This window comes from Hevea brasiliensis, chromosome 16, assembly GCF_030052815.1.
Source record: "Hevea brasiliensis isolate MT/VB/25A 57/8 chromosome 16, ASM3005281v1, whole genome shotgun sequence".
NCBI lineage: Eukaryota > Viridiplantae > Streptophyta > Magnoliopsida > Malpighiales > Euphorbiaceae > Hevea > Hevea brasiliensis.
Genome location: NC_079508.1, coordinates 29,684,724 through 29,828,902, shown reverse-complemented (window position 1 = coordinate 29,828,902; position 144,179 = coordinate 29,684,724).

Below are 144,179 nucleotides of genomic sequence, written 5' to 3'. Positions count from 1 at the left end.
AACAAAATCAATTATACATAAATCATAATTGAAATCATAATTCTTTACTATTCAAAAACCATTCTTTATCTCAAAAACTATTCTTTATCTCAAAAGCCATTCTTTATCTCAAAAATCATTCTTTATCTCACTAACTATGCAACACTAATCTGAAAGGGCCATCTTCGGGGTGATTCTAACTCCCTATGGTCGGGGAGGTCGAATTGGATTCTAACTCCCTATGGTCGGGGAGGTTGAATCATCGTGCACAGTACACATCACAATAATGAATCTTCCACAAGGGCCATAACATAAAAAAAACTTATATCTAACCTCTAATAAGAGGAGAATCTAAGCCTGTGCACGTACCATGGTAATCAAAACACAACTAACTCCATTGTCTTCTCAACAAATGAGAGAGACGGGTAATAACCTAGTCAAGCATCTATAGTGAGATATAAAACAATATCACAACCCTTTTAGTGAGCATAAATCACAATACAATTCGATTCAAAGTCAATTCCAATATCCAATAATTTTTATGCTCATCACAATTCAAATCATAAATTTGCATTTTTCCATGTAAATTGCCCATCACAATTCAAAACATGTTCTATCATAATTTTTGAAAACATAATTTATTCAATTCACAACAATGCTTAACACTTGTGGAAATACCATTTCACAAAGCTAAATTCATACATACTATAACAATTTCAATAATCATTGAATTAAATCCAATGCTTGTTAAACATAATGCATAAGAAAAATATGTCATTTAATCATATGAAATATTAAGAGCAAAATCAGATAAAAATTAGTTGTGCACAAACCTCTGATAAATGTCTCTTGGTCCTGACTCAGTGTTTCCTTCCCCTTCCCTGAGTCGTTGATAACTGAAACACACAATTTGAAGTATTTCAGTACTCATTTAAATTGTCTCTAACAATAAGGCTTAATAATTAATTTATTGGATTCTATTATTTTCCGTAGTCAACCTAAAATCTTAACCCTCGATGCACTCTAAGTGGATTAGGTTTAATGTTACCAAAATTTCACATTTTATAGCCTTTTTGTATTGGTACATGTTACCAAATTCATTTTCAAGTATATTGCATTTTATTGCAATTTGCCGGATTTCAGTATACTAATTTGACATAGCCGGATGACCTAGTTCCCTCGGTTTTCGAGTTCCGGTCCAAACTACAAACTTGTAGGTCTATGTCTTATTGCACGCGGGGCAAAATTTTAGGTCATTTTGAGTTGTGCAGACCAAGATATGGTGAATTTACTAATGCTGGACAAAATGCACTAAAATGGTAGGCTTAGGTCATTTTTAGGTCACTTTTGGTTCGGTCAATTTTGGTACCCGAACTTTTGCAAGCTATTTGGCTTGGTTCTGGCCATTTCTGGGCTTTGGTGTATTCATAAGAATTGTAGATCTATATCTAAACTATTCATGGTAAAAATTTCACGTGAATTGGACCTGTTTGGAGTAAGTTATGGTCAACATACTAACTACTGCCCAAATAGTCAATTTTCAGGCTTTCAAAGCACTAATCCGGATTTGGTCATTTTTCAAGTCACCTTCTAGGCAGAATTTTGGTAAGCTTCCTTCATAAAAGTTGGCACATTTTGTGCCAAGTTTCACCTCCAATTGGTCTCATACCAATTGGAGTCACACACTTAAGGTTCTAAGCCAAAACATACACTGCCCTGCTACACCCTTTTTAAACACCAAACCAAACACAAGGATTATTGAAGGAAAATGGAAAGATTAAGCACTAACCTCAACTTGAGCTTCAAAAATCCATGGAATTTCCTCTCTTTTTTGCTACCCACATACTGCCCATAGTGTGAGCACCACTGTTAATGAAGGGAGTTTGGAGAAATATGGCTTGGATCATGGTAGATTTGAGCTTATGCATGAATGGCCATGGAGTTTTCAAGGAGAAAAAAAATGAATTCGGCAAAGTGAGATTAAAGAGATGAAGATGATGAAATATGGCTGTCCACTTTGTCTCATATGCTTATATATGTCCCACTAAGGTCCACTAATTTTAAAATAATAATAATTTAATTAAACTTTTAATTATCCCAACTTTATCCCTTTAATTTCCCTTAATTACATTTCATTCCAATTTCTTTTTTCATGAAATTTTCAAAATTTAATACCACTTTATTTTCATGGAAATTTAGGTCAGAAGCCAACACTAGGTGTCAAATGACCAAAATGCCTCTTTTCGGGTTATATTTCAGATTTTTCGGTACTACCGATTTACTCCTTGTACAGCCGATTTCTTTAATTTTCATTTTTCATTTATATTGACTCACTAAATTTTCTTTGACATTTCTAATGTCAATTACACCTTAGTAGACCTTTAATTATGTCCCAAAAATATTTTTCCTGGGTTCCCTATTGTCCAGGGCTAGTCAACGGTCATCGCCGTAACTTCCCAGTGCGGTCACCCATCGCTACGGGTTCGGCTCGTTTAACTTAGTCACATTTTATCTCTTTTATTTTTCCTTAATTTTTCTCATCACATTTTTCATTATTTTATACTTCCTCACTGTTATTACAGTGTAGTTCCAGATATTCCGACTTTCCGGAGCAAACATTAGCGGTTGGAACCTTAGGACATACGAACTACGAAAATGAGGATGTTACAACTCTTCCCCTCTAAAAAGGAATTTCGTCCTCGAAATTCATCGGATTCAAAGAACTAAGAATATCGTTATCTCATTATTTTATTCACTCTCCCATCATTGTTTTCTTTTGCCTTTATTATTTCTACTCATGAAAGTCTATTATTCATTAGTTCTCTGATTTCTCATACTGGAATCCTTACTGGTCCTTCAGTCTCTTTTACCAATTCCAACTCTGTTAAATTACCCTTTGTCTAGGTATTCTGCATTTATCTCATACAAGACCTTATACCTTGGTATCTTCATGCTTATTTAGTAAATATCATTATACACAAACTCAATCAATGAAAGGTATCTATTCTTGCTTCCAGAGGGAATAGCACTGTAACTTCTAAATATATTTTCAAATACCTAAATCATTCTTTTCTGATAAAAATATCAAAATAATTATAAGACTCTATATCAATGTTTAGATATCTTTTCCCAACTAAGTTCAACGTACTGGTGTTCTGCACTTTTTCCCTTACAGTGTTTCATAGGGTACTGTTTGTATGCTAGCTTGACACTAATTATTGTATACAAATCTATTAGTGGGAGGTATATATCCCATCTCCCCTCAGATTCAATGACACAAGTTCTCAGTATATTCTCGAGGGCTTATCACATATTATAGGTTATTATTATCATTTCATTTCATATTTACCGGAACTCAATGAGTTTTCAGAATTTACCTGAATTACTCATTTCGACTGTCCATCCGTCTGAGGATGATAAGTCGTACTGATATCTCTAAGCTTATAGTAATTACTGTGGTACAGGTAGTTCACATTAATGTAACCGAGTCACTGACTCTAGCTACCTTACAAGTGTAGTCGTTCGATAGGCTAGTTCTGAAGTTTTAAATTTCTGACTAGAATTTTTACATTTATTTCTTGTAATAGTACTCTATTCGAGTGTAACTGTATCAAATTATAGATTACTTATAAATATTCTTAGTTTATTGTACCATGAGGAAGCACGTAGCTCTATACAATAATCCCATATCGGTGCTGTAATCTGCAACTTACAATACAAACATCGAGAACATAATATAGTCACTACGTTATAACCTCATGGACTAGGTTTTCTAACATCTTATCTGTACACTTATTTTCTTCTCTGTCTTTTAAAGTCATATAAGTGGTCTCTTCATGTAATTATTTAAATTTAAAACTCATTACTTATATTTATGCTCAAGTAACCTATCAAAGCACTTGTAGGCGTCACGTATTGTCATCCCCACAAGCCCCTTCTCTGTCTTTAGTAGCAATTAAGGGTACCTATCAAAGCACCTGCAGGTGTTGCGTATCTCCATTCCTGCAAGCCCTTGGGTGGTACCTATTAGAGCACTTTGCAGGCGTTACGTATCGCAATCCCTGCAAGCCCCCTAATACCGATATTCATTGTCTTTTAAAGTCATATCAACCATATGTTGTCAATCCATGACTTTCCACGTAGGAAGTACTGCTATCTATAATCCCTAATTGGTATACCAATCGATCCATACAATATACATAAGCTTAGGTTTACTTTGAGCAATTAAGCATTATCAATTGTCTAACAAAATCTTCATGTCCATGTATTGTGGAAAAGGTGGGTCCCACATCACTATTTCATATGATTTAGCATGTAGTGATAATGAAATTTCCATGTCAATGTACAGTGGGAAAGTGAGTCCCACATACCTGTTTCAAGTAATTTAGTTTATAGTGACTTAGTAGAGATAAGCCAATAATGTTTTTCAAGAACTTTTCTTTAAGTTCAATTTCGAGATTTTAACTTTGCATATCACTTTAGACAGTTTGTGGCCACTGTTTGGCCCCATTTCCTAAAAGGAAATTATTCTTTTATATCTTGCTTTTATTTTCCAAATGACTATTCGAGCTTTGACTCATAGGTTTCTCCCTCTTCTCTATTTCACATTGCCCTTGTGGGGTTGGGTTTTGTACTTGTGCTTGGGCTGACGGATTATCTATCATTTGTTGAAAGAAAGTGGCCATTTGTGTCATAATTTGTATAGGTGAGGCTGATAAAGTCAGACTTCCAACTCTCTGAAGGGCTGGGGCCTCACCTTGTACTTTCGCCTTCACACACTATTCTATTGTCTTATTCTTCTCTTCCATATCTTTTCACAGGATTTTCTATTTCTTATACAACCAACGCAAGGAGATTTCTCTCCATTAGTTCATATTTATGATGTAAATGTACTATATATATCAAACATTTGAGCAGTTGTAGTTACCAACAAAAAGATTTCAAATTCACAGTTTGAAATTTACTTTAAAACCATTGCTTTGATACCAATAAACATGTCACGCCCTACTTCCCCGTAAGATGTAACATGATCCCGTAGTATACCTAATGAATTACCATGCTTTGCCTACCAGTAACCCATTAGATATACTACAAGGGATTTTAAAACAATTTTCATGAAATTTAAATCATCGATTAAAATCTGGTGTTATAAAAAAAATTTTTCAAAATTTCGGCAAAGTGTCGGCTGTATTTTGAGAAAACAGTTCTTCAATCCTGCAAAAGAAAATACTCCCAATATGTTTTCTCAAATACAACTCCAATAACATCATTTAAATTCACAATTCAAATCTTGATAAACAATCAATTCATTTTCAAACCAATCTCATCATAAAGAAACATTTCATTGATTACAAGACTCAAAATTTATATTACAAAACTGTTCAAGTAAATGAAATCTCAATTTTACATTTACAATAATTTACATTTAATTACATACCAAAATATTTTACAAGATTTTTATACAACTGTTCAAATAATTTACATACATATTATTACATGCATGCATCAAAACCTGTGTACATGGGTATACCTGGAGCTGATCTGAATGTCTCTTTAAAGAAGTTTACTCAATTGCTCTATGCTCTTTTCACCTGCGACAGCATACAAAGCTATCGCTGAGTGGTGAACTCAGTGGTACACAACTATAATTTGAAACATAGTTTAATATACCTTAACAAAATTATAGCAAATAATTTGAAAATTTGGATACTCATCAAATTCCAAAACTCAAAATATTCATTGCCAATAATATAAATCATTTGTATAAAATGACTTTGATCACGAAATTCAATTTATCAAATAGTAACTAACCATTTAAGGTAATTCCAACAAAATCAATTATACATAAATCATAATTGAAATCACAATTCTTTACTATTCAAAAACTATTCTTTATCTCAAAAGCCATTCTTTATCTCAAAAACCATTCTTTATCTCAAAAACCATTCTTTATCTCACTAACTATGCAAGACTAATCCGAAAGGGCCATCTTCGGGGTGATTCTAACTCTCTATGGTCGGGGAGGTCAAATCGGATTCTAACTCCCTATGGTCGGGTAGGTCGAATCATCGTGCACAGTACACATCACAATAATGAATCTTCCGCAAGGGCCATAACATAAAAAAAAAAAAAACTTATATCTAACCTCTAATAAGTGAAGAATCTAAGCCTGTGCACGTACCATGGTAATCAAAGCACAACTAACTCCATTGTCTTCTCAACAAATGAGAGAGACGGGTAATAACCTAGTCAAGCATCTATAGTGAGATATAAAACAATATCACAACCCTTTAAGTGAGCATAAATCACAATACAATTCGGTTCAAAGTCAATTCCAATATCCAATAATTTTTATGCTCATACAAATTCAAATCATAAATTTGCATTTTTCCATGCAAATTGCCCATCACAATTTAAAACATGTTCTATTACAATTTTCCAAAATATAATTTATTCAATTCACAACAATGCTTAACACTTGTGGAAATACCATTTCACAAAGCTAAATTCATACATACTATAACAATTTCAATAATCATTGAATTAAATCCAATGCTTGTTAAACATAATATAAAAGAAAAATATGTCATTTAATCATATGAAATATTCAGAGCAAAATCAGTTAAAAATTAGTTATGCACAAACCTCTGATAAATGTCTCTTGGTCCTAACTCAGTGTTTCCTTCCCCTTCCCTGAGTCTTTGCTAACTGAAACACACAATTTGAAGTGTTTCAGTACTCATTTAAACTGTCTCTAACAATAAGGCTTAATAATTAATTTATTGGATTCTATTATTTTCCTTAGTCAACCTAAAATCTTGACCCTCAATGCACTTTAAGTGGATTAGGTTTAATAGTACCAATATGTCACATTTTATAGCCTTTTTGTATTGGTACATATTACCAAATTCATTTTCAAGTATATTGCATTTTATTGCAATTTACCGGATTTCGGTATACTAATTTGACCTAGCCGGATGACCTAGTTCCCTCGATTTTCGGGTTCTGGTCCAAACTACAAACTTGTAGGTCTATATCTTATTGCACGCGGGGCAAAATGTTACGTCATTTTGAGTTGTGCAGACCAAGATATGGTGAATTTACCAATGCTGGACAGATTGCACTAAAATGATAGGCTTAGGTCATTTTTAGGTCACTTTTGGTTCGGCCAATTTTGATACCCGAACTTGTGCAAGCTATTTGGCTTGGTTCTGGCCATTTCTGGGCTTTGGTGTCTTCATAAGAATTGTAGATCTATGTCTAAACTATTCATGGTAAAAATTTCAGGTCAATTGAATCTGTTTGGAGTAAGTTATGGTCAACATACTAACTACTGCCCAAATGGTCGATTTTCAGGCTTTCAAAGCACTAATCCGGATTTGGTCATTTTTCAAGTCACCTTCTAGGCAGAATTTTGGTAAGCTTCCTTCATGAAAGTTGGCACATTTTGTGCCTAGTTTCACCTCCAATTGGTCTCATACCAATTGGAGTCACACACTTAAGGTTCTAAGCCAAAACATACACTGCCCTGCTACACCCTTTTTAAACACCAAAACAAACACAAGGATTGTTGAAGGAAAATGGAAAGATTAAGCACTAACCTCAACTTGAGCTTCACAAATCCATGAAATTTCCTCTCTTTTTTGCTACCCACATACTGCCCATGGTGTGAGGACCACTTTTAATGAAGGGATTTTGGAGAAATATGGCTTGGATCATGGTAGATTTGAGCTTATGCATGAATGGCCATGGAGTTTTCATAAAGAAAAAAAATGAATTCGGCAAAGTTAGATTAAAGAGATGAAGATGATGAAATATGGCTGTCCACTTTGTCTCATATGCTTATATATGTCCCACTAAAGTCCACTAATTTTAAAATAATAATAATTTAATTAAACTTTTAATTATCCCAACTTTATCCCTTTAATTTCCCTTAATTACATTTCATTCCAATTTCTTTTTTCATGAAATTTTCAAAATTTAATACCACTTTATTTTCATGGACATTTAGGTCAGAAGCCAATTCTAGGTGTCAAATGACCAAAATGCCCTCTTCGGGTTATATTTCGGATTTTTCGGTACTATCGATTTACTCCTTGTACAGTAGATTTCTTTAATTTTCGTTTTTCATTTATATTGACTCACTAAATTTTCATTGACATTTTCAATGTCAATTACACCTCAGTAGACCTTTAATTATGTCTCGAAAATATTTTTCCTGGGTTCCTCGCGGTCCAGGGCTAGTCAACGGTCATCGCCGTAACTTCCCAGTGCTGTCACCCATCGCTACGGGTTCGGCTCGTTTAACTTAGTCACATTTTATCTCTTTTATTTTTCCTTCATTTTTCTCATTACATTTTTCATTATTTTATACTTCCTCACTGTTATTACAGTGTAGTTCCATATATTCCAACTTTTCGGGCCAGACATTAGCCGTCGGAACCTTAGGACATACGGACTACGAAAATGAGGATGTTACATCTTAATTTATTTATTATAGTTATTAAGTGAAATTTATGAAATTGATCTCATTTAGATCATTTATTTAAATTATAAATTAATTTGCGGCTCCAAAAATTTTATAGAAAATCCGACAGAGTGCCGGCTAAAAATGGAGAAAACAATTCTTCGGAACCTGTAAAAAACACTTCCAATAATTTTCAATCATTCTCAAACTCCATTTGTATTACATCAATTTACAATAATTTCTTAACAATTCCTCCATTTGTCATTCATTCATTTCACATCATCATCAAGCTCAAATCATAAATAAATTCTCATATGTTATTTATAAACACAAAGTTACAAATACTTACATTAATATAAAATTATATTACATAGGTTTCAAATATACATGATAAAATAAAAGCTTAATTACAAAACTTACAAAAATCACAAAATAGAAAATGGGACCTAGTGTCCTACCAATGCACTATAGTCTGTGAGGTGACGCGGACACTATGCAGAACTGTGAACGACCTTACCCAATCTGTGGTCTATTGGGCCCTCTGTCCAAATCTTCAGTACCTACGCGTTGCAAAAGCGACACGCTAAGCATAAAGCTTAATGGTGCCATTAATACAAGAAAATATAATATGCAAATAAAAATAATAATTTCCTAGTTATTATGTTCATAAAAAAAAAAGAATAATTACTAACTTATTGTTTAGTCGAAGGCTAATTATATTTTATGATATTAACTTCTTCATGCATTTTGTTAATTTTTTTCTTGATGATTTTGAGCTTCTTTATTTTATTGAAATCATTCTTGATCTTCATCTTAATATTTAATTTCCGTATTTTCTTTAATAATCAGTTCAATTAAAATTATACTTTTCCATTCCCAAGTAACCTATACGAATTGACCGGCCTAGATAAACGGGTAAACTAGCACTGGGTACTATGTACCTCAGGCCGTCACACCATCGGTCACAATGTGTCTCGCGGTGTGCAAACAGAATGGCTAATAAGCCATAAAAGCAATAAGGCATAAAGTCAAGTAAAACATCATAATCAGTAGAGCCATAGGCTATCATATCACAGAATGACAATGAAGCCATACATCATATGCAGTACTGCTATCAGAACCCTATTGGCATGCCAACGTATCCAAACCAATCACATTAGGCCTACTAGGGCATATTACAAAGTCATTTCTTGAATATTTATACTTTACATGTAAGGTTACTTTTCATTTCATTAGTCAACTAAAATGTTGACTTTTTCATAGACAATAGGTATATTGGTTCTAATATCCCTAACATACCACATTTTTCATTCTAAAGTTGTTGGTATTTGTTGTCAATTCCATTTCAAAGCTTAGTGTTAGTTATTCACAATTTTCAGATTTCAAGCATTGTGTTTACTATTCCATTGGTCATTTGTACAGTAGGATTTTGGCAAAGTTATCTTCATGACAGTTGTTCCTTATTGTGTCTAGTCACATTTCTTTTTTTGAATCACTCCATTTGGAGTTTTGTAGCTCACGTTATGGCCTAAAAACCATAACTAGCCGGATTGTAATTTTCCAGATTTTTTTGGGCAGAACCAATTCTACAGGTTTTGTGCATTGAATGTAGGTCAGTTTTTGAACATGTTATGGTCAAAATTTGGGTTTATTTCTTCATGAAAGTTGTAGGCCTATGTCTCAGCTTTCGGCTGGTAAAATTTCAGGTCATTTGGACCTTTCTACACTGAGTTATGACCAAATGAATAAACACTGTTTATTTGGTCATTTTGCCCAAGCAGAATGCAAGTCACCCGGATTAGGGTAATTTTTAGGTCAACTTGGTTTGGTTTTCTAGGTAGGGTTTCTTTACCAAAGTGGTGCCATTATGTGTCTAATTTCATGTCCAATTGGCCTTGCACCAATTAAACCTCTACAACTCTATTTATAGTTGCCCAAACATGCTGGACTCACATCCAGACCTGCAGGGCACTTAAGAATAGCATACCTAACTTCAATTCCCATGGCACAAGTCACTTCATTTCCAAATCAAACATAGCCAAATGGTCACTAATTGACCATTACAACTTTAGTTTATGTCCATTTTCATCCACCACTAAAATTAAATTTCAAAACCCTAACCCTAATTTACCAAGCCTCCAATTCATGCATCTTACCCCTAATTTGCTATACTAATCATATCATTTATACTAGGGGCAGCTAATATTGAAGGAACGGAAGCGTGAAAAACACAAGATTATACCATTGAATTCAAAAATTTTCACCTAGGGTCACATGCACCATGCAAGATTTATTTTTATCTATTTGATTTCAATGATAAACAACATATTAAAACTCTTTTAATATGTTTTTGGATCTGTATTTGCCATTTAAGATTTTAAAATTAATCAGATTAATTTTAGAACCCCAGATTAAATCAAGAACGATTACACTATCCTCGTGATGTGCCGCAGTGTTCGCGCTTTGAGATTCGTCTTCGTGACACCGGATGTTGTCCCTCTAGCTTGTCCACACCAAGAACACCTATGGCAGCCCTTGAACAGCTTCTAAAGCCTTTTCTATTAATTAGAAATTCAAGTTCTGCCTTTTAAGATATTAGAGATGTAAACAGGACACTAGAAACAATTTCTAGTGTTCTTAATTCAAGAGATTGATGGCTAATCTCTTTGAATTGATGAGAGATGAAGAGAAATAGCTGGAGAGGCTCAAAGTGGCGTGACAATTGAGAGGAGAGGCTGCTGGTTATGTTTTCTTTTCATAACCACACTTAAATAGCTAGGTTAACACATTAAACCCTAGCCACATGTCACCTTTTGATTAGCTCTAGGTTTAAGTGACCCAATCACATTGTGCCAAGTGTCAAACCTATATTTAATCTTGATTTTAATCATCTTACATGATTAAAAATATTTGGCAAGCTTATGTGTTATGCCATGTGTCACCATCTCATGGTGCCACGTGTCACACTGCAAAATGACCAAAATGCCCCTGTGTCTTAATTTTGAGTTCTTAACCCAAAATAATTATTTTCTTCTTCTAATTAATTTATATCAAATATAAATTAATTAATTAATCTCTATTAATTAATTTCTCATCAATTAAATTCATATTTAAACACTTTAAATATAAATTTAATTTATACTACACATCCAATAATCTAGATTTGGTTTCAAGCCATGCTAGGTACTTTGCAATTTAATTGCAAACCAAATCTATTTAATTAATCAATTAAACTCTTTAATTAATTAATTAAATCATATTTAAATAGGTGATAACTTGTGTATGTGTGTGACTTACTAGGCTCATCACTAATTGGCAATGAGACATGATATCAACTCTTAATATCATCGTAACTCTTTCTTACCATAAATGATTTCTCTAAATCATTTTGTGAACCTCCTAGACCATGGTTAACATCTAGCATAGCATGCCATGGCCACCCAATTAGTAATAAGATTTACCTTAAATGAACCTATAATCATATGTTACCATGCACTAGAATCCCTCTGTTACAAAATCCCAACTCAAGCCGAGTCATGGTTTATGTCAAACTCCATTTGCTATGAATATTATGTTCTCTTTTAATTCCAGTTCTTGATTAAAAGATTTTTCTCATCGTAAACTCTTTCGAATAAATCTATCTGTCCTGCCAGAACTTGAAACATCAAGAACAATTAAATGAACATAGGATTTTATCTCTATTTACTTAGAGGAACAGATTCCTTCTTGATCAACACCTACCTCCATATATAACTAGCAGAGCCAACACATGCCCATATACCCATACATAGTACAAGTATGAAAGCGAGATCAAACTCAAACTACCTATATACAAGATAATCGTGCTATCTCAGTCTAAAGATTATATGCATCGATATGATTTATGACAAAACATTGACAAGAGTAAACTCCATGTGCTTGTCATAAGTGTCACCGTTCGGCCTACTTATCATTTATAAGTGCCTATCATGTTTGTTATATGGCATGAGACTCACCATTCCATCTTATTTATATCTCATATAAATAACTTGGGAACAAACATGAATACAATCTTTCCGATAAGTCATGTCCTTATTATGAAGTATCCTTGATTGTGAACCTATTTATGATACTTTGTGCTAGAAATATTGTCACTCATATTCTTAACAACTTAAGAATAATATTTCTAACAAAATATCAATGGACCTTTTCTATTACACATAAATATATTATGTAAACGGAAAAGTGGAAATGCCTTTTATTATTAAAATATGTACAAGATACATACTAAATGATATGCTCTAGGGCATACTACTAACAATCTCCCACTAGCACTAGAGCCATTCATTACAATATCTTAGACCCATCTTCTCAAGATGTCAGTCTAACTGAACTTGTGACAAAGGCTTAGTGAATGAATCAGCTGGATTTTCAGCTGATGTTATTTTTCTGCATGGCTATATCGCCTTGCCCAACTATATCTCTGATAATGTGGTAGTGCCTTTCTATGTGTTTGGATTTTGGGTGAGACCTTATTTCCTTAGCCTGTATGACTGCTCCATTATTGTCACAGGTAGTGGAACCGCCGACTCAATGGAAGGAACTACTGTAAGTTCTATCACGAACTTCTTTATCCAAAGCGACTTCTTTTGCGATTCGATGCAGAATATACTCGATCTCGATGAGTGGAATCTGCAATGTGCTCTGCTTGGAACTCTTCCAACCGACTACACCTCCATTACAAATGAACACGTATCCGCAGGTAGACTTTCTATCATCAATATCCGATTGGAAATCGTAATCGTGATAACCATCCAATTGCAAGTCTCCACCTCCATAAATCAAGAATAAATCCTTAGTTCTTCTCAAGTACTTAAGGATATTCATGGCAACTATCCAGTGTTCCAAACCTGGATTGGATTGATACCTGCTAGTCAAACTAACAGCATATGCGATATCCGGCCTAGTACACAACATTGCATACATTAAACTTCCAATAGTCGAAGCATATGGAATCCTGGCCATCTTATCTCTTTCTTCAGGTGTCTTTGGAGACATCCCTTTAGAAAGGTGGATACCATGTCTCACTGGTAACAATCCTCTCTTGGAATCAAGCATGTTAAACCTCTTTAACACCTTTTCCAAGTATAGACTTTGGGATAAACCAATTATTCTTTTCGCTCTATCTCTATAGATGCGAATCACAAGAATATAGGTTGCCTCAAATAAGTCTTTCATGGAGAATGTATTTGACAACCATACCTTTATAGTCGTCAACATACCTGTATAATTACCCATCAACAGTATGTCATCCACATATAAGACAAGGAAAGTGATAGCACTGTCACTAACCTTCTTATATACACATGGCTCATCCTCATTTTTGATAAAACCAAAAGATTTAATGGCTTCATCAAAACGGATGTTCCAACTCCTCGAAGCTTGTTTCAACCCATAAATGGATCGCTTTAGCTTGCATACCTTGGAACCATCTTGGGATTCAAATCCCCTAGGTTGTTCCATGAAAATGTTTTCTTCAATGTATCCATTGAGAAAAGTCGTTTTGACATCCATCCGCCAAATCTCATAATCATAGTATGCAGCTATTGCTAATAAAATCCTAATTGATTTAAGCATGGCAACAAAGTAGAAAGTCTCCTCATAGTCTATTCCTTGCCTTTGGCGAAACCCTTCGCTACTAGCCTTGCCTTATAGGTCTCTACCTTTCCATCGTAACCAATTTTCTTCTTGAAAACCCATTTGTTCCCTATAGGTACAATACCTTCAGTGGGTCAACAAGATCCCAAACTTGATTCTTATACATGGAATCAATCTGATTTCATAGCATCAATCCATTTTGAAGAGTCTATATCCGATATAGCTTCTTCATAGGTAAGTGGATCATCTCCATGATCTACTTCTTCATGAGTAGACAATTCTTGTTCTTCTTCATGAAGAAAACCATATCTCACCGGTGGGTGAGATACCCGGTTGTTCTACGAGGAACAAATGTAGATGTTTCATCAATGGGTATAGGTTGACTAGATGGATCTATATCCATATGATCATTGGTTAGTCGAATTCTCCAATTCTAACTCTAATTGCCTTCCTTTGCCTCCTTCTTGAACAAACTGTTGTTTAAGAAATGTGGCATCTCTACTTATCACAACCTTTTGTGAAGTAGGCAAATAAAAATAATATCCAAAACTATCTTTTGGATATCCAACAAATCGACCTTTTTTCTGATCTGGTCTCCAATTTATCAGTGTTCAGCTTTTTGATATAAGCTGGACAACCCCAAATCTTAACATGCTCAAGACTTAGTTTTCTTCCATGCCATATCTCATAAGGTGTGGAAGAAACTGATTTTGATGGAATCCTATTCAGAATATATAAAGCTGATTCTAATGCAAATCCCCAAAAGGAGATTGGCATATCAATATAGCTCATCATACTACGTACCATATCCAATAGGGTACGATTTCTCCTTCAGATACACCATTCAACCGTATGCGTTCTGGAGGAGTCACCGAGAAACAATGCCATGCTCTCTCAAGTATTCATCAAATTCAGTACTCAAATATTCACCTCCACGATCTGATCGAAGAGCTTTAATATTTTTTCCTGTTTGATTTTCTACTTCAGATTTAAATTCTTTGAACTTTTCAAAGGATTCATGTTTGTATTTCATCAAATACAAATACCCAAACCTTGATTTATCATCAGTAAAGGTAATAAAATAATGAAAGCCCCCTCTAGCCATTTCTTTAAACGGACCACATACATCACTATGTATTAGTTCCAAAATATTTTCAGCTCTTAGCCCTTGTCCAACAAAGGGTGATCTAGTCATTTTGCCTTGAAGGCAAGATTCACAAGTTGGAGTAGGCTCAGAGCCCAATGAGGATAGAATCCCCATTTTCTCCAATTTTGTAATCCTATCTTCTGCAACATGACATAACCTTAAGTGCCAAATATATTTTGAACTTGAGTTGGTTTTCACCATGGCATTGCATTCATTTAGATTACTATACTCTGGCCAGTGGAAACACTTTCTTACTGGCAATGGAAACACTTTTCTGTTGGCAGTGGAAACACTTTCCTTTGCCTTTGTCAGCTTTGGTCTTCCTTTTCTGTTTAGCTATTTTCTTGGAAGGACCAGGAATCTGAGGTTTCTTCTTCTTATTGCCCTTCTTCTTGTTGGACTTTCCAGCAGAAGAAGATGCAACCAAAGCTACCTCTTTCCTTTATTGCCTGGCATATTCTTTTGGGCAATAACCAGCATGTTGAGTAATTCAACTAAGGTGCATTCCTGTTTAGTCATATGGAAATTTGTCACAAAATTCCCAAAAGACTCAGGAAGGGACTGAAGGATCAAATCCGTTTGTAGTTGGAAATCCATGTTGAAGTCAAGATGTTCCAACTGCTCAATCAGCCGAATCATCTTGTGGACATGATCCCCAACATTCTGTCCCTCAGACATCCTCATACGGAATAACTGTTTAGATATCTCATACCTAGCATTCCTGCTGTGCTCACCATACAACTCTTGTAGGTGAAGGAGGATCTCACTAGCACTCTACATGTTCTCATGTTGCTTCTGTAACTCATTACTCATGGAAGCAAGCATGTAACACTTAGCTCTTATATCATGCTCCTTCCACTTGTCCAAAGTATCATGTTCCTCTTGTGTGGCCTCTAGAGGTAAGGGACCAGGAACATTTGAATCTAGAACATATCCTATATGTTCAAGGTTCAGGACAAGTTTCAAATTTCTTAGCCAATCGCATGATTAGGTCTGCTAACCTGTTGTGATCAAGTATACTTGCAAGGATATTGGATGGTGGTGGTTGTTTTGTGCTCATTTTTATCAGAAAATTAACTGCAGAAAATAACCAGATTAATTAGTAAATGTATCATGTAATTAACCAAAATGATTATGGTCTTTTAATAAAATTGGTCCTCCCACTAACTTAGCGAATCCTACACTTCCAAAGTAGAAAACGGAAATCCTAGTTGGATGGATTTCTAGTGGGTGATTGAATTCTTATAATTCTATTGATCATCCTCGGTACATCCATTATTGGAATTACAATAAACTATAAGTGAGCAACTCCTTGCCCATCACATCTCATGTGAGGTTCAATCCTTTTACTAGCCCCTAATGCTCAAAATCTCAGGTACATCCAATATTGACTTATCTTGCATTAGTTAAGTTGATCCCATTGAGCCAGTAATTATGCAAATAATTTTAATGTCCTCAGGTACATCGAATATTGGCCACCAAACCATTTACATATTTACAACATCTCATGCTTAACAATTATTCTTAAGAAAATCTCTTAAATTAATTGCATCTCATGCAACTATTTAAAATTTCTTAAAATAATTGCCCCAATGGAGGGCTTATGTTATAATTACTTTAATTATAGCATTTCCAACTTAATCATTTGTTTGGAAGATTTTATAGCCAACCTAATTACTATTAAGGTCTCACTTTGCACATTATCCATTTAGCATGCATATATCATATAATTGCATACATTCCCATACATCTCATGCATTCATGGATAAGCAGTAAATATGGTATGATCATGGACTTTCTAAGGGATTCAATTCTGAGCCACCAAGAATTGAATCAGGGCATTCCTAGGTGCATTTCATTCATTCATTTTACAAGAGTTACTGAAGGAGTACATAATCAACACTTGATATTGAATTCCTCCCACTGGTCCCACCAATGCTCTTGACCTCCTTGAACTTCTTGCAATCCAATATTACATAGTAATCCTTGGCATACCAAGGCGAATTTACAAGAACTTAAATAAATGAAATTACAACCCAAAAATATTACAAACTTAATAATACATGCCCAAAATAAATTAAAATAAATTAATTAATTTACAATCCCAAAGAAACATAAAAGAAATAAATCCAATCACATTGGTCTTTTATAGTCCATGATCATCCATCATGCATATCACTATTTAACAATTAAATAAAACATACATACTTAAATTAAATTGAATATCTCATATTCAACTTAAAAATCCAGATTTGAATATGATTTAAATAAATTTAAAAATTCAGATTTGAATCTCATTCAAACAAATTTAAAAATTCAGATTTGAATCACATTCAAACAACTTCAAAAATTCAGATTTGAATCACATTCAAACATTTTTAAAAAAATCAGATTTGAATCACATTCAAATATTTTTTAAAAAATCAGATCTGAATTTTATTGAATCAATTTTAAAAAATTAGATTTAAATATGATTCAAACAACTTTAAAAATTCAGATTTCAATCACATTCAAACAACTTTCAAAATTCAGATTTGAATCACATTCAAACAATTTTTAAAATTCTGATTTGAATCATAATTTAATTGTGTGATTAAAACAACTAATTAAACACTTTAATTAGTCAAAGAATAGGCCTTAGATCATACAACAATTGCAGAATTAAAAGCCAAACCTTGAACCACCCATGGAACCATTGTTGCCGCCACCATTGGTGGCTTCACCATGTGTGACGCCACATCTCATGATCCAACCAGCAATGAATCTCTTGATCTCATGATCAAACACACAATTAAATTATATAATCAACAATCTAAATGGCAAATATAGTGGCTCTGATACCAATTGAAGGAACGGAAGCGTGAAAAACACAAGATTATACCATTGAATTCAAAAATTTTCACCTAGGGTCACATGCACCATGCAAGATTTATTTTTATCTATTTGATTTCAATGATAAACAACATATTAAAACTCTTTTAATATGTTTTTGGATCTGTATTTGCCATTTAAGATTTTAAAATTAATCAGATTAATTTTAGAACCCTAGATTAAATCAAGAACGATTACACTAACCTCTTGATGTCTGCGTGCCTTTGAGATTCGTCTTGAGGACACCGGATGTTGTCCTCTAGCTTGTCCACACCAAGAACACCTATGGCAGCCCTTGAACAGCTTCTAAAGCCTTTTCTATTAATTAGAAATTCAAGTTCTGCCTTTTAAGATATTAGAGATGTAAACAGGACACTAGAAACAATTTCTAGTGTTCTTAATTCAAGAGATTGATGGCTAATCTCTTTGAATTGATGAGAGATGAAGAGAAATAGCTGGAGAGGCTCAAAGTGGCGTGACAATTGAGAGGAGAGGCTGCTGGTTATGTTTTCTTTCATAACCACACTTAAATAGCTAGGTTAACACATTAAACCCTAGCCACATGTCACCTTTTGATTAGCTCTAGGTTTAAGTGACCCAATCACATTGTGCCAAGTGTCAAACCTATATTTAATCTTGATTTTAATCATCTTACATGATTAAAAATATTTGGCAAGCTTATGTGTTATGCCATGTGTCACCATCTCATGGTGCCACGTGTCACACTGCAAAATGACCAAAATGCCCCTGTGTCTTAATTTTGAGTTCTTAACCCAAAATAATTATTTTCTTCTTCTAATTAATTTATATCAAATATAAATTAATTAATTAATCTCTATTAATTAATTTCTCATCAATTAAATTCATATTTAAACACTTTAAATATAAATTTAATTTATACTACACATCCAATAATCTAGATTTGGTTTCAAGTCATGCTAGGGACTTTGCAATTTAATTGCAAACCAAATCTATTTAATTAATCAATTAAACTCTTTAATTAATTAATTAAATCATATTTAAATAGGTGATAACTTGTGTATGTGTGTGACTTACTAGGCTCATCACTAATTGGCAATGAGACATGATATCAACTCTTAATATCATCGAACTCTTTCTTACCATAAATGATTTCTCTAAATCATTTTATGAACCTCATAGACCATGGTTAACACCTAGCATAGCATGCCATGGCCACCCAATTAGTAATAAGATTTACCTTAAATGAACCTATAATCATATGTTACCATGCACTAGAATCTCTCTACATACAAAATCCCAACTCAAGCCGAGTCATGGTTTATGTCAAACTCCATTTGCTATGAATATTATGTTCTCTTTTAATTCCAGTTCTTGATTAAAAGATTTTTCTCATCGTAAACTCTTTTCGAATAAATCTATCTGTCTGGCCAGAACTTGAAACATCAAGAACAATTAAATGAACATAGGATTTTATCTCTATTTACTTAGAGGAACAGATTCCTTCTTGATCAACACCTACCTCCATATATAACTAGTGAGCCAACACATGCCCATATACCCATACATAGTACAAGTATGAAAGCAGTATCAAACTCAAACTACCTATATACAAGATAACTGTGCTATCTCAGGTCTAAAGATTATATGCACTGATATGATTTATGACAAAACATTGACAAGAGTAAACTCCATGTGCTTGTCATAAGTGTCACTGGTTCGGCCTACTTATCATTTATAAGTGCCTATCATGTTTGTTATATGGCATGAGACTCACCATTCCATCTTATTTATATCTCATATAAATAACTTGGGAACAAACATGAATACAATCTTTCTGGATAAGTCATGTCCTTATTATGAAGTATCCTTGATTGTGAACCTATTTATGATACTTTGTGCTAGAAATATTGTCACTCATATTCTTAACAACTTAAGAATAATATTTCTAACAAAATATCAATGTACCTTTTCTATTACACATAAATATATTATGTAAACGGAAAAGTGGAAATGTCTTTTATTATTAAAATATGTACAAGATACATACTAAATGATATGCTCTAGGGCATACTACTAACAATCTCCCACTAGCACTAGAGCCATTCATTACAATATCTTAGACCCATCTTCTCAAGATGTCAGTCTAACTGAACTTGTGACAAAGGCTTAGTGAATGAATCAGCTGGATTTTCAGCTGATGTTATTTTTCTGCATGGCTATATCGCCTTGCCCAACTATATCTCTGATAATGTGGTAGTGCCTTTCTATGTGTTTGGATTTTGGGTGAGACCTTATTTCCTTAGCCTGTATGACTGCTCCATTATTGTCACAGTGTAGTGGAACTGCTGACTCAATGGAAGGAACTACTGTAAGTTCTATCACGAACTTCTTTATCCAAACAGCTTCTTTTGCAGATTCGATGCAAAGAATATACTCGACCTCGAGTGGAATCTGCAGTCGTGCTCTGTTTGGAACTCTTCCAACTGACTACACCTCCATTACAAATGAACACGTATCCAGAGGTAGACTTTCTATCATCAATATCTGATTGGAAATCAGAATCAGTATAACCATCCAATTGCAAGTCTCCACCTCCATAAATCAAGAATAAATCCTTAGTTCTTCTCAAGTACTTAAGGATATTCATGACAACTATCCAGTGCTCCAAACCTGGATTGGATTGATACCTGCTAGTCAAACTAACAGCATATGCGATATCCGGCCTAGTACACAACATTGCATACATTAAACTTCCAATAGTCGAAGCATATGGAATCATGGCCATCTTATCTCTTTCTTCAGGTGTCTTTGGAGACATCCCTTTAGAAAGGTGGATACCATGTCTCACTGGTAACAATCCTCTCTTGGAATCAAGCATGTTAAACCTCTTTAACACCTTTTCCAAGTATAGACTTTGGGATAAACCAATTATTCTTTTTGCTCTATCTCTATAGATGCGAATCCCAAGAATATAGGTTGCCTCCCCTAAGTCTTTCATGGAGAATGTATTTGACAACCATACCTTTATAGTCGTCAACATACCTGTATAATTACCCATCAACAGTATGTCATCCACATATAAGACAAGGAAAGTGATAGCACTGTCACTAACCTTCTTATATACACATGGCTCATCCTCATTTTTGATAAAACCAAAAAGATTTAATGGCTTCATCAAAACGGATGTTCCAACTCCTCGAAGCTTGTTTCAACCCATAAATGGATCGCTTTAGCTTGCATACCTTGGAACCATCTTGGGATTCAAATCCCCTAGGTTGTTCCATGAAAATGTTTTCTTCAATGTATCCATTGAGAAAAGCTGTTTTGACATCCATCCGCCAAATCTCATAATCATAGTATGCACTATTGCTAATAAAATCCTAATTGATTTAAGCATGGCAACAAAGTAGAAAGTCTCCTCATAGTCTATTCCTTGCCTTTGGCGAAACCCTTTCGCTACTAGCCTTGCCTTATAGGTCTCTACCTTTCCATCAGAACCAATTTTCTTCTTGAAAACCCATTTGCTCCCTATAGGTACAATACCTTCAGGTGGGTCAACAAGATCCCAAACTTGATTCTTATACATGGAATCAATCTCGGATTTCATAGCATCAATCCATTTTGAAGAGTCTATATCTGATATAGCTTCTTCATAGGTAAGTGGATCATCTCCATGATCTACTTCTTCATGAGTAGACAATTCTTGTTCTTCTTCATGAAGAAAACCATATCTCACTGGTGGGTGAGATACCCTGGTTGTTCTACGAGGAACAGCTGTAGATGTTTCATCAATGGGTATAGGTTGACTAGATGGATCTATATCCATATGATTTGTTGGTTAGTCAGAATTCTCCAATTCTAACTCTATTTGCCTTCCTTTGCCTCCTTCTTGAACAAACTGTTGTTTAAGAAATGTGGCATCTCTACTTATCACAACCTTTTGTGAAGTAGGCAAATAAAAATAATATCCAAAACTATCTTTTGGATATCCAACAAATCGACCTTTTTTCTGATCTGGTCTCCAATTTATCAGTGTTCAGCTTTTTGATATAAGCTGGACAACCTCAAATCTTAACATGCTCAAGACTTAGTTTTCTTCCATGCCATATCTCATAAGGTGTGGAAGAAACTGATTTTGATGGAATCCTATTCAGAATATATAAAGCTGATTCTAATGCAAATCCCCAAAAGGAGATTGGCATATCAGTATAGCTCATCATACTACGTACCATATCCAATAGGGTACGATTTCTCCTTCGGATACACCATTCAACCGTATGGCGTTCTGGAGGAGTCACCGAGAAACAATGCCATGCTCTCTCAAGTATTCATCAAATTCGACTCAAATATTCACCTCCACGATCCGATCGAAGAGCTTTAATATTTTTCTGTTTGATTTTCTACTTGATTTAAATTCTTTGAACTTTTCAAAGGATTCATGTTTGTATTTCATCAAATACAAATACCCAAACCTTGATTTATCATCGAAAGGTAATAAAATAATGAAAGCCCTCTAGCCATTTCTATAAACGGACCACATACATCACTATGTATTAGTTCCAAAATACATACATCTCTAAGCCCAAGTCCAACAAAGGGTGATCTAGTCATTTTGCCTTGAAGGCAAGATTCACAAGTTGGAGTAGGCTCAGAGCCCAATGAGGATAGAATCCCCATTTTCTCCAATTTTGCAATCCTATCTTCTGCAACATGACATAACCTTAAGTGCCAAATATATTTTGAACTTGAGTTGGTTTTCACCATGGCATTGCATTCATTTAGATTACTATACTCTGGCCAGTGGAAACACTTTCTTACTGGCAATGGAAACACTTTCCTGTTGGCAGTGGAAACACTTTTCTTTGCCTTTGTCAGCTTTGGTCTTCCTGTTCTTAATAGCTATTTTCTAGTAAGGACCAGGAATCTGAGGTTTCTTCTTCTTATTGCCCTTCTTCTTGTTGGACTTTCCAGCAGAAGAAGATGCAACCAAAGCTACCTCTTTCCTTTATTGCCTGGCATATTCTTTTGGGCAATAACCAGCATGTTGAGTAATTCAACTAAGGTGCATTCCTGTTTAGTCATATGGAAATTTGTCACAAAATTCCCAAAAGACTCAGGAAGGGATCAAGGATCAAATCCGTTTGTAGTTGGAAATCCATGTTGAAGTCAAGATGTTCCAAGCGCTCAATCAGCCGAATCATCTTGTGGACATGATCCCCAACATTACATCCCTCGGACATCCTCATACGGAATAAGCGTTTAGATATCTCATACCTAGCATTCTCTTTGTGCTCACCATACAACTCTTGTAGGTGAAGGAGGATCTCACTAGCACTCTGCATGTTCTCATGTTGCTTCTGTAACTCATTACTCATGGAAGCAAGCATGTAACACTTAGCTCTCATATCATGCTCCTTCCACTTGTCCAAAGTATCATGTTCCTCTTGTGTGGCCTCTGGAGGTAAGGGACCAGGAACATTTGAATCTAGAACATATCCTATATGTTCAAGGTTGAGACAAGTTTCAAATTTCTTAGCCAATCGCATGATTAGGTCCTGTCAACTGTTGTGATCAAGTATACTTGCAAGGATATTGGATGGTGGTGGTTGTTTTGTGCTCATTTTTATCGGAAAATTAAGCTGCAGAAAATAACCAGATTAATTAGTAAATGTATCATGTAATTAACCAAAATGATTATGGTCTTTTAATCAAATTGGTCCTCCCACTAACTTAGCGAATCCTACACTTCCAAAGTAGAAAACGGAAATCCTAGTTGGATGGATTTCTAGTGGGTGATTGAATTCTTATAATTCTATTGATCATCCTCAGGTACATCCATTATTGGAATTACAATAAACTATAATTGAGCAACTCCTTGCCCATCACATCTCATGTGAGGTTCAATCCTTTTACTAGCCCCTAATGCTCAAAATCTCTGGTACATCCAATATTGACTTATCTTGCATTAGTTAAGTTGATCCCATTGAGCCGAATTATGCAAATAATTTTAATGTCCTCAGTACATCCAATATTGGCCACCAAACCATTTACATATTTACAACATCTCATGCTTAACAATTATTCTTAAGAAAATCTCTTAAATTAATTGCATCTCATGCAACTATTTAAAATTTCTTAAAATAATTGCCCCAATGGAGGGCTTATGTTATAATTACTTTAATTATAGCATTTCCAACTTAATCATTTGTTTGGAAGATTTTATAGCCAACCTAATTACTATTAAGGTCTCACTTTGCACATTATCCATTTAGCATGCATATATCATATAATTGCATACATTCCCATACATCTCATGCATTCATGGATAAGCAGTAAATATGGTATGATCATGGACTTTCTAAGGGATTCAATTCTGAGCCACCAAGAATTGAATCAGGGCATTCCTAGGTGCATTTCATTCATTCATTTTACAAGAGTTGCTGAAGGAGTACATAATCAACACTTGATATTGAATTCCTCCCACTGGTCCCACCAATGCTCTTGACCTCCTTGAACTTCTTGCAATCCAATATTACATAGTAATCCTTGGCATACCAAGGCGAATTTACAAGAACTTAAATAAATAAAATTACAACCCAAAAATATTACAAACTTAATAATACATGCCCAAAATAAATTAAAATAAATTAATTAATTTACAATCCCAAAGAAACATAAAAGAAATAAATCCAATCACATTGGTCTTTTATAGTCCATGATCATCCATCATGCATATCACTATTTAACAATTAAATAAAACATACATACTTAAATTAAATTGAATATCTCATATTTAACTTAAAAATCCAGATTTGAATATGATTTAAATAAATTTAAAAATTCAGATTTGAATCTCATTCAAACAAATTTAAAAATTCAGATTTGAATCACATTCAAACAACTTCAAAAATTCAGATTTGAATCACATTCAAACATTTTTTAAAAAATCAGATTTGAATCACATTCAAATATTTTTTAAAAAATCAGATCTGAATTTTATTGAATCAATTTTAAAAAATCAGATTTAAATATGATTCAAACAACTTTAAAAATTCAGATTTCAATCACATTCAAACAACTTTCAAAATTCAGATTTGAATCACATTCAAACAATTTTTAAAATTCTGATTTGAATCATAATTTAATTGTGTGATTAAAACAACTAATTAAACACTTTAATTAGTCAAAGAATAGGCCTTAGATCATACAATAATTGCAGAATTAAAAGCCAAACCTTGAACCACCCATGGAACCATTGTTGCCGCCACCATTGGTGGCTTCACCATGTGTGACGCCACATCTCATGATCCAACCAGCAATGAATCTCTTGATCTCATGATCAAACACACAATTAAATTATATAAACAACAATCTAAATGGCAAATATAGAGGATCTGATACCAATAGAAGGAACGGAAGCGTGAAAAACACAAGATTATACCATTGAATTCAAAAATTTTCACCTAGGGTCACATGCACCATGCAAGATTTATTTTTATCTATTTGATTTCAATGATAAACAACATATTAAAACTCTTTTAATATGTTTTTGGATCTGTATTTGCCATTTAAGATTTTAAAATTAATCAGATTAATTTTAGAACCCTAGATTAAATCAAGAACGATTACACTAACCTCTTGATGTGCCGCGTGTCTGCCTTTGAGATTCGTCTTCAGGACACCAGATGTTGTCCCTCTAGCTTGTCCACACCAAGAACACCTATGGCAGCCCTTGAACAGCTTCTAAAGCCTTTTCTATTAATTAGAAATTCAAGTTCTGCCTTTTAAGATATTAGAGATGTAAACAGGACACTAGAAACAATTTCTAGTGTTCTTAATTCAAGAGATTGATGGCTAATCTCTTTGAATTGATGAGAGATGAAGAGAAATAGCTGGAGAGGCTCAAAGTGGCATGACAATTGAGAGGAGAGGCTGCTGGTTATGTTTTCTTTTCATAACCACACTTAAATAGCTAGGTTAACACATTAAACCCTAGCCACATGTCACCTTTTGATTAGCTCTAGGTTTAAGTGACCCAATCACATTGTGCCAAGTGTCAAACCTATATTTAATCTTGATTTTAATCATCTTACATGATTAAAAATATTTGGCAAGCTTATGTGTTATGCCATGTGTCACCATCTCATGGTGCCACGTGTCACACTGCAAAATGACCAAAATGCCCCTGTGTCTTAATTTTGAGTTCTTAACCCAAAATAATTATTTTCTTCTTCTAATTAATTTATATCAAATATAAATTAATTAATTAATCTCTATTAATTAATTTCTCATCAATTAAATTCATATTTAAACACTTTAAATATAAATTTAATTTATACTACACATCCAATAATCTAGATTTGGTTTCAAGTCATGCTAGGGACTTTGCAATTTAATTGCAAACCAAATCTATTTAATTAATCAATTAAACTCTTTAATTAATTAATTAAATCATATTTAAATAGGTGATAACTTGTGTATGTGTGTGACTTACTAGGCTCATCACTAATTGGCAATGAGACATGATATCAACTCTTAATATCATCGAACTCTTTCTTACCATAAATGATTTCTCTAAATCATTTTATGAACCTCATAGACCATGGTTAACACCTAGCATAGCATGCCATGGCCACCCAATTAGTAATAAGATTTACCTTAAATGAACCTATAATCATATGTTACCATGCACTAGAATCTCTGTTACAAAATCCCAACTCAAGCCGGAGTCATGGTTTATGTCAAACTCCATTTGCTATGAATATTATGTTCTCTTTTAATTCCAGTTCTTGATTAAAAGATTTTTCTCATCGTAAACTCTTTCGAATAAATCTATCTGTCTGGCCAGAACTTGAAACATCAAGAACAATTAAATGAACATAGGATTTTATCTCTATTTACTTAGAGGAACAGATTCCTTCTTGATCAACACCTACCTCCATATATAACTAGCAGGAGCCAACACATGCCCATATACCCATACATAGTACAAGTATGAAAGCAAGATCAAACTCAAACTACCTATATACAAGATAACTGTGCTATCTCAGTCTAAAGATTATATGCATCGATATGATTTATGACAAAACATTGACAAGAGTAAACTCCATGTGCTTGTCATAAGTGTCACTGGTTCGGCCTACTTATCATTTATAAGTGCCTATCATGTTTGTTATATGGCATGAGACTCACCATTCCATCTTATTTATATCTCATATAAATAACTTGGGAACAAACATGAATACAATCTTTCTGGATAAGTCATGTCCTTATTATGAAGTATCCTTGATTGTGAACCTATTTATGATACTTTGTGCTAGAAATATTGTCACTCATATTCTTAACAACTTAAGAATAATATTTCTAACAAAATATCAATGGACCTTTTCTATTACACATAAATATATTATGTAAACGGAAAAGTGGAAATGCCTTTTATTATTAAAATATGTACAAGATACATACTAAATGATATGCTCTAGGGCATACTACTAACAAATATATCACTTTAAATCAAAGAATTCTCCTAACCCTAAATCATGTCAAGGCTGCCAAAATTTCATGGAACAAAATCATGCCTCATTAATTCAATTTTTATCAAATTCTCAACTTAACTTAGCTTAAATTCATGTTTAGAAAGATGTAAAAGCAAATAATATGGCACTAACCTCTTTGGTGAAATTCTAAGCTTATTCACACCTCACTTTCTTCCACTTTCTCCTCTTCTAATGGCTGCCCAAGTCTAGCTCTAGTGGTAGAGACAAATTTTTGTGAAGGGAAGATAAGGTTTTGAGGTGGTTTTGGTTGAGGTTTGGAAGCTTGGGTGAAGCTTCAATGGTAGAAGAGAGGGAGCTAGTTCGTTTGTGAAGAAGAAGCATATTGTTTCTTCAATTTTTCTTCCCATTTTGCTCATTTTAAGTGGTTTATGGATATGTGTCACAATGTGATTGGATCGGAGTGCTTTAGTGACATCATGTTATGTCATAATTGGCATTTTCTTTCATTTTCTTTTCCTTTCTTCTCTACTCATTTTCAATTTAATTTTTAGCAATATTTATTCACATTTTATATCATAATAATTATTTACTTAATTGGACAAGTCTGTCAAAAATCACCTCTAAAGGCGAAATGACCAAAATGCCCTCGATTTGGCTTAACAGACTAAAATTGTCTGTACCGATTGAAAAATATTTCTAAGCAATTTCTTGGCATTCTAATGCCATAGAACCCTCAATGACTATTCTCTGGAGTCCCAAAAATTATTTTATGAATTTTCTCCTGGGTCAAAGGCTCCTAGTTGCGAGGACCGCAACTTCCCACTGGGTTACCCATCGTTAGGGCACCGGCTCACTTAACTTGGTTGTATTTTATTTCTAAAATTTTTCCTACATTTTTCTTGTTAATATTTGAGTTAACTATAGTTCCTCACTTTAGTTTAAATATTTTTTTTCCAGACGTTCTAGCTATTCGGACCGACACTGGTCACCGGAACAGTAGAATGTACGAAATGGTTACAGTGAGGGTGTTACAAACAAAATGTTGGGGATCATGTCCACAAGATGACTCGGCTAATTGAGCAACTGGAACATCTTGACTTTAACATGGATTTTCAACTGCAGACGGATTTGATTCTTCAGTCCCTTCATGAGTCTTTTGGGAATTTTGTGACAAATTTCCACATGACTAAACAGGAATGCACCTTGGCTGGTTTACTCAACATGCTGGTTATTGCCCAAAAGAATATGCCAGACAATAAAGGAGAAGAGGTAGCTTTTATTGGATTTTCTTCTGCTAGAAAGTCCAATAAAAAGAAGGGCAACAAGAAAAAGAAACCTCAGATTCCTGGTCCTTCGAAGAAAATAGCTAAACAAAAAGAGAAGACTAAAGCTGATGGAGGCAAAGGAAAGTGTTTCCACTGCCAGAAGGATGGGCACTGAAAGAGAAACTGCTCAGAGTATCTTGTTTCTCTGAAGGACAATAAGGATAAACCTTCGGAAGGTATGTCCATATCTTATTATTTAGATTCTGATGATACTCATAGTTCATCTACAGCTTGTGTTTTAGATACTGGTGCCAGTTCTCACATTTCTTATGATATGCAGGAACTAGCAAATAGTAGCAGCTTGCGTTCTCGAGATGTTAGACTCCGGATTAGTGATGGCTCAACTGTTGAAGCTTTAGCCATAGGATTTAAATCTTTTTACATGTCTGGACATGTTTTGTGTTTGGATAATATTTTATATGTACCTGATGTTTTTAAGAACATCATTTCTATATCTAGTTTGACTAGAAATGGCTATAAATTTTAGTTCATAGATGATGTTTGTAATATTTATTTTGGAAATAAATATGTTGGTTCGGGTTATATGAATGATGTCTTTATTATTTGGATAATAAAGACAAATACAAAATGAATGCAAGTGATCTAAATGATGCAATGCCATGGTGAAAACCAACTCAAGTTCAAAATATATTTGGCACTTAAGGTGATGTCATGTTGCAGAAGATAGGATTGCAAAACTGGAGAAAATGGGGATTCTATCCTCATTGGGCTCTGAGCCTAGTCCAACTTGTGAATCTTGCCTTCAGAGCAAAATGACTAGATCACCCTTTGTTGGACAAGGACTAAGAGCTAAAAATATTTTGGAGCTAATACATAGTGTTGTATGTGGTCCATTTAAGGAAATGGCTAGAGGCGGTTTTCATTACTTTCTTACCTTTACTGATGATAAATCAATGTTTAGGTATTTCTATTTGATGAAATACAAACATGAATCCTTTGAAAAGTTCAAAGAATTTAAATCTAAAGTAGAAAATCAAACAGGAAAGAGTATTAAAGCTCTTCGATCAGATCGTGGAGGTGAATATTTGAGTACTGAATTTGATGAATACTTGAGAGAGCACAGCACTGTTTCCCAGCTGACTCCTCCAGGAACACCACAGCTAAATGGTATATCTGAAAGGAGAAATCGTACCCTATTGGATATGGTACATAGTATGATGAGCTATACTGATATGCCCATCTCCTTTTGGGGATTTGCATTAGAATTAGCTTTGTATATTCTGAATAGGATTCCATCAAAATCAGTTTCTTCCTGTCATGGAAGAAAACCAAGTCTTAAGCATGTTAAAATTTGGGGTTGTCCAGCTTATATCAAAAAGCTGAATACTGATAAATTGGAAACCAGATCAGAAAAGGGTCGATTTGTTGGATATCCAAAAGATAGTTTTGGATATTATTTTTATTTGCCTACTTCACAAAAGGTTATGGTAAGTAGAGATGCCACATTTATTGAACAATAGTTTGTTCAAGAAGGAGGCAAAGGAAGGCAAATAGAGTTAGAATTGGAGAATTTTGACCAACCAACAGATCAGATGGATATAGATCCATCTAGGCAGCCTACACCTATTAATGAAACATCTACAGCTATTCCTCGTAGAATAACCAGGGTATCTCACCCACCAGTGAGATATGGTTTCCTTCATGAAGAAGAACAAAGTTGTCTACTCATGAAAAAGTAGATCATGGAGATGATCCACTTACTTATGAAGAAGCTATATCAGATATAGACTCTTCAAAATGGATTGATGCTATGAAATCCGAGATTGATTCCATGTATAAGAATCAAGTTTGGGATCTTGTTGACCCACCTGAAGGTATTGTACCTATAGGGAACAAATGGGTTTTCAAGAAGAAAATTGGTTCTGATGGAAAGGTAGAGACTTCTAAGGCAAGGCTAGTAGCGAAAGGGTTTCACCAAAGGTAAGGAATCGACTATGAGGAGACTTTCTCGCCTGTTGCCATGCTTAAATCAATTAGGATTCTATTAGCAATAGCTGCATACTATGATTATGAGATTTGGCAGATGGATGTCAAAATAGCTTTTCTCAATGGATACATTGAAGAAAACATTTTCATGGAACAACCTAGGGGTTTTGAATCCCAAGATGGTTCCAAGGTATGCAAGCTAAAGCGATCCATTTATGGGTTGAAACAAGCTTCGAGGAGTTGGAATATCCATTTTGATGAAGCCATTAAATCATTTGGTTTTATCAAAAATAAGGATGAGCCATGTGTATATAAGAAGGTTAGTGACAGTGCTATCACTTTCCTTGTCTTATATGTGGATGACATATTGTTGATGGGTAATGACACAGGTATGTTGACAACTGTAAAGGTATGATTGTCAAATACATTCTCAATAAAAGACTTAGGGGAGGCAACCTATATTCTTGGGATTCGCATCTATAGAGATAGAGCGAAAAGAATAATTGGTTTATCCCAAAGTTTATACTTGGAAAAGGTGTTAAAGAGGTTTAACATGCTTGATTCGAAGACAGGATTGTTGCCAGTGAGATATGGTATCCACCTTTTTAAAGAGATGTCTCTAAAGACACCTGAAGAAAGAGATAAAATGGCAAGGATTCCACATGCTTCGGCTATTGGAAGTTTAATGTATGCAATGTTGTGTAATAGGCCGGATATCGCATATGCTGTTAGTTTGACTAGCAGGTATCAATCCAATCTAGGTTTGGAACACTGGATAGCTGTCAAGAATATCTTTAAGTACTTGAGAAGAACTAAGGATTTATTCTTGATATATAGAGGTGGAGACTTGCAATTGGATAGTTATACTGATTCTGATTTTCAACCAGATATCGATGATAGAAAGTCTACCTCTGGATATGTGTTCATTTGTAATGGAGGTGCAGTCAGTTGGAAGAGTTCCAAACAGAGTACGACTGCAGATTCCACTACCGAGGTTGAATATATTGCTGCATCAGATGCTGCAAAGGAAGCATGTTTGGATAAAGAAATTCATGACAGAATTTGCTGTAGTTCCTTCCATTGAGTCAGTAGTTCCACTTCACTGTGACAATAATGGAGCAGTCATACAGGCTAAGGAACCAAGGTCTCACTAGAAATCCAAACACATAGAAAGGAGCTACCACATTATCAGAAAAATAGTTGGGCGATGCGATGTAGCCATGCAGAAAATAGCATCAGCTGAAAATACAGCTGATCCATTCACTAATCCCATGTCACAGACTCTATTAGACCGACATCTTGAGAAGATGGGTCTAAGATATTGTAATGAATGGCTCTAGTGCCAGTGGGAGATTGTTAGTAGTATGCACTAGAGCATATCATTTAGTATGTATCTTGTACATCTTTTGTTAATAAAAAGCATTTCCACTTTTCAGTTTACATAATATATTTATGTGTAATTGAAAAGGTCCATTGGTATTTTATTAAAAATTCTATTCTTAAGTTGTTAAGAATACGAGTGATAATATTTCTAGTACAAAGTATCATAAATAGGTTCACAATCGAGGATACTTCACAAGAAGGACATGACTTATCCAAAAAGATTGTATTCATGTTTGTTCCCAAGTTATTTATATGAGATATAAATAAGATGGAATGGTGAGTCTCATGCCATATGACGAACATGATAGGTACTCATACATGATAAGTAGGTCGAACCAGTGACACTTATGACAAGCACATGGAGTTTACTTTTGTCAATGTATTGTCATAAATCATATAAGTGCATATAATCTTTAGACCTGAGATAGCACAGTTATCTTGTATATAGGTGGTTTGAGTTTGATACTGCTTTCATACTTGTACTGTGTATGGGTATATGGGCATGTGTTGGCTTCTACTAGTTATATATGGAGGTAGGTGTTGATCAAAATGGAATCTGTTCCTCTAAGTAAATAGGGATAAAATCCTATGTTCATTTAATTGTTCTTGATGTTTCAAGTTCCTAGCCAGGATAGATAGATTTAATCAGAAAAGAGTTTCTGAGGAGAAAATCTTTTAATCAAGAACTGAAATTAAAAGAGAGCATAATATTCATAGCAAATGGGGTTTGACATAAACCATAACTCCAGTTTGAGTTGGGATTTTGTAATAGAGAGATTCTAGTGCATGGTAACATATGATTATAGGTTCATTTAAGGTAAACCTTATTACTGATTGGGTGGCCATGGCATGCTATGCTAGGTGTTAACCATGGTCTATGAGGTGCATAAAATGATTTAGAGAAATCATTTATGGTAAGAAAGAGTTCTGATGATATTAAGAGTTGATATCATGTCTCATTGCCATTTAATGATGAGCCTAGTAAGTCACACACATACACAAGTAATCAACAAATTAAATATGATTTAATTAATTAATTAATGAGTTTAATTAATTAATTAATTAGGTTTGGTTTGCAATTAGATTGGAAAGTCCGTAGCATGGCTTGAAATCAAATCTAGGTTATTGGATGTATAGTATAAGTTAAATTTATATTTAAAGTTTTTAAATATGAATTTAATTAATGAGAAATTAATTAATAAAGATTAATTAATTAATTTATATTTGATATAAATTGATTAGAAGCAAAGAAATAATTATTTTGGATTGAGAACTCAAAATTAAGACACAGGGGCATTTTGGTCATTTCACAGGGTGATATGTGGCACCATGAGATGGTGACACATGCCACTACACATAAGCTTGCCAAATGTCTTTTAATCATATAAGATGATTAAAATTAAGATTAAATATAGGTTTGACACTTGGCACAATATGATTGGGTTAATTAAACCTAGAGCCAATCAGAAGGTGACATGTGGCAAGGGTTTTAAATGGTGACCTAGCTATATAAGTGTTATTATGAAAAGAAAAATTACAACAAGCTGCTGCTCCTCTTTGTGCCGCCACCCAAAGGCTCCTCTCCCTTCTCTTCTTCTTCATCTCTCATCTATTCCAAGAGATTAGCAAACAATCTCTTGAATTAAAAATACTAGAAATTGTTTCTAGTGTTCTGTTTACAACTTTAATCTCTTAAAAGGCAAAACTTGATTTTCTAATTAATAAAAAAAGCTTTAGAAGCTGTTCAAGGGCTGCCATAGGTGATCTTGGTGTGGACAAGCTAGAGGGACAACATCTGGTGTCCTAAAGACGCATCCCGAAGGTGCCAAACACACTGCAATGTATCAAGAGGTTAGTGCACTTGTTCTTGATCTAATCTAGTGTTCTAAAATTAATTTGATTAATTCTAAAATCTTAAATGGCAAATACAGATCCAAAAACTTATTAAAAGAGTTTTAATATGTTATTTATCATTGAAATCAAATAGATAAAAATAAATCTTGCATGATGCATGTGACCCTAGGTGAAAAATTTTTGAATTCAATGATATAAACTTGTGTTTTTCATGCTTCCACTCCTTTAGACATGTGGCACCACGAGATGGTGACACATGGTACTACACATAAGCTTGCCATATGTCTTTTAATCATGTAAGATGATCAAAGTCAAGATTAAATATAGGTTTGACACTTGCCACAATGTGATTGGGTCAATTAAACCTAGAGCCAATCAAAAGGTGACATGTAGCAAGGGATTTAAGTGGTGACCTAGCTATATAAGTGTAAGGATGAAAGAACAAAAAACACAAGCTACTGTATTCTCTTGGTGCTGCCACCCTTGGAGTGTTCTTCTTCTCATCTTTTTCATCTCTCATCAATTCAAAGAGATTAGCCAACAATCTCTTGAATTAAAAATACTAAAAATTATTTTTAGTGTCCTGTTTACATCTGTAATCTCTCAAAAGGCAAAACTTGATTTTCTAATTGATTGGAAAAGCTTTAGAAGCTGTTCAAGGGGCTACCATTGGTAATCTTGGTGTGGACAAACTAGAGTTTAGAAGCTATTCAAGGGGCTACCATTGGTAATCTTGGTGTGGACAAACTAGAGGGACAACATCTGGTGTCCTAGGCGCATCCCAAAGGTGCTAAACACACTGCAGTGCATCAAAAAGGTTAGTGCACTTGTTCTTGATCTAATCTAGGGTTCTGATGAATTAATCTGTTAATTCTAAAATCTTAAATGACAAATATAGATCCAAAAAAATATATATTAAAAGAGTTTTAATATGCTGTTTATTATTGAAATCAAATAGATAAAAATGAATCTTGCATGATGCATGTGACCCTTAATGAAAAATTTTTGAATTCAATGATCTAAACTTGGGTTTTTCATGCTTCTGTTCCTACAGGGAGTGGATCTAGCTTAGGTTCAGATACTTTGGGTTGTGTAAGGTGTGGGAAACCTCACCAAGGACATGAAGGAGCGGAAGCATGAAAATTATTAGATTAGAACATTGAATTCAAAAATTTTCTTCTAGGGTCTCATGCGTCATGTAAGATTCACTATGAACCTAATTGATTTCAATGTTCAATTGCATATTAAAACACTTTTAATATGTATTAGGATTTACATTTGCCATTTAAGATTTTAGAATTAACAAATTAATTCATTAGAACCGTAGATTGATACAAGAATATGTGCACTAACATTTTGATGCATTGCAGATGTGATTGGTACCTTTGTGAAGCACCTAGGACCCCAAATGTTGTCCCTCTAGCTTGTTCACACCAAGATCACCAATGGCAGCCCCTTGAACAACTTCTCAAGCCTTGCCAACCAATTAGAAATTAGGGATTTGCCTTTAGAGAGGTTGTAGATGTATATAGGACACTAGAAACAATTTCTAATAATTTTAATTCAAGAGAATATGGACAATTCTCTTTGAATTGATAAGAGAAGAAGAAGAAGAGAGGAGAGGAGCTTTATGGGTGGCGGCTCATAATGAGAAAAATCAGAATATGTTATTTTAGTTTTCATTCTTTCCCTTTTATAATTAGGTCATCACTCAAAACCCTTGCCACATGTCATCTTCTGATTGCATCTTAGTTTAATTGACCTAATCACATTAAGCCAAGTGTCAAAGCTAGATTTAATCTTGACTTTGATCATCATGCATGATTTGGAAGACAAATGGCAAGCTTATATGGTGCCAAGTGTAACCATCTCATGGTGCCACATGTCACCCTGTGAAATGACCAAATTACCCTTGTGTTGTAATTTTGAGTTCTCAACCCAAAATAATTATTTCTCCTCTTGTAATCAATTTATATCAAATATAAATTAATTAATTAATCTCTATTAATTAATTTCTCATAATTAAATTCATATTTAAACACTTTAAACATAAATTTAACTTATACTATACATCCAATAACCTAGATTTTGTTTCAAGCCATGCTAAAGACTTTGCAATCTTATTGCAAACCAAAAATATTTAATTAATCAATTAAACTCTTTAATTAATTAATTAAATTACATTTAACTTGGTGATTACTTGTGTGTGTGTGTGACTCACTAGGCTCATCACTAATTGGCAATGAGATATGATATCAACTCTTAATATCATCAGAACCTTTTCTTACCATAAATGATTTCTCTAAATCATTTTAGGCACCTCATAGACCATGGTTAACATTTAGCATAGCATGCCATGGCCACCCAATCAGTAATAAGGAATACCTTAAATGAACCTATAATCATATGTTACCATGCACTAGAATCTGTCTGTTACAAAATCCTAATTCGAACTGGAGTTATGGTTTATGTCAAACCCCATTTGCTATGAATATTATGTTATCTTTTAATTCCAGTCCTTGATTAAAAAGATTTTTTTCATCATAAACTCTTTTCTGATTAAATCTATCTGTCCTGGCCAGGAACTTGAAACATCAAGAACAATTAAATGAATATAAGATTTTATCCCTATTTACTTTGGATAACAGATTCCATCTTGATTAACACCTATCTCCATATATAACTGGTAGGAGCCAACACATGCCCATATACCCATACACAATACAAGTATGAAAGCAGTATCAAACTCAAACCACCTATATACAAGATAACTGTGTTATCTCATGTCTAAAGATTATATGCACTGATATAATTTATGACAATGTATTGACAAGAGTAAACTCTACGTGCTTATCATAAGTGCCACTGGTTCGGCCTACTTATCATTTATAAGTGCCTATCATGTTTGTTATATGGCATGAGACTCACCATTCCATCTTATTTATATCTCATATAAATACCTTGGGAACAAACATGAATACAATATTTCTGGATAAGTTATGTCTTGTGTGAAGTATCCTCGGTTGTGAACCAATTTATGATACTTTGTGCTAGAAATATTGTCACTCATATTCTTAACAACTTAAGAATAGAATTTCTAACAAAATATCAATGGACCTTTTTTATTGCACATAAATATATTATGTAAACGAAAAAGTGAAATTTCTTTTTTTATTAATAAAACATGTACAAGATACATACTAAATGATATGCTCTAGGGCATACTACTAATAGGACAGTGCTGGTATGGAACCTCAGAGTGTTATAGGAGTGGTTAAGAGAGGCATATGGCAAGGGAGAATCCCAACATGGAAAGGGTGGCCTCACAGCAACAAGCAGGGTCAGGTAGTGTAGCTCAACTAGCAAAAAGATAGGCTCCTATGGTTCCTTATCTAGGAAGAGTATAAGGGAGAGGAAGAGTAGTGTAACACCCCTCACCCGACTACAGTGTAGCCGAGTAAGGCATGCTACATTCTGTGCCGGAGCACCCTATCTTATCTTACTTTATTCCTTTAATCATTTTCAAGTTATTATCTTTTAATATCAATTATTTTTTTACGGAGAAACTAATGGAGTTTCCCCTATTTTATTACCAGTTGACGTATTTTACTATTCACCTATTTGAAAATTTTAATAATATTTTCAAATAAAAATCTCATCATTTCATGCATCATATATATTTCAATTCCATATTCAAATCTATACAATTTCATTCATATCCATTTCCATGCATTCCCATTCATGCCCAACTCATATATGAAAATTTTCAATCTTCATTAATTTACATGATATACAATTTAATCACATATGTATTAATTACATTTTCATAATCTACATTACAATACTATAAAGCATTTTATACAAGAATCAAATTATGACCTATATGGGCCCTATCTACATGCATTTGCTGAGGAGGTGACAACCTTGAATACTTTAGACATTTCTACAGATCAGAACTCCAAAATCTCTGTTTAATATTCTCTGGGTTTTACCTTCAGTATCTGCGTGAGGAAACAAATCCATCGCGCTAAGCATTTCTGCTTAGTGGTGCAATAATATAACAAGAAAATAATATACAACCAAAAAAAGAAATGGATCAAAATTTGGATACTCTAGAATTTAATCTAATTTCATATAATACTTCTAGTATTAACTATTCTTTGTCCTAATTTATTCCTCTTCAGAAGTGCTCAATTCTTTCATAATAATTAAATTTTAATATCGTTCTAATTCATTTTAATTCTTTCTACTAAATAACTAATCTAATTTATTATTACTCATTTATTTAATTGCTAATATTTTCAGTTGCTAATATTCTTAACTTATTTCAATAAATTTCACTGCCCAAGTAACCTATGACAGGCTGACTAAACTGGATAACAGGTCGTTGGCACTGGACATAAAGACACCACGGTGCCTCGGGCCGTCATACAATGGGACGTGGAACGTCAACCACGTATGCAGTCAGAATGGCTAAAAAGCCATGATAACACATAATCAGGCATAAAAGCCATGAGTGCGGTCATAAAGCCATGAATATGGGCATAAAGCCATGAATACATGTATAAAGCCTTTCGTAGTACTGCTAAAACAATACCCTATTGGCATGCCAATCTATCCAATCTGACACACGTGTCTAGGCAATACATGGGCACATAGTACCATTAAGTGTTCATAAATTTCATTATTTCATTATAGGTTCTAATTATAATTTCTAACATTTTAATCTTTTTCATAATAGAAACATAAATCTCTAAGTCTAATATTTACATAATTTATGCATTCATCATAATTTATATATTCATTATGTTATCCATAATGATCACAATTCAAAACAATGGTTCTCATGCACCATTATACTCTAAATACTTTTTCTTGTCCTTTCTCAATAATGGGAACTAAAATCTTATTTATACATTCATTTATTCATTCATTATATTATTCATATTGATCACAATTTATAATAATTATTTCATTAATCACATTATCTATTTTAACCATCTTAATAGTTTTTCTAATTTATTATGCCATTTCCTATATCATTGGGGTTACTATTCTTTTGGTCATTTAAGTCAAAATATTGACTTTCTCATATATAATAGTTACATGAGTTCTAATCACATAAATTTACCACATTTTGGTTCCCAAAAGTGTTGGCATTAGTTGCCAATCCATACTTCTAACCCATGAAGAATGAATCAAAATTTCAGTTTTTGGGTGCTAGAGTTCACTGTTTCATTAGGGCATTCTACAAAAAGAATTTGGCTAAGTGTTCTTAATTAAAGTTGTTATTAATTGTGTCTAGTTACATTTCACTCTTTGAATCACCCCATTTTGAGTTTTCTAGCTCAAGTTATGGTTGTTTCACCATAACTGGTTGGATTGCCTTTACCCAGAATTTCTGGGCAATTTTTGGTTCAACCAGATTTGGTAGTCCAAATTTGGCTAGCAATTTTATTTAGTTAAGTCCAGAATTTGAGTTTGTATTCTACATGAAAGTTGTTCTAAATTGCCTCAGCTTTCCATTGATATAACTTCAGGTCAATTGGACCTTTCTACACTGAGTTATGACCAAATGACCAAATAAACACTGTTCATTTGGTCATTTTGCCGAGGTAAAATTGGTGCTACCCAGATTTGGTCATTTTTTAGGGCATCCTAAGTTTGTTTTCTAGACAGGTTTCCTTCATGAAAGTTGTGCCATTATGTGTCTAATTTCATATCTAATTGGCCTTGCACCAATTGAACCTACACAACTCAAGTTATTACTGCCCAAACATACTGGTCTCACATCAAGACCTCCAGGGCACATTGGACAGCATACCTAACCTCCATTCCCTTAGCACCATTCACTCAATTTCCTACTCAAACATGACCAAATGGTCACTAATTGACCATTACAACTTCTTTTCATCAATACATAAACAAAATCCCAATTTTGGTGCCCAAACTTAACTCCAACAACTACAATTCTTCAAATACATACAATCCATGAATTAAAATACCAAAATCATGTTCAATGGCAGCCATACACAACTATTATACAATCAAATTGATGAAACCCTAAAGTAACCTAAGGCTGCTAAAATTTCATGGGGCAACATCATAAATCTTTAATTCATTTTTTTATCAAATTTTCAACTTAACTCAACTTAGATTCATGCTTAGAAAAAAGTGGAAGCAAGAAAGTTGGCACTAACCTTGACTTAGTCACATTCTAAGACTTCAAAACTTTACTTTCTTCCTTTCTTTTTGCTGTCCAAAGCTTGCTCTAGGTGTGAGGATGAGTTTTGGTAAAGGGAAGCTAGGGTTTTGAGGTGGTTTGATGGGTTATCTAAAGCTTGGTGGAGCTTTAATGATGGAAGGGAGCGGGAGCTCATTTGGTTGGAAGAGGAAGGAAAGAAAACTGATTTTTTTTTCTTTAATTTCTGCCCATTTACTCATTTTGAGTGGTTTAAAGACATGTGTCACAATGTGATTAGGTGAGAGTATTTTAATGACATAAGCATGAGGTCAAAATTGCAATTTTAATTCATTTTCTTTTCTTTTCTTTTCCACTTAATTTCAATTTAATTTGTAGCAATATTTATTCATATTTTATGTCACAATAATTATTTACTTAGCTAGACAAGTCGGTCAAAAATCATCTCCGAAGATGAAATGACCAAAATGCCCTCCGTTTGGCTTAAGGAGCCAAAACTGTCTGTATCGATCTAAAAATTTTTCTAAGCATTTTCTTGGCATTTTATGCCATCGAAACCTCAATGACTTTTCTCTGGAGTCCCAAAAATTATTTCATGAATTTTTCCCTAGGTTTAGGGCTTCTAGCTGTGAGGATCGAACTTCCTACTGGGTTACCCATCGCTAGGGCACCGGCTCATTTAACTTGATTGTATTTTATTTCTAAAATTTTTTCTAAATTTTTCTTATTAATATTTGAGTTATTTATGACTCCTCATTCTAGTCGAAATATTTTTCCAGACGTTCTAGTTGTCTGAACCGACACCGGTCACTAGAACAGTAGAATGTACGGATTTGCTATTGTGAGGGTGTTACAACTCTTCCCCTCTCATTTAAATTTCGTCCTCGAAATTTACCTGACGTACGTAGTTAAAGATCTGCATTAGCGTCACCTCGACTCATGTGAATGCAATGCATGTTATCCACACGATCTCATTCTATCTATCAATGCTTAGGAACGTCTAAACCGTGCTTTGATACCAATAAATGTAACACTCCTCACCCGACTATAGTGTAGCCGAGCAAGGCGGGCTACATTCGATGTCGAAGCACCCTATCTTATCTTACTTTATTCCTTTAATCATTTTCAAGTTATTATCTTTTAATATCAATTATTTTTCGATGGAGAGACTAATGGAGTTTCCCCTATTTTATTACCAGTTGACGTATTTCACTATTCACCTATTTGAAAATTTCAATAATATTTTCAAATAAAAATCTCATCATTTCATGCATCATATATATTTCAATTTCGTATTCAAATCTGTACAATTGATTCATATCCATTTCCATACATTCCCATTCATGCCCAACTCATATATGAAAATTTTCAATCTTCATTAATTTACATGATATACAATTTAATCACATATGTATTAATTACATTTTCATAATCTACATTACAATACTATAACTAAGCATTTTATACAACATACAAATTATTACCTATATGGGCCCTATCTACATGCATTGCTGAGGAGGTGACAACCTTGAATACTTTAGACACTTTTGCGAATCAGAACTCCAAAATCTCTGTTTAATATTTGCTCGGTTTTACCTTCAGTACCTACGCGAGGAAATAAATCTATTGCGCTAAGCATTTCTGCTTAGTGGTGCAATAATATAACAAGAAAATAATATACAATAAAAAAAAAGAAATTGATCTAAATTTGGATACTTTAGAATTTAATCTAATTTTATATAATACTTCTAGTATTAACTATCCTTTGTTCTAATTTATTCCTCTTCAGAAGCGCTCAATTCTTTCATAATAATTAAATTTTAATATCGTTCCAATTCATTTCAATTCTTTCTACTAAATAACTAATCTAATTTATTATTACTTATTTATTTAATTGCTAATATTTTCAGTTGCTAATATTCTTAACTTATTTCAATAAATTTCACTGCCCAAGTAACCTATGACAGGCTGACTAAACTGGATAACGGGTCGTTGGCACTGGACAAAAAGACACCACGGTGTCTCGGGCTGTCAGACCATGGGACGCTGAATGTCAATCACGTATGTAGTCAGAATGGCTAAAAAGCCATGATAACACATAATCTGTAACATCCCTCACCCGACTACAGTGTAACCGAACAAAGTATGCTACATTCGGTGCCGGAGCACCCTATCTTATCTTATTTTATTTCTTTAAAAATTTTGTTCTCGTTATATTTAATATCGATTATTTTTTGACAGAGTAACTAACGGAGTTTTCCCTATTTTATTATAGTTTGACGTGTTTTACTATTTTCCTGCTTGAAATTTTTAATAATATTTTACAATAAAAATATCATTCATGCTCATCATATTCATCTTACATTCAATTCTTGTAATTCACATACTCATTTGTACAAATCTATTCATAATCAATTCATATGTAAACATTCTCAAATTACATAAGCAAAATTTTAAAATTTCCTTAATTTACATAATTTACAAAATAATTATATTATTTCATAATTTACATGATCTACAAATTAATTACAGTTCCATAATCTATATTTCAACATACAATTCATAGTTTACATTATGAATAATAACTAATTATAATGTACAAAATACATAATATGATCTATATGGGCCCTATCTACATGCATTGCTGAGGAGGTGACAACCTTGAACACTCAGTAGATCAGAACTCCAAAATCTCTGTTTGGTATTCGCTGGGCTTTAACTTAAGTACCTGCACGAGGAAACTAATCCATCGAGCTAGGCATTGCTGCTTAGTGGTGCAATAATATAACAATGAAATAGTATAACAAGTAAAAATAATTGGAGCATATTTTCTATACTCAAGAATTTTACTGGCTTCATATGAAATTTTTCATACAATACATTTTTTTTTTGTCATTTATGTAGTACATTTTTTTTTTTGTCATTTATGTTGCTCTCTAGAATCACTTCTTTCATAAGTTTACAATAATCATTTATATAATGTATAAATAAATCTAAAATTTATACTTATACTTATATTCATATGAAAATCACATTTGTAATGTTATTTAAGTTATAATTCTTCTACTAGTCTTTTTATCACTTCCTTGATACTTTCTAAGTTGTTTACAATCATTTCGTAGTATTCAAAAGTTTTTTGGAACTAATTTCATTTACTTCAAACCATTCTAAGCAATAAATTTTTGGAGCTAATATAATTTATTTCAGAACTTCTTACACATTTATTTACTTTCTAGCATTTTTAATTGCTAATATTCGTAACTTATTTTAATAAATTAGACTGCCCAAGTAACCTATGACAGGCTGACTAAACTGGATAACGGGTCATTGGCACTGGACACCGCGGTGCCTTGGGCCATCATACCATGGGATGCAGAACGTCAACCACGTATGCAGTCAGTATGGCTACAAAGCCATAATAACACATAATCGGGCATTAAGCCATGAGTGCGGGCATAAAGCCACGAATACGGGCATAAAGCTATGAGTACGGGCATAAAGCCATGAATATAGGCATAAAGCCTTTCGCAGTACTGCTAAAACAATACCCTATTGGCATGCTAGTCTATCCAATCTGACACACATGTCTAGGCAATACAATGGCACATAATATCATTAAATAATAATATATTGTGTTTTATGACTTCATTATTTCATGACAAATTCCATAATTTATACATTCCTCATAATATTCATACTAATTTCAATTCACATTCATTTGGTTTCACGTACCATTTACATTCATCATCTTTCCTTTCTCTCTTGATGGGAACCTAAATCCCAAATGACACTTTTATCTTATTTATACATTCAACAATTTATTCATGTCAAGTACATTTCATACTTCAAGTTGTATTGCTAATACATTATGAATTCCACTAGTTTTGGGAATATAAATCTCAATTACCTATTCCAAGTAATCCATGAATATTTCATGGATTCCAAATTTCATGCCTTAATTTCCCCTACCAATTTAGTTCTTACACTTTGTGACTTTGTATTACTATTCAATCAAATTATTGACTTTTTAATACATAATAAATTTATTGAACCTAAGCTCACCAAGATACCATATTTTGCATTCTAAAGTTGTTGGTATTAATTTCCAATACCATTTCAAAGCTTATCTTATGTTACTCAAAATTTTCAGATTTCATTCCCTAGGTTTACTGTTCCATTGGTCATTTGTACAGTAGGAATTTGATAAAATTATCTTCATGAAAGTTGTTCTTTATTGTATCTAGTTACATTTCCTTTTTTGAATCACTTCATTTGGAGTTTTGTAGCTCAAGTTATGGTCATTTTACCATAACTGGCCGGATTAACCTGTACCCAGAATTTCTAGGCAATTTGGTTCTGCTAGATTTGGTGACCTAAGTTTGGTTGGTAATTTGACTAGGTTATGGTCAGAATTTGGATTTGTATTCTTCATGAAAGTTGTAGGTCTATGTCTCAGATTTCTGCTGGTAAAATTTTAGATCAATTGAACTTTTATACACTGAGTTATGACTATTTGAATAAACACTATTCATTTAGTCATTTTCCAGGGACAACATGTTGGTCACCCGGATTAGGGTAATTTTTAGGTCAACTTGGTTTGGTTTTCTGGGCAGGGTTTCTTCACCATAGTTGTGCCATTATGTGTCTAGTTTCATGTCTAATTGGCCTTGTACAAATTGAACCTATACAACTCCAGTTATAGCTGCCCAAACCTACTAGACTCACAACCAGTTCTGCAGTGCACACTGGACAGCATACCTAACCTCAATTCTCATGGCACAAATCACTTCATTTCCTAATTAAACACAGCCAAATGGTCACTAATTGACCATTAGGACTTCCATTCACCAACACATGAGCAAAACCCTAACTTCATGCCTCAAACCCTAGTTTTCAAATGTCCATTCATGCACATACATCAATTAAACATACTAATTCATCATCACTCTACATTTCAAACACCACCTCTAATCCACTTTAATCCATCAAAATAATCATAACTACTTCCCCCCATATAGCTGCCAAAATTTGTAGATGCCCAAACATGCACATATTTATTCAATTTTCTCAATTTCCTAGCATAAATAATGTTACTAGCACAAAATCTAAAGAAAAAGAGAAGAAATAGGCACTAACCCTTGTGTGAGCAGAATTTTCCCTCATCCAATCTTAAATTTTCTTTCACTTTCTTGGCTTTTCTTGGTAGCCAAACACTTCCTCAAGTTGTAAGAATAATTTTTTTATGAAGGGGCCTAAGGGTTCTGGGGTGAAAAACTTGGGGAAATCAAGCTTGCAAGACCAAACAATGGTGGTAACCCTCTCCTCTCTCTCTCTCTCAACGTTTTGGCTGCCCAAAGGATGAAGATGGGAGTGCAAATTGGTTTTTCATTTTGTCTCTTTTTAATTAGTTTTTATCCCTTTTGTGATTGGGTGGAGAGTGTTTAATGACATCATGTGATGTCATAATTCCTAATTTCTTTCATTTTTCTTTTCTTTTCTTTTCTACTCATTTTCAATTAAATTTTTAGCAATATTTATTCACATTTTATGTCATAATAATTATTTACTTAACTGGACAAGTCGTCCAAAAATCATCTCTGAAGAAGAAATGACCAAAATGCCCTCCGTTTTGCTTAACAGACTAAAATTGTCTGTACCGATTGAAAATTTTTTCTAAACCTTTTCTTAGCATTCTAATGCCATAGAACCCTCAATGACTCATCTCTGGAGTCTCAAAAATTATTTTATGAATTTTCTCTTGTGTTTAGGGCCTTTAGCTGCGAAGACCGCAACTTCCCACTGGGTTACCCATCGCTAGAGCACCGACTCATTTAGCTCGGTTGTATTTTATTTCTAAAATTTTTCCTAAATTTTTCTTATTAATATTTGAGTTAATTATGGTTCCTCACTTTAGTTTAAATATTTTTCCAGACATTCTAGCTGTCTGGACCGACACCGGTCACCGAAACAGTAGAATGTACAGAGTTGCTACAGTGAGGGTGTTACATAATCGGGCATAAAAGCCATGAATGCGGGTATAAAGCCATGAATATGGGCATAAAGCCATGAATACAGGCATAAATCCTTTCACAGTACTACTAAAACAATACCCTATTGGCATGCCAATCTATCCAATCTGACACACGTGTCTAGGCAATACATGGGCACATAGTACCATTAAGTGTTTCATAAGTTTCATTATTTCATTATAGGTTCTAATTATAATTTTCAGCATTTTAATCTTTTTCATAATAGAAACATAAATCTCTAAGTCTAATATTTACATAATTTATGCATTCATTGTAATTTATATATTCATTATGTTATCCATAATGATCACAATTCGAAACAATGGTTCTCATGCACAATTGTACTCAAAATACTTTTTCTTGTCCTTTCTCCAATAATGGGAACTAAAATCTTATTTATACATTCATTTATTCATTCATTATGTCATTCATATTGATCACAATTTATAACAATTATTTCATTACTCACATTATCTATATTAACCATCCTAATAGTTTTTCTAATTTATTATGCCATTTCCTATATCATTGGGGTTACTATTCATTTGGTCATTTAAGTCAAAATATTGACTTTCTCATATATAATAGTTATATGAGTTCTAATCACATAAATTTAACACATTTTGCTTCCCAAAAGTGTTGGCTTTAGTTGCCAATCCATACTTCTAACCCATGGAGAATGAATCAAAATTTCAATTTTTGGGTGCTAGAGTTTACTATTCCATTAGGCCATTCTACAAAGAGAATTTGGCCAACTGTTCTCAATCAAAGTTGTTTCTTATTGTGTCTAGTTACATTCCACTTTTTTAATCACCCTATTTGGAGTTTTCTTGCTCAAGTTATGGTTATTTCACCATAATTGGTTGGATTGCCTTTATCCATAATTTCTAGGCAATTTTTGGTTCTGCTAGATTTGGTAGTCCAACTTTGGCTAGAAATTTCATTTAGTTAAGTCCTGAATTTGAGTTTGTGTTCTATTTGAAAGTTGTTCTAAATTGCCTCAGCTTTCCATTGATATAAATTTCAGGTCAATTGGACCTTTCTACACTGAGTTATGACCAAATGAATGAACACCGTTCATTTGGTCATTTTGCCCAGGTAGAATTGGTGCTACCCGAATTTGGTCAAATTTTAGGGCATCCTAAGTTTGTTTTCTGGATAGGTTTCCTTCATCAAAGTTGTGCCATTATGTGTCTAATTTAATGTCCAATTGGCTTTGCACCAATTGAACCTACACAACTCAAGTTATAGCTTCCCAAACATGCTGGACTCACATTCAGACCTGTAGGGCACATTGGACAGCATACCTAACCTCCATTCCCTTGGCACCATTCACTCAATTTCCTACTCAAACATGATCAAATGGTCACTAATTAACCATTACAACTTCTTTTCATCAATACGTAAACAAAATCCCAATTTTGGTGCCCAAACCCTAACTCCAACAACTACAATTCTTCATATATATACAATCCATGAATTAAAACACCAAAATCATGTTTAATGGCAGGCATACACAACTATTATACAATCAAATTGATGAAACGCTAAGGTACCCTAAGGCTATTAAAATTTCATGGGGCAAGTTCATACATCTTTAATTCATTTTTCATCAAATTTTTAACTTAACTCAACTTAGATTCATGCTTAAAAAGGAGTGGAAGCAAGAAAATTAGCACTAACCTTGACTTAGTCATATTCCAAGACTTCAAAACTTCACTTTCTTCCTCTCTTTTTGCTGTCCAAAGCTTGCTCTAGGTGTGAGGATGAGATTTTGTGAAGGGAAGCTAGGGTTTTGAGGTGGTTTGGTGGGTTATCAAAAGCTTGGTGGAGCTTTAATGGTGGAAGGGAGAGGGAGCTCATTTGGCTAGAAGAAGGAAAGAAAACTGATTTTGTTTTTCTTTAATTTCTACCCATTTACTCATTTTAAGTGGTTTAAAGACATGTGTCACAATGTGATTGGGTGGGAGTATTTTAATGACATAAGCATGAGCTCAAAATTGTAATTTTAATTCATTTTCTTTTCTTTTCTTTTCTACTTAATTTCAATTTAATTTGTAGCAATATTTATTCATATTTTATGTCATAATAATTATTTACTTAGCTGGACAAATCGGTCAAAAATCATCTCCGAAGACGAAATGACCAAAATGCCCTCCGTTTGGCTTAAGGAGCCAAAATTGTCTGTATTGATCTAAAAATTTTTCTAAGCATTTTCTTGTCATTCTAATACTATCGAAACCTCAACGACTCTTCTCTGGAGTCCCAAAATTATTTCATGAATTTTTCCCTGGGTTTAGAGCTTTTAGCTGTGAGGACCGCAACTTCCCACTGGGTTACCCATCGCTAGGGCACCGGCTCATTTAACTTGGTTGTATTTTATTTCTAAAATTTTTCCTAAATTTTTCTTATTAATATTTGAGTTATTTATGACTCCTCACTCTAGTCTAAATATTTTTCCAGACGTTCTAGCTGTGTAACATCCTCCCCATATGTGTTCTGTACGTTTTATTGCTCCAGTAGTCAAATAACAGTCCAGGCAAGTCAGGATGTCTGGAACTACACTTCGGCGATAGTGAACAGACATATAATGATGAAATAAATAAAAAGAAAATACAAGAAAAATCAAACAAAAATGAAAGAGAGAAAATGAAGCTAAGTTAAACGAGCCGGCACCACAGCGATGGGTGACCGCACTGGGAAGGCCATTGCCGACCTCAGGACCGCGGGGAACCCTCTGAATCTAATTTTGAGACATAAATAAAGGTTTATTGAAATGTAATTGACACTAGAAATATCAAAGAAAAATTAATAAATTAGTATAAAGAAAAATAAAAAATCGAGAAACAGACAAAAATCGGTGTTACCGAAAAATCAGGAATATAACCCGAAGTGGGGCATTTTGGTCAATTGACACCTAGAGTTGACTTTTGATCTAAATGTCCATGAAAAATAAGTAGTATTAAATTTTGAAAATGTCATGAAAATAAGAAGTTTTATACATAATGTAATTAAAAGAAATTATGGGGACATAATTGAAATAACTATAAGTTTAATTATACTAATATTAACCTAAAGTGAGTGGCATATATTATATTCATAAATCTTAATTAGTGGAGCCTTATGGACGTGTAAAAGCACTAAGTGGACAGATTTTATGAGGAAAACCATTCATTTTCTTCAATTCCACTTCCATGGCCGAATATGGGTCTCCATTTTTCCTCCATGAGAACTCATCATGCAAGCTTCAATCCTCCCCCATTTTCAACTTAAAACTCAAGGTTCCCTTCATCAAACTTTGTCTCCACACCATGGGAAAGCTTTGGGCAGCAAGAAAAAGAAGAAATTTCAAGGTTTAGCAAGCTCTAAACAAAGGCTAGTGCTAGTTTTCCTTACCTCACTTAATTAAAATTTGTACTAAGGTTGAGATGAGTTGAATTATTGAAAAATTAGATGGATTGGATGAATATTTAATAGTGATTGAATTTTGCAGCCATGGAACCTAAAGAGGTTTGAATTATCTTTACATGTATTTGATGGGAAATGATATTGATTAAGGTAATTAGAGGTCCTAGCAAATTAACTTTATGTATATGTTGAGATTGAGTGATTGAATTAGGAGTTTGAAAGAATTGTTGAAGACCTTGGATAATTGTTGAATTGGGGCAGCCTTGAGAAGCATTAAAATGGTTAATTTATGCATATTATTATTGATTAATGATGCTCAATTTATGTGATTATAAGTGGTAGAATTTAATTGTAAGAGTACATGTGAGGTTGACAATGTGAAAGTGGGTTTTGAACAAAATTTTGAAGACTTGGACAATTGAGCTTGAAATTGGCAGCCTATAATGTTATGAATTGTATTTGAATTTATGTAATATATTGATGAGATGTGATGGTATTAAATTGTGGGCAGCATGTGTAGTTAAAATGGAAGTGTTTGTGTAACATAAGTGTTGATGTACATTGAATTTGGGTGGATGTAAATGTTGAAGTTTAATGGTGTATTGTGTGCCTTGTGCACTTGAGTATTCTGCCCAGAATTATTGCTGGAATTATGTACAAAATATGTATGGACGTGTTGTTGATTGAATATTGTAGTAATGAGGAGGAGAAGGAACATTAAATTGGGAGTGTATGAGCTTTGTGCAGGTGGTGTATTGAAGGCAGCACCTAAATTAGGCCATAAGTACCAAACTGTGAACCCAATTGGTATGAGGCCAATTGGGGGTGAAACTAGACACCAAATAGGCCAATTTTCATGCAGAAATGTTGCCAAAATTCTGCCTAGAAACTGACCTTAAAAAGTGACCAAATCCGGATTAGTGCATTTAAGGCCTGAAAACTGACCATTTGGGCAGCAGTTAGTTTTTAGGCCATAACTCACTCAAAACAGGTCCAATTGACCTGAAATTTTGACCATGAATAGTTAAGACCTATATCTACAAGTCTTATGAAGACACCCAAGCCCAGAAATGACCATAAGCAAGTCAAAAAGCTTGCACAAGTTCGGGTCCAAAAACTGGCCGAACCTAAAATGACCTAAAATGACCTAAAGTGACCAATTTTGATACATTTTGACCAGAAATAGTAAAATGACCATAACTTGGTCTACATAACTCAGAATGACCTGAAATTTTGCCCCGCGTTCCATAAGACATAGACCTACAAGTTTGTAGTTTGGACCGAAACCCAAAAACCAAGGAAACTAGGTCGTCCGGCTAGGTCAAAATAGTACACCGAAATCCGGTAAATTGCAATAAAATGCAATACACTTGGAAATGAAATTGGTAACATATACCAACACTAAAAGGCTATAAAATGTGACATATTGGTGACATTAGAATTGAATCACGTAGAGTGTATTAAGGGTCAACATTATAGGTTGACTAACGAAATGAACTGAAGGGAATAGTACCAAGAGAAATAGGACTTTAAGGTAGACAAATCTAGCACACAAAAATTGAGAAATTGACCAAATTTTGTACTAAAGGTGCAATCTGTCCAGCTTTAGTAAATTGACCGTATCTTGGTTTATACAACTCGGAATGACCTGAAATTTTGCCCCGCATGCAATAAGACAGAGCTACAATTTTGCTTCTTTGACCAGAAGCTAAAAACCAAGGGAAATAGGACTTTATGCCAGATCAATCTAGCTCACTAAAATTGAAAATTGATAATTACATAAAATGATGCTTGAAGTAATTTGGCAATGAGTGCCAACTTGTGAAAAGGGTAAATTGCATTATATTGACAACATATTGAATTGTAAATTGTGACATGTTGATGCTAGAATCAACCTATCCATGATGCATGAAAAGGTCAATAATTTTATTGACCAGTGAAAAGCATAAAGATGTATAAACCCTATGAATAAAGAATTAAATATGTAATATTGTAATATGCCCTAATTTGCCTAGTTGGCTAGTTTGGATAGGTTGGCATGCCAATAGGATTCTCGGTATTACTGTAAATGACTTTACGTCATACTGTGTTTTATGGCTTATTATGCCATACTATGATTTTAATAGCCTATGGCTATACAGATTGTGTTATTATACTCGGCTTAATGCCTGATTGATTATATGGCTTTTTAGCCACACTATTTGCACACCGGGAGACACTTTGTGACCGATGGTGTGACGGCCCGAGGTACTAGGTACCCAGTGCTAGTATATCCGTTTATCCAGTCTGGTCAGTGTATAGGCTATATGGCAGTCAATTAAAATATTATTCAATTCAAGCAATTAAGTTAAGTTAAGTATAATGAAATTTCAGTATAATAAAGTTAAGTATTGAATAAATGAGTAAAAGAGATTAGCAAAAGAAACATAACAAAAATATAAATTGCAGAACAGTAGAGACTTGAAATACAATACAGTTAGAATAATTTGAAATACTGAGTAGTATTACTGAAAAGTTATAAACTAAGAACTTTCAAAGAGAAACAAACTAGTACATAAGATCATTGATACTAGAAATACCATACCAAGTTAAATTGATTCTTGGATATCCGAATTATGAGTTATTTCTTTCTTTATTTGTATATATTATTTCTTGTTATACTATTGCACCACTAAGCAGAAATGCTTAGTGCGATGGAATTGCTTCCTCGCACAGTGCGAAGGTAAAACCGATGGACTCGATCGAGATTTTGGAGTCCAGATCTGCAGAAGTGTCAGAAGAGTTCAAGATTGTCACCTCCTCAGCAATGCATGTAGATAGGCCTCATTTTATACATGTTATGTATATTGTTCATTCCTAGCACATTGTAAATTATTTGTATATCTTGTACAAAATAAACTCATGTAATTAACCTATGAATTATGGAAGCTATTCAAAGTAAGTATTTTAATATGTGAATTGAATTTGAGTTATAATGAGATTGTACTTGTGAATATTGAGATGTTGAAAATCTGATGAGATTTCTGAGAAATCTAGATACTGTATTGAGATACATTATGTTTGAAAATTTTTGAGACTATTAAGTTTGAGAAATTGAGTATATATTGAAATTATTTTTTGGCAGGTTCAGAAGAACTGCTAGTCCAAATTACAGCCGACACGTTGTCGAATTATCGTTAAAATTTTTGAAATTTCCAAATTAATTAGATTTTGATAAAAGTAAAAATAGCCTAAACCTTAAATAAAGTTTTTGAATAAATAAATCAAGAACTGTAATGAAATCAGATAAGATCAGGTACTCCGGCACGCCGTGTAGCACACCTTGCTCGGCTACACTGTAGACGGGTGAGGGGTGTTACAAGCTGTCTGGACTGACACTAGTTACCAGAATAGTAGAATGTACGGATTTGCTACATTGAGGGTTTTACAACTCTTCCCGTCTAATTTAAATTTCGTCCTTGAAATTTACCTGACGTACGTTGTTGAAGATCTGCATTAGTGTCACCTCGACTCATATGAATGCAATGCATGTTATGCACACAATCTCATTCTATCTATCGATGCCTAGGAACGTCTAAACCGTGTTCTGATACCATTAAATGTAATACCCCTCACCCGACTACAGTGTAGCCAAGCAAGGCGTGCTACATTCAGTGCCGAAGCACCCTATCTTATCTTACTTTATTCCTTTAATCATTTTCAAGTTATTATCTTTTAATATCAATTATTTTTTGACGGAGAAACTAACGGAGTTTCCCCTATTTTATTACCAGTTGATGTATTTTACTATTCACCTATTTGAAAATTTCAATAATATTTTCAAATAAAAATCTCATCATTTCAAACATCATATATATTTCAATTCCGTATTCAAATCTATACAATTTCATTCATATCCATTTCCATACATTCCCATTCATGCCCAACTCATATATGAAAATTTTCAATCTTCATTAATTTACATGGTATACAATTTAATCACATATGAATTAATTATATTTTCATAATCTATATTACAATACTATAACTAAGCATTTTATACAACATACAAATTATGACCTATATGGGCCCTATCTATATGCATTGCTGAGTAGATGTCAACCTTGAATACTTTAGACACTTCTTCAGATCAGAACTCCAAAATCTCTGTTTAATATTCGCTGGGCTTTACCTTTAGTACCTGCGCGAGAAAACAAATCCATCGCGCTAAGCGTTTTGTTAGTAGTATGCCCTAGAGCATATCATTTAGTATGTATCTTGTACATATTTTATTAATAAAAGGCATTTTCACTTTTCCGTTTACATAATATATTTATGTGTAATAGAAAAGGTCCATTGATATTTTTTTAGAAATATTATTCTTAAGTTGTTAAGAATATGAGTGACAATATTTCTAGCATAAAGTATCATAAATAGGTTCACAATCGAGGATACTTCATAATAAGGACATGACTTATCCAGAAAGATTGTATTCATCTTTGTTACCAAGTTATTTATATGAGATATAAATAAGATGGAATGGTGAGTCTCATGCCATATGACAAACATGATAGGCACTTATAAATGATAAGTAGGCCGAACCAGTGACACTTATGACAAGCACATGGAGTTTACTCTTGTCAATGTATTGTCATAAATCATATCAGTGCATATAATCTTTAGACCTGAGATAGCACAGTTATCTTGCATATAGGTAGTTTGAGTTTGATACTGCTTTCATACTTGTACTATGTACGGGTATATGGGCATTTGTTGGCTTCTACTAGTTATATATAGAGGTAGGTGTTGATCAAGATGAAATCTGTTCCTCTAAGTAAATAGAGATAAAATCCTATGTTCATTTAATTGTTCTTGATGTTTCAAGTTCCTGGCTAGGACAGATAGATTTATTCAGAAAAGAGTTTCGGATGAGAAAAATCTTTTTAATCAAGAACTGGAATTAAAAGAGAATATAATATTCATAGCAAATGGAGTTTGACATAAACCATGACTCCAGCTTGAGTTGGGATTTTGTAACAGAGAGATTCTAGTGCATGGTAACATATGATTATAGGTTCATTTAAGGTAAACCTTATTACTAATTGGGTGGCCATGGCATGCTATGCTAGGTGTTAACCATGATCTATGAGGTTCATAAAATGATTTAGAGAAATCATTTATGGTAAGAAAGAGTTCTGATGATATTAAGAGTTGATGTCATGTCTCATTGCCAATTAGTGATGAGCCTAGTAAGTCACACACATACACAAGTTGTCACCTATTTAAATATGATTTAATTAATTAATTAAAGAGTTTAATTGATTAATTAAATAGGTTTGGTTTGCAATTAAATTGCAAAGTCCCTAGCATGACTTGAAACCAAATCTAGATTATTGGATGTATAGTATAAGTTAAATTTATATTTAAAGTGTTTAAATATGAATTTAATTAATGAGAAATTAATTAATAGAGATTAATTAATTAATTTATATTTGACATAAATTAATTAGAAGAAGAAAAATGATTATTTTGGGTTAAGAACTCAAAATTAAGACACAGGGGCATTTTGGTCATTTCACAGTGTGACACGTGGCACCATGAGATGGTGACACATGGGATTACACATAAGCTTGCCAAATATTTTTTAATCATGTAAGATGATTAAAATCAAGATTAAATATAGGTTTGACACTTGGCACAATGTGATTGGGTCACTTAAACCTAAAGCTAATTAAAGGACGACATGTGGCAAGGGTTTAATGTCTTAACCTAGCTATATAAGTGTTGTTATGAAAAAGAAAAACAACCAGCAGCCACTCCTCTCCTTTGTCACGCCATTTTGAGGCTCTTCATCTATTCTTCTTCATCTCTCATCAATTCAAAGAGATTAGCCATCAATCTCTTGAATTAAAAACACTAGAAATTATTTCTAGTGTCTTGTTTACATCTCTAATCTATTAAAAGGCAGAACTTGAATTTCTAATTAATAGAAAAAGCTTTAGAAGCTGTTCAAGGGCTACCATAGGTGTTCTTGGTGTGGACAAGCTAGAGAGACAACATCTGGTCTCCTGAAAACAAATCTCAAAGGCGCAAACACGCTGCAGTGCATCAAGAGGTTAGTGTAATCATTCTTGATTTAATCTAGGATTTTAAAATTAATCTGATTAATTTTTAAAATCTTAAATGGCAAATACAGATCCAAAAAAACATATTAAAAGAGTTTTAATATGTTGTTTATCATTGAAATCAAATAGATAAAAATAAATCTTGCATGATGCATGTGACCCTAGGTGAAAATTTTTTAATTCAATGGTATAAACATGTGTTTTTCACGCTTCCGTTCCTTCAATTGGTATCAGAGTCACTATATTTTCCATTTAGATTGATGTTTATATGATTTAATTGTGTGTTTGATCATGAGATCAAAAGTTTATTACTAGTTGTAAAGCCAAGGTGGCGGCACAAATGATGAACATCATGGTGCGCATGGTTGATGCATCACAATGGTGTGCAAAGGTAAATGGATGGTGAATGTGCAATTGTTGTATGATCTAAGATCCATTTTATGTCTAATTAAATTGTTTAATTAGAATTTTTATCACAAAATTAAATTATGATTCAAATCAGAATTTTAAAAATTGTTTGAATGTGATTCAAATCTGAATTTTAAAAGTTATTTGAATGTGATTCAAATCTGAATTTTTAAAGTTGTTTGAATCATATTTAAATCTGATTTTTTAAAATTGATTGAATAAAATTCAGATATGATTTTTTAAAAAATGTTTGAATGTGATTCAAATCTGATTTTTTTAAAAGGTGTTTGAATGTGATTCAAATCTGAATTTTTAAAGTTGATTGAATGTGATTCAAATCTAAATTTTTAAATTTGTTTAAATGAGATTCAAATCTGAATTTTTAAATTTATTTGAATCATATTCAAATCTGGATTTTTAAGTTAAATATGAGATATTCAATTTAATTTAAGAATGTATGTTTTATTTAATTGTTAAATAGTGATATGCATGATGGATGATCATGGACTATAAAAGACCAATGTGATTGGATTTATTTCTTTCATGTTTCTTTGGGATTGTAAATTAATTAATTTATTTTAATTTATTTTGGGCATGTATTATTAAGTTTGTAATAATTTTTGGATTGCAATTTCATTTATTTAAGTTGTTGTAAATTTGCCTTGGTATGCCAAGGATTACTATGTAATATTGGATTGCAAGAAGTTCAAGGAGGTCAAGAGCATTGGTGGGACCAGTGGGAGGAATTCAAGATCAAGTGTTGATTATGTACTCCTTCAGCAACTCTTGTAAAATGAATGAATGAAATACACCTAGGAATGCCCTGATTCAATTCTTGGTGGCTCAGAATTGAATCCCTTAGAAAGTCCATGATCATACCATATTTACTACTTATCCATGAATGCATGAGATGTATGGGAATGTATGCTATTATATGATATACGCATGCTAATTGGATAATGTGCAAAGTGAGACCCTAATAGTAATTAGAATGACCATAAAATCTTCCAAACAAATGATTAAGTTGGAAATGCTATAATTAAAGTAATTATAACATAGGCCCTCAATTGGGACAATTATTTTAAGAAATTTTAAATAGTTGCATAAGATGCAATTAATTTAAGAGATTTTCTTAAGAATAATTGTTAAGCATGAGATGTTATAAATATGTAAATAGTTTAGTGGCCAATATTGGATGTACCTGAGGACATTAAAATTATTTGCATAATTACTGGCTCAATGTGATCAACTTAACTAATGCAAGATAAGTCAATAATGGATGTACCTGAGATTTTGAGCATTAGGGGCTAGGTAAAGGATTAAACCTCACATGAGATGTGATGGGCAAGGAGTTGCTCACTTATAGTTTATTGTAATTCCAATAATGGATGTACCTGAGGATGATCAATAGAATTATAAGAATTCAATCACCCACTAGAAATCCATCCAACTAGGATTTCTGTTTTCTACTTTGGAAGTGTAGGAATCGCTAAGTTAGTGGGAGGACCAATTTGATTAAAAGACCATAATTATTTTGGTTAATTACATGATACATTTACTAATTAATCTGGTTATTTTCTGCAGTTAATTTTCTGATAAAAATGAGCACAGAACAGCCACCACCATCCAATATCCTTGTAAGCATACTTGATCGCAATAGGTTGACAGGACCTAATTTGGCTAATTGGCTAAGAAATTTGAAACTTGACCTGAACCTTGAACATATAGGATATGTTCTAGATTCAAATGTTCCTGGTCCCTTACCTCCAGATGCCACACAAGAGGAACATGAAACTTTGGATAAGTGGAAGGAGCATGATATGAGAGCTAAGTGTTACATGCTTGCTTCAATGAGTAATGAGTTACAAAAGTAGCATGAGAACATATTGAGTGCGAGTGAGATCCTCCTTCACCTGAACCTTGAACATATAGGATATGTTCTAGATTCAAATGTTCCTGGTCCCTTACCTCCAGATGCCACACAAGAGGAACATGAAACTTTGGATAAGTGGAAGGAGCATGATATGAGAGCTAAGTGTTACATGCTTGCTTCAATGAGTAATGAGTTACAAAAGTAGCATGAGAACATATTGAGTGCGAGTGAGATCCTCCTTCACCTACAAGAGTTGTATGGTGAGCACAGCAGGAATGCTAGGTATGAGATATCTAGACAGCTATTCCGTATGAGGATGTCTGAGGGGCAGAATGTTGGGGATCATGTCCACAAGATGATTCGGCTGATTGAGCAGTTGGAACATCTTGACTTCAACATGGATTTCCAACTACAGACGGATTTGATCCTTCAGTCCCTTCCTGAGTCTTTCTGGAATTTTGTGACAAATTTCCATATGACTTAACAGGAATGCACCTTAGCTGGTTTACTCAACATGCTGGTTATTGCCCAAAAGAATATGCCGGGCAATAAAGGAAAAGAGGTAGCTTTGATTACATCTTCTTCTGCTGGAAAGTCCAACAAGAAGAAGGGCAATAAGAAAAAGAAACCTCAGATTCCTAGTCCTTCCAAGAAAATAGCTAAACAGAAAAGGAAGACTAAAGCTGATGGAGGCAAAGGAAAGTGTTTCCACTGCCAAAAGGATGGGCATTGGAAAAGGAACTGCCCAGAGTATCTTGCTTCTCTGAAGGACAAGAAGGATACACCATCGGAAGGTATGTCCATATCTTGTTATTTAGATTCTGATGATACTCATAGTTCATCTACAGCTTGGGTTTTAGATACTGGTGCCAGTTCTCACATTTCTAATGATATGCGGGAACTAGCAAATAGTAGCAGCTTGCGTTCTCAAGATATTAGAGTCCGGATTGGCAATGGCTCAAACTGTGAAAGCTTAGCCCATAGGATCTAAATCTTTTTACATGTTTGGACATGTTTTGTGTTTGGATAATATTTTATATGTACCTGATGCTTTTAAGAACATCATTTCTATATCTAGTTTGACTAGAAATGGCTATGAATTTCAGTTCACAGATGATGTTTGCAATATTTATTTTGGAAATAAATATGTTGGTTCGGGTTATATGAATGATGGTCTTTATTATTTGGATAATAATGAAAAACACAAATTGAATGCAAGTGATCTAAAAGAATGCAATGCCATGGTGAAAACCAACTCAAGTTCAAAATATATTTGGCACTTAAGGTTATGTCATGTTGCAGAAGATAGGATTGCAAAACTAGAGAAAATGGGGATTCTATCCTCATTGGGCTGTGAGCCTACTACAACTTGTAAATCTTACCTTCTGGGCAAAATGACTAGATCACCCTTTGTTGGATAAGGACTAAGAGCTGAAAATATTTTGGAGTTAATACATAGTGATGTATGTGGTCTATTTAAAGAAATGGCTAGAGGTGGTTTTCATTACTTTATTACTTTTACTGATGATAGATCAAGGTTTGGGTATATGTATTTGATGAAATACGAACTTGAATCCTTTGAAAAGTTCAAAGAATTTAAATCTGAAGTAGAAAATCAAACAGGAAAGAATATTAAAGCTCTTCGATCAGATTGTGGAGGTGAATATTTAAGTACTGAATTTGATGAATACTTGAGAGAGCATAGCATTGTTTCTCAACTAACTCCTCCAGGAACGCCACAGCTGAATAGTGTATCTGAAAGGAGAAATCATACCCTATTGGATATGGTACGTAGTATGATGAGCTATACTGATATGTCAATCTACTTTTGGGGATTTGCATTAAAACCAGCTTTGTATATTCTGAATAGGATTCCATCAATATCAGTTTCTTCCACACCTTATGAGATATGGCATGGAAGAAAACCAAGTCTTAAGCATGTTAACATTTGGAGTTGTCCAGCTTATATCAAAAAGCTGAATAATGATAAATTGGAGACCAGATCAGAAAAAGGTCGATTTATTGGATATCCAAAAGATAGTTTTGGATATTATTTTTATTTGCCTACTTCACAAAAGGTTGTGATAAGTGGAGATGCCATATTTCTTAAACAACAGTTTGTTCAAGAAGGAGGCAAAGGAAGGCAAATAGAGTTAGAATTGGAGAATTCTGACCAATCAACAGATCAGATGGATGTAGATCCATCTAGTCAACCTACACCCGTTGATGGAACATCTACAGCTATTCCTCGTAGAACAACCAGGGTATCTCACCCACCAGTGAGATATGGTTTCTTTCATGAAGAAGAATAAGAGTTGTCTACTCATGAAGAAGTAGATCATGGAGATGATCCACTTACCTATGAAGAAGCTATATCAGATATAGACTCTTCAAAATGGGTTGAAGCAAGCTTCGAGGAGTTGGAACATCCGTTTTGATGAAGCCATTAAATCCTTTGCTTTTATAAAAAATGAGGATGAGCCATGTGTATATAAGAAGGTTAGTGACAGTTCTATCACTTTCCTTATCTTATATGAGGATGACATACTGTTGATGGGTAATGACATAGGTATGTTGACAACTATAAAGGTATGGTTGTCAAATACATTCTCCATGAAAGACTTAGGGGAGGCAACCTATATTCTTGGGATTCGCATCTATAGAGATAGAGTGAAAAGAATAATTGGTTTATCCCAAAGTCTATACTTGGAAAAGTTTTTAAAGAGGTTTAACATACTTGATTCCAAGAGAGGATTGTTACCAGTGAGACATGGTATCCACCTTTCTAAAGAGATGTCTCCAAAGACACCTGAAGAAAGGGATAAGATGGCCAAGATTCCATATGCTTTGGTTATTGGAAGTTTAATGTATGCAATGTTGTGTACTAGGCCGGATATCGCATATGCTGTTAGTTTGACTAGCAGGTATCAATCCAATCCAGGTTTGGAACACTGGATAGCTGTCGAGAATATCCTTAAGTACTTGAGAAGAACTAAGGATTTATTCTTGATTTATAGAGGTGGAGACTTGCAATTGGATGGTTATACTGATTCTGATTTCCAATCAGATATCGATGATAGAAAGTCTACCTCTGGATATGTGTTCATTTGTAATGGAGGTGCAGTCAGTTGGAAGAGTTCCAAACAGAGCACGACTGCAGAATCCACTACAGAGGCTGAATATATTACTGCATCAGATGCTGCAAAGGAAGCTGTTTGGATAAAGAAGTTTGTGACAGAACTTACAGTAGTTTCTTCCATTACACTATGACAACAATGGAGCAGTTATACAGGCTAAGGAACCAAGGTCTCACCAGAAATCCAAACACATAGAAAGGCGCTACCATATTATCAGAGAAATAGTTGGGCGAGGTGATGTAGCCATGCAGAAAAATAACATCAGCTGAAAAATCCAGCTGATCCATTCACTAAGCTTTTGTCACAAGTTCAGTTAGACCGACATCTTGAGAATATGGGTCTAAGGTATTGTAATGAATGGCTCTAGTGCTAGTGGGAGATTGTTAGTAGTATGCCCTAGAGCATATCATTTAGTATGTATCTTGTACATATTTTATTAATAAAAGGCATTTCCACTTTTTCGTTTACATAATATATTTATGTGTAATAGAAAAGGTCCATTAATATTTTGTTAGAAATATTATTCTTAAGTTGTTAAGAATATGAGTGACAATATTTCTAGCACAAAGTATCATAAATAGGTTCACAATCGAGGATACTTCATAATAAGGACATGACTTATCCAGAAAGATTGTATTCATCTTTGTTACCAAGTTATTTCTATGAGATATAAATAAGATGGAATGGTGAGTCTCATGCCATATGACAAACATGATAGGCACTTATAAATGATAAGTAGGCCGAACCAGTGACACTTATGACAAGCACATGGAGTTTACTCTTGTCAATGTATTGTCATAAATCATATTAGTGCATATAATCTTTAGACCTGAGATAGCACAGTTATCTTGTATATAGGTAGTTTGAGTTTGATACTACTTTCATACTTGTACTATGTATGGGTATATGGGCATTTGTTGGCTTCTACTAGTTATATATGGAGGTAGGTGTTGATCAAGATGGAATCTGTTCCTCTAAGTAAATAGAGATAAAATCCTATGTTCATTTAATTGTTCTTGATGTTTCAAGTCCTGGCTAGGACAGATAGATTTATTCAAAAAAGAGTTTCTGATGAGAAAAATCTTTTTAATAAAGAACTGGAATTAAAAGAGAATATAATATTCATAGCAAATGGAGTTTGACATAAACCATTACTCCAGCTTGAGTTGAGATATTGTAACAGAGAGATTCTAGTGCATGGTAATATATGATTATAGGTTCATTTAAGGTAAACCTTATTACTAATTGGGTGGCCATGACATGCTATGCTAGGTGTTAACCATGGTCTATGAGGTTCATAAAATGATTTAGAGAGATCATTTATGGTAAGAAAGAGTTCTGATGATATTAAGAGTTGATGTCATGTCTCATTGCCAATTAGTGATGAGCCTAGTAAATCACACGCACACACAAGTTATCACCTATTTAAATATGATTTAATTAATTAATTAAAGAGTTTAATTAATTAATTAAATAGGTTTGGTTTGCAATTAAATTACAAAGTCCCTAGCATGACTTGAAACCAAATCTAGATTATTGGATGTATAATATAAGTTAAATTTATATTTAAAGTGTTTAAATTTTAATTAATGAGAAATTAATTAATAGAGATTAATTAATTAATTTATATTTTATATAAATTAATTAGAAGAAGAAAAATAATTATTTTGGGTTAAGAACTCAAAATTAAGATACAGGGGCATTTTGGTCATTTCACAGTGTGACACATGACACCATGAGATGGTGACACATGGGATTACACATAAGCTTGCCAAATGTTTTTTAATCATGTAAGATGATTAAAATCAAGATTAAATATAGGTTTGACACTTGGCACAATGTGATTGGGTCACTTAAACCTAGAGCTAATCAAAGGGTGACATGTGGCAAGGGTTTAATGTGTTAACCTAGCTATATAAGTGTTGTTATGAAAAGGAAAAACAACCAGCAGCCACTCCTCTCCTTTGTCACGCCATTTTGAGGCTCTTCATCTATTCTTCTTCATCTCTCATCAATTCAAAGAGATTAGCCATCAATCTCTTGAATTAAGAAGACTAGAAATTGTTTCTATTGTCCTGTTTACATCTCTAATCTATTAAAAGGCAGAACTTGAATTTCTAATTAATAGAAAAAGCTTTAGAAGCTGTTCAAGGGCTGCCTGTAAAACCCCCGTTTGCATAGCCTGGTATATTTCACTGTTCCGGTGACCGGTGTCGGTCCGGAAAATTAAGGAGATTAGAACCACACTTAAGACAACTAGAAAAGCCATAAACACAAATAATTAGTAATGTTCAATTAGTTAAATATAAATAAGAAAAACAGAACAGAAGAAGTTAAATGAGCCGAGAGTCACAACGATGGGTGACCTTCTCGGGAAGGACTGCGAAGTCATTTTAAACTCAAATTTCGAACCGTAAAAAGTGACGCTGCGGTCCTTAGGACCCTTATGAACACAGTGGAAAAGAGAAAATCACGAAAAAGAACTGTTAAGCCAGTCAAATAATTAGGTCAGTTAGGCAGAAGAAATATGGAATTATTTGCAAACCGGGATGAACTGGCGAGGGGCAATTTGGTCAATTGACCCCGAGAGCTGACTTTTGACCTAACTGTCAAATAAAAACTAAGAAAAAAAAATTTCGGAATCGAGAATTAAATTAAAGAATTAATAGAAAAAAAAGAGAGAAAATCAAAAAGTAAAAAGGTGATGACATCATGCATGACCTCATGCATGATGCCATAACTAAACTAATTAATTTAATTAATTAATTAATTATAAATTTTGTGGTCTTCCATAACTAAAATAAATAAAGAAAATATATATATAGGAATTATGATGTCATAGATGATGCAATAAAGTCAAATTATTAAAATTAGAAAAAAAGGAGATAATTATTAAAAAAAAAAAGGAAATTTAAAAAGTGGTCTTCCTTCTTGCCGTCACACACACACACACACACACTTCTCTTATTTCTTTCATCTCTTTCCTCTTTCCCTCTCATACTCCATTAAAGCTCAATCTTGAGCTTGAGCAACCCCCCTAAACTAGCTCTAAAACCCTTAGTTCTCTTAATTAAAACTTGAAATTTGACCTTGGTAAGAAGAATGGTGAAGGAAGAAATTAAAAAGGGAAGTAGAAAAGTGAAGATTTGAAAAGCTACAAGAGGTTAGCGACAAATTCTTCAAATTATCTATTGAATTCTTGTTTAAGTAATTGATGTAAGTTAGAAATTAACTTTAAATGGAAAGAAAACAATTATTGAGGGACTACATATGAGTTCAACCAGCTAGGGTTTATGTTTGAAATGGGTGATTTGATGCAAATTAGAAAGTAGTTAAGTGAGAATAAGTGAATAAGAACTAAATATGCATTTATAATTCAACAAATGAACTAAACATGGAACTTAGAGTTTTGCACTTAGGGTTTGTGAAAAAAAAATGTATGAAATGAGTAAATGGCATGTTTGACCTATTGTGAAGTGAAAAATGGTCAATTATGACCAAATGAGTTGTGTTTGAATTGTTGGAATGGAAGTCAAATTCGTAGGGTAAATGGTCATGCTGCTGGCAGCATGACCAAGCCAACTTTGAAGGACCAAAACAGAAATTTTACAAGTCCAATTGATATGCCACCAATTGGGGATGAAAATAGACATAAAATAGCACAATTTTCATTAAGGAACCATGGCCAAAAACTGACCAAAACTTAGTGAACCAATTGACCAAAGTGAAATGAGAGTAGGCTGCCACTGCACAAACTGACCAAATAAACAGTAATTGTTCATTTGGTCATAACTCGAGCTAGAAAGGTCAAAATGACCTGAAATTTTACCAGTAATTAGATAAGACATAGATCTAAAACTTTCATGAAGAACACCACCCCAAATTATGCCATTAACCTAATCAAATGATTGAGTAAAGTTGAGTTACTGAACCTGCAAAACTGCAGATTTCCATTTGAACAGTAAAGTTCCAATGGCTATAAGTCTCTCTAGAAAACTCCGATTTAGGCGATTCTTGAACCGATGGAAACCTAAGATGTAGTATAACATTTTGTATGAAGAAAATTAGACCAAATTATGGACTTAACTTGATCAAATTATTGAATGAAGTTGGATAAAAAAATCTGCCAGAACCTAAATTGCAGCATGAACAGTGCACGTGAACAGTAATTGTATTTTTGCTATAACTTGAGCTACAAAACTCCAATTGGGGTGATCCAAAAATGAGAATACACTTAAGACAATAAGGAACATTTTTTATGAAGGAAGTTTTATCAAATTCCAACAATAAAGTGACCAATGGAACAGTGCAACTTAGGACTCCAAAACTGAAATTTACCAAATTTGCCTAAAAGACTTAGGATTTGAGTAAACAACCAAAACCAACAAGTTTAGTAACTAAAATGTGGTATGTGGGTGAAGTTGGAGTTCCCATACCTATTAAGCCTTAGAAAGTCAACTATTTGACTTGAATAGTGTAGTGAATAGTAACCCGAAACACAAAAATTTCGAGAACATCGAATTTAACACGTTAGAACTAGGTAAATGTGAAGTTAAATTATTTTGGATTTATGTTAAGTTCTAGTACTGAAACATTGTAAAATTGTGTGTTTCAGTGGAAAGAATACCGGGAAAAAACCCGAGGAACCGAGTTAAGGCCAAGAGGCGACTCGCTTGAGGTTTGTGTACAACATCACTATGCTTTAAAATTCATTAATAAAGTGAATGAAATATGCATTTTACTTTTGCTTTGAATTGTTAAAAGTTTATTGTGACCTTATTTATGATGTTTGATTTAAATTGTGAAAGTTATTGTGTATATTTGAAATGACAAAGTTTAGCAAATTGTTAAGATAAGTTTTGAAACCACAGTGTCATGACCATATATTTGAACACCTCACTAGCACGACTAGTGGGGGTAATTAGTTTCAAATTTTGATTCCTTCTCTGGAGAAGTGTTGAGGTGTGCCAGTAGAAGAGGATGTGAATGGATATCCATATATTTGAGCTAGCTAGCCTTGTGATGTGATTTCTCTTAGCCTCTGGCTATTGAGATTCTATTTGTTTCGAATGGCATGATCTAACTGTGAGTTTTATGAAATGTGTTTTGATATTTTGAAATGAACTTGGTTTGCATTTAAAATCTTATAATGCGTGATTTGTACTTAATTCTCATGTTCAGCCAAATTTTTGAATAAATGTGATTTAAGTTTTGCCTAAAGATTATTTTAGTATGTTGTGCACCACTGAGTCCTAGTACTCAGTGATGGCTATTCTTTATCATGCAGATCTGAGAGACTAGAGGAAGCGTGATGAGTCTTGAGGTGTGAAGAGCTATCAGCTTAAAGTCATCGGGTATAATTTATACCCTAATTGTAACTATTTCTTTTCATGTATGTATTGCATATAAATGTATAAACGTGCAAATGGGTCTTGAGCAGCTTGTATAAAATTTGTATGAAGTTTGTAATAAAGTTCAGTTTGTATTTCTTTTGATGTGAATTTTGTAAGGATGTGTATAAATTGTTTTATCTCAAATGAAATGATTGTGGAATTGTTGAAATCGATAAAGTTTGATTGTGAAATTGAAGTAGTAGTGGAGAAAAATTTTTAGAAGTGCTTTTTATAAGTATTTGAAGAACTGTTTTCTCAAAATACAGACAGAACTCTATCAAAATTTTTATAAAATTTGCGGAAAAATAAAATGGGCCAAAATTTCCAACTTGCTTTCAACTTAATTACACATTTTAAATACTTATTAGAAATGCTCACCACTTATCAAAAATAAGAAAATTGTTTTAAAATCCCTTGTAGGGTACTTAATGAGTTATCGGTAGGTGAAGTTCGGTAGTTTATTAGGTATTCTACGGGATCATGTTATGCTTTACAGAGGGGTAAGGTGTGACACTGCCATAGGTGTTCTTGGTGTGGACAAGCTAGAGGGACAACATCTGATGTCCTGAAGACAAATCTTAAAGGCGCAAACACGCTGCAGTGCATCAAGAGGTTAGAGTAATCGTTCTTGATTTAATCTAGGGTTCTAAAATTAATCTGATTAATTTTTAAAATTTTAAATGGCAAATACAGATCCAAAAAAACATATTAAAAGAGTTTTAATATGTTGTTTATCATTAAAATCAAATAGATAAAAATAAATCTTGCATGATGCATGTGACCCTAGGTGAAAAATTTTGAATTCAATGGTATAAATATGTGTTTTTCACGCTTCCGTTCCTTCACGTTTCTGCTTAGTGGTGCAATAATATAACAAGAAAATAATATACAATAAAAAAAAAAGAAATGGATCAAAATTTGGATACTCTAGAATTTAATCTAATTTCATATAATACTTCTAGTATTAACTATCCTTTGTTCTAATTTATTCCTCTTCAGAAGCGCTCAATTCTTTTATAATAATTAAATTTTAATATCATTCCAATTTATTTCAATTCTTTCTACTAAATAACTAATCTAATTTATTATTACTCATTTATTTAATTGCTAATATTTTCAGTTGCTAATATTCTTAACTCATTTCAATAAATTTCACTGCCCAAATAACCTATGACAGGCTGACTAAACTGGATAAGGGGTCATCAGGACTGGACACAAAGACACCGCAGTGCCTCGGGCTATCATACCATGGGACAAAGACATCAACAACGTATGCAGCCAGAATAGCTAAAAAGCCATGATAACACATAATCGGGCATAAAAGCCATGAGTGCAGGCATAAAGCCATGAATACGGGCATAAAGTCATAAATACAGGCATAAAGCCTTTCGCAGTACTACTAAAACAATACCCTATTCGCATGCCAATCTATCCAATCTGACACACGTGTCTAGGCAATACATGGGCACATAGTACCATTAAGTGTTCATAAATTTCATTATTTCATTATAGGTTCTAATTATAATTTCTAGCATTTTAATCTTTTTCATAATAGAAACATAAAATTCTAAGTCTAATACTTACATAATTTATGCATTGTTATATATTCATTATGTTATCCATAATGATCACAATTCAAAACAATGGTTCTCATACACCATTGTACTCAAAATACTTTTTCTTATCTTTTTTCCAATAATGGGAAGTAAAATCTTATTTATACATTCATTTATTCATTCATTATGTCATTCATATCGATCACAATTTATAACAATTATTTCATTAATCACATTATCTATATTAACCATCCTAATACTTTTTCTAATTTATTATGCCATTTCCTATATCATTGGGGTTACTATTCATTTGGTCATTTAAGTCAAAATATTGACTTTCTCATATATAATAGTTATATCAGTTCGAATCCCATAAATTTACCACATCTTTGTTTTCAAAAGTGTTGGCATTAGTTGCCAATCCATACTTTTAACCCATGGAGAATGAATCAAAATTTCAAGTTTTTGGGTGCTAGAGTTCATTGTTCCATTAGGCCATTCTACAAAAAGAATTTGGCCAAGTATTCTCAATCAAAGTTGTTCTTTATTGTGTCTAGTTACATTTCTCTTTTTGAATCACCTCATTTGGAGTTTTCTAGCTCAAGTTATGGTTATTTCACCATAACTGGTCGGATTGCCTTTACCCATAATTTCTGGGCAATTTTTGGTTCTGCCAGATTTGGTAGTCCAAATTTGGCTAGCAATTTCATTTAATTAAGTCCAGAATTTGAGTTTGTGTTCTACATGAAAGTTGTTCTAAATTGCCTCAGATTTCCATTGATATAAATTTCAGGTAAATTGGACCTTTCTACACTGAGTTATGATCAAATGAATAAACACTGTTCATTTGGTCATTTTGCCCAGGCAGAATTGGTGCTACCCGGATTTGGTCAATTTTTAGGGCATCCTAAGTTTATTTTTAGGACAGGTTTCCTTCATCAAAGTTGTGCCATTATTTATCTAATTTCATGTCCAATTGGCCTTGCACTAATTAAACCTACACAACTCAAGTTATAGCTGCCCAAACATGCTGGACTCACATTCAGACCTGCAGGGCACATTGGACAGCATACCTAACCTCCATTCCTTTGGCATCATTCATTCAATTTCCTACTCAAATATGACCAAATGGTCACTAATTGACCATTACAACTTCTTTTCATCAATACATAAACAAAATCCCAATTTTGGTGCTCAAATCCTAACTCCAACAACTACAATTCTTCATATACATACAATCCATGAATTAAAACACCAAAATCATGTTCAATGGCAGCCATACACAACTATTATACAATCAAATTGATGAAACCCTAAGGTACCCTAAGGGTGCTAAAATTTCATGGGGCAAGTTCATGCATCTTTAATTCATTTTTTTATCAAATTTTCAACTTAACTCAACTTAGATTCATGCTTAGAAAAGAGTGGAAGCAAGAAAATTGGCACTAACGTTGACTTAGTCACATTCCAAGACTTCAAAACTTCACTTTCTTCCTTTCTTTTTGATGTCCAAAGCTTGCTCTATTTGTGAGGATGAGTTTTTGTGAAGGGAAGCTAGGGTTTTGAGGTGGTTCGTTGTGTTATCTAAAGCTTGGTGGAGCTTTAATAGTGGAAGGGTGAGGGAGCTCGTTTGGCTGGAAGAAGAAGGAAAGAAAACTGATTTTTTTTTCTTTAATTTCTTTCCATTTACTCATTTTAAGTGGTTTAAAGACATGTATCACAATGTGATTTGGTGGGAGTATTTTAATGACATAAGCATGAGGTCAAAATTGCAATTTTAATTCATTTTCTTTTCTTTTCTTTTCTTTTCTACTCAATTTCAATTTAATTTGTAGCAATATTTATTCATATTTTATGTCATAATCATTATTTACTTAACTGGACAAGTCGGTCAAAAATCATCTCCGAAGACGAAATGACCAAAATGCCTTTCGTTTGGCTTAAGGAGACAAAACTGTCTATATCGATCTAAAAATTTTTCCAAGCATTTTCTTGGCATTCTAATGCCATCGAAACCTCAATGACTCTTCTCTGGAGTCCTAAAAATTATTTCATGAATTTTTCCTTGGGTTTAGGGCTTCTAGCTGTGAGGACCGCAACTTCCCACTTGGTTACCCATCGCTAGGGCACCGGCTCATTTAACTTGGTTGTATTTTATTTCTAAAATTTTTTCTAAATCTTTTTTACTAATATTTGAGTTATTTATGAGTCCTCACTCTAGTGTAAATATTTTTCCAGAAGTTCTAGCTGTCCGGACCAGCACGGGTCACCAAAACAGTAAAATGTACGGATTTGCTATAGTGAGGGTGTTACAACTCTTCCCCTCTAATTTAAATTTCGTCCCCAAAATTTACCTGACGTACGTAGTTGAAGATCTGCATTAGTATCATTTCGACTTATATGAATGCAATGTGTCACACCCTACCCCTCTATAAGGCATAATATGATCCCGTAGTATACCTAATGAATTACTAAACTTTGCTTACTGATAACTCATTAAATACATTACAAGGGATTTTAAACATTTTCTTATTTCTTTTTACAGTGGTGAGCACTTTTGACAGGTGTAAAATTTTTTTTTACCTGAAGTGAACCAATTAACAAATCTGAAGTAACAATAATTTCTGTAAAAATTTTGGCAGAGTGCCATCTGTATTTTGAATAAAACAGTTCTTCAAAAACCTGTAAAAAGCACTTCCAATATTTTGTTCAATCCCTAAACTCCAATATCCAATCAATACAATAACTTTCTCAACATTTGTCAACTCAAATTCACGATAATTTTCCAATGTTTTTAAAAGATGAGATAAAAGAAATATATCACAATATTTACAAGCCAAAATAATTTACAAATTTAGTTTACAACTTCAATATACAATTTTAATTTACAACTGCTCAAAACCAAGAACAATATATATATATATATATATATATATATATATATATATATATATATATATATATATATATATACAGTGAACATATATTACAATACAAAGTGCAAAGTATGGTATACTCAATATACCCGATGAACTCTCAATGTAGCACTAGCAGCCTAGTCTGCTGCTCTGCCAGTCTATCTACCTGCAACAGCAATAAAAAGCTATTGCTGAGCCATTGTCTCAGTGGTGCACAACATTAACAAAATGTAACTTTAAATCATAAATCATAAGTAGTATAAATAGTGGATACTTAGAACCATAGTTAAATTCAAAGACAGTGAATGTCATAAAGAATTTAAACTCCATTTCACAATATCACAATAAATATCAATAAATCACACACATAGCTTAATCATGTTCCAAAGTTCAATTCGTCCCAAAAGCCAATGGCTAGTGAGGAATAACATAGCTAGCTAGCAATAATAAGAGTACTCATCCTATTCGTCCTCAACAGGCACACACCTCAACACTTCAGCCAGAGAGGGAATTCAAAGTCAATTCATCCCACTAGACAAGCTAGCGAGAAATTCAATCAATATATATGATAGTTGTGGTTTAAAGTCAATTCGTCCCATTTGCAATGTTTTTCAAACAATAAGTATCCATCAAATATCCATTCAAACAATTTTCCATAATTTAAAACAATAACATACAAATAGTCATAATTTTTTTCAATTGAAAAATTTAAAAGAAATAACTGTTATGCACAAACCTCTGAAGTGTAGCCTCTTGGCCCTGACTCAGTGTTTCCTTCCCTTTTCCTAAGTCTTTGCTAACTGAAACACACAATTTAAAGTGTTTCAGTACTCATTTATACTGTCTCTAACAATAAGGTTCAATAATTAATTTATTTAATTCTATTGTCTTTAGTAGTCAACCTTTAATGTTGACCTTTGATGCACTCTAAGTGAGTCAATTCTAATGTTGCCAATATGTCACATTTTATAGCCCTTTAGTGTTGGTATATGTTACCAAATTCATTTTCAAGTGTATTGCATTTTATTGCAATTTACCAGATTTCGGTGTACTATTTTGACCTAGCCGGATGACCTGGTTCCCTCAGTTTTCTGGTTTCGGTCCAAACTACAAACTTGTAGGTTCATGTCTTATTGCATACGAGGAAAAATTTCAGGTCATTCTGAGTTGTGTAGACTAAGATATGGTTAATTTACCAATGCTAGACAGAATGCACTAAAATGGTAGGTTTAGGTCATTTTTAGGTCACTTTTGGTTCGGCTAGTTTTGGTACCTGAACTTATGCAAGCTATTTGGCTTGGTTATGGCTATTTTTGGGCTTTGGTGTCCTCATAAGAATTGTAGATCTATGTCTAAACTATTCATGGTAAAAATGTCAAGTCAATTGGACTTGTTTTGAGTAAGTTATGATCAAAACACTAACTGCTGCCCAAATGGTCAATTTTCAGACTTTCAAGTCACTAATCCGGATTTGGTCATTTTTCAAGTCACCTTCTAGGCAGAATTTAGGTAAGCTTCCTTCATGAAAGTTGGCACATTTTGTGCCTAGTTTCACCTCCAATTGGTCTCATACTAATTGGATTCACACACTTAAGGTTCTAAGCTAAAATATACACTGTCCTATTACACATTGTTCATCCCTTACCAATTACACATCTTATACTTACTAAGTTAACTCTTTCATGCCAATTCTGGTTTGTACCATACCATTAACACACTTTACAACACATTTTGGTCATTTTGGATAACTTGTAACCATTCTCAATATACACACTATAACTCAGAATTTTCAAAGTCCAATTACAATAATTTAACCACATGAACATACCTCATTTACATGTCCAAATGCAAACAATTATTCACATACCCATCAATTTCCATTTTCACTTTTCAAGCTTACAAATCAAACTTTACACATGGAATTCAACTTCAATATAATTAAACATTTAAATCAACATTCAAACAACCATTTACATGCAAGGACAAGCTGTTCATGGTGAGGTTTCATGGCTGCCGAAATGGCTCAACTCCAATAATTCATCAACATAAAAAATTCTTCCATAAATCAACTACCCACAACCTTGGTTACACTTTTAATGAAACAATAATTGAAAACACCCACTTACCTCTTTTGGACTTCTTCAAAACCTCACCAAAACTTATCTTTCTTGCTCTAAGTATGCTTCCCAAGGTGTGTAGACAAGGTTTAGTGAAGGAACCTAGTGGAAAAGGTGATTTGATTAAGGTTGCACGGAGGTCCTTCCATGGCCGCAATGGTGGTTTGTATGGGTTTTTGAATTCGGCAAGGTGAGGACTTGAGGAAGAAAGAGTGTTGCAGAATGTGAGTGGGACAAATTCTGGTTTTTTTATGCTTTAGATATCCCATAGTGGTCCACTAAGTGATTAAAGAATTTAAGTTAATGTTAAACTTCCATTTATTCTACATTATACCCATAATTTTTCTTATTTACACAACACATAATATTTCATTTTTTTCATGGCATTTTCAAACTTTATTACCATTTATTTTTATTGGCCATTTAGGTCAAAAGGCAACTCGAGGTGTCAATTGACCACAATGCCCCTATTCGGGTTGCATTCCCAATTTTTCGGTAACACCGAGTTTTATCGTTTTCTCGATTTCTCGTTTTTCTTTGTACTAATTACTTAATTTTTCTTTGATATTTCTAATGATATTTATGCTTTAATAAGTCTTTAATTTTGTCTCGAAACTAAATTAGAGGTTCCTCTGTGATCTGGGTGGCTATTACTGTAGTAACTTCCCGTCACGGTCACCCATCGCTGTGGTGCTGGCTCATTTAACTTAGTTTCATGTCATTGCTATTATTTTTTCTTATTTTTCTTGTATTTTCTTTTCTTGTATTTCATTATTTTATGTCTCCTCACTAACTTTTAAATGTAGTTCTAGGCATTCTAGCTGTCCGGACAGACACTGGTCACCGAAACAGTAGAACGCACTACCGAACATAGGGGTGTTACAATTCTTCCCCCTTTAAAATAAATTTCGTCTCGAAATTTTACCTGGCATCAGTTTCTGAACAGCTGTGGGTGCTATCTCCTCATGTCCTCTTTACGTTCCCAAGTAGCTTCCTGGCCTGAATGATGGTTCCACAGCACTTTAACCAGGTGTATCTATTTATTCCTCAGCTGCTTCACCTCATATTCCAGAATTTCTATGGGTTCTTCCTCATATGAAAAGTTTGGATTTACCTCAATCTCTTCAACTGATAGTACATGAGATGGGTCAGATCTGTACCTCCTTAACATGGACACATGGAAGACATTGTGTATCCTTTCTAGCTCTGGAGGTAATGTTAATCGATATGCCAAATGACCTACTCTTTCCAGAACTTCATATGGTCCGATGAAACGAGGACTCAGTTTCCCTTTTCTGCCAAATCTCATAATCCTCTTCTAAGGAGAAACTTTGAGGAATACCTTATCACCCACTACATATTCAATATCTCTTCTCTTCAAATCAACATAGGTCTTTTGACAGTCTGATGCAGCCTTGAGTCGATCTCTGATCAATCTGATCTTTTCCTCTGTCTGCTGAACAATTTCTGGCCCAATCATCTTCCTTTCACCTACTTCATCCCAACATAGGGGAGTTCAGCACTTCCTGCCATACAAAGCTTCATATGGAGGCATCCCAATGCTTGATTGGTAGCTGTTGTTATAAGCAAACTCAATCAAAGGCAAGTGTATATCCCAACTACCTTCAAACTCAATCACATAAGCCCGTAGCATATTCTCCAAGATCTGAATTACTCTCTCAGACTGGCCATCTGTCTGTGGGTGGAATGTTGTGCTGAAGTTCAATCTAGTTCCTAGGTCTCTCTGAAGACTACCACAGAATCTAGAAGTGAACCTAGGATCTCTGTCAGATACAATCGATACTAGCACTCCATGCAGTCTTACAATCTTATTTATGTACAATCTGGCCAATCTTTCCAGGCTATAGTCCATCCAGACTGGCAAAAAGTGAGCAGACTTGGTTAGTCTATCAACTATAACCCATACTGCATCATGACTATTCTGTGTCCTCGGAAGTCCCATCACAAAATCCATAGTTATCCGTTCCCATTTCCACTCTGGTACTGGCAATGGATGTAACAAACCAGCTGGAACTTGATGTTCTGCCTTTACTTGCTGACAAGTTAGGCATTTGGAAACAAATTCAGCTATATCCCTCTTCATGCCCATCCACCAATAATGCTCTTTTAGCCCTCTATACATTTTAGTTTCACTAGGATGCATAGCAAAAGGAGACTCACGTGCTTCCTTCATAATGATCCGTCTTAATTCCCAATCATTAGGAACGCACATTCTGCCCTGATGTAGCAATAAACCATCATTTCTCACAGAAAATTCAGGTTTCTTGCCCTGCTGGACTTCTTTCAGTAGCTTCTGATATTTTTCATCATTCTGAGTAGCCATTATGATATGATCAATCAATACTGGTTGTACATGCCATATTAGTAGTATGCCCTAGAGCATATCATTTAGTATGTATCTTGTACATATTTTTATTAATAAAAGGCATTTCCACTTTTCTGTTTACATAATATATTTATGTGTAATAGAAAAGGTCCATTGATATTTTGTTAGAAATATTATTCTTAAGTTGTTAAGAATATGAGTGACAATATTTCTAGCACAAAGTATCATAAATAGGTTCACAATCGAGGATACTTCATAATAAGGACATGACTTATCCAGAAAGATTGTATTCATGTTTGTTCCCAAATTATTTATGTGAGATATAAATAAGATGGAATGGTGAGTCTCATGCCATATAACAAATATGATAGGCACTTATAAATGATAAGTAGGCCGAAACAGTGACACTTATGACAAGCACATGGAGTTTACTCTTGTCAATGTTTTGTCATAAATCATATCAGTGCATATAATCTTTAGACCTGAGATACCACAGTTATCTTGTATATAGGTAGTTTGAGTTTGATATTGCTTTCATACTTGTACTATGTATGGGTATATGGGCATGTGTTGGCTCCTACTAGTTATATATGGAGGTAGGTGTTGATCAAGATGGAATCTGTTCCTCTAAGTAAATAGAGATAAAATCCTATGTTCATTTAATTGTTCTTGATGTTTCAAGTTCCTGGCCAAGACAGATAGATTTATGCAGAAAAGAGTTTCTGATGAGAAAATCTTTTTAATCAAGAACTGGAATTAAAAGAGAACATAATATTCATAGCAAATGGAGTTTGACATAAACGATGACTCCAGATTGAGTTGGGATTTTGTATGTAGAGAGATTCTAGTGCATGGTAACATATGATTATAGGTTCATTTAAGGTAAACCTTATTACTAATTGGGTGGCCATGGCATGCTATGCTAGGTGTTAACCATGGTCTATGAGGTTCATAAAATGATTTAGAGAAATCATTTATGGTAAGAAAGAGTTCTGATGATATTAAGAGTTGATATCATGTCTCATTGTCAATTAGTGATGAGCCTAGTAAGTCACACACATACACAAATTATCACCTATTTAAATATGATTTAATTAATTAATTAAAGAGTTTAATTGATTAATTAAATAGGTTTGGTTTGCAATTAAATTGCAAAGTCCTTAGCATGACTTGAAACCAAATCTAGATTATTTGATGTATAATATAAGTTAAATTTATATTTAAAGTGTTTAAATATGAATTTAATTAATGAGAAATTAATTAATAGAGATTAATTAATTAATTTATATTTGATATAAATTAATTAGAAGAAGGGAAATAATTATTTTGGGTTGAGAACTCAAAATTAAGATACAGGGGCATTTTGGTCATTTCACAGTGTGACACGTGGCACCATGAGATGGTGACACATGGGATTACACATAAGCTTGCCAAATTTTTTTTTTAATCATATAAGATTATTAAAATTAAGATTAAATATAGGTTTGACACTTGGCACAATGTGATTGGGTCACTTAAACCTAGAGCTAATCAAAGGGTGACATGTGGCAAGGGTTTAATGTGTTAACCTAGCTATTTAAGTGTTGTTATGAAAAAGAAAAGCAACCAGCAGCCACTCCTTTCCTTTGCCACTCCACTTTGAGGCTTTTCATCTATTCTTCTTCATCTCTCATCAATTCAAAGAGATTAGCCATCAATCTCTTGAATTAAGAACACTAAAAATTATTTATAGTGTCCTGTTTACATCTTAAAAAGAAGAACTTGAATTTCTAATTAATAGAAAAAGCTTTAGAAGCTGTTCAAGGGCTGCCATAGGTGTTCTTGGTGTGGACAAGCTAGAGGGACAACATCTGGTATCCTGAAGACGAATCTCAAAGGCGCAGACACGCTGCAGTGCATCAAGAGGTTAGTGTAATCGTTCTTGATTTAATCTAGGGTTCTAAAATTAATCTGATTAATTTTAAAATCTTAAATGGCAAATACAGATCCAAAAACATATTAAAAGAGTTTTAATATGTTGTTTATCATTGAAATCAAATAGATAAAAATAAATCTTGCGTGATGCATGTGACCCTAGGTGAAAATTTTTTAATTCAATGGTATAAACTTGTGTTTTTCACGCTTCCGTCCCTTCAATTGGTATCAGAGCCACTATATTTGCCATTTAGATTGTTGATTATATGATTTAATTGTGTGATTTGATAATGAGATGATTGATCCATTGCTGGTTGTAATGGATGTGTAGCGGCACACATGGTGAAGGTGTTGGTGGCGGCAACAATGGTTCTTCAAGGTGGCGCAAGGTTTGCTTTTTAATTTACAATTGTTGTATGATCTAAAAGCTCATCCTATGTCTAATTAAATTGTTTAATTAGAATTTTAATCACACAATTAAATTATGATTCAAATCAGAATTTTAAAAATTGTTTGAATGTGATTCAAATCTGAATTTTAAAAGTTGTTTGAATCATTTTTAATTTGATTTTTTAAAATTGATTGAATAAAATTCAGATCTAATTTTTTTAAAAATATTTGAATGTGATTCAAATCTAATTTTTTAAAAAATGTTTGAAAGTGATTCAAATCTGAATTTTTAAAGTTGTTTGAATGTAATTCAAATCTGAATTTTTAAATTTGTTTGAACGAGATTCAAATCTGAATTTTTAAATTTATTGGAATCATATTCAAATCTGGATTTTTAATTTGAATATGAGATATTCAATTTAATTTAAGTATGTATGTTTTATTTAATTGTTAAATAGTGATATGCGTGATGGATGATCATGGACTATAAAAGACCAATGTGATTGGATTTATTTCTTTTATGTTTCTTTGGGATTGTAAATTAATTAATTTATTTTAATTTATTTTGGGCATGTATTATTAAGTTTGAAATAATTTTTGGGTTGTAATTTCATTTATTTAAGTTCTTGTAAATTCACCTTGGTATGCCAAGGATTACCATGTAATATTGGATTGCAAGAAGTTCAATGAGGTCAAGAGCATTGGTGGGACCAGTGGGAGGAATTCAAAATCAAGTGTTGATTATGTACTCCTTCAGCAACTCTTGTAAAATGAATGAATGAATGAAATGCACCTAGGAATGCCCTGATTCAATTCTTGGTGGCTCAGAATTGAATCCCTTAGAAAGTCCATGATCATACCATATTTACTGCTTATCAATGAATGCATGAGATGTATGGGAATGTATGCAATTATATGATATATGCATGCTAAATGGATAATGTGCAAAGTGAGACCTTAATAGTAATTAGAATGACCATAAAATCTTCCAAACAAATGATTAAGTTGGAAATGCTATAATTAAAGTAATTATAACATAGGCCCTCCATTGGGGCAATTATTTTAAGAAATTTTAAATAGTTGCATGAGATGCAATTAATTTAAGAGATTTTCTTAAGAATAATTGTTAAGCATGAGATGTTGTAAATATGTAAATGGCTTAGTGGCCAATATTGGATGTACCTGAGGACATTAAAATTATTTGCATAATTACTGGCTCAATGGAATCAACTTAACTAATGCAAGATAAGTCAATAATGGATGTACCTGAGATTTTGAGCATTAGGGGCTAGGTAAAGGATTGAACCTCACATGAGATGTGATGGGCAAGGAGTTGCTCACTTATAGTTTATTGTAATTCCAATAATGGATGTACCTGAGGATGATCAATAGAATTATAAGAATTCAATCACCCACTAGAAATCCATCCAACTAGGATTTCCGTTTTCTACTTTGGAAGTGTAGGATTCGCTAAGTTAGTGGGAGGACCAATTTGATTAAAAGACCATAATCATTTTGGTTAATTACATGATACATTTACTAATTAATCTGGTTATTTTCTGCAGTTAATTTTCTGATAAAAATGAGCACAAAACAACCACCACCATCCAATATCCTTGCAAGCATACTTGATCACAATAGGTTGACAGGACCTAATCGGTCTGATTGGCTAAGAAATTTGAAACTTGTCCTGAACCTTGAACATATAGGATATGTTCTAGATTCAAATGTTCCTGGTCCCTTACCTCCAGAGGCCACACAAGAGGAACATGAAACTTTGGACAAGTGGAAGGAGCATGATATGAGAGCTAAGTGTTACATGCTTGCTTCCATGAGTAATGAGTTACAGAAGCAACATGAGAACATGCAGAGTGCGAGTGAGATCCTCCTTCACCTACAAGAGTTATATGGTGAGCACAGCAGGAATGCTAGGTACGAGATATCGAGACAGCTATTCCGTATGAGGATGTCTGAGGGACAAAATATTGGGGATCATGTCCACAAGATGATTCGGCTGATTGAGCAGTTGGAACATCTTGACTTCAACATGGATTTCCAACTACAGACGGATTTGATCCTTCAGTCCCTTCCTGAGTCTTTTGAGAATTTTGTGACAAATTTCCATATGACTAAACAGGAATGCACCTTAGCTGGTTTACTCAACATGCTGGTTATTGCCCAAAAGAATATGCCAGGCAATAAAGGAAAAGAGGTAGCATTGGTTGCATCTTCTTCTGCTGGAAAGTCCAACAAGAAAAAGGGCAATAAGAAAAAGAAACCTCAGATTCCTGGTCTTTCCAAGAAAATAGCTAAACAGAAAAGGAAGACTAAAGCTGATGGAGGCAAAGGAAAGTGTTTCCACTGCCAAAAGGATGGGCACTGGAAAAGGAACTGCCCAGAGTATCTTGCTTCTCTGAAGGACAAGAAGGATACACCTTCGGAAGGTATGTCCATATCTTGTTATTTAGATTCTGATGATACTCATAGTTCATCTACAGCTTGGGTTTTAGATACTGGTGCCAGTTCTCACATTTCTAATGATATGCAGGAACTAGCAAACAGTAGCAGCTTGCGTTCTCAAGATATTAGAGTCCGGATTGGCAATGGCTCAACTGTTGAAGCTTTAGCCATAGGATCTAAATCTTTTTACATGTTTGGACATGTTTTGTGTTTGGATAATATTTTATATGTACCTGATGCTTTTAAGAACATCATTTCTATATCTAGTTTGACTAGAAATGGCTATGAATTTCAGTTCACTGATGATGTTTGCAATGTTTATTTTGGAAATAAATATGTTGGTTCGGATTATATGAATAATGGTCTTTATTATTTGGATAATAATGACAAACACAAATTGAATGCAAGTGATCTAAAAGAATGCAATGCCATGGTGAAAACCAACTCAAGTTCAAAATATATTTGGCACTTAAGGTTATGTCATGTTGCAGAAGATAGGATTGCAAAATTGGAGAAAATGGGGATTCTATCCTCATTGGGCTCTGAGCCTACTCCAACTTGTGAATCTTGCCTTCAGGGCAAAATGACTAGATCACCCTTTGTTGGACAAGGGCTACAAGCTGAAAATATTATGGAGTTAATACATAGTGATGTATGTGGTCCATTTAAAGAAATGGCTAGAGGAGGTTTTCATTATTTTATTACCTTTACTGATGATAAATCAAGTTTTGGGTATTTGTATTTGATGAAATACAAACATGAATCCTTTGAAAAGTTCAAAGAATTTAAATCTAAAGTAGAAAATCAAACAGGAAAGAATATTAAAGCTCTTCGATCAGATCATGGAGGTGAATATTTGAGTACTGAATTTGATGAATACTTGAGAGAGCATGGCATTGTTTCCCAGCTGACTCCTCTAGGAACGCCACAGCTGAATGGTGTATCTGAAAGGAGAAATCGTACCCTATTGGATATGGTACGTAGTATGATGAGCTATACTGATATGCCAATCTTCTTTTGGGGATTTGCATTAGAATCAGCTTTGTATATTCTAAATAGGATTCCATCAAAATCAGTTTCTTCCACACCTTATGAGATATGGCATGGAAGAAAACCTTAAGCATGTTAAGATTTGGCGTTGTCCAGCTTATATCAAAAAGCTGAACACTGATAAATTGGAGGCCAGATCAGAAAAAGGTCGATTTATTGGATATCTAAAAGATAGTTTTGGATATTATTTTTATTTGCCTACTTCACAAAAGGTTGTGATAAGTAGAGATGCCACATTTCTTGAACAATAGTTTGTTCAAGGAGGAGGCAAAGGAAGGAAAATAGAGATAGAATTGGAGAATTCTAACCAACCAATAGATCAGATGGATATAGATCCATCTAGTCAGCCTATACCCGTTGATGAAACATCTACAGCTGTTCCTCGTAGAACAACCAGGGTATCTCACCCACCAGTGAGATATGGTTTTCATGAAGAAGAATAGAGTTGTCTACTCATGAAGAAGGAGATCATGGAGATGATCCACTTACCTATGAAGAAGCTATATCAGATATAGACTCTTCAAAATGGATTGATGCTATGAAATCCGAGATTGATTCCATGTATAAGAATCAAGTTTGGGATCTTGTTAACCAACTGAAGGTATTGTACCTATAGGGAACAAATGGGTTTTCAAGAAGAAAATTGGTGCTGATGGAAAGGTAGAGACCTATAAGGCAAGGCTACCAGCGAAAGGGTTTCGCTAAAGGCAAGGAGTCAACTATGAGGAGACTTTCTCGCCTGTTGCCATGCTTAAATCAATTAGGATTTTATTAGCAATAGCTGCATACTATGATTATGAGATTTGGCAGATGGATGTAAAAACAGCTTTTCTCAATGGATACATTGAAGAAAACATTTTCATGGAACAACCTAGGGGTTTTGAATCCCAAGATGGTTACAAGGTATGCAAGCTAAAACGATCCATTTATGGGTTGAAACAAGCTTCGAGGAGTTGGAACATTCGTTTTGATGAAGCCATTAAATCCTTTGGTTTTATCAAAAAAGAGGATGAGCCATGTGTATATAAGAAGGTTAGTGACAGTGCTATCACTTTCCTTGTTTTATATGTGGATGACATACTGTTGATGGGTAATGACACAGTTATGTTGACAACTATAAAGGTATGGTTGTCAAATACATTCTCCATGAAAGACTTAGGGGAGGCAACCTATATTCTTGGGATTCGCATATATAGAGATAGAGTGAAAAGAATAATTGGTTTATCCCAAAGTCTATACTTGGAAAAGGTGTTAAAAAGGTTTAACATGCTTGATTCCAAGAGAGGATTGTTACCAGTGAGACATGGTATCCATCTTTCTAAAGAGATGTCTCCAAAGACACCTAAAGAAAGAGATAAGATGGCTAGGATTCCATATGCTTCGGCTATTGGAAGTTTAATGTATGCAATGTTGTGTACTAGGCCAGATATCGCATATGCTGTTAGTTTGACTAGCAGGTATCAATCCAATCCAGGTTTGGAACACTAGATAGCTGTCAAGAATATCCTTAAGCACTTGAGAAGAACTAAGGATTTATTCTTAATTTATGGAGGTGGAGACTTGCAATTGGATGGTTATACTGATTCTGATTTCCAATCAGATATCGATGTTAGAAAGTCTACCACTGGATGTGTTCATTTGTAATGGAGGTGCAGTCAGTTGGAAGAGTTCCAAACAGAGCACAACTGCAGATTTCACTACAGAGGCTGAGTATATTGCTGCATCAGATGTTGCAAAGGAAGCTGTTTGGATAAAGAAGTTCATGACAGAACTTACAGTAGTTCCTTCCATTGAGTCAGCAGTTCCACTACACTGTGACAATAATGGAGCAGTCACACAGGCTAAGGAACTAAGGTCTCACCCAAAATCCAAACACATAGAAAGGCACTACCACATTATCAGAGATATAGTTGGGCAAGGCGATATAGCCACGCAGAAAAATAACATCAGCTGAAAAATCCAGCTGATCCATTCACTAAGCTTTTGTCACAAGTTTAGTTAGACCGACATCTTGAGAAGATGGGTCTAAGGTATTGTAATGAATGGCTCTAGTGCTAGTGGGAGATTATTAGTAGTATGCCCTAGAGCATATCATTTAGTATGTATCTTGTACATATTTTTATTAATAAAAGGCATTTTCACTTTTCCGTTTACATAATATATTTATGTTTAATAGAAAAGGTCCATTGATATTTTGTTAGAAATATTATTCTTAAGTTGTTAAGAATATGAGTGACAATATTTCTAGCACAAAGTATCATAAATAGGTTCACAATCGAGGATACTTCATAATAAGGACATGACTTATCCAGAAAGATTGTATTCATGTTTGTTCCCTAATTATTTATATAAGATATAAATAAGATGGAATGGTGAGTCTCATGCCATATAACAAACATGATAGGCACTTATAAATGATAAGTAGGCCGAACCAGTGAGACTTATGACAAGCACATGGAGTTTACTCTTGTCAATGTTTTGTCATAAATCATATCAGTGCATATAATCTTTAGACCTGAGATACCACAGTTATCTTGTATATAGTTAGTTTGAGTTTGATATTGCTTTCATACTTGTACTATGTATGGGTATATGGGCATGTGTTGGCTCCTACTAGTTATATATGGAGGTAGGTGTTGATCAAGATGGAATCTGTTCCTCTAAGTAAATAGAGATAAAATCCTATGTTCATTTAATTGCTCTTGATGTTTTAAGTTCCTGGCCAGGACAGATAGATTTATACAGAAAAGAGTTTCTGATGAGAAAATCTTTTTAATCAAGAACTGGAATTAAAAGAGAACATAATATTCATAGCAAATGGAGTTTGACATAAACCATGACTCCAGCTTGAGTTGGGATTTTGTAACAGAGAGATTCTAGTGCATGGTAACATATGATTATAGGTTCATTTAAGGTAAACCTTATTACTAATTGGGTGGCCATGGCATGCTATGCTAGGTGTTAACCATGGTCTATGAGGTTCATAAAATGATTTAGAGAAATCATTTATGGTAAGAAAGAGTTCTGATAATATTAAGAGTTGATATCATGTCTCATTGCCAATTAGTGATGAGCCTAGTAAGTCACACACATACACAAGTTATCACCTATTTAAATATGATTTAATTAATTAATTAAAGAGTTTAATTGATTAATTAAATAGGTTTGGTTTGCAATTAAATTGCAAAGTCCCTAGCATGACTTGAAACCAAATCTAGATTATTGGATGTATAATATAAGTTAAATTTATATTTAAAGTGTTTAAATAAGAATTTAATTAATGAGAAATTAATTAATAGAGATTAATTAATTAATTTATATTTGATATAAATTAATTAGAAGAAGAGAAATAATTATTTTGGGTTGAGAACTCAAAATTAAGACACAAGGGCATTTTGGTCATTTCACAGTGTGACACGTGGCACCATGAGATGGTGACACATGGGATTACACATAAGCTTGCCAAATGTTTTTTTTTAATTATGTAAGATGATTAAAATTAAGATTAAATATAGGTTTGACACTTGGCACAATGTGATTGGGTCACTTAAACCTAGAGGTAATCAAAGGGTGACATGTGGCAAGGGTTTAATGTGTTAACCTAGCTATTTAAGTGTTGTTATGAAAAAGAAAAGCAAGCAGCAGCCACTCCTTTCCTTTGCCATGCCACTTTGAGCCTTTTCATCTATTCTTCTTCATCCCTCATCAATTCAAAGAGATTAGCCATCAATCTCTTGAATTAAGAGCACTAGAAATTGTTTCTAGTGTCCTGTTTACATCTCTAATCTCTTAAAAGGCAGAACTTGAATTTCTAATTAATAGAAAAAGCTTTAGAAGCTGTTCAAGGGCTGCCATAGGTGTTTTTGGTGTGGACAAGCTAGAGGGACAACATCTGGTGTCCTGAAGACGAATCTCAAAGGCCAAGACACGCTGCAGTGCATCAAGAGGTTAGTGTAATCGTTCTTGATTTAATCTAGGCTTCTAAAATTAAACTAGCATGCTGTGCTTTCAACTCATGCACCATGGATAAAGGAGAAACTCTGAGACTTGCCATAGCCTTGCGACTTAAGGCGTCAGCCACCACATTTGCTTTTTCTGGCTGATAGTCTATTAAACAATCATAGTCTTTAATCAGTTCTAACAATCTCCTCTGCCTCAAATTCAATTCCTTCTGGGTGCCTAAGTACTTCAAGCTCTTGTGATCTGTGTAAATGTAGCATTTCTCCCCATAAAAATAGTGTCTCCAGATCTTCAGAGCAAAAACAGTAGCTGCAAGCTCCAAGTCATGTATTGGGTAGTTCCTCTCATGCGATTTCAGCTGGCGTGATGCATAAGCAATGACATTCCAATCTTGCATCAGTACACAACCTAACCCATTATGAGAAGCATCACTATAAACTGTGTATTCTTTACCCGGTGTAGGTAAAGTAAGGACTAGAGCTTCAGTCAAACACCTCTTCAACTCATCAAAACTCTGCTGACATTTATCTGTCCACTGAAATTTTATATCTTTCCGAAGCAGCTTGGTCAGTGGAGAAGCTAACATAGAAAACCCTTTCACAAACTGGCGGTAATATCTAGCTAAACCTAGAAAACTGCGAATTTCTATGATATTCCTTAGCGGCTTCCAATTAAGGATAGCTTCTTCCTTGCTGGAATCTACCTTGATCCCTTCAGCTGACACAACATGTCCCAAGAAAGAGATTTCTTTCAGCCAAAATTCACATTTTGATAATTTGGCATATAGATTTTTCTCCCTCAAAGTCTGCAGTACAATCCGCAGATGTCTATCATGCTCCTCTGCATTCCTCGAATATATCAAAATATCATCAATAAACACCACCACAAACTGCTCGAGATATGGTCTGAAGCTAGTGTTCATCAGATCCATAAAAGCAGCTGGAGCATTAGTTAACCCGAATGGCATTACCAAAAACTCATAGTGGCCATATCGAGTTCTGAAAGCAGTTTTTGGAATACTCTGCTCTTGCACTTTCAACTGATAATAACCAGATCGCAAATCAATTTTGGAGAATACAGCTGCACCCTTCAACTAATCAAACAGATCATCAATGCGAGGCAATGGATATCTGTTCTTTATTATCACCTTATTCAACTGTCGGTTGTCAATACATAAGCGGAGAGTGTCATCTTTCTTCTTAACAAACAATACTGGCGCTCTCCAAGGTGACACACTAGGGCAAATGAAGCCCTTTTCAAGTAGTTCTTGCAACTGTACCTTCAACTCCTTCAACTCTGCTGGTGCCATTCTGTATGGTGTTATGGAGATTGGATCCACACCAGGCATAACATTAATCTCAAACTGCACCTCTCTTTCTGGAGGTAATCCTGGCAATTCATCAGGAAACATATTTGGAAAGTCATATACTGTAGGGATGTCCCTCAATGCTGGACTCTCCACTTGGGTGTCTACCACATGTGCCAAGTATGCTTCACACCCCTTTCATATCATTTTATTGGCTAGTACAGCCGAAACGATGTTTGACGGCAATAGCTACCTCTCCTCGTGTATTACAACTTCACTGTACTAAGGGAGAACAAAAGTGACTATCTTCAATCTATAGTCAATCATCCCGTGATGCCTTGCTAACCAATCCATGCCCAAGATGATATCATAATCTTTAAAGGGAATTTCAATGAAATCAGACAGAAAAGTATGTCCTTGGATCACCAAAGGACAATCCTTATACATTCTATTAACCCTGACCTCTTGTCCTTGCGGACTTGTTACTAGCACCTCAAATTCCATTTTTGTACACGGAACAGTAATGCAATCAATGATGCTAGCACTCACATAAGAATGGGTAGAACCCTGATCAAATAACACAAATACAACTTGATTAAAATTTAAAAAGGTACCAGCCACAATATCAGATGTCTCAGCCTCTTCTCTCTGTCTCATTGTGTAGATTCTGACTGGAGCACTGCCTTGCTCTGATTGATTCACTGTGCCTTGGCTGCCTGGTGGACTACCTCTACCCCTCCCTCTACCTTTGCTAAGTGGTTGTGAACCTCTGGTGGCAGGATTCTAAACTGACCCTTCTGCAGTAGTAGGAGGTGGTCTAACTCTATGAGTATTGGTGCAGTCTTTGGCAAAGTGCCTTGTGCCTCCACAGTTATAATGGGCTCCTATGGCCTTGTAGCACACCCCACCATGATTTCTTCCACAAGTTTCACATTGGCGGGGAGGGTAGGAACTTCTGGTACTCTGCTGACCAGATGGAGGAGGTTTCTATCCCGAACATCTTCCCTACCGAACTTTTTACCACCTCTGTTGTGTCCCCCAAAGTTCTTCCTCTTCCCAGTAGGACCACTGGAACTCTGATCTATTAACTTCCCCTCTTTCTCTTTCTCTGTCTTCTCTGATTTCTTTTTTTCTGGGGCCACTTCTAACTCAATTCTTTCTAATTCCAGTGCTTGAGAAATAAGCTTAGAGAAGTTAGTATGTTTGAATCCAACCACTTGTAATTTGATACTGGGCTTCAAGCCGGTTTCAAACCTCTTACACCTTTCCCTGCTGGTAGCAAGGAGACTCCCTACATAGTGGCTCAAGCGGGAAAATTCCCTTTCATATTTTGTCACTGATCTACTTCCCTATTTTAGACATAAGAACTCCTGTAGCTTCTGGTCTACATAGGCGTCTGGGAGATATTTTTGTCTGAACTCCCTGAGAAAGTCATCCCAGGTTAGTACTGGAGGTTCCACCAAACTATGAGGAATGGTTTTCCACTAGTCATATGCATCTCCCTATAGTAGTGACACCGAATACTCAAATCTGAGCTCCTCTGTAAAATGTAGTTTCTTGAATACCCTATCCATTCTCTCTAACCATTGTTCTGCCTCTAGAGGATCTACTGTCCCCTTGAACTCAGTAGCCCCATATTTAATCAGTTTGTCATACTGCCTAGCTGAAGACTGTGGTTGTACCACTGGTGTCTGCAGTGGGGCTTGAGTAGGCATGTTACCAGCCATTTGTTGGAACATTGCAGCCATCTGCTGAGTGAACTAAGCAGGGAACTGCGGTACTGAGGGGGCTGGTGCGGCTAATCCATGCACATTGTGTAGGGCTGGGGCATCCCTTTGTACCTCAACCTCTATAGATTGATCGACTGAACGACCCCCTTCTTCCATAGTCAATTTGAGGATCTTAGACCTCCTGAACAATAACACAAGGAGATTTCCTCCCGTTAGTGCATATTTATAATGTAATGTACTATATATATCAAACAATGACATTGATCAGTTGTACTATGAAGAAGGAATATTCAGATTACAAGTAAAAACAGAATTTAGAAACTATCTCTGATACCACTAAAACATGTCACACCCTACCCCTCTGTAAGGCATAACATGATCTCGTAGTATACCTAAAGAATTACCAAACTTCGCCTACTGATAACTCATTAAATACACTACAAGGGATTTTAAACATTTTCTTATTTCTTTTTAAAATGGTGAGCACTTTTGACAGGTGTAAAAAAATTTTTTATCTGAAGTGAACCAATTAACAAATCTGAAGTAATAATAATTTCTGTAAAAATTTTGGCAGAGTGCCATCTGTATTTTGAATAAAATAGTTCTTCAAAAACCTGTAAAAAGCACTTCCAATATTTTATTCAATCCCCAAACTCCAATATCCAATCAACACAATAAGTTTCTCAATATTTGACAACTCAAATCCACAATAAATTTCCAGTGTTTTCAAAAGCTGAGATAAAAGAAATATATCACAATATTTATAAGCCAAAATAATTTACAAATTTAGTTTACAACTTCAATGTACAATTTTAATTTACTACTGCTCAAAACCAAAAACAATATATACATACAGTGAACATATATTACAATACAAAATGCAAAGTATGGTATACTCAATATACCCGATGAACTCTCAATATAGCACTAGCAGCCTAGTCTGCCGCCCTCTCAGTCTATCTACCTGCGACAGCAATGAAAAGCTACCACTGAACCAATGTCTCAGTGGTGCACAACATTAACAAAATGCAACTTTAAATCATAAATCATAAGTCGTATAAATAGTATGTAACACTCCTAAGTTCGATAGTGCGTTCTACTATTTCGGTGACCAGTGTTGTCCGGACAGCTAGGATGCCTAGAACTACACTTCGATATGAGTGAGGAGACATAAAATAATGAAATACAAGAAAAGAAAATACAAGAAAAAAAAAGGAAAAATAATAGCAAAGAAATGTAACCAAGTTAAGCAAGCCGAGAACCCTAGCGATGGTGATCAGACCGGAAGTCACTGGTGGACCGTTGACTAGCCCTGGACTGTGGGGAACCCTGGAAAATATTTATAGGACTTAAAGAGACATCAATTGAAGTATAAATACCATTAGAAATATCAAAGAAAAATTAATTAATTAGTACAAAGAAAAGTGAGAAATCGAAAAACAGACAAAATCCGGTGTTACCGAAAAATCGGGAATGCAACCCGAACAGGGGCATTATGGTCATTTGACATCCCGAATTGTCTTTTGACCTAAATTTCCATTAAAAATAAATAATATTACACTTGGAAAATATAATGAAAAATTAAATTGGTGGTACCTAAAGTAAATAGCAAAAATTAAGGGTTTAATGTGGAATAAATAGGAGTTAAACGTATAATATGATTACATTGAGTGAGTGGGCCACTATAGAATAAAGTAAGAACAAAATGGGCAGGTTTAAGTTCATCAAACAATCTGAAAATTCATTTTCTCCAAACCCTTCACCCATGGCCGAATGAATTTCTCCAAAAAGCTCCCATGGCCGCCCACCTTCAAACCTTCACAATCCTTCTTTTCTCACACCTATCTTCATTAAAAATTATCCCCACTTCACAAGGAAGAAGTAGATACCAATATTAAGAAGTTTAGTGAAGGTTTAACAAGTCCCAACCATAGGTAAGTTTGTATTTTTGAATATTGCTTTGTTAAACTTTGTATACATGTTATGGGTGTTTGATTTATGAAGAAAATTTTCAAGTTTCAGGAGTTCTTGATATGTCCAATTTTGGACAGCCATGGAGTTCTATATTTGATGAAGTATTCTTACATATATTTGATGTGGATTCATGTTGAGTAGGGTGATTAATGTCCTAGTAAGTTATTTCCATATGTAATGGTAATGGTGCATTTGAAATTGAAGTTGAGGAAATTATGTGAAACTTTGGCAAGGTGTAGCATTTTGGCAGCCTTGAGACTCCATGATGAATGTATGAATTCATGAAGATATTGACAGAATTATGACATTGAGGATTGATGGATATGTATATAAATTAGTTGTGGAAATTGTATGAAATAATGAGTAGTGTTTATGTGTATTTGTGGTTGTATTTAGACTTTATGAATTAGAGTTTTATTTGGTGTATTGAGGATGTTTGTATTCTGCCCAAAATCATATTAATGTGAAGTGGTAAATGGTTTTGGTAATCTACCAAAATAGAATGGGGTTGAGAGGTGGAATTGTAGCAAGGTAAATGTGTAATTGATACATGTATAAGCAATGTAATTAAGGACAGCCTACATTTTAGCCCATAACTTTAAATGTGTAACTCCAATTGGTATGAGACCAATTGGAGGTGAAACTAGGCACAAAATGTGCCAACTTTCATTCAGAAAGCATACCAAAATTCTGCTTGCAAGGTATCTTGAAAAATGACCAATTCGGATTAAGTGCAAATGAGGCCTGAAAATTGACCGATTGGGCAGCAGTTAGTGTTTAGGCCATAACTCACTCAAAACAAGTCCAATTGACCTGAAATTTTAACCATGAATAGTTAAGACCCATACCTACAAGTCTCATGAAGACACAAAATCCCAGAAATGACCATAAGCAAGTCAAACAGCTTGCACAAGTTCGGGTCCAAAAACTGGCCGAACCAAAGTTGACCAATTTTGACCTAAAATGACCTAAATTGATGCCATTTGACCAGCAATAGTAAAATGACCATAACTTGGTCTACATAACTCAGAATGACCTAAAATTTTTCCCCGCTTTCCGTAAGACATAGATCTACAAGTTTGTAGTTTTGATCGAAACCCGAAAACCGAGGGAACTAGGTCGTCCGGCTAGGTCAAACTAGTATACCGGAATACAGCAATTTGCAATAAAATGCACTAAACAAGGAAATGAAATTGGTAACGTGTACCAACCCTAAAACACTATCGAATGTGACATATTAGTGACACTAAAACCTAATTTACCTAGAACGCATCGAGGGTCGGTATATTAGGTGATTAAGCAAATAATAGCTTTCAGTGAATTAATTATCGAACATTATCGTTAGGGACAATTTAATTTAGTACTGAAACACTTCAAATTGTGTTTCTCAGTTACCAAAGACTCAGGAAAAGGGAAGGAAACACTGAGTCCAGACCAAGAGACAGTTATCAGAGATTTGTGCACAACAACTATTTCTTTTGAATTTTTCAATTGAAATGAATTATGACTATTTGTACATTATTGTTTTAAATTGTGGAAATGTGTTTGAATGGATATTTATTGCTTGAAAAGCATTGTAAATGGTTTGAAACTGTGTAAAATTGTTTGAATGATACTGATGGATACTTATTGATTGAAAAGCATTGGAAATGGTTTGAAACCACAGCTATCATGTATATTGATTGTATTCCTCGCTAGCTTGTCTAGTGGGACGAATTGAATTCCCTCTCTGGCTGAAATGTTGAGGTGTGTGCCTGTTGAGGACGAATTGGATGAGTACTCATATTTTTGCTAGCTAGCTATGTTATTCCTCATTAGTCATTGACTTTTGGGACGAATTAAATACCTCATTAGCCATCGGCTTTTGGGACGAATTGAACTTTGGAACATGATTAAGCTGTGCGTGATTTATTGATTTGTATTATAAGATTGTGAAATGGAGTTAAATCCTTATTAACATTTACTGTCTTTTGAAGTTAACTATGTTTTGATCTCTAAGATTTATTGTGATATTGTGTTAAATTCCTTCTGACAATCATTGTCTTGTATTTAACTATGATTTTACATATCCATCATTTAAATGATTTATGAATTGTGATTTAAAGTTGTATTTGGTTAATGTTGTGCACCACTGAGACATTGTCTCAGCGATAGCTTTTTATTGCTGTCACAGGTAGACAGATAGATAGGGTAGCAGACTAGGCTGCTAGTACCTCCAGTGAGAGATTTTCGGGTATAATGAGTATACTACATTTTGCATTTTGTACTGTAATGTATGAACACTGCATGTACATATTGTTTTTGGTTTTGAGCAGTTGTAAATTAAAATTGTACATTGAAGTTGTAAAGTAAATTATGAGATATTTTGACTTGTAAAAATTGTATTATATTTCTTGTATCTCAGACTTAGAAAAATTACTGTGAATTTGAATTGAGAAATATGTTGTGTTAAAAAAAATGTTAGAGTTGAGTTTTGGAAATATATTGAAGTGCTTTTTACAGGTTTTCTGAAGAACTGTTTTATCCAAAATACAGATGGCACTCTGCTAAAATTTTTACAAAAATTCCAAATAATTCAAATGTGTTAGTTCTATCACTTCAGTTCAAAAAGGTTTTTAACACCTGTAATGTCACACCCTACCCCTCTGTAAGGCATGACATGATCCCGTAGTATACCTAATGAATTATCAACTCCGTCTACTGATAACCCATTAAATACACTACAAGGGATTTTAAAAACTTTTCTTACTTCTTTCACAGTGGTGAGCACTATTTACAGGTGTTAAAAACTTTTGTGAACTGAAGTGATAGAACTAGCACATTTGACTTTTTTGGAATTTCTGTAAAAATTTTGGCAGAGTGCCATCTGTATTTTGGATAAAACAGTTCTTCGTAAAACTAAAGCACTTCAATATTTTTTCAAATCTCAACTCCAAAAAAATTCAACACAATATTTTTCTCAACTCAATCCACAACAATTTTTCAGTATTTTCAAAGGATGAGATAAAAGAAATACAATACAAATTTTACAAGTCAAAATAACTCATAATTCACTTTACAACTTCAATGTTCAATTTTAATTTACAACTGCTCAAATAATTTACATACATATTATTACATGCATAAATCAGACCTATGTACATGGGTATACCTATAATATACCTGGAGCTGGTCTGAAAGTGTCTTCAAAGAAACTTACTCACTGCTCTATGCTGTTCTTACCTGCGACAGCATGCAAAGCTGTCGCTGAGTGGTGAACTCAGTGGTGCACAACTATAATTTAAAACATAGTACAATATACATTGACAAAATTTATGAGAAATAATTTGGAAATCAATACTCATCAAATTCCAAAACTCAAAATATTCATTGCCAATAATGTAAATCATTTGTATAAATGACTTTGATCACAAAATTCAATTTATCAAATCATGACTAACCATTTAAGTAATTCCAACAAAATCAATTATACATAAACCATAATTGAAATCACAATTCTTTACCATTCAAAAGCCATTCTGTATCTCAAAAATCATTATGTATCTCAAAAATCAATCTTTATCTCAAAACCATGTTGTATCTCAAAAACCACGCTGTAGCTCAAAAACCATGCTGTATCTCACAAATCATTTTTTATCTCACTAACTATGCAAGACTAATCCGATAGGGCCATCTTCGATGTGTTTTTAACTCCCTATGGTCGGGGAGGTCGAATCAGATTCTAAGTCCCTATGGTCGGGGAGGTCGAATCATCGTGCACAGTACCATCACAATAATGAATCTTCCGCAAGGGCCATAACGAAAAAAAAAAACTTAGATCTAACCTCAAATCAGAGGAAAATCTAAGCCTGTACACGTACCATGGTAATCAAAACACAACTAACTCCATTGTCTTCTCAACAAATGAGAGAGACGGGTAATAACCTAATCAAGCATCTATAGTGAGATATAAAACAATATCACAATCCTTTTAGTGAGCATAAATCACAATATAATTCGATTCAAAGTCAATTCCAATATCCAATAATTTTTATGCTCAATACAAATCAAATCATAAATTTGCATTTTTCCATGAAAATTACCATCACAATTCAAAACATGTTCTATCACAATTTTCCAAAACATAATTTATTCAATCCATAACATTGCTTAATACTTGTGAAAATACCATTTCACAAAGCTAAATTCATACATACTATAACAATTTTCAATAATCATTGAATTAAATCTAATGCTTGTTAAACATAATACATAAGAAAATATGTCATTTAATCATATGAAATATTCAAAACAAAATCAGTTAAAAACTAGTTGTGCACAAACCTCTGATAACTGTCTCTTGGTCTTGACTCAGTGTTTCCTTCCCTTTCCCTGAGTCTTTACTAACTGAGAAACACAATTTGAAGTGTTTCAGTACTAAATTAAACTGTCTCTAACAATAATGTTCGATAAGTAATTCACTGAATACCCTTATTTGCTTAATCAACCAATATATCGACTCTCAATGCGTTCTAGGTAAACTAGGTTTTAATGTCACTAATATGTCACATTCGATAGTATTTTAGGGTTGGTACATTTTACCAAACTCATTTCCTTGTTTAGTGCATTTTAATGCAACTTGCTGGATTCCGGGATACTAGTTTGACCTAGCCGGACGACCTAGTTCCCTCGGTTTTCGGGTTTCAGTTAAAACTAAAAACTTGTAGATCTATGTCTTATGGAATGCGGGGCAAAATTTTAGGTCATTCTGAGTTAAGTAGACCAACTTATGGTCATTATACTATTGCTGGTCAAATGGCATCAAATTAGGTCAATTTTAGGTCAATTTGGTCAACTTTGGTTCGGCCAGTTTTTGGACCCGAACTTGTGCAAGCTGTTTGACCTGCTTATGGCCATTTCTGGGCTTTGGTGTCTTCATAAGACTTGTAGCTATTGGTCTTAACTATTCATGGTTAAAATTTCAGGTCAATTGGACCTGTTTTGAGTGAGTTATGGCCTAAACACTAACTGCTGCCCAATTAGTCAGTTTTCAGGTTTCAATTGCACCTAATCCGAATTAGTCATTAGTAGAATTTTGGTATGCTTTCTTAATGAAAGTTGGCACATTTTGTGCCTAGTTTCACCTCCAATTCGTCTCATACCAATTGAGGTTACACATTTAAAGTTATAGGCTAAAATGCATACTGCCCTTAATTACCTTACTTATACATGTATCCATTACACATTTAATTGCTATATGTCCACTTCCCTTACCAATTCTGTTTTGGTACATTACCAAAACCACATACCTCTTCACTTTAAAGTCACTTTGGGCAGATTACAATTATCCTCAATACACCAATTAAAACTCAAATTTACAAAGTCTAAGTACAATCACATATACACCTAAACATTACTCATTCTTACATACACTTTACACAACCAATCTATATACATATCCATCAATCCTCAATGTCAATATTCTGCCAATACCTTCATGAACTCATACATTTATCAAAGTGTCCCAAGGCTGCCGAAATGTTCTACAATGCCAAAGTGTCCCACAATTCGTCAATCTCCAATTTAAGTGCACAATCACCACATTTTCATGGAAATAACTTACTAGGATATTAAATCCCTCTACTCAACATGAATTTACATCAAATATATGTAATAATAAATCATTAAATACATAACTCCATGGCTGTCCAAAATGGACATATCAATAACTCCTCAAACTTGAAAATTTTCTTCACAAATCCAACACCCATAACATGTACACAAAGTTTAACAAAGCAATATTCAAAAATGTAAACTTACCTATGGTTGGAACTTGCTAAACCTTGATTAAACTTCTTGATTTTGGTATCAAGCTCTTCCTTATGATGTGTAGACAATCTTTAATGGAGCAATCTAAGTGATTGGAGATGAAATGGAGGGATGGATCAAGCTCCAAGTGAAACGGCAATGGAGTTCTTCTTTCTTCTCAAATCGGCATGGTTGAGGAACTTTGAAGAAATGAATTTTCAGATTGCATATTTGGTGCACACATGCCCCATTTAACTTAGTTTATTCCTTTAGTGGCCCACTCACACTTATTAAATCATATAATAAGTTAAATGTGTTATTTACACCTTTTTCACTCCACTTTTGGCTATTTGTTTTAGGTACCCCCAAATTAATTTTTCATTTTATTTTCTAAGTGTAATATTATTTATTTTTAATGGACATTTAGGTCAAAAGACAATTCGGGATGTCAAATGACCATAATGCCCCTGTTCGGGTTGCATTCCTGATTTTTCGGTAACACCGGGTTTTGTCTGTTTTTCAATTTCTCACTTTTCCTTGTACTAGTAATTTAATTTTTCTTTGATATTTTTAATGATATTCCTACTTCAATTGATGTCTCTTTAAGTCCTAAAAATATTTTTCAGGGTTCCCCGCGTCCGTATTAGTCAACGGTCCACGCCGTGACTTCCTAAGTGTCACCCATCGCTAGGGTTCTCGGCTCGCTTAACTTGGTTACATTTCTTTGTTATTATTTTTCCTTTGTTTTTTTTCTTGTATTTTCTTTTCTTGTATTTCATTATTTTATGTCTCCTCACTCATAACGAAGTGTAGTTCTAGGCATCCTAGCTGTCCGGACAACACTTGTCACCGAAACAGTAGAACGCACTACCGAACATAGGGGTGTTACAATTCTCCCCCCCTTAAATAAATTTCATCTCGAAATTTTACCTGGCATTAGTCTCTGAACAGCTGTGGGTGCTGTCTCCTCATATCCTCTTCACGTTCCCAAGTAGCTTCCTGGCCTGAATGATGGTTCCACAGCACTTTAACCAGGTGTATCTGTTTGTTCCTCAGCTGCTTCACCTCATATGCCAGAATTTTTATGGGTTCTTCCTCATATGAGAGGTCTGGATTTACCTCAATCTCTTCAACTGATAGTACATGAGATGGGTCAGATCTGTACCTCCTTAACATGGACACATGGAAGACACTGTGTATCCTTGCTAGCTCTGGAGGTAATGCCAACCGATATGCCAAAGGACCCACTCTTTCCAGAACCTCATATGGTCCGATAAAACGAGGACTCGGTTTCCCCTTTCTGCGAAATCTCATAATCCTCTTCTAAGGAGAAACTTTGAGGAATACCTTATCACCCACTGCATATTCAATATCTCTTCTTTTCAAATCAACATAGGACTTCTGACGATCTGATGCAGCCTTGAGTCTATCTCTAATCAATCTGATCTTTTCCTCTGTCTGCTGAACAATTTCTGGCCCAATCATCTTCCTTTCACCTACTTCATCCTAACATAAGGGAGTTCTGCACTTTCTGCCATACAAAGCTTCATATGGAGGCATCCCAATGCTTGATTGGTAGCTGTTGTTATAAGCAAACTCAATCAAAGGCAAGTGTGTATCCCAACTACCTTCAAATTCAATCACACAAGCCCGTAGCATATCCTCCAATGTCTGAATAACCCTTTCAGGTTGGTCATCTGTCTGTGGGTGGAATCTTTGTCTTTGAAGTTCAATCTAGTTCCTAGGGCTCTCTCAAGACTACCCTGAATCTAGAAGTGAACCTATGATCTCTCGCCGATACAATTGATACCGCACTCCATGCAATTTTACAATCTCATATATGTACAATCCGCCAATCTTTCTGTGCTATAGTCCATCCGATGGCAAAAGTGAGCAGACTTGGTTAGTTTATCAACTATAACCTATACTGCATCATGACTATTCTGTGTCCTCAGAAATCTCATCACAAAATCCATAGTTATCTGTTCCCTTACAATGTTTCATAGGGTGCCGTTTGTATGCTAGCATGACACTTATTATTGTACACAAATTCTGTTAATGGGATGTATCTGTCCCATCTCCCCTCGGATTCAATGACACAAGTTCTCAATATATTCTTGAGGGCTTTTCACATATTACAGGTTATTATTATCATTTCATTTCATTATTTAAAGGAACTCAATGAGTTTCCGAATTTACCTGAATTACTTGTTTCAATTGTCCATCTGTCTAAGGATGATAAGTCGTACTGATATCTTTAAGCTTATAGCAATTACTGTGGTACAGGTAATTCACATTAATATAACTGAGTCACTGACTCTAACTACCTTACAAGTGTAGTCGTTTGATAGGCTAGTTCTGAAGTTTTACATTTCTGACTAAAATTTTCACATTTATTTCCAGTAATAGTACTCTATTCGGGTGCAACTGTATCAATTTATAGATTACTTACAAATATTCTTAATTTACTGTATCACGAGGAAGTACGTAGCTCTACACAATAATCCCGTGTTGGTACTGAAATCTGCAGCTTACGATACAAACATCGAGAACATTACATAGTCACTACGTTATAACCTCATGGACTAGATTTTCTAACATCTTATCTTTCTCGAATCCACTAATATCCCAAACCGATTCTGATTACAATTTCCTTTGACAATTACTAACAGTAACATCTTTGCTCTCATCTAGAGCAATTCTATTACTGTAACTTACTTTTAGGTCCTCTTGCCTTACATTAAGTAGGCTCGCCAATTAGCTTTATAATTTACGGTATGTTAGAAAATACTTTTAGCTACAATTCTTCCAAAATTAATGTCAATCATACTTGTTATTGTAGTTTTGATCCTAAAAGACTAGTCACTAATGCATCAAAATTCATTTCCATGTAAAGGAATAACAGCAGAACATATAGTTCTGACACTAACACACAACTAAGTAGTGCTGGGATCAAATAATAACTAATTGTTTCTTTCAAAAATTAAGAACATACCAGCAGCTACATGTGAAGTTTCTGCTCCTTTTACTTGGCGCATAGTGGACTCTCCGACTGGTGCGCTACTATATTCGGGTTGATTCACTGTGTTATAGTGGTGAGGAGTGCCAACCCTATTTCTATCTTGACTCTGACTGACGGTCTGTGAACTCCGGAGAGCAGATCGAGGTGGTTTAGCACAATCTTTAGCAAAGTGTCCAAGTTTTCCACAATTGTAACAGGCTCCAGAGGCCTTACGACAAATACCTCCATGTAGCTTACCACAAACATGGCAGAAACGAGCAGGATAGGAACTTCTGGTTGTTCGACGACTAGATCTTAGTGGTCTCTGCCCTGATGATCCGCCTCTATCATATTTCTGAGATCGGGGTTCCTCAAATTCTTTTCTCTTCCCCAAATTACTGTTTGAACTCTGACCCATAGGTTTCTCCCTCTTTTCCATTTCACACTGCCCTTGTGGGGGTTGGGTCTATACTTGGGCTTGGGCTGACAGATTATCAGCCATTTGTTGAAAGAAAGTGGCCATTTGTTGGGCCATTTATGCAGTAATTTGTACCGGTAAAACTGGTACAGTAAGGCCTTCAACATTTTGTGGAGCTGGGGCCTCAACTGTTCTTCTGCCACAGTCAGGCCTTCGACATTTTGTGGAGCTGGGGCCTCAAGTTATTCTTCTGCCATCACAGACTGTTCTATTATCTCATTCTTCTCTTCCATTATTTTCACAGAATTTTCTATTCCTGTACAACCAACACAAGGAGATTCCTCTCCATTAGTTCATATTTATGATGTAAATGTACCATATGTATCAAACATTTGAGCAGTTGTAGTTCTGACAAAAAGATTTCAAATTCACAGTTCGAAATTCACTTTAAAACCATTGCTCTGATACCACTTAAACATGTCACACCCTACCCCTCTGTAAGGCATGACATGATCCCGTAGTATACCTAATGAATTATCAACTCCGTCTATTGATAACCCATTAAATACACCATAAGGGATTTTAAAAACTTTTCTTACTTCTTTCACAGTGGTGAGCACTATTTACAGGTGTTAAAAACTTTTGTGAACTGAAGTGATAGAACTAGCACATTTGACTTATTTGGAATTTCTGTAAAAATTTTGGTAGAGTGCCATTTGTATTTTGGATAAAACAGTTCTTCAGAAAACCTGTAAAAAGCACTTCAATATTTTTCCAAATCTCAACTCCAACAAAATTCAACACAATATTTTTCTCAACTCAATCCACAACAATTTTTCAGTATTTTCAAAGGATGAGATAAAAGAAATATAATACAAATTTTACAAGTCAAAATAACTCATAATTCACTTTACAACTTCAATGTACAATTTTAATTTACAACTGCTCAAATAATTTACATACATATTATTACATGCATATATCAGACCTATGTACATGGGTATACCTATAATATACCTGGAGCTGGTCTGAAAGTGTCTTCAAAGAAACTTACTCATTGCTCTATGCTCTTCTTACTGCGACAAAGATACAAAGCTATCGCTGAGTGGTGAACTCAGTGGTGCACAACTATATTTTAAAACATAGTACAATATACATTGACAAAATTTACAGTAAATAATTTGGAAATTTGAATACTCATCAAATTCCAAAACTCAAAATATTCATTGCCAATAATGTAAATCATTTGTATAAATGACTTTGATCACAAAATTCAATTTATCAAATCATGACTAACCATTTAAGTAATTCCAACAAAATCAATTATACATAAACCATAATTGAAATCACAATTCTTTACCATTCAAAAGCCATTATGTATCTCAAAAATCATTATGTATCTCAAAAATCAATCTTTATCTCAAAACCATGTTGTATCTCAAAAACCACGCTGTAGCTCAAAAACCATGCTGTATCTCACAAATCATTCTTTATCTCACTAACTATACAAGACTAATCCGATAGGGCCATCTTCGATGTGATTCTAACTCCCTATGGTCGGGGAGGTCGAATCAGATTCTAACTCCTTATGGTCGGGGAGGTCGAATCATCGTGCACAATACCATCATAATAATGAATCTTCCGCAAGGGCCATAACGAAAAAAAAAAACTTAGATCTAACCTTAAATCAGAGGAAAATCTAAGCCTGTGCACGTACCATGTAATCAAAACACAACTAACTCCATTGTCTTCTCAACAAATGAGAGAGACGGGTAATAACCTAGTCAAGCATCTATAGTGAGATATAAAACAATATCACAATCCTTTTAGTGAGCATAAATCACAATATAATTCGATTCAAAGTCAATTCCAATATCCAATAATTTTTATGCTCAACAGAAATCAAATCATAAATTTGCATTTTTCCATGAAAATTACCATCACAATTCAAAACATGTTCTATCACAATTTTCCAAAACATAATTTATTCAATCCATAACAATGCTTAATACTTGTGGAAATACCATTTCACAAAGCTAAATTCATACATACTATAACAATTTTCAATAATCATTGAATTAAATCTAATGCTTGTTAAACATAATACATAAGAAAATATGTCATTTAATCATATGAAATATTCAAAACAAAATCAGTTAAAAACTAGTTGTGCATAAACCTCTGATAACTGTCTCTTGGTCTTGACTCAGTGTTTCCTTCCCTTTCCCTGAGTCTTTACTAACTAAGAAACACAATTTGAAGTGTTTCAGTACTAAATTAAACTGTCTCTAACAATAATGTTCGATAAGTAATTCACTGAATACCCTTATTTGCTTAATCAACCAATATATCGACTCTCGATGCGTTCTAGGTAAACTAGGTTTTAATGTCACTAATATGTCACATTCGATAGTATTTTAGTGTTGGTACGTTTTACCAAACTCATTTCCTTGTTTAGTGCATTTTAATGCAACTTGCTGGATTCCGGGATACTAGTTTGACCTAGCCGGACGACCTAGTTCCCTCAGTTTTCGGGTTTCAGTTAAAACTACAAACTTGTAGATCTATGTCTTATGGAACGCGGGGCAAAATTTTAGGTCATTCTGAGTTAAGTAGACCAACTTATGGTCATTATACTATTGCTGGTCAAATGGTATCAAATTAGGTCAATTTTAGGTCAATTTGGTCAACTTTGGTTCGGCCAGTTTTTGGACCCGAACTTGTGCAAGCTGTTTGACTTGCTTATGGTTATTTCTGGGCTTTGGTGTCTTCATAAGACTTGTAGGTATGGGTCTTAACTATTCATGGTTAAAATTTCAGGTCAATTGGACCTGTTTTGAGTGAGTTATGGCCTAAACACTAACTGCTGCCTAATTGGTCAGTTTTCAGGTTTCAATTGCACCTAATCCGAATTGGTCATTTTTTTTTTTATGTCACCTTGCAAGTAGAATTTTGGTATGCTTTCTTAATGAAAGTTGGCACATTTTGTGCCTAGTTTCACCTCCAATTCGTCTCATACCAATTGAGGTTACACATTTAAAGTTATAGGCTAAAATGCATACTGCCCTTAATTACCTTACTTATACATGTATCCATTACACATTTAATTGCTATATGTCCACTTCCCTTGCCAATTCTGTTTTGGTACATTACCAAAACCACATACCTCTTCACTTTAAAGTCACTTTGGGCAGATTACAATTATCCTCAATACACCAATTAAAACTCAAATTTACAAAGTCTAAGTACAATCACATAGACACCTAAACATTACTCATTCTTACATACACTTTACACAACCAATCTATATACATATCCATCAATCCTCAATGTCAATATTCTGCCAATGCCTTCATGAACTCATACATTTATCATAGTGTCCCAAGGCTGCCGAAATATTCTACAATGCCAAAGTGTCCCACAATTCGTCAATCTCCAATTTAAGTGCACAATCACCACATTTTCATGGAAATAACTTACTAGGATATTAAATCCCTCTACTCAACATGAATTTACATCAAATATATGTAATAATAAATCATTAAATACATAACTCCATGGCTGTCCAAAATGGACATATCAATAACTCCTCAAACTTGAAAATTTTCTTCACAAATCCAACACCCATAACATGTACACAAAGTTTAACAAAGCAATATTCAAAAATGTAAACTTACCTATGGTTGGAACTTGCTAAACCTTGATTAAACTTCTTGATTTTGGTATCAAGCTCTTCCTTATGATGTGTAGACAATCTTTAATGAAGGGATGGATCAAGGTCCAAGTGAAACGGCAATGGAGTTCTTCTTTCTTCTCAAATCGGCATGGTTGAGGAACTTTGAAGAAATGAATTTGCAGATTGCATATTTGGTGCACACATGCCCCATTTAACTTAGTTTATTCCTTTAGTGGCCCACTCACACTTATTAAATCATATAATAAGTTAAATGTGTTATTTACACCTTTTTCACTTCACTTTTGGCTATTTGTATTAGGTACCCCCAAATTAATTTTTCATTTTATTTTCTAAGTGTAATATTATTTATTTTTAATCGAAATTTAGGTTAAAAGACAATTCGGGATGTCAAATGACCATAATGCCCCCGTTCGGGTTGCATTCCCTATTTTTCGGTAACACCGGGTTTTGTCTGTTTTTCTATTTCTCACTTTTCCTTGTACTAATAATTTAATTTTTCTTTGATATTTATAATGATATTCCTACTTCAATTGATGTCTCTTTAAGTCCTAAAAATATTTTCCAGGGTTCCCCGCGGTCCACGCCGTGACTTCCCGGTGTGGTCACCCATCGCTAGGGTTCTCGGCTCGTTTAACTTGGTTACATTTCTTTGTTATTATTTTTCCTTTGTTTTTTTCTTGTATTTTCTTTTCTTGTATTTCATTATTTTATGTCTCCTCACTCATAACGAAGTGTAGTTCTAGGCATCCTAGCTGTCCGGACAACACTGGTCACCGGAACAGTAGAACGCACTACCGAACATAGGGGTGTTATATGTAAATAGTGCTCACCACTGTAAAAGAAGTAAGAAAAGTTTTTAAAATCCCTTGTAGTGTATTTAATGGGTTATCAGTAAACAGAGTTGGTGATTCATTAGGTATACTATGGGATCATGTTATGCCTTACAGAGGGGTAGGGTGTGACATGTTTTAGTGGTATCAGAGCTAGTTTTTAAATTCTGTTTTCACCTGTTATTTGAATATTCTTTCTTCATAGTACAACTGCTCAACATCATTGTTTGATACAGACAGTACATTACATTATAAATATGCACTAACGAGAGGAAATCTCCTTGTGTTATTTGTTCAGGAGATCTAAAATCCTCGCATTGACCATGGAAGAGGGTGATCGTTCAGTCGATCAATCTATTGAGGCTGAGGTGCAAGGGGATGCCCCAGGCCTACAAAATGTCACCGTTCAAGAAGACCAACCCCTGTAGTACCACGCTTTCTGCTCGATTAAGCTTAGCGGATGGCTATAATGTTCCAACAAATGGTCGTAATGTGCCTACTCAAGTCCCAATACGACACTGTGGTACAACCACAATCTCCTACTAGGCGATGACAAATTGATGAAGTATGGGGCTACAGAGTTCAAGGGGACAGTAGATCCTCTAGAGGCTGAACAGTGGTTAGAAAGGATGGATAGGGTATTCAAGAAACTGCATTGCACAGAGGAGCTCAGATTTGAATACTCTGTATCTTTGTTACAAGGAGATGCTTATGACTGGTGGAAAACCATTCCCCATAGTCTGGTAGAACCTGTAGTGCTAACATGGAATGACTTTCTCAGGGAATTCAGACAGAAATATGTCCCTGATGCTTATGTAGACCAGAAGCTATAAGAATTCCTAAGTCTGAAATAGGGGAACAGATCAGTGGCTGAGTATGAAAGAGAATTTTCCCGCCTGAGCCATTATGCAGTGAGTCTACTTTCTACCAGCAGGGAGAGATGCAAGAGGTTTGAAACTAGCTTGAAGCCTAGTATTAGATTACACTAATTTCTCTGAACTTATTTCTCAAGCTCTAGAGTTAGAAAGAATTGAGTCTGAAGCTGCTCCTGAGAAAAAGAAATCAGAGAAGACAGAGAAAGAGGGAAAATCTATAGAAACGAGTTCAGTGGTCCCTCTTGGAAAGAGGAAGAACTATGGGGGACACAGTAGAGGTGGCAAAAAATCTGGTAGGGGAAGATATTCAGGACAGAAGCCTCCCCTATCTGGTCAGCAGAGTACCAGAGGTTCCTACCCTCCCCGCCAATGTGAAACATGTGGAAGAAATCATGGTGGGATCTGCTACAAGGCTATTGGAGCCTGTTATAACTGTGGAGGCACAGGACACTTTGCCAAGGACTGCACCAGTAGTCGCAGAGTTGGACCACCTCCTACTACTACAGAAGGGTCAGTTCAGAGCCCTGTCACTAGAAGTTCACAACCACCCAGCAGAGGTAGAGGCAGGGGTAGAGGTAGCCCAGCAGGCAGCCAAGGCACAGTGAAACAATCAGAGCAAGACAGTGCTCCAATCAGAATGTATGCAATGAGATAGAGGGAAGAGGCCGAGACATCTGACATTGTAGCTGGTACCTTCTCAACTTTTAACCAAGATGTGTTTGTGTTATTTGATCCGGGTTCTACCCATTCTTATGTGAGTGCTAGCATCATTGATTGCATTGCTGTTCCATGTACAAAAATGGACTTTGAGGTACTAGTAACAAGTCCACTAGGACAGGAAGTCAGGGTTAATAGAATGTATAGAGATTGTCCTTTGGTGATCCAAGGACACACTTTCCTGTCTGATTTCATTGAAATGCGCTTCAGATATTATGATATCATCTTGGGCATGGATTGGTTAGCTAGGCATCATGCCATGATTGACTGTAGGCTGAAGACAATCACTTTTGGCCTTCCTCAATACAATGATGTGGTAATACATGGGGAAAGGCAGTTATTGCCATCAAACATCATTTCGGCTGCACTAGCCAAAAAAATGATCAGAAAGGGGTGTGAAGCCTACTTGGCACATGTGGTAGACACCCAAGTGGGGAGTCCAGCATTGAAGGACATCCCTACAGTACATGACTTTCCAGATGTGTTTCCTGATGAATTGCCAGGATTACCTCCGGAAAAAGAAGTGCAGTTCGAAATTAATGTTATGCCTGGTGTGGATCCAATCTCCATAACACCATACAGAATGGCACTAGCAGAGTTGAAGGAGCTGAAGATACAACTGCAAGAATTACTTGAAAAGGGCTTCATCCGCCCTAGTGTGTCACCTTGGGGAGCACCAGTGTTGTTTGTTAAGAAGAAGGATGGTACTCTCCGCTTATGCATTGACTACCGACAGTTGAATAAGGTGACAATAAAGAACAGATATCCATTGCCTCGCATAGATGATCTGTTTGATCAGTTGAAGGGTGCATCTGTATTCTCCAAAATTGATTTGCGATCTGGTTATTATCAGTTGAAGGTGCAAGAGCAGAGTATTCCAAAAGCGCTTTAACTCGGTATGGCCACTATGAGTTTCTAGTAATGCCATTCGGGTTAACAAATGCTCCAGCTGCTTTTATGGATCTGATGAACACTATCTTCAGACCATATCTTGATCAATTTGTGGGGGTGTTTATTGATGACATTTTGATATATTCAAGGAATGCAGAGGAGCATGACAGACATCTGCGAATTATACTGCAGACTTTAAGGGAGAAACAGCTATACACCAAATTATCAAAATGTGAATTTTAGCTGAAAGAAATCTCCTTTTTGGAACATGTTGTGTCAGCTGAAGGGATCAAGGTAGATTCCAGCAAGGTAGAACCTATCCTTAATTGGAAGCCGCCCAGGAACATCCCAGAAATTCGCAGTTTTCTGGGTTTAGCTGGATATTGCCGTCAGTTTGTGAAGGGGTTTTCTATGTTATCTTCTCCACTGACCAAACTGCTTCGGAAAGATGTAAAATTTCAGTGGACAGATAAATGTCAGCAAAGTTTTGATGAGTTGAAGAGGTGTTTGACTGAAGCTCCAGTCCTCACTTTACCTACTCCGGGTAAAGAATACACAGTTTATAGTGATGCTTCTCACAATGGGTTAGGGCTGTATCGATGCAAGATCGGAATGTCATTGCTTATGCATCACGTCAGCTGAAACCGCATGAGAGGAACTATCCAACACATGATTTGGAGCTAGCAGCTATTGTTTTTACTCTGAAGATCTGGAGACACTATTTGTATGGGGAGAAATGCTACATTTACACGGATCACAAGAGCTTGAAGTACTTAGTCACCCAGAAGGAATTGAATTTGAGGCAGAGGAGATGGTTAGAACTCATTAAAGACTATGATTGCTTAATAAACTATCAGCCAGGGAAAGCAAATGTGGTGGCTGATGCCTTAAGTCGCAAGATTATGGCAAGTCTCAGAGTTTCTCCTTTGTCCATGGTATGTGAATTGAAAGCACAGCATGCCAGTTTAGAGATTGATGATGAGGGACAGACAGTAGTTGCTTGGCATGTACAGCCAGTGTTGATTGATCAGATCAGAATGGCTGCTCAGAGTGATGTTAAGTATCAGAAGCTACTGAAAGAAGTCCAGCAGGGCAAGAAACCTGAATTCTCTGTGAGAGATGATGGTTTATTGCTACATCAGGGCAGAATGTGCGTTCCTGATGATGCTGAATTGAGACAGATCATTATGAAGGAAGCACATGAGTCTCCATTTGCTATGCACCCTGGTGGAACTAAAATGTACAGAGGGCTGAAAGAGCATTACTGGTGGATGGGCATGAAGAGGGATATAGCTGAGTTTGTTTCCAAATGCCTAACTTGTTAGCAAGTAAAGGCAGAACATCAAGTTCCAGCTGGTTTGTTACATCCTTTGTCAGTACTAGAGTGGAAATGGGAACGAATAACTATGGATTTTGTTACAGGACTTCCAAGGACACAGAGTAGTCATGATGCAGTATGGGTTATAGTTGACAGATTGACCAAGTCTGCTCACTTTTTGCCAGTTCGGATGGACTATAGCCTGGAAAGATTGGCCAGATTGTACATATATGAGATTGTAAAATTGCATGGAGTGCCAGTATCAATTGTGTCTGACAGAGATCCTAGGTTCACTTCTAGATTCTGGGGTAGTCTTCAAAGAGCCCTAGGAACTAGATTGAACTTCAGCACAGCATTCCTCCCATAGACAGATGGCCAGTCTGAGAGGGTTATTTAGATATTTGAGGATATGCTACGGGCTTGTGTGATTGAATTTGAAGGTAGTTGGGATACACACTTGCCTTTGATTGAGTTTGCTTATAACAACAGCTACCAATTAAGCATTGGGATGCCTCCATATGAAGCTTTGTATGGCAGAAAGTGCAGAACTCCCTTATGTTGGGATGAAGTAGGTGAAAGGAAGATGATTGGGCCAGAAATTGTTCAGCAAACAGAGGAAAAGATCAGATTAATTAGAGATAGACTCAAGGCTGCATCAGACCGTCAGAAGTCCTATGTTGATTTGAAAAGAAGAGATATTGAATATGCAATGGGTGATAAGGTATTCCTCAAAGTTTCTCCTTGGAAGACGATTACGAGATTTGGCAGAAAGGGGAAACTGAATCCTCGTTTCATCGGACCATATGAGGTTCTGGAAAGAGTGGGTCCTTTGGCATACCGGTTGGCATTACCTCTAGAGCTAGCAAGGATACACAGTGTCTTCCATGTGTCCATGTTAAGGAGGTACAGATCTGACCCATCTCATGTACTATCAGTTGAAGAGATTGAGGTAAATCTAGACCTCTCATATGAGGAAGAACCCATAAAAATTCTAGCTTATAAGGTGAAGCAGCTGAGGAACAAATAGATACACCTGGTTAAAGTGTTGTGGAACCATCATTCAGGCCAGGAAACTACTTGGGAATGTGAAGAGGATATGAGGAGACAGCACCCACAGCTGTTCAGAGACTAATGCCAGGTAAAATTTTGAGACGAAATTTATTTTAAGGGGGGGAGAATTGTAACACCCCTAAGTTCAGTAATGCGTTCTACTGTTCCGGTGACCAGTGTTGTCCGGACAGCTAGGATGCCTAGAACTACACTTCGATATGAGTGAGGAGACATAAAATAATGAAATACAAGAAAAGAAAATACAAGAAAAACAAAGGAAAAATAATAGCAAAGAAATGTAACCAAGTTAAGCGAGCCGAGAACCCTAGCGATGGGTGACCACACCGGGAAGTCACGGCGTAGACCGTTGACTAGCCCTGGACTGCGGGGAATCCTGGAAAATATTTATAAGACTTAAAGAGACATCAATTGAAGTATAAATACCATTAGAAATATCAAATAAAATTAATTAATTAGTACAAAGAAAAGTGAGAAATCGAAAAACAGACAAAACCGGTGTTACCGAAAAATCGGGAATGCAACCGGAACAGGGGCATTATGGTCATTTGACATCCCGAATTGTCTTTTGACCTAAATGTCCATTAAAAATAAATAATATTACACTTGGAAAATATAATGAAAAATTAAATTGGTGGTACCTAAAGTAAATAGCAAAAATTAAGGGTTTAATGTGGAATAAATGGAAATTAAACATATAATATGATTAAATTGAGTGAGTGGGCCACTATAGAATAAAGTAAGAACAAAATGGGCAGGTGTAAGTTCATCAAACAGTCTGCAAATTCATTTTCTCCAAACCCTTTACCCATGGCCGAATGAATTTCTCCAAAAAGCTCCCATGGCCGCCCACCTTCAAACCTTCACAATCCTATGATCAAGCCTTCTTTTCTCACACCTATCTTCATTAAAAATTATCCCCACTTCACAAGGAAGAAGTAAATACCAATATTAAGAAGTTTAGTGAAGGTTTAACAAGTCCCAACCATAGGTAAGTTTGTATTTTTGAATATTGCTTTGTTAAACTTTGTATACATGTTATGGGTGTTTGATTTATGAAGAAAATTTTCAAGTTTGAGGAGTTCTTGATATGTCAAATTTTGGACAGCCATGGAGTTCTATATTTGATGAAGTATTCTTACATATATTTGATGTGGATTCATGTTGAGTAGGGTGATTAATGTCCTAGTAAGTTATTTCCATATGTAGTGGTAATGGTGCATTTGAAATTGAAGTTGAGGAAATTATGTGAAACTTTGGCAAGGTGGAGCATTTCGGCAGCCTTGAGACTCCATGATGAATGTATGAATTCATGAAGATATTGGCAGAATTCTGACATTGAGGATTGATGGATATGTATATAAATTAGTTGTGGAAATTATATGAAATAATGAGTAGTGTTTATGTGTATTTGTGGTTGTATTTAGACTTTATGAATTAGAGTTTTATTTGGTGTATTGAGGATGTTTGTATTCTTCCCAAAATGATATTAATGTGAAGTGGTAAATGGTTTTGGTAATGTACCAAAACAGAATGGGGTTGAGAGGTGGAATTGTAGCAAGGTAAATGTGTAATTGATACATGTATAAGTAATGTAATTAAGGACAGCCTGCATTTTAGCCCATAACTTTAAATGTGTAACTCCAATTGGTATGAGACCAATTGGAGGAGAAACTAGGCACAAAATGTGCCAACTTTCATTGAGAAAGCATACCAAAATTCTGCTTGCAAGGTAGCTTGAAAAATGACCAATTCGGATTAAGTGCAAATGAGGCTTGAAAATTGACCAATTGGGCAGCAGTTAGTTTTTAGGCCATAACTCACTCAAAACAGGTCCAATTGACCTGAAATTTTAACCATGAATAGTTAAGACACATACCTACAAGTCTCATGAAGACACTAAAGCCCAGAAATGACCATAAGCAAGTCAAACAGCTTGCACAAATTTTGGTCAAAAAACTGGCCGAACCAAAGTTGACCAAATTTTACCTAAAATGACCTAAATTGATGCCATTTGACCAGCAATAGTAAAATGACCATAACTTGGTCTACATAACTCAGAATGACCTAAAATTTTGCCCCGCGTTCCGTAAGATATAGATCTACAAGTTTGTAGTTTGACCGAAACCAAAAACCAAGGGAACTAGGTCGTCCGGCTAGGTCAAACTAGTATACCGGAATACAGCAATTTGCAATAAAATGCACTAAACAAGGAAATGAAATTGGTAACGTGTACCAACCCTAAAACACTATCGAATGTGACATATTAGTGACACTAAAACCTAATTTACCTAGAACGCAACGAGGGTCGGTATATTAGGTGATTAAGCAAATAATAGCTTTCAGTGAATTACTTATCGAACATTATCGTTAGGGACAATTTAATTTAGTACTGAAACACTTCAAATTGTGTTTCTCGATTGCAAAGACTCAGGAAAAGGGAAGGAAACACTGAGTCCAGACCAAGAGACAGTTATCAGAGGTTTGTGCACAACAACTATTTCTTTTGAATTTTTCAATTGAAATGAATTATGACTATTTGTACATTATTGTTTTAAATTGTGGAAATGTGTTTGAATGGATATTTATTGCTTGAAAAGCATTGTAAATGGTTTGAAAGCTGTAAAATTGTTTGAATGATACTGATGGATACTTATTGATTGAAAAGCATTGGAAATGGTTTGAAACCACAGCTATCATGTATATTGATTGTATTCCTCGCTAGCTTGTCTAGTGGGACAAATTGAATTCCCTCTCTGGCTGAAGTGTTGAGGTGTGTGCCTGTTGAGGACGAATTGGATGAGTACTCATATTTTTGCTAGCTAGCTATGTTATTCCTCATTAGTCATTGACTTTTGGGACGAATTGAATACCTCATTAGCCATCGGCTTTTGGGACGAATTGAACTTTGGAACATGATTAAGCTGTGCGTGATTTATTGATTTGTATTATGAGATTGTGAAATGGAGTTAAATCCTTATTGACATTTACTGTCTTTTGAAGTTAACTATGTTTTGATCTCTAAGATTTATTGTGATATTGTGTTAAATTCCTTCTGACACTCATTGTCTTGAATTTAACTATGATTTTACATATCCATAATTTAAATGATTTATGAATTGTGATTTAAAGTTGTATTTGGTTAATGTTGTGCACCACTGAGACATTGTCTCAGCGATAGCTTTTTATTACTGTCGCAGGTCGACAGACAGACAGGGCAGCAGACTAGGCTGCTAGTACCTCTAGTGAGAAATTTTCGGGTATAATGAGTATACCACATTTTGCATTTTGTACTGTAATGTATGACCACTGTATGTACATATTGTTTTTGGTTTTGAGCAGTTGTAAATTAAAATTGTACATTGAAGTTGTAAAGTAAATTATGAGATATTTTGACTTGTAAAAATTGTATTATATTTCTTGTATCTCAGACTTAGAAAAATTACTGTGAATTTGAATTGAGAAATATGTTGTGTTTAAAAAAAATGTTGGAGTTGAGATTTGGAAATATATTGAAGTGCTTTTTACAGGTTTTCTGAAGAACTGTTTTATCCAAAATAAAGATGGCACTCTCCCAAAATTTTTACAGAAATTCCAAATAATTCAAATGTGTTAGTTCTATCACTTCAGTTCAAAAAGGTTTTTAACACCTGTAAATAGTGCTCACCACTATAAAAGAAGTAAGGAAAGTTTTTAAAATCCCTTGTAGTGTATTTAATGGGTTATCAGTAGACGGAGTTAGTGATTCATTAGGTATACTACGGGATCATGTTATGCCTTACAGAGGGGTAGGGTGTGACATAGTAGATACTTAAAACCATAGTTAAATTCAAAGACAGTGAATGTCATAAAGAATTTAAACTACATTTCACAATATCACAATAAATATCAACCAATCACACACACAGCTTAATCATATTATTGTAACACCCTTATTTGCATAGCCTGGTATATTTCACTGTTCCGGTGATCGGAGTTGGTCCGGACAATTAAGGGGATTAGAACCACACTTAAGACAACTAGATAAGCCATAAACACAAATAATTAGTAATTGTCAATTAGTTAAGTATAAATAAGAAAAATAGAGCATAAGAAGTTAAACGAGCCGAGAGTCACAGCAATGGGTGACCTTCTCGGGAACGACTGCGAAGTCGATTTAAACTCAAATTTCGAACTGTAAAATGTGACGCCACAGTCCTTAAGACTATTACAAACAAAGTGGAAAAGAGAAAATCATGGAAAAAGGTTGTTAAGCCAGTCAAATAATTAGGTCATGGAGCCAGAAGAAATATTGAATTATTTACAAACCGGGTTGAACCGGCGAGGGGCAATTTGGTCAATTGACCCCGAGAGCTGACTCCTGACCTAACTGTCAAATAAAATTGGAGAAAAGAAAATTTCAGAATCGAAAATTAAATTAAATAACTAATGAAAAAATAAAAAAAAAGTTGAAAAAGTGATAACATCATGTGGTGACATAAGCATGATGCAATAAATATATAATTAATAAATTTAATTAATTTAATTTTATGGTCTTCCAAGAGGATACAAATTCATAAAAGAAAAGAAAAAAAAAACAAAAAGTTCTTCTTCCTCATCCATATTGCCGCCCCATCACTCCCATCTCTCTCTTCCATCTCTTTCCACCATTAACAACCATTTCAAGCTTTTAAAAGCTTGATTTTATTCTACACATGCCCTAACTCCCTTAAGTGAATTTTATTCTTGGAACTTGGCAAGCATCTTATGAATAGAAAGAAAGAAGAAAGTGGAAGAATTGAAGCTTTGGGAATACTTCCTTAAAGGTTAGTCAAGAATCCCCTCAATTCTCCTTATATTCATGAACTTGCACTTGAAGTGAACTAGTATTGATGAAAATAAAATAAAAACAACATATTGAGGAATATAGTGAAATTCGGCCAGCTTAGAGATAACTTGAAATTGATGGATTTTGACACAATTAAAAAGGTAGGCAAGCTTGATTGAAGGTGTAGTTGAGGTTTATATAGTTTAATTGCATAAATGGAATAAATATGTAAATTAGGGTTTTGGACACTTAGGGTTAAGAGGCAAAAATGTGAGAAATTGTGAAATGATGTGTTTGACCTAGTTTGAGGTGAGAAATGGTCATTTTCGACCAAATGAAGTGTGTTGGAAGTGTTGGAATGGAGTTTAAATTCAGATTGAATGTGGTTATGCTGCAGGCAGCAGGACCAAGGTCCCTTTGAGGGACCAAAACTGAAAATTTACAAGTCCAATTGGTATGAGACCAATTGGGAATAAAAATAGACACAAAATGACACAATTTTCATTTAGGAATCATGCCCAAAAAGTGACCCAAACCTAGTGAACAAATTGACCAAATCTGGATTTCTCAGTCTGACCTGTACAAAAATGTCCAAATGATCATTTGGCCATAACATGGGCTAGGCAGGTCTAAATGACCTGAAATTTTACCAGTGGACAGTTGAGGTATAGACCTAAAAATTTCATGAAGAACACAAACCCAAATTATGCCATAACCAAGTCATTTGGCCACCCAAATTTAGTAACCTAAAACTGCCAGAACTAGAATTTGCCCAGGAAATCTGGGTTAAGTCCAATCCGGCAGTCATGATTCAAATGGCTATAACTTGAGCTACAAAACTCCAATTGGAGTGATTCAAAAAAGAGAATAAAGTTAAGACAATAGGGAACATTTTCTATGAAGGAAGTTCTGCCAAATTCTAATAGAAAAATAGCCAATGGAACAGTGCAACTTAAGATACCAAAACTGAAAATTTGCAAATTTGCCTAAAAGACTTAGAATTTGAGTAAACAACCAAAACCAACAAATTTAGTGGCCAAAATGTGGTATGTGGGTGAAGTTGAAATTCTCATACCTATTAAGCCTTAGAAAGTCAACAAATTGACTTGAATAGTGTAGTGAATAGTAACCTCGAAACATAAAATTTAAAGAACGTCAAGTTTAGCACATTAGAGCTTGATAAAAGTGAATTTAAATTTATTTTTGGATTTATTCTAAGTTATGGTACTGAAACACTATGAAACTGTGTGTTTCAGTGGAAAAGAACACGGGGAAAGAACCCGAGGAATCGAGTCAAGGCCAAGAGACGACTCGCTTAAGGTTTGTGCATAACGTATAATTTTTGTAAATTATCTTCTGCATATTATTTTGAATAATTTAAAATACTGAATTGTGACATTACTATGATGAAGTGTTTATGATACTTTTGATTTAAATTGTTGAAAGTTATTTAAGTATATTTGAAATGGCAATGTTTAGTAAATTGTTAAGATAAGTTTTGAAACCACAGTGTCATGACCATATATTTGAACACCTCACTAGCATGACTAGTGGGGGCAATCAGTTTCGAATTTTGATTCCTTCTCTAGCTGAAGTGTTCAGGTGTGTGTGCCAGTAGAAGAAGAAACTGAATGGATATCCATATATTTGAGCAAACTAGCCTTGTGATGTGACTTCTCCTTAGCCTTTGGCTATTGAGATTATATTTGTTTCGAACGGCATGATATAACTGTGGGTTTTATGAAATGTGTTTTGATACTTCGAAATGAAATTGTTTGGATTAAAATCTCATAATTTATGTTTTGTAATTAATTCTCATGTTCAGTCTAATTTTTGAATAAATGTGATTTAAATTCTGCATAAAGATTATTTTAGTATGTTGTGCACCACTGAGTCCTAGTACTCAGTGATAGCTGTTATTGCTGTCGCAGATTTAGATACTAGAGGAGCAGTAGAGTGAGCTGCTAAGGATTGGGGAGCGACTTACCTTGAAGTTATATCGGGTACATTTTATACCCTGACTGAAGAAATTTAGTTTGATGTATGTAATGTACGTAATTGTATGGACATGTAAAATCGGTCTTGAGCAGCCTGTATAAAGTTTGTAATAAATTTTAGTTTGGACTTTCCTAATGTAAATTTTTAGTATGGTGAATACATAAATTGTGTATCTTTAATGAAATATGAATGAATGAAATTGATTGATAGTATTTTTATGATTATTGGAATTTTTGGAAATTGAGAAATGAGGATTGTTGAATTTTGAAACTTGAGAAATTGGTTGAGATTGATTGTGAATTTGAAGAAGTGGTTGAAATAAATAATTGGAAGTGCTTTTTACAGGTATTTGAAGAACTGTTTTTTCAAAACACGGACAACACTCTGCTGAAATTTTTATAAAATTTGCGAAAAAATAAAATGGGCCAAAAATTTTAACTAGCTTTCAACTTTAATTAAATGTTTTGATACCAATTAGAAAATGCTCACCACTTATCAAAAGTAAGAAAATTGTTTTAAAATCCCTTGTAGGGTACTTAATGAGTTATCGGTAGGTGAAGTTTGGTAGTTCATTAGGTATTCTACGGAATCATATTATGCCTTACAGAGGGGTAAAGTGTGACATGTTTTAGTGGTATCAGAGCAAATTTTTGAAGTATGTTTTAACTTGAGAATTTGTGTCTTTCCTTGTTAAGTACAACTGCTCAATGTCCATATTTGTTACATACAATGCATTACATCATAAATATGAACTAACGGAGAGAAATCTCCATGTGTTACTTGTTCAGGAGATACCCTAACTTCAGACTGAAATGGAAGAAGGGGATCGCTCAGTCGAGCAATCCGTTGAAGCTGAGGCACAAGGGGAAGCCCCAACTCTACAAAACGTCAGTGGATCAGTAGTACCAGCCCCGCAAATGCTGTAGTTTCCTGCATAGTTTGCACAGTAGATGGCTGCGATGTTTCAACAAATGGCTGGGGGTATGTCTGCTCAAGCTCCACCCTAAACACCTGTGACACAACCATTGCCTCCAGCCAGACTGTTTGATAAGTTATTGAAGTATGGAGCTACTTAATTTAAGGGTACAGTAGACTCGCTTGAGGCAGAGCAATGGCTTGAAAGAATGGATAGAGTTTTTAAGAAGCTGCACTGCCAAGATGAACTGAAGTTTGAATATTCTGTGTCATTACTGCAAGGGGATGCGTATGATTGGTGGAAGACCATCCCCCACAACGTAGCTGAACCACCAGTACTGACCTGGGATGATTTCATCAGAGAATTCAGACAAAAATATGTCCCAGACACATATGTGGATCAAAAGTTGCAAGAATTTCTGAGTCTGAAGCAAGGGAGTAAATCATTGGCAGAGTATGAGAGGGAGTTCTCCCGCTTAAGCCATTATGCTGGGAGTCTCCTTTCTACCAGCAAGAAAAGGTGCAAGAGATTTGAGACTAGTTTGAAGCCCAGTTTAGGATGCAAGTAGTGGGATTAAGACACAGCAACTTCTTTGAGCTCATCTCTCAAGCACTCGAGTTAGAAAGGATTGAAGCAGAAGCGACCCCAACAAAAGAAAAATCAGAAAAAGTTGAAAAATCAGATAAAGACAAGGGGGAAAAATCAGTTGAACAAAGTTCTGATGATACTTCTGGGAAAAGGAAGAAATTTAGTGGACCTAGCAGAGGTCGAGGTGGAAGATTTAGAAGGGGCCGGTTCTCTGGATAGAGACCCTTTAGGTCTAGTCAGTAGTCAAGCAGGGGTTCATATCCTGCCTGCCCCTGTGAGACTTGTGGCAAGATTCATGGGGGGAATGCTATTGGGCTACGGGAGCCTGTTTTAACTGTGGAGGCAAGGGCCATCTTGTTAAAGACAGCACTAGTGCTCCTAGATACGGTCCAGCTCCTACGACTGCAGAAGGTTCTATTCAGAGTCCTGCTCCCAGAGGTTCACAATCAGTTGGCAGAGGAAGAGGTAGAGGTAGAGACACTGCTTCTGGCAGTCAGGGCACTGTTAGTCAGTCAGCACAAGGAAGTGCGTCAGCCAGAGTCTACACAATGAGACAGCGAGAAGAGGCTGAGACTTCTGATGTTGTAGCTGGTACATTCTCTATCTCTAATCAAGAAGTATTTGTGTTGTTTGATCCAGGTTTAACTCACTCATATGTTAGTGCTAGCATAGTTAGTTCACTTGCTGTTCCATGTGTCCAAATGGGTTTTGGAGTGCTAGTAACTAGTCCGTTAGGACAAGAGGTCCGGGTCAATAGAATTTATAGAGACTCTCCTTTGGTGATCCAAGGACATGTTTTTTTGTCAGATTTGATTGAAATGCTCTTCAGAGAGTATGATATCATCTTGGGCATGGATTGGCTAGCCAGGCATCACGCCATGATTGACTGTAGACTGAAGACAGTCACTTTTGGTCTCCCTCTGTACGGTAATGTAGTAATACATGGGGAGAGGCATTTACTACCATCAAACATCATTTCGGCTGCACTAGCCAGAAGGATGATCAGAAAGGGGTGTGAAGCATATTTGGCACATGTGATAGACACCCAACTGGGGAGTCCAGCACTAAGGGACATCCCTACTGTATGTGACTTTCTGGATGTATTTCCTGATGAATTGCCAGGATTACCTCCAAAAAGAGAGGTGCAGTTTAAGATTGATGTTATGCGCGGTGTGGACCCAATCTCCATAACACCATATAGAATGGCACCTGTTGAATTGAAAGAGTTGAAAGTGCAGTTGCAAGAATTGCTTGACAAAGGCTTTATCCGCCCTAGTGTGTCACCTTGGGGAGCGCTAGTGTTATTTGTTAAGAAGAAGGATGACACTCTATGCTTGTGTATTGATTATCGGCAATTGAATAAAGTGACAATAAAGAATAAAAATCCATTGCCCCACATTGATGACTTGTTTGATCAGTTGAGGGATGCAGCTGTGTTGTCCAAAATTGACATGAGATTAGGTTATTATCAGCTGAAAGTAAAAGAGCAGAGTATTCCTAAAACTGCCTTCAGAACTCGCTATGGCCATTATGAGTTCTTAGTCATGCTATTCGAGTTAACTAATGCTTTAGCTGCTTTTATGGATCTGATGAACACTATCTTTAGACCATACCTCAATCAGTTTGTTATGGTATTCATTGATGATATATTGGTCTATTCGAGGAGTGCAGAAAAGCATGATAGACATCTGCGGATTGTACTACAGACTTTGAGGGAAAAGCAACTATATGCCAAATTGTCGAAATGTGAATTTTGGCTGAAGAAGATATCCTTTTTGGGGCACATAGTATCAGCAGAGGGTATTAAGGTAGATCCTAGCAAGATAGAAGTTGTCCTTAAATGGAGGCCACCCAAAAATATCATAGAGATTCATAGTTTTCTGGGTTTAGCTGGATACTACCGTCGATTTGTGAAGGGATTTTCCATGTTGGCATCTCCATTGACCAAATTACTTCGAAAAGATGTGAAATTTCAGTGGATGGATAAATGCCAATAGAGTTTTGATGAATTGAAGAAATATTTGACTGAAGCTCCAGTCCTTACTTTACCTACTCCGGGTAAAGAATATACAGTTTATAGTGATGCTTCTCACAATGGGTTAGGCTATGTATTGATGCAAGATCGAAATGTCATTGCCTATGCATCACGCCAGCTAAAACCGCATGAGAGGAATTATCCAACACATGATTTGGAGTTTGCAGCTATTGTGTTTGCTCTTAAGATCTAGAGACACTATTTGTATAGGGAGAAGTGTTACATCTACACAGATCATAAGAGTTTGAAGTATTTGGGCACCCAGAGAGAGTTGAATTTGAGACAGAGGAGATGGTTAGAGTTGATAAAAGACTATGATTGTCTGATAGACTATCAGCTAGGGAAAGCTAATGTTGTGGCTGACGGCTTAAGTCGCAAGACTATGGCAAGTCTACGAGTTACTCCTTTCTTTATGGTACATGAGTTGAGATCATTACATGCCAGCTTAGAGATTAATGATGAGGGGCAGACAATAGTTGCATGGCATGTACAACTAGTATTGAGTGATCAAATCAGAATGGCAGCCCAGAATGTTGAAAGGTATTAGAAGCTGTTGGAAGAAGTCCGGCAGGGCAAGAAACCAGAATTCTCAATCAGAGATGACGGTCTACTGCTACACCGGGGTAGAATGTGTGTTCCTAATGATGTTGATTTGAGGCAGATCATTTTGAAGGAAGCACATGAGTCTCCTTTTTCCATGCACCCTGGTGGCACAAAAATGTATAGAGGGCAAAAAGAGCATTACTGGTGGATGGGTATGAAAAGAGATGTGGCAGAGTTTGTTTCCAAATGCCTAACTTGTCAGCAAGTGAAGGCAGAGCATCAAGTACCCGCTAGGTTATTACATCCACTACCAGTACCAGAATGGAAATGGGAGAGAATAATGATGGATTTTGTAATGGGACTTCCGAGGACACAGAAGAGTTATGATGCAGTATGGGTCATTATTGACAGATTGACTAAGTCTGCTCATTTTCTGCCAGTCCGGATGGACTATAGTTTAGAAAGATTGGCCATGTTGTACATTGATGAGATTGTGAGACTGCATGGAGTGCCAGTATCCATCGTATCAGACAGAGATCCTAGGTTCACTTCTAGATTCTAGGGTAGTCTTCAGAGAGCCCTAGGAAATAGATTGAACTTCAGTACTGCATTCCACCCACAGACAGATGGCCAGTCTGAGAGGGTAATTCAGATCTTGGAGGACATGCTATGGGCTTGTGTGATTGAATTTGAGGGCAGTTGGGACACACACTTGCCTTTGATTGAGTTTGCTTACAACAACAGCTACCAATCAAGCATTGGGATGCCTCCATATGAAGCTTTGTATGGCAGAAAATGCAGAACTCCCCTATGTTTTGATGAGGTAGGTGAAAGGAAGTTGATTGGGCCCAAAATTGTTCAGCAGACAGAGGAGAAAATCAGGTTGATCAGAGATTGACTTAAGACTGCATCCGACCGTCAGAAGTCCTACATTGATATGAAGAGAAGGGATATTGAGTATGCAATGGGTGAGAAAGTATTCCTCAAGGTTTCCCCTTGGAAGATAATTATGAGATTCGGCAGAAAGGGGAAACTGAGTCCTAGTTTTATCGGGTCATATGAGGTTCTGGAAAGAGTGGGTCCTTTGGCATATCATTTGGCACTACCTCCAGAGTTGGAGAAGATACATAATGTCTTCCATGTGTCCATGTTGAGGAGGTATCGATCAGACCCATCTCATGTACTACCAGTAGAGGAAATTGAAGTGAATCCAGACCTCACATATGAAGAAGAACCCAAAGAGATTCTGGCTTATGAGGTGAAGCAACTACGGAACAAGCAAATACCGTTAGTGAAAGTGTTGTGGAACCATCATTTGGGCCAGGAGGCTACTTGGGAATGAGAGTAGGACATGAGGAGACAGCACCCACAACTGTTCAGAGATTGATACCGGGTAAAATTTTGAGACGAAATTTATTTTAAGGGGGGGAGAATTGTAACACCCCTATTTGCATAACCTGGTATATTTCACTGTTTCGGTGACCGGAGTCGGTCCGGACAATTAAGGGGATTAAAACCACACTTAAGACAACTAGATAAGCCATAAACACAAATAATTAGTAATTGTCAATTAGTTAAGTATAAATAAGAAAAATAGAACATAAGAAGTTAAACGAGCCAAGAGTCACAGCAATGGGTGACCTTCTCGGGAACGACTGCAAAGTCAATTTAAACTCAAATTTCGAACCATAAAATGTGACGCCGCGGTCCTTATGACTATTACGAACAAAGTGGAAAAAAGAAAATCACGGAAAAGGTTGTAAAGCCAGTCAAATAATTAGGTCAGGGAGTCGAAAGAAATATTGAATTATTTGCAAACCGGGTTGAACCGGCGAGGGGCAAATTGGTCAATTGACCCTGAGAGCTGACTCCTGACCTAACTGTCAAATAAAATCGGAGAAAAGAAAATTTCAGAATCGGAAATTAAATTAAAGAACTAATGGAAAAATAAAAAAAAAAGAAAAAGAAAAGATGAAAAAGTGATGACATCATGTGTGTGACATAAGCATGATGCAATAAATATATAATTAATAAATTTAATTAATTTAATTTTATGGTCTTCCAAGAGGATAAAAATTCATAAAAGAAAAGAAAAAAAAAAAACAAAAAGTTCTTCTTCCTCATCCATATTGCCGCCCCATCACTCCCATCTCTCTCTTCCATCTCTTTCCTCCATTAACAACCATTTCAAGCTTTTAAAAGCTTGATTTTATTCTATACATGCCCTAACTCCCTGAAGTAAATTTTGTTCTTGGAACTTGGCAAGCATCTTGTGAATAGAAAGAAAGAAGAAAGTGGAAGAATTAAAGCTTTGGGAATACTTCCTTAAAGGTTAGTCAAGAATCCCCTCAATTCTCCTTATATTCATGAACTTGCAATTGAAGTGAACTAGTATTGATGAAAATAAAATAAAAACAACATATTGAGGAATATAGTGAAATTCAGCCAGCTTAGAGATAACTTGAAATTGATGGATTTTGACACAATTAAAAAGGTAGGCAATCTTGATTGAAGGTGTAGTTGAGGTTTATACAGTTTATTTGCATGAATGGAACAAATATGTAAATTAGAGTTTTGGACACTTAGGGTTAGGAGGCAAAAATGTGAGAAATTGTGAAATGATGTATTTGACCTAGTTTGAGGTGAGAAATGGTCATTTGTGACCAAATGAAGTGTGTTGGAAGTGTTGGAATTGAGTTTAAATTCGGATTGAATGTGGTCATGCTGCAAGCAGCAGGACCAAGGTCCATTTGAGGGACCAAAACTGAAATTTTACAAGTCCAATTGGTATGAGACCAATTGGGAATGAAAATAGACACTAAATGACACAATTTTCATTTGGGAATCATGTCCCAAAAAGTGACCAAAACCTAGTGAACAAATTGACCAAATCCGGATTTTCTCATTCTGAACTGTACAAAAATGACCAAATGAACAGTGTTTTTTCATTTGGCCACAACTTGGGCTAGGCAGGTCTAAATGACCTGAAATTTTATCAGTGGACAGCTGAGGTATAGACCTAAAACTTTCATGAAGAATAAAAACCCAAATTATGCCATTAACCAAGTCATTTGGCCACCCAAAGTTGGTAACCTAAAACTGCAAGAATCAAAATTTGCCCAGAAAATCTGGGTTAAGTCCAATCCGGCAGCCATGATTTAAATGGCTATAACTTGAGCTACAAAACTCCAATTGGAGTGATTCAAAAAGAAGAATAAAGTTAAAACAATAGGGAACATTTTCTATGAAGGAAGTTCTGCCAAATTCTAACAGAAAAATAGCCAAAGGAACAGTGCAACTTAAGACACCAAAACTGAAAATTTGTAAATTTGCCTAAAAGGCTTAGAATTTGAGTAAACAACCAAAACCAACAAATTTAGTGACCAAAATGTGGTATGCGGGTGAAGTTGGAATTCCCATACCTATTAAACCTTAGAAAGTTAACAAATTGACTTGAATAGTGTAGTGAATAGTAACCCCGAAACACAAAATTTAAAAAACGTCAAGTTTAGCATATTAGAGCTAGATAAAAGTGAATTTAAATTTATTTTTAGATTTATTCTAAGTTATGGTACTGAGACACTGTGAAATTGTGTGTTTCAGTGGAAAAGAACATGGGGAAAGAACCCAAGGAATCGAGTCAAGGCCAAGAGACGACTCGCTTAAGGTTTGTACACAACGTATAATTTTTGTAAATTATCTTCTGCATATTGTTTTGAATAATTTAAAATACTAAATTGTGACATTATTATGATGAAGTGTTTATGATGCTTTTGATTTAAATTGTTGAAGTTATTTGTGTATATTTGAAATGGCAATGTTTAGTAAATTGTTAAGATAAGTTTTGAAACCACAGTGTTATGACCATATATTTGAAAACCTCACTAGCATGACTAGTGGGGGTAATCAGTTTCGAATTTTGATCCCTTCTCTGGCTGAAGTGTTGAGGTGTGTGCCAGTAGAAGAAGAAATTGAATGGATATCCATATATTTGAGCTAGCTAGCATTGTGATGTGACTTCTCCTTAGCCTTTGGCTATTGAGATTATATTTGTTTCGAACGGCATGATATAACTGCGGGTTTTATGAAATGTGTTTTGATACTTCGAAATGAAATTGTTTGGATTAAAATCTCATAATTTATGTTTTGTAATTAATTTTCATGTTCAGTCCAAATTTTGAATAAATGTGATTTAAATTCTACATAACGATTATTTTAGTATGTTATTCACCACTGAGTCCTAGTACTCGGCGATAGCTGTTATTGCTGTCGTATATTTAGAGATTAGAGGAGCAGCAGAGTGAGCTGCTGAGGATTAGGGAGCGACTTACCTTAAAGTTATATCGGGTATATTTTATACCCTGACTGAAGAAATTTATTTTGATGTATGTAATGTACGTAATTGTATGGACATGTAAAATCGGTCTTGAGCAGCCTGTATAAAGTTTGTAATAAATTTTAGTTTGGACTTTCCTAATGTAAATTTTTAGTATGGTGTATACATAAATTGTTTATCTTTAATGAAATATGAATGAATAAAATTGATTGATAGTATTTTTATGATTATTGAAATTTTTGGAAATTGAGAAATGAGGATTATTGAATTTCGAAACTTGAGAAATTGGTTGAGATTGATTGTGAATTTGAAGAAGTGGTTGAAATAAATAATTGGAAGTGCTTTTTACAGGTATTTGAAGAACTGTTTTCTGAAAATAAAGATGACACTCTGTCGAAATTTTTATAAAATTTGCGGAAAAATAAAATGGGCCAAAAATTTTAACTAGCTTTCAACTTTAATTAAATGTTTTGATACCAATTAGAAAATGCTCACCACTTATCAAAAGTAAGAAAATTATTTTAAAATCCCTTATAGGGTACTTAATGAGTTATCGGTAGGTGAAGTTCGGTAGTTCATGAAGTATTCTACGAGATCATGTTATGCCTTACAGAGGGGTAAGGTGTGACAGTTCCAAAGTTCAATTCATCCCAAAAGCCGATGGCTAGTGAGGAATAACATAGCTAGCTAGCAATAATATGAGTACTCATTCTATTCGTCCTCAACAGGCACACACCTCAACACTTCAGCCAGAGAGAGAATTCAAAGTCAATTCGACCCACTAGACAAGCTAGCGAGGAATTCAATCAATATACATGATAGCTGTGGTTTCAAACCATTTGCAATGTTTTTCAAGCAATAAGTATCCATCAAATATCCATTCAAACAAATTTTCACAATTTAAAACAATAACATACAAATAGTCATAATTTATTTCAATTGAAAAATTCAAAAGAAATAACTGTTATGCACAAACCTCTGAAGTGTAGCCTCTTGGCCCTGACTCAGTGTTTCCTTCCCTTTTCCTGAGTCTTTACTAACTGACACACAATTTAAAGTGTTTCAGTACTCATTTATACTGTCTCTAACAATAAGGTTCAATAATTAATTTATTTAATTATATTGTCTTTAGTAGTCAACTTTTAATGTTGACCCTTGACGCACTCTAAGTGAGTCAATTCTAATATTACCAATATGTCACATTTTATAGCCCTTTAGTGTTGGTATATGTTACCAAATTCATTTTCAAGTGTATTGTATTTTATTGCAATTTACCGGATTTCGGTGTACTATTTTGACCTAGCCGGACGACCTAGTTCCCTCAGTTTTTCGGGTTTCGGTCTAAACTACAAACTTGTAAGTTTATGTCTTATTGCACGCGGGGCAAAATTTCAGGTCATTCTGAGTTGTGTAGACCAAGATATGGTCAATTTACCAATGCTGGACAGAATGCACTAAAATGGTAGGTTTAGGTCATTTTTAGGTCACTTTTGGTTTGGCCAGTTTTGGTACCTGAACTTGTGCAAGTTATTTGGCTTGGTTCTGGCCATTTTTGGGCTTTGGTGTCTTCATAAGAATTGTAGATCTATGTCTAGACTATTCATGATAAAAATTTCAGGTCAATTGGACCTGTTTTGAGTAAGTTATGGTCAAAAAAACTAATTGCTACCCAAATAATCAATTTTCAGGCTTTCAAGTCACTAATCCGGATTTGGTCATTTTTCAATTCACTTTCTAGGTAGAATTTAGGTAAGCTTCCTTCATGAAAGTTGGCACATTTTGTGCCTAGTTTCACCTCCAATTGGTCTCATACCAATTGGAGTCACACACTTAAGGTTCTAAGCTAAAATATATACTGCCCTATTACACATTATTCATCCCTTACCAATTACACATCCTATACTTACCAAGTTAACTCTTTCATGCCAATTCTGGTTTATACCATACCATTAACATACTTTACAACACATTTTGGTCATTTTGGACAGCTTGTAACCATTCTCAATATACACACTATAACTCAGAATTTTCAAAGTCCAGTTACAATAATTTAACCACATGAATATACCTCATTTACATGTCCAAATCCAAACAATTATTCACATACCCATCAACTTCTATTTTCACTTTTCAAGCTTACAAATCAAACTTTACACATGGAATTCAACATCAATATAATTAAACATTTAAATCAACATTCAAACAACCATTTACATGAAAGGACAAGCTGTTTATGGTGAGGCTTCATGGCTGCCGAAATGGCTCAACTCCAATAATTCATCAACATCAAAAATTCTTCCATAAATCAACTACCCACAACCTTGGTTACACTTTAATGAAACAAGAATTGAAAACACCCACTTACCTCTTTTGGACTTCTTCAAAATCTCACCAAAACTTATCTTTCTTGCTCTAAGTATGCTGCCCAAGGTGTGTAGACAAGGTTTAGTGAAGGAACCTAGTGGAAAAGGTGATTTGATCAAGGTTGCATGGAGGTCCTTCCATGGCTGGCAATGGTGGTTTGTATGGGTTTTTGAATTCAGCAAGGTGAGGACTTGAGGAAGAAAGAGTGTTGTAGAATGTGAGTGGGAAAAATTCGGGTTTTTTTATGCTTTAGATATCCCATAGTGGTCCACTAAGTGATTAAAGAATTTAAGTTAATGTTAAACTTCCATTTATTCCACATTATACCCATAATTTTTCTTATTTACACAACACATAATATTTCATTTTTTCATGGCATTTTCAAACTTTATTACCATTTATTTTTATTGGACATTTAGGTCAAAAGGAAACTCGGGGTGTCAATTGACCACAATGCCCTTATTCGGGTTGCATTCCCGATTTTTTTGTAACACTGAGTTTTATCGTTTTCTCGATGTCTCATTTTTCTTTGTACTAATTACTTAATTTTTCTTTGATATTTCTAATGATATTTATACTTCAATAAGTCTTTAATTTTGTCTCAAAACTAAATTCCGAGGGTTCCCTGCAGTCCTGGGGTCGGCTATTGCCTGCGTCGTAACTTCTCTGTGCAGTCACCCATCGCTGCGGTGCTGGCTCGTTTAACTTAGTTTCATGTCATTGCTATTATTTTTTCTTTGTTTTTCTTGTATTTTATTTTCTTGTATTTCATTATTTTATGTCTCCTCACTAACTTTAAAATGTAGTTCTAGACATTTTAGCTGTCCGGACAGATATTGGTCACCGGAACAGTAGAACGCACTACCGAACATAGGGGTGTTACACAATGCATCTTATGCACACGATCTCATTTTATCTATCGATGCCTAGGAATGTCTAAACCGTGCTCTGATACCAATAAATGTAACACCCCTCACCCGACCATAGTGTAGCTGAGCAAGGCGTGCTACATTCGGTGTCGGAGTACCCTATCTTATCTTACTTTATTCCTTTAATCATTTTCAAGTTATTATCTTTTAATATCAATTATTTTTCGATGGAGAAACTAATGGAGTTTCCCCTATTTAATTACCAGTTGACATATTTTACTCTTCACCTATTTGAAAATTTCAATAATATTTTCAAATAAAAATCTCATCATTTCATGCATCATATATATTTCAATTCTGTATTCAAATCTGTACAATTTCATTCATATCCATTTCTATACATTCCCATCCATGCCCAAGTAACCTATGACAGGCTGACCAAACTGGATAACGGGTCGTTGGCACTGGACACAAAGACACCGAGGTGCCTCAGGCCGTTATACCATGGGACGCGGAACGTCAACCACGTATGCAGTCAGAATGGCTAAAAAGCCATGATAACACATAATTGGGCATAAAAGCCATAAGTGCAGACAAAAAGCCATGAACACGGGCATAAAGCCATGAATACAGGCATAAAACCTTTCGCAGTACTGCTAAAACAATACTCTATTTGCATGCCAATCTATCCAATTTGACACGTGTCTAGGCAATACATGGGCACATAGTACCATTGAGTGTTCATAAATTTCATTATTTCATTATAGGTTATAATTATAATTTTTAGCATTTTAATCTTTTTCATAATAGAAACATAAATCTCTAAGTCTAATATTTACATAATTTATGCATTCATCGTAATTTATATATTCATTATGTTACTCATAATGATAACAATTCAAAACAATGGTTCTCATGCACCATTGTACTCAAAATACTTTTTTTTGTCCTTTCTCCAGTAATGGGAACTAAAATATTATTTATACATTCATTTATTCATTCATTATGTCATTCATATTGATCACAATTTATAACAATTATTTCATTAATCATATTATCTATATTAACCATCCTAATAGATTTTCTAATTTATTATGCCATTTCCTATATCATTGGGGTTACTATTTATTTGGTCATTTAAGTCAAAATATTGATTTTCTCATATATAATAGTTACATGAGTTCTAATCACATAAATTTACCACATTTTGGTTCTCAAAAGTGTTGGCATTAGTTACTAATCCATACATCTAACCCATGGATAATGAATCAAAATTTCAGTTTTTGGGTACTAGAGTTCACTGTTCCATTAGGCCATTCTACAAATAGAATTTGGCCAAGTGTTCTTAATCAAAGTTGTTCTTTATTGTGTCTAGTTACATTTCACTTTTCGAATCACCCCATTTGGAGTTTTCTAGCTCAAGTTATGGTTATTTAACCATAACTGGTCGGATTGCCTTTACCCAGAATTTCTGGGCAATTTTTGGTTTTGCCATATTTGATAGTCCAACTTTGGATAGCAATTTCATTTAGTTAAGTCTAGAATTTGAGTGTGTACATGAAAGTTGTTCTAAATTGCCTCAGCTTTCCATTGATTTAAATTTTAGGTCAATTGGACCTTTCTACACTGAGTTATGACCAAATGAATAAACATTATTTATTTAGTCATTTTGCCTAGGTAGAATTGGTGCTACCCGAATTTGGTCAATTTTTAGGGTATCCTAAGTTTATTTTCTGGACAGGTTTCCTTTATCAAAGTTATGCCATTATGTGTCTAATTTCATGTCCAATTGGCCTTGCACCAATTGAACCTACACAACTCAAAACATGCTGGACTTACATCCAGACCTGTAGGGCACATTGGACAGCATACCTAACCTCCATTCCCTTGGCACCATTCACTCAATTTCCTACTCAAACATGATCAAATGGTCACTAATTAACCATTACAACTTCTTTTCATCAATACGTAAACAAAATCCCAATTTTGGTGCCCAAACCCTAACTCCAACAACAACAATTCTTCATATATATACAATCCATGAATTAAAACACCAAAATCATGTTTAATTGCAGGCATACACAACTATTATACAATCAAATTGATGAAACCCTAAGGTACCCTAAGGCTGATGAAATTTCATGGGGCAAGTTCATACATCTTTAATTCATTTTTTCATCAATTTTTTAACTTAACTCAACTTAGATTCATGCTTAAAAAGGAGTGGAAGCAAGAAAATTGGCACTAACCTTGACTTAGCCACATTCCAAGACTTCAAAACTTCACTTTCTTCCTTTCTTTTTGCTGTCCAAAGCTTGCTCTAGGTGTGAGGATGAGTTTTTGTGAAGGGAAGCTAGGGTTTTGAGGTGGTTTGGTGGGTTATCTAAAGCTTGGTGGAGCTTTAATGGTGGAAGGGAGAGGGAGCTCGTTTGGCTGGAAGAAGAAGGAAAGAAAACTGATTTTGTTTTCCTTTAATTTCTACCCATTTACTCATTTTAAGTGGTTTAAAGACATGTGTCACAATGTCATTGGGTGGCAGTATTTTAATGACATAAGCATGAGGTCAAAATTGCAATTTTAATTCATTTTCTTTTCTTTTCTTTTCTACTCAATTTCAATTTAATTTTTAGCAATATTTATGCATCTTTTATGTCATAATAATTATTTACTTAACTGGACAAGTCGGTAAAAAATCATCTCCGAAGACGAAATGACCAAAATGCCCTCCATTTGGCTTAAGGAGCCAAAATTGTCTGTATCGATCTAAAAATTTTTCTAAGCATTTTCTTGGCATTCTAATACTATCGAAACCTCAATGACTCTTCTCTGGAATCCCAAAAATTATTTCATGAATTTTTCCCTAGGCTTAGGGCTTCTAGCTCCGAGTAAAACAGTAGAATGTACGGATTTGCTACAGTGAGGTGTTACAAGTAGCTTCTTCCGCCATAGTAGGTTCATAAGGGAGGGGTTCTATGGCATCGACTTGAATCTTTACCCTGACACAATATGAAGCAAGTACCTTCAACACTATGGTATTAAGTACTCCTGTCCAGTAATGGTTGAGGACAGATGCTTTTAAGCCAACCTAGTGGTTCTAGAATTGATTGATTTTGATGTCATTCTAGGGATGAATTGGCTCTCAATCAACTATGCTACCTTAGACTATAAAGCAAAATAGTGAAGTTTAGGGGACAGGATGGGTTGAAAGTGGTCTTTCAGGGAAATCAGGTGTCACGCGTGAAGGAATGATCTCAACCATGAATATAACATCCTCACTTTAGCTAGTCCGCATGTTCTACTGTTCCGATGACCAATGTCAGTCTGGGCAGCTAGAATATCTGGAATTATAATTAGACTAGAGTGAGGAGTTATAAATAAACCAAATAATGATAAGAAAAATTAATAAAAAATTTTAGAAATGAAATGCATTAAGGTTAAATGAGCCGTAGCCCCAGTGATGAGTGACCCTAACGGGAAGTAACGGCAAAGCCCGTTAGTAACCCAAAACTCGAGGAAAACTCCATGAAATAATTTTTTGGATTTCATGGAAGGATTATTGGGGTCTCAATGACAATAAAATGCTAAGAAAACATAAGGAAAATTAAATCAATTGGTACATACAATTTTTGCTCGTTAAGCCAAACGGAGGGCATTTTGGTCATTTCGTCTTCAGAGATGATTTTTGACCAACTTGTCCAATTAAGTAAGTGAATTATATGACATAAAATAGGAATAAGTATTTATGAAAAATTTATTAAAAATGAGTAATGAAAGAAGAAAAGAAAAGAAAAAAAAATGAAATAAAAATTACATTTATGACATAAGCATGATGCAATTAAAATGTTCTAATCAATCAAATTTTGACAAGTCATTATACACTACTTAAAAAGAGAGAAAAGGAGTTAAAAATGAAAAACAAATTCTGCCATTCATCTCCTTCAACCAGTCGACTCCCATTCCCTCTCCTTTCACCATTTTTATTCCAAACTTCTCACTAGAAATTGCTTGAAAAATCACCATAAAATCATAAGCTTTCTTCATAAAAACTCCTCCTCACACCCTAAAATCTCTAGGAAGCAATTAGAAGAAGAAATTAAAGAGATTTATAAGCTCAAGTTAACTCCCAAAAGAGGTTAGTGTCTAATATTTCATCTCTCTTTAATTTCTTATTTAAGAACATGATTTAAGTTGAATTAGTAAGAAAAGAAATGAAAATTATGTGTATATATATATATCCCATGATTTTGGCAGCCATACATGGGTTAGGATTTGATGAATTTCCTTGAAACAAAGCGGTATGTGAGTTGCCCTTAACACTAATCTCATGATTAGGATAATGAAATGTAAGTTAATGCATGAATTGAAATGGTAGAGTTAGGGTTTGGGTACAAATTTGAGATTTTGTTTATGTATTGGTAAAAGGAAGTTCTAGTGGTCAATTAGTGACCAAATAACTATGTGTGATTAGGAGATGAAGTGATTTGTTCCATGGGAATTGAAGTTAGGTATGCTGCCCTTGGTGACCTGCAGGACTGGGTGTGAGTCCAGCAGATTTAGGCAGTTATAACTGGAGTTGTGTAAGTTCAATTGGTGCAGGGCCAGTTGGATATGAAACTAGACACATAATGGCAAAACTTTGGTGAAGAAATCCTACCCAGAAAACAAAACCAAGTTGACCTAAAAACTACCCTAATCTGGGTGACCAACATGCTGTCCCTGAAAAATGACCAAATGAACAGTATTTGTTCAAATGGTCATAACTCAGTTAGAAAAGTCTAACTGACTTGAAATTTATATCAATAAAAAGCTTAGATAATTTAGAATAACTTTCATGAAGAACACCAATTCAAATTCAGACCATAACCCATCTGAATTGCTAACCAAAGTCAGGGTATCAAAACTGCCAGAACGATTTCTACCCAGAAATTCTGGGTAGATGCCAATCCGGCTAGTCCTAAAGAAAGTATCATAACTTGAGTTAGAAAACTCCAAATGGAGTTATTCAAAAAGGAAATTAAAGAAGACATATAAAGGAACAACTTTGATTAAGAACATTTGGCAAAATTCTCATTGTAGAATTGCCTAATGGAATAGTGAACTCTAGCACCCAAAACTAAAATTTTTTATTTATTTCCTATTGGTTTTAAGTATTGATTAGCAACTAATGCCAACACTTTTGTGAACCAAAATGTGGTATCTTGGTGAACTTAGGTTCAACAAATCTATTATAAATTAAAAAGTTAACCTTTGAGTTGAAATAGTCAAGTGAATAGTGACCTCTACATTACAAAAATAAATAATTAATTCATTAACTATGTAAAATGCCCTAGTATGCCTAGAATGATTGGTTTGGATAGGTTGGCATGCCAATAGGGTTCTGTTAGTAGTACTGCATATGGCTTTATGCCATTCTATGTTTTATGGCCTTACGTGGCATTCTGTGATATAATAGTCTTTGGCTATTTTGATTGAGTTTACTATACTTGGGTTTCATGCCTAATAATTATTACAGCTTATTAGCTGTTTTGTTGCACACCGGGAGACACAATGTGACCGATGGTGTGATGGCCCGAGGTACTTGGTACCCAGTGCCAGTTTACCCGTTTATCTAGTCCAGTCGACTAGTATAGGTTACTTGGGCAGTCAAAATAAATCTTACCAAAGTTTAACCAAATAATACTATAATAATTGCCAGAAACTTAGTCTACTTAAAATGTCAGCATACATTTTGCACATCCATTTTATTTTAGCTATCTTATTTTATATTGGCACCACTAAGCAGTATTGCTTAGTGACTCGCTTTTTCCACGCGCAAGTACTGGAGACATAGTTGGGGAGCCTAGCAGACCTCAGACCGGGTGATTAGTCAGATCTGCACAAAGTCCAGAGTCACCTTTTATCTGCAGTGCACTTGGTAGGATATTAGGATTTTGGGTTGTATTTTATACTTTGCATTTTGTAGTAGTTTTTTATTGTAATTACAAACTCATGAAATCATATGATAATGTAAATATATGAAATTACATGTTACTATAATTATCAGTACATTTTGTTGAGAAATAAAATGTTGGGGAGTTATTCATGAAATTGATTTGAAATGTGATATGAACAAAATTTTGAAAATTGTGTTGAAATTTGGAGATTGAGTTGATATGTATGTATATTGGAGTTCTGGATCTGAAAACCATATTGGAAGTGTTTTTTTTAACAAGTTCAGAAGAACTGTTTTTTCAATTTACAGCTGGCACTCTACCGGATTTTTTGTAAAATTTGTGAAAAATTCAGATTAATCAAATTTGTAAATAAATGATATAATTGGTAAAACTTTGCACTTAGTGACTAATAAATAAATGAATTAAGAAGGATAATTGTTATAGAATAAGATATGGTGCTCCTGCACATTTTGTGGCATATCTTGCTTGGTTACACTATAGACGGGTAAGGGGTGTCACAATATAAGCCTAGAAGATGCTAAGAAAAGGATATAGAGGGTTTATAGGCCATGTCAAGGAAGTTGTGGTAAACTAAAGTGGACAAGATCAGTTCCAGTAGTGAAGGAGTTTCTAGATTTTTTTTTCCAGAATAACTACTAGGTTTGCTACCTAAAAGGGAGATAGAATTTGAAATTGATCTAGTACCTAGTACTAGACCTATATCTATTGCTCCATATAGGATGGCTCCTACAGAGTTGAATGACTTAAAAGATCAATTGTAGGATTTGGTAAACAAGGGGTTCATCAGACTGAGCACTTCTCCTTAAGGTGCTTCCATGTTGTTTGTAAAAAAGAAGGATGGTTCCCTGAGACTGTACATAGACTATAGGCAGTTGAACAAAGTAACCACAAAGAACAAGTATCCTTTTCCTTGTATTGATGATTTATTTGATCAACTAGCCAGAGCCAATTTTTTCTCTAAGATAGATTTAAGGTCTGGATATCACTAGTTGAGGATCAAGGAAATATACATTCTAAAGACTACTTTTTGAACTAGATATTGGCATTATGAGTTTCTTTTTATGTTGTTTGGGTTAACCAATGTGCTACCTACATTTACGGATCTTATGAATAGGGTATTCAAACCTTATATGGATCACTTTGTGATCGTCTTCATTGATGATATCTTAGTGTATTCCAAAAGTCTAAAAGAGCATACATAGCATCTAAGAGTAGTTTTCCAGACGCTAGGGGAGCATCAGTTGTATGCTAAGTTTTCAAAATGTGAGTTATGGCTAAAGATTTTTTCTTTCTTAAGACATGTAGTGTTAAAATATGATAGTAAAGTGGATTCTAAGAAAGTTGAAGTAGTAGTAAATTGGCTGAGGCAAATTACAGTACTGAGATCAAGAGTTTCCTAGTATTGGCTGGCTATTACAAGAAATTTGTAGCTGATTTCTCCAAGATAACTACTTCTATGACTAGGTTGACTCAAAAGAACAGGAAGTTTGAGTGGACAGACTAGTATGAAGGGACCTTTTAAAAGCTCAAGGAATGGTTGGTGATAGCACTGGTTCTGGCTTTGCCTTCAGGCAATGAAGATTTCATAGTGTATTGTGATGCCTCTAGAGTAGGTTTGGGGTGTGTTCTTATGTAGAATGGCAAGGTAATAGCTTATGTTTAGAGATAGAAGCAAAAGCATGAAGCTAACCATTCTACCCATGACCTAAAAAAGGCAGTGGTAATTTTTGCCCAAAAGATGTGGAGACACTATCTTTGTGGGGCTAAGTGTGAAATCTTCATAGACCATAAGAGTTTCCAACACATCTTCAACTAGAAGGAGTTAAACCTCAAGCAAATATGGTGGGTGGAACTGCTAAGTGATTATGATTGTACTATTTAGTACCATTTAGGTAAGGTGAATGTCATTGCAAATACCTTCAGTCGAAAATCATTTGGTAGTTTGGCTCGCATATCAGTGCAAAAATGACCCATCTCAAAGGAACTACATCAATTGATAGGAAAGGGTTACAACAGCAAAAGGTACCTCTATAGTACAGATAAAAGTGGCACTGGTGTACTTGAGATAGGTGGCAGAAAAATAGCACGATGATCCAAAATTCATAAAAATAGTTTAAGTAGTGTAGAAAGGTACAAACCAAAAGTTTCAATTTGATGGGTAAAAAGTTTTAGGATATGGCAGGAGATTGGTGTGCCAGACGTTATCAGACTCAAGGGAGACATTATGAGAGAAGTTCATAATGCGATGTACAGTGTACATCTCAGAGCCACCAGGATGGATCAGGATCTAAAAAAGATGTAGTGGTGGCCTTCTATGAAGAAGGAGATTGCATAGTTCATGTCTGCTTATGAGGTGTGTCAAAGAGTGAAGCTGAGGCATTAAAAGCTAGCAGGAATGCTTAACCCACAACCCATTCCAAAATGGAAATGGGAAAATATGGCCATGGATTTTGGTGTGGGGTTACCTGTAGCCTCTAATAGACATTACTATATGGGTAATAGTGGACAGGTTGACCAAAACTGCTCACTTCATTCTTCTAAGAGCTAGCTATTCTATGGATAAGTTGTCTCAGGTGTATGTAGAGGAGATAGTAAGATTGCAAGGAGCTCCAATGACAATAGTCTCTATCAGAGGATCATAGTTCACCTTCAAGTTCTGGCATTATCTTCAAAATGAGATAGGCACCAAATTGGATTTCAGCACCACTTTTCATCCTTATACTGAAAAGCAATTAGAAAGAACTATATAGACTTTGGAGGACATGCTGAAAAAGTGTGTATTTGACTTTGAAGGATCATGGAAGAAGTACCTTCCGCTAGTTGAGTTTACATATAATAATAGCTAGCACTCTAGTATTGGAATGACACTTTATGAAGCTTTATATAGGACGAAATGTAGGTCTCTGATGTGCTAGGAAAAAGTTGGTGAGAGCTTTGATAGGCACTAAGTTAGTGGAAATCACTAATCAAGCGATGCCTTTAATAAAGGCAAGGTTAAAGATAGTAGCCAGTAGGTGGAAGAGTTATGCAGATAATCATAGAAAGGAAGTAGCTTTCAGGTAGGGGACATGGTGCTTCTCAAGTATCTCTAATGAAGGTTATTATCAAATTTAGAAAGAAGGGTAAACTAGCTCCTAGGTATGCTAGGTGCTACACAAGGTCAAGAATGTATCTTACAAGCTAGCTTTGCCTCTAGAAATGGAAAGAATCCATCTAGTTTTTCATATCTCTATGCTAAGAAAGTTTGTGTCAAATCTTAACAAGGTAGTCAATGTCAGATCTTAACAAGGTAGTCAATGAACCTTACATGGAAATATCAGAAGATCATTCTTATGTCAAATAGCCTGTGAGGATCATGGACACACAGATCAGAAGATTGATAAATAAAGAGATACTTATAGTTAAAGTTATGTGGAATCATCATAACATGGAAGAATGCATGTGGGAGACTTGTGATTCCATATTATAGTAATATCTTCACCTATTCTAGGTATCTCATACTATGTTTGCTATGTTTGTTTTAACATTTAAGGATGAATGTCCTTAAAGGGGAAGAATCTAACACCCACTACTTTCCATCATCAGAATTCCTATCATGGATGGGAAATTCTCGTGAAACTTAGGTTTTCATGGACAAGGGAAATATTGGTAACTACTATATGTATGATTTATGTGTTAAAGATGTGTTTAAGAGTGAATAGGTTTTGTTTGTTTTGACCAATAAATGTTTTAAGTGTTATTTTGGGTAGAAAGAACTTCACATGTAACACCCTCACCGTAGGTAGTCCGTACATTCTACTGTTCCGATGACTAACATCTGTCCGAACAGTCAAAATATCTGGAACTACACTTAAATGATAGTGAGAAGACATAAAATGATGGAATACATAATAATAAAATACAAGAAAAATTAAGAAAAAATAAAAAATATGCAATGCAATTAGGTTAAATGAGCTGGAACCATAGCGATGGGTGACCGTACCGGGAAGTTACTGCATAGGCAGTTGACGACCCCAGACCCGTGAGAAACTCTAGGAAATAATTTTCAGGACTAAATTAAAGGTCTACTGAGGTATAAATGACATTAAAAATGTCAAAGAAAATTTAGTTAATCGATACCGATGAAAATGAAAATTAAAGGAACCGTCGGATCAGGGATTTAATCGGTATTACCGAAAAGTTTGGACTTTAACCCAAAGAGAGGCATTTTGGTCATTTGGCACCTAGAGTTGACTTTTGACCTAAATGTCCATAAAAAATGAGTGGTATTAAATTTTGAAAATCCCATGAAAATATGAATTTATATGTAGTGTAATTAAAGAAAAATGAGGGGGGATTATTTAAAATATTAAAAATTTAATTATTCTAATTAATATTTAAATACTTAGTGGGGTATATAAATGCATTAGAAGACAAGGATTTATCCACTCACTTGCATCTTCTTCTTCATTTTGTCCCATGGCCAAAATCCTTGTTCTTTCTTCCTCCATGAATGTTCTTCCATGCAAGCTTTAACTCTCCCTTTTCATGCCATGATTCTTATAAATCCCTTCATTAAAGTTTGTCCTCACATCTTGGGAAGACTATAGGCAGCAAGAAAAAAAAGATTTGGTAAAGTTTTCATAAGGTTGAGAAATTCTTGGAACAAGATTAGTGCTTAATATTCCCACCTTTCTTCTTTATTCCATGATTTAAGGTTGAATTGAGTTAGTATGATGACAAATTTGAAGAAATTGATGAGTAATTATGAGTCCTTCAATTAGGCAGCCATGGGAACCATGAGAGTTTGGTTAATTCTTACATGTAAATAATGTTTAGTGATATTGATTTAGATAATTATATGTATTAGAATTAAATTGCATGTGTATGTTTGAGGTTGACAATGTGAATTAAGGTTTGATGATAATTATGGAGACTTTGTGTAATTGTTGAAATTGGCAAATTGAGATTTTTTGATGAGACTTGTGTTATTGCTTCATTTTGGCAGCCTTGAGAAGCATGGGAGTGTGATTAATTCATACATGTAAATAGAGATTAGTGATGTTGATGGATAAGTAATTGAAGTTTCATGTATTAGAAAAATTTATTGAATGTGTGTATTAACCTTGACAATTTGAATTAAGGTTCTAAATTAATCATTGGAGACTTGATGTAATGAATGTGTTGAGATGAATTGATGATGTTAGAAGTGCCATGAATGCCATAATTGTTGTTTGGGAGATGGAGGAATGAAAATTGGAAGTGAAATTTCCTTGCAGGTTGAGTAATTGTTGAAATCAGTGTGTATTTTGAGCTATAACCGAAATTGTGTGGCTCCAATTGGTATGAGGCTAATTGGAGGTAAAACTAGACAAAAAATGTACCATTTTCCATGAAGAAACCATGCTCAAATTCTGCCTAAAAAGTGACCTCAATGTTGCCCTAATCCGGATTACCAAATTGTGAACCCAGAATTTTGACCAAATGAACAGCGTTCATTCATTTGGCCATAACTCACTCTAGATAGTTCCAAATGACCTGAAATTTATACCATTGGAAAGCTTAGACATAGAGCTACAACTGTTGTGAAGACTAGAGCCCAAAAATGCCATTAACTAAGTCAAATTGCTTGGCCAAATTGGGTTACTAAAACTGTCCAGAATCAAAACTGCCCAGAATTGCTAGATAAAGACAACTTGACCAGTTTTGGCAAAGAGGCCATAACTTGGTCCATAGAATCACAAATGCCCTGAAACTAGTGCCAATATTTCAATAAGACATAGACCTAAAAGATTGGTATTTTGGCGAAAACCCAAAAATTAAGAGAAATAGGTCAATTGCCTAGGCCAATTTAGTGCATAAATTCTGGAAATGTGCATAAGTAACCATTAACTCCAGTATAGTCTTTTAAGCGTATCTCCCACTACAAAATTTCAATTGAGATATGCCATATAGTTTTGGAAATCTAAGAAATAAAGCTTTAACTTTGCTTTAGATATCTTCCTTAAATTATGAAAGTAAGAACTTAAATTTTAGGTCAAAGCTACTAACCTAAATGAGAATCATATTAGTATAAGATACTTGAGTCCAGTCCAATAATTTGGCTATAAGTAATTCTAACAGACTTAAAAAATTGTAATTAATAATTTTAAGTGACCATAAGACATAGGACAACAAATCCTATGAAGAATACTAGGCCTAAATGTTGCCAGAACCTATTCAAATAAATTGCTAAATTGTAATACCAAAATTGCCTAGATAAGGAACCAAAATCTGCAACTGAATCAGTTATGGGACCATAACTTGAGTTATACAAATCCAAATGACATGATTCAAAAAGGAAAATAAAGATAAGACATAGAAGAACAACTTCCATGAAGGAAGTGGGGCTAAATAATAGCCACAAATTGCTCAATTTGATATGTAAAGTCAAAACAGTAAAACTGAACCTAAAGAAAGGTTCTTGAACTAAATTATTTTTAGTAAGGACTTATCCCTAATAAGTCACTACATGCTAAATTACATGAAATAGGTATGTGAGACCCACTTTTCCACTACAAGGTGACATGAAATCAGTTGATACATAAAATGTAAATTACCTAAATGGTTTGATAAACACATAAGTCATATGAAAATACACTTGAAACCTATGTTTCCATCATATATGAAATAATAATACTATAAATATGTATAGTACTTGACATAAAATAATGAGAGTGATAAATACATAAGTTATATGAATATGTACTTGGGACCTATGTTGTCACACCTTACCCCTCTGTAAGGCATAACATGATCCCGTAGAATACCTAATGAACTACTGAACTTCACCTACCGATAACTCATTAAGTACCCTATAAGGGATTTTAAAACAATTTTCTTATTTTTATAAGTGGTGAGCATTTTCTAATAGATATTACAACATTTAATTAGAGTTTGAAAACTAGTTAAGTTTTTTATCCCATTTTATTTTTTCGTAAATTTTATAAAAATTTCGGCAGAATGCCGTCTGTATTTTGAGAAAACAGTTCTTCAAATACCCATAAAAAAACACTTCCACTGATTTATCTCAATAACTTCATCAATTTTGCAACCATCCCAACCAATTTCAACATCATTTCTAAATTTTCAAAATTCAACAATCATCAAAATACTATTAATCAATTTCATTCAAATTAAAACAAAATATTTCCATTCATATTTCATTAAAGATAAAGCACTTTATATACATCATTCTAAAAAATTACATGAAGAAAAATTCAAACTAAAATTTATTTCATATGTGATAACATAGACCAAAGTTTAATTTGGATTGCGGTTACTAATTCTAAAGATTTTTTACTGATGAGCCACAGCAATCGCACCTATCAAAGCAACTAAAAGAATTATTGAAATGAATTCAAATGGAAGAAAAAAATCTGTTGATAAATGAATTCCAATTTGTTGACCATTACTTATCAAATCTTGTTCTATAATCTGATTTGTTCTTGTAGTCCAAATAATTCCATACCATGACGTATCTGGAATAATAGTAATTAGTGAAACAAAAATACTTGTACAAACTAAAGAAGTAACCCCGCTTCCAACAATCCAAAGATTAAAATCTTTGTAATATTCTGAACCATTCATGAACATCACGGCAAATATAATTAAAACTGCTCATGACCATTTTCTACATTTACATATATTACATACATCAAAATAATTTTTACAATCAGGGTAAAAAATATACCCAATAAACTTCAGAGTAGGTAGCTCCTCAATCCTCAGTAGCTCACTCTGCTGCTCCTCTATCTCTATATCTGCGGCAAAGAATAATACCATCACGAGTACTAGGACTCAGTGGTGCACAACATACTAAAAATAATCTTTATGCGGAATTTAAAACATAATTATTCAAAAATTAAACTGAACATGAGATATAAATTTCAAAACATGATTTACAAGATTTTAATCCAAACAATTTCATTTCAAAAGTCTGAAAATAAATTTCATAAAAATACACAGTTATATCATGCCATTCGAAACATATTAATCTCAATAGCCAGAGGCTTATGAGAAGTCACATCACAAGGCTAGCTAGCTCAAATATATGGGAACTCATTCTTTTTCTTCTTCTACTAGTACACACCTCAACACTTCAGCCAGAGAAGGAATCAAAATTTGAAACAAATTTCCCCCACTAGTCGTGCTAGTGAGGTATTCAAATATATGGCCATGACACTGTGGTTTCAAAACTATCTTAACAATTTACTAAACATTTAATGCCATTTCAAATATATACAAATAAACTTTCAACAATTTGAAACAAAAGCATAATAAATATTTCAATACAATGATGTCACAATTCAATATTTCAATTCATTCAAAACGATGTGCAGAAGAAAATTTACAAAAATTCTATGTTGTGCACAAACCCTATACGAGTCGCCTCCTGGCCTCGACTCGTTCCCTCGGGTTCTTTCCTAGTATTCTTTTCCACTGAAACACACAGTTCGCAGTGTTTTAGTATCATAACTTATCATAAATCTAAAAATAAATTCAAATTTAGTTTTACCTAACTTTAATATGCTAAAATTGACGTTCTTTAAAATTTGTGTTTCGGGGTTACTATTCACTACACTATTCAAGTCAATTTATTGACTTTCTAAGGCTTAATAGGTATGGGAATTCCAATTTCACTCACATACCACATTTTGGTTACCTAACTTGTTGGTTTTGGTTGTTTTCTCAAAACTTAAGTCTTTTAGGCAAAATTTCAAATTTTCAGTTTTGGTGTCTTCTGTTGTACTGTTCCATTGGTCATGTTGCTGTTAGAATTTGGCTAAGTTTTCTTCATAGTAATTGTTCCTTATAATTGTTCCTTATTTTCTCAAATTTATTCTTATTTTTGAATCACTCCATTTGGAGTTTTGTAGCTCAAGTTATAGCCATTTGAATCATGGCTGCCGGATTGGACTTACCAAGATTTTCTGGGCACCAAATTGGTTTTGGCAGTTTTAGGTCACCAATTTTGGGTGGCCAAATGACTTGGTTAAGGGCATAATTTGGATTTGTGTTCTTCATGAAAGTTTTAGGTCTATATCTTAGCTTTCTACTGGTAAAATTTTAGGTCATTTAGACCTACCTAGCCCGTGTTATGGCCAAATGAACAAACACTTTTCATTTAGTCATTTTTGTACTGGGCAGCATACCTAATTCTAGATTTGGTTAATTTGTTCACTAGGTTTTAGTTACTTTTTGGGCATGATTCCTAAATGAAAAATGTGTCATTTTGTGTCTAGTTTCATTCCCAATTGGCCTCACACCTTTCAGGGACCAAAACTGAAAATTTACCAACATGACACATTTGGCCATTTAGGAACCTTGGTCATGCTGCCTGTAGCATGTCCCTAATCAATCCGAATTTGAACCTAATTCTAACACTTCCAACATACCTCAATTGGTCACAAATGACCATTTTTTAGCTCAAACTAGGTCAAACACACCATTTGACTAATTCTCCAATTTTTGGCTTCTAAAACCCTAGGTCCAAAACCTAATTCACATTTTTGTTACATTTACTTGATTCAAAGCATACCAACATCATTCCTCAACTCAATTAAGCTTCGTAACATATTTAATTCAATCAAAACACATGCATTTCCATCACAAACCCTAGCTGGCCGAATTTTCACCTAGTCCTCCAAAGATGTTTTCATTTAATTTTAAGCATATTTCTAGGTTTATTCAACTATAATCACAATTAATTCTACTAGAAAATCAAGTTTAGTTTACCAACCTTAGTGCATAAAATTTTTCCTCTTCAAATCTCTTCTTTCTTCTTTCTTTCTTTTTCAATCTCCTCTTCTAGTTGCCAAAACAAGTTTTAACCATGGCAAGACTATTTTCTATGGTGGGATCTTGAAATTTTCAAGCTCAAAGATGGGCTTTAATGGTGGTTTGGTGAGGGAGAGGGTGAGAGAGAGAGAGCTCGGCACTTTGAAGAAGATAACACTTTTTGTCTTTTTTTTTTCTTTTCTTTTATGAATTAATCCTTATGGAAGACCAATAATTATCCAAATTTTATTTTTTTTAATTATAATGTTTATTGTATCATGCATGATGTCATCCCTTTTCACTTTTCCTTTTTTTTTCCTATTTATTTTTTCATTAGTTCTTTAATTTAATTCCCGATTCTGAATTTTTCTTTTCTCCGATTTTATTTGACAGTTAGGTCAGGAGTCAACTCTAGGGGTCAATTGACCAAATTGCCCCTTGCTGGTTCGACCCGATTTATAAATAATTCAATATTTCTTTCGGATCCCTGACCTAATTATTTGACCGGCTTTACATTTCTTTTTCGTGATATTCTCTTTTCTACTGTGTTTGCAATAGTCCTAAGGACTACAGCGTCACATTTTACGGTTTAAAATTTGAGTTTAAATCGACTTCGTAATCCTTCCAGAGAAGGTCATCCATCCTTGTGACTCTCAGCTCATTTAACCTCTTATGTTCTGTTTTTCTTATTTATACTTAACTAATTGACAATTACTAATTATTTGTGTTCATAGCTTATCTAGTTATCTTATATGTGGTTCTAATCTCCTTAATTATCTGGACCGACACCGGTCACCGGAACAGTGAAATATACCAGGCTATGCAAATAGGAGTGTTACAATTCTCTCCCCCTTAAAATAAATTTCGTCTCGAAATTTTACTTGGTATTAATTTCTGAACAGCTGTGGGTGCTATCTCCTCATATCCTCCTCTCGTTCCCAAGTATCTTCTTAGCCTGAATGATGGTTCCACAACACTTTCACTAACGGTATATGTTTGTTCCA